Below are 106,840 nucleotides of genomic sequence, written 5' to 3' on the forward strand. Positions count from 1 at the left end.
GAGCTACTGGGACGAAACTGGGCTTTGTGTGTTTGTTCTATCTGACTGGTCTTTATATTCCCTACCTAGGCTTAAATACAGGCTAGACAGTCATCCTGTGAACACAAGTACAGAAAGGCACTTGCCTCCTGGCAACTCTATCTGGTGTAGTGACCCTGGACAGTGAGGCTGGCCCCTTGAGTGGAGACTGAGTTGGCTTCTCCCCCGCACTCCCCGTGACAGGTGTGCAGGTCATCAGCCATCCCACCATGCTCCTGATGTCTACCATGTCCGGTAAGTAAGGTTCCAGCAACTGTGCTCCTGACACCCTTCACTTGGGTGAGCCAGGTGGGCTAGGTGGATTTGATGAAGCTGAGAAGGCCCTTTTTATAAAGACCTATTTCCCTTTCTTGTGAACTGGTGGGCTGTCAGGAGGGGTTAGTTGAAGGGCAAGTACTACTTGCCTTCCAAACCATACACTTCCTTAGGAGACCCCTCTGTTGGGAACCAGGAAATAGGCAGTAAGATTGACAAGGGGTTCAAGGTGCCAGCTGCAGAGGCCACACCATCCCTGGTATTGGAACTTCCTCATTCTGGGGAGCCTACAAAGTACCCCCACTAACTTGTCCCTTGTCCCCTCACCCTTGCCCAGCTGTGCCTGGCCCCCTTTCACCCCCTAGCTCTCCCAGCAACAGAAGCCAGGAGGAGCTACTGGATGACCGAGACCCGCTGCTAGTCCGGGCTGAACTGGCCCTGCTATCTACAATTTTTGTGGCTGTGGCCTTGAGCAATGGCCTAGTGCTGGGGGCCCTAATTCGACGGGGCCGGCGTGGACGCTGGGCACCCATGCATGTCTTCATCAGTCATTTGTGCCTAGCTGACCTGGCTGTGGCTCTGTTTCAAGTACTGCCCCAGCTGGCTTGGGATGCCACTGACCGCTTCCATGGCCCTGATGCCCTGTGTCGGGCTGTCAAGTACCTGCAGATGGTGGGCATGTATGCCTCCTCCTACATGATCCTGGCCATGACGCTAGACCGCCACCGCGCCATCTGCCGCCCTATGCTGGCATACCGCCACGGAGGTGGGGCTCGCTGGAACAGGCCAGTGCTGGTGGCCTGGGCCTTCTCACTCCTTCTCAGCCTGCCTCAACTCTTCATCTTTGCTCAACGTGATGTCGGAAATGGCAGTGGGGTGTTTGATTGCTGGGCCCGATTTGCAGAGCCATGGGGCCTTCGTGCCTATGTCACCTGGATTGCCTTGATGGTATTTGTGGCACCTGCCCTAGGCATTGCTGCCTGCCAGGTTCTTATCTTCCGGGAGATACATGCCAGTCTGGTACCAGGGTCATCTGAGAGGGTAGGGAGGCGCCGCAGAGGGCACCGGATAGGAAGTCCCAGCGAGGGAGCCCACGTATCAGCAGCCATGGCCAAGACCGTGAGGATGACCCTGGTGATTGTGATTGTCTACGTGCTATGCTGGGCACCCTTCTTCCTTGTGCAGCTGTGGGCAGCGTGGGATCCAGAAGCTCCCCTGGAAAGTGGGTGTGACTAAGGCTGGGGGTGGGGGAGGTAAGGGGCTTGCCCAACACTTGCTACCTTTATGCATGTAGTGTCCCTGTGGCTTGCTAGTGTAAGCAAGGGACACTCTGACTCCAGCCTGGATTCTCTTCTTCATAGGACCCCCCTTTGTGTTGCTCATGCTGCTGGCTAGCCTTAACAGCTGTACCAACCCCTGGATCTATGCTTCCTTCAGTAGCAGTGTCTCCTCGGAGTTGCGTAGCCTGCTTTGCTGTGCTCAGAGGCACACCACTCACAGCCTGGGTCCTCAAGATGAGTCCTGTGCCACAGCCAGCTCCTCTCTGACAAAGGATACACCCTCCTGAGTAGCTACTGGGCTCTTTCTACTAAAAGAAATCCCTTTAGCTCAGCTGACTGTCTAGGGTTGGCCCTAAGAGTACCAAGAACGGTACCTTGGTTATCCTTGGTCCTCCCTAGGTGTCACTGTTCCCAGAAGGAATGTTCCAGGGCTACAAAGAAACCCTAAGGTTAGCTCCTTTATTGCCAGACATGGGAAGCAACTGGGACAGATGCCTCAAGGTCTGGGAGGAGAACAGGCAACAGAGGTGCTTGTGCTTCCTACCCTGGCAAGTATTCTGCAGGTAAGGAAGACTCCCAGGGAGCTGGAAGAAGGACCAGGATAGGACTAGTAGACCTTCCTGTCATTCCTCCCTTCTGTCTCCCTAATAAAAGTTGCAGTTCATTTTCCACATGCAAAAAGTTTCCTTGGACTAGGTATATGGTGGGCATAGAAGCTGAAAACAAAGATCCTCATACCCACAGATATACCTATAGTCAGGAACCCATGATATAAGCAACCAAAACTGCATTTTTCAGAGTAGGTCCCCAGGTAAACATAAACAGTTCCATGTCAACCTTCTGTCTTGGTATCTGGCCTATAGCAGCGCAGGCTCTGGAAGTTGCCCTGCACCCTACCTGTTCAGCCCTTCTAAACAGCATAGACTATTACAACAGCAACTAGCACACGGTTCTTTATGAATTACTGCCATTTCCATTTTCCACAGCCACAGCCCAAGGCTTCCAAGCAAAGGCATAAGAGGGGCTTGTCTCCAGCCTTCTTCCTTTGCTACCTTCCAAAAGACCTAGAACAGGGCTAAGGTGAGACGATAGGCCTAGGTGGAATCGTGGGCTTGCTGGTGGCTGCTGGAGGTAAGCTGCCTCAGACTGGCTTTTGAGTTGAATCTGGACCCTGGGGATGGGAGGCTGAAGGGGAAACTGGAGCCCCAGGTCCCCAGGAGAAGACTTTGTTTTTGCTGAAGTTGCTGCAGGCCAGGGGCTTCAGGTTTCGAGTTCTTAGACTGGGGGAGGCTGTAGATGCTAGCACATGGCCCTGGCGGACAGCAGCCTTTCCCAAGAGCTCCTTAAACACAGAATCCATGTTCTGTGCCACAGCCTAGCAGAAAGGAAAAACAGAATGCCCAGTGAGTTTCTGCTAATCCCAAAACTAAGGCCTTGGCTGCCACACTGTCCAGGCCAGTCCCTGCCCCCAGGTCATGGGAGGGTCTAGTTGAGACTCCAGACCACCTTCCCCACTCCATTCCAGCTTCCTTCTTCTTGTCACTTTCAGTTGCGTATGGGATAGTAACTTCTTGATCTTGTTCCGGGAGGTTCGGGACAGCTTTGAGCCCTGGGTCCTCCCTTTTCCCACTCCTACTTTTTCTCTGGCTGATATCACAGCTTCCATCCATGGCCTCTGAGGCTGTAAACATACAGGGGACTCCTGGGTCAGTGTCTTCCTTTGCGTCTTCCAGATGCCAGGCTTTATTTAGCTCCTGTGTGTTTATCAGCCTGCCCTAAGGTCCTTCAGCCTAGGAGTGAGACCACTTTTTCCTAAGACTTAGTAACTGAAGTTTTCCCTGAAGCTCCTGGTCCATATCAGCCTAAATAGTCTGGCTTCTCTCTAGCTCAAGAATGTGAGTCCCATACCACTGATGGGCTTTTTATGTTCTGCCCTCTCATCTCTGCCTCTTTGCCCCTACCCCTGTCCCTGCTACCCTGTCTCTTTCCCCTTGTCCCCATGTTCCTTCCTAAATTGTAACTTGACTTGCATGTCTGTTAACAGTTACTCTTGGACTGGGACCAAGGAGAGTAGTAGCATTTAGCCTCACATTGGGGAGGGTAGAGAACATGTAGAAGAGGCGCCCCCTGCTGGCCCCATAGCCAGTCCTGGAGTTTACCTTATCCACTTCCACATGTTGCTCAGGGGAGGTAGGAACCAAACAGTGTCGTCTGTGCCCAGAGGGGCCCAAAGTCTCAGGTGGGGTACCTAGTTCCAGCCTACAAGGCAGAGATAAGAAGATTGGCATTGACCCTGACATATCTTTTCCCTAAGCTGGCAGTGCCCATCTTAGGTATAGTCAAGGAAAGAGATGAGCCTCCATTATCCCCAAACTCACAAAAAGGCTAACTCTGTTCTATTTACACTTAGTGACCTTTATACAACAACTCCACAAATTCCATGTGGCCAAAGCCTGAGCCTATACCCTCAAGATTAACAGTGTAGGTAGCCTCTGGCCCACCATGCCTGCTGCTTTTAACAGCACACAAGACAAGTAGAACCATCTGAGGGGTCTTCCCAAAGACCTGCTTACCGGTTGGTAAACTCCAAGGTCAGGAAGCTTTCTGGATGACTCACAGATTCCCCTATGGCCTGTAGTCCTGAACCAGCCATCTGCTTCTCATCCCTGGGCAAGGAAAAGACTGGCTTACTTTGGACTCCTTCCTGGCTGGAGCTTGGAGGTCAATGGCCCCAGCCTCAATCAAAGGAGTTGAAAATGATTGTTCTTGGGCCCAACTAAGGCTCATAGACTCTGGCTTGGGGTTGGGGAGGGCAATAACCTGGGTTATAACAAGTCCTGTTTGAGATGTCTGAATGACAGCAGCTACTTCCAAAAAGAAGAAGAAAGCCTGAGATCTATGCTCAGTAAGAGCTAAAAAGTAACCATGAATACCACAGCCCAGGAGACCCAAGGCAGATACAATGGAATCCTCCTTAGGGCTATAGCTCACTCACCCCTCAGAAAGTGTGATGTACTTATGAGGAATGAGGCCCCGCACACCAGCATGCTCCCCTCGCCACCAGTCACTTGATGCTCGAGCATACAATCTCAGCACATCCCCTCGCTGGAATGTTAGCTCCTGGGCTGTGCGGCCAGTGTAGGCAAAGCAGGCCACAGCCTCTACAACTCCCTCTGGGTCTATGGGGAAGAGAGGGTCTGGCTGAGGGTAGAGTGGGTACACAGGAAGAAGATGGGATAGTTTCCCTGCTCCTTTCTCACCATCCTCCTGAGCTGTGGTCCCAGCTTTCAATTCCAGCTCTGGCTCCCCAACAAGGCTCTCCAACTGGCCATCCCTGATGTTTCAAGCAGAGTAAGGCAGACTTGTCTCCATTAGACTCCCTCTCCCCCAAGAAGCCCCCAAGCATACCCCAGGCAGCTGGCAGAAGGTGGTGCCATGCACTTCTCATAGATGGGGCCTGGCAGCATGGTTTGGGGTGGGAAAACCCATGCTGGTTGCAGGATAAGGGTCTGGACCAGCTGGTTCACTCGGCCCTGCAAGGCTACTAGGTCCTGCCCAGCAGGCACAGGCAACAGTGTGGGCCCAAAACATACAGCCAGGTTGTAGGAATCCATCATGTTCTCATCGCTGTACTGGGCCAGGCTGGGGAAACATGCAGATCACAGGCAGGGAGCTCCAGTACTAATGACCCCTCCAACCCCAACAACCAACTGGCTCCCCAGAAGTACTCACTGGTTGAGGAAGGTGAAGAGATATCGCAAGACCACTAGCACAGGTCTGGGAAGTCTGGATAGCAGATGGCTCACAAGCTCTACCCGCTCACCCATGACTTCCAGTTCTGTGGCCAAGGCAGCCCAAGAGAGCAGACAGAGTAAAGCTGTAGCCAATAGCACAAGGGGTGGGTGGCTCTCCTGCCTATCTTGCCTCAGAGCTTACCTGCTGAAGCCAGCAACTCATTAAACATGTCCAAGGGGAAGAGTGGGGGCTCCAGGCTCCGGAAGTACAGCTTTAGTACCCCAGCCACTGAATCTAGGTCATGGGCAGTACAGCCTTCCACCAAAGGGTCCTCCCCTGTGGAAGATAACATGCTAAAATAAGAAGGTAACTTATATCTACTAAAGTCATTGCCACATTTGTCCATCAGTCCTCACCTCTTTCAAAGGCATCTCGGATCTCCAAGATCCGGGCCTGGGCACCTGATACCCGAAAGATGCCTTCATGTTGCAGGCCTGTGGAGGACAAGGAGCTGACTGGCAGAATCCCTTCTTCCACAAATACCCACTGCCAGCATGGCAGAAGATAAGTCACACTTACCATTCAGGTTAATGAAACGAATACAGCTCTCCACCACAAGGGGCACAGGTTGGCCTGAGCTCTGGGGACAAACAACCTATTTATTTCACTAGGATATAGCAAGACCCCTGATCACTCTATCACCTTTGTCCTAATAGTGTTACAGTGAAGTTTATTGGAATCTCAGTAAAGAAACTGATTTGCTGGTGCCATTGACACAGCATTTTACCATTTATGTGCAAATCATTACAAGTGTGATAAGGTAATCAAAATCCAGATGTTGACCTTCAAAGGGCACTGCAAATCTTATATTTGTTCATTTAAATGTCTGATTCTTATGAATGTTCTAGGCACATGACACATTTGCAAATGACACTGTATTTTTTTTCTTCCTTCCCTTTGAGATAGCCTCTCCCCTCATTAATCCAAGGTTAGCCTAAAACTTGCTATGTAGTGGAGGCTAGCCTTGATCCCCTAAGTGCTAGGATTACAGGCTACACCACAAAAACATAGTTCTTTTGGATCTCTGCTACATTCATTTTATTTTTCTTTTTGATGTTTAGAATTGACAAAATTAGGGCCAGAAGTATGACCTATAAGCATCTTGTGCTGATTCTAATGACAGGGGAGAACTGTCAACATCTCATCCTTAAAAATGCCCCAGGTTTTCTGAGTTCCTTAAGTGTTTCCTTTAAAGCTGGATATGAAGGGCCTACCCTTTAATCCCAGCACTTGGGAGACAGAGGCAGGCTGATTTCTGAGTTTGAGAGCAGATTGGTCTACAGAGTGAGACTTTGTCTCAGAAAACAAGAAGCAAAGACAAACAACAATAAGAAGCAAACAGAGTTCCTTTTAATTGGTAGAGGCCACTAAGAAGCACAGGGAGACCTCAGGAAGGTCTGCACAGAAAGGAACACTTGAGCTCCACTCAGGAAGGTTGGGACTAGAGAACATTGAGATTAGGCAATTGCTTGAGCCACCAAAGCTGGAGAAAGACTAGAAGGGACAGGAATGGTCTCTAATGAGCTGGAGTGTAGGGCAAAGCAAGTACCTGGATAAACTTCTCCAGATCACCTCCAAAAAGTCTCTGGTTATACTGGGATCTAGGACGGGGATGGTGGCTCTTGTGGAATTTTCTCTCTCTGCATTGGGTCCTGAGAAAAATGGGAACTGCCTTTTAAGGGAACAAGCCATGGAACAGTCTCTCCATCCCTATCCCATGCCACAAGCCCTGAACTTCCTGGACAAATAGGGATGTTAGGGCCAGCACCCTGGCAGTAGAATTAGAGTTGTGCAACAAGAATAGGGGAGTTGGAGACTGGTGAATAGGCCAGCATCCCATGTAGGACTCACCGAGATGTCTCTTGCTCTTCCTTGTTACCTGGAAAGGAGAAAATATTGGCTTGTCTCTTAGGCTAGAAAGCTTCAATAAACCCCAGAGAAAAGAGGCTTAGACTGGAAACTCAGGATAATCCAATGACCTGTGCTGTATTAGTTCCTGCATGCCAAACAACCTCGCTGGTTAGGAAAGGATATGGGCTAGATCAGAGAGACAAGGAAGGGGCAGCTTTGGGCCCCAGAGAGGGTATGCCTAGAATAGGACCCACCTCGTTGTATGGCCTCCTGGAGCTTTTCATGCTTGGCCTGCAGCTTGGCAAGGATGCTCCGGCCACTCAGATATTCCTGAAGCTTCTGGAAAACCCAAAGAGCCCCTAATTTCAACCTCAATTCAGCCCCCCTTCTCTGTGCTGCCCTTTATGGCCCTGTCCTGCCTATCCAGTCCCACCGTAATATAGAAGGTTTCTGTTTCCTGCTGCTGGTTCCGTCTGCGGCCTGCCTGTCTGGTGCCTGGGTCCGAGCTTGTAGACTTGAGGGACTCAGTGGAGGGGCTAGCCTGCAATGAGTCCAGTATATCTCCATCCTCTGATGCCACCACCTCTAGCAGAGCCTGAAGTGTTGCCTTCAGTGTCTTATTCACCTGAGGGGACAGTGCCAAGGCAGTAAGTCAGACAGTATTCGGAGGAAAGAAGCTTAAATCTGCAGAAAGAGGAAAGCTATTGCCAGTTAGGAAGGAACTTTCAGGGCAGCTGAAGCTGAGAGAAAACCTCAGAGCCAGTCCTCATCCCAGGCTAAGCCATCCATGCCTCTTCTGTCTCGATAGCCTTTTGGTCCAGGCGACTTTGGATGTTTTGGGCTCTGGGCAAAATCTCATCCCGAAGTTCCATCTCAACCTGGATTTCAGAAACCTGTAACAGATAATACCAGGGACTGAGGACTATGTCAGAGCACAGAGCTCAGGTAAGGCACTAAGGATTGGTCTAAGGAAACAGGGCACATCTCTGTTGCTTGCCTCTAACTCCTGAATGCTAGGATGACAAACATTCACCACCATGCTAGATTTATGAAGTGCTAGGGATAGAACTAAACGATTCCAGCATGCTAGGTAAGTACCCTACCAATTGAACTATAGTTTCAGCTAAGGATATAACTTATATCTTCAGTAAGCCTCAATATCAATACAAAGGAATGCGTAAAATATATGTCATATGAAAAAATAAGCCAGGTAGTGGTGGCACATGCCTTTAATCCCAGTGCTTTGGAGGCAGAAGCAGAGGCAGGAGTATTTCTAAGTTCAAAGCCAGCCTTGTCTACAGAGCTAGGTCCTAGGAAAGCCAAATCTACAAAGAAAGGCCCTGCTGCCTTCCACCCACCCACCCCTCCCAAAAGAGAAAGGAAGAAAAAAATGAGCCAAAGACAAATGCTGTATAAGGCCACTACTGGGGAGGACAGACATAGTGGAGGCTGAAGAGATAGCCCAGTGGTTAAAAGTGATTACTCCTTTTGCAGAAGAACACAGAGAGTTTTGTTCCTAGTTTACAATCATTTGTAATCTACCTCCAAGAGAACCAACGCCCTCTTCTGACTTTTGTAGGCACTTGTACACAAATGCACACACAGACACACACATACAGACGCGCACACACACACTTATTTTTCAGGACAGGATTTCTATGTTTCTCCGTGGCTGTCCTGGAACTTATTCAGTAGTCTAGGCTGGCCTTACACTCAAAGATCTGCCTGCCTGTACCTCCCAGTGCTGGGACTAAAAGTATGAACCTCCACTGCCCAACAGGAAATTTATTTTTAATTCAGCAAAGAGAAGAGATTCCAAAAAGAAATATTTAATAGAATATTGGGAAACAGGAAAGGCAAAACAGAAGGAAATTAGAGAATCAATCAATCTGTGAGATCTAAGTACAAGGCAGGTGTGGGGGCGGGTGGAGAGGAAAAAGAAGAGAAGGATTTCAAAGGAACCCAAGAGCCTCAAGCAGACAGGTACACTCATTGATTAGCACCAAGAGGGGAAATGGATCCCCAAGACAAAGTATCATGGACTTTTACATCAGAGGAGAAAGACTAGCCTAAAAGCTCCTGGGATGAGTACAGATGTGTAATTAGAAATGATGCTGTATTTCTTCCCAACTTTTTGTTACAAAATTTTTTGCTGTTGTCAGTTTGTCTGTTTGTAGACAGGGTTTTACACAGAAGTCTAAGGGGACTTCACTATGTAGCCCAGGCTAGAATTAAACTTAGGATAATTTAGGATAAACTCCAGCCTTAGTTTTTCCAGTGCTAAGGTAACATACATGGCTAAGAACAGTTTTCAATGTATAGTATATAGACAGTCATGGTGATCATTTGGACTGTTGTGGTGGTCGAACTGTGTTTGAGGACAGCCCCCTGAGTGAGCTGCCACAGGAAACTGTTGTAATGGGCCAGAGGCTATGAAATGGAGGACTGAGAAATAAGAACTTTCAGCATCCTGAAATTTCTTGTTTGTTTTGTTTTAGAGAAATGTAAATTACGTGACTGACCCATAGTAGCATGAAGTCCAGATACCATGACACCCTTTGAAATCATGCTTGGTCCTTAAGGATAGCAGCAGTGGCGGGTGGAATAAAGTGACCCTCACCTCATCACCTTCATGGAGCTGGTAGTCAAAATTTAGAGGGGGACAGAAGGCCATGGCATGAACCTCAAGCACCTTGGCCTTGTCCCCTGGAGGATCCAAGGCCTCCAGAGCCTCTTCCAGGCTGCCTAAGCCTTGTATCTGGGAGGTTTGGGTGCGGCTCTCAGCAGCTGTGTAGCTCCGGAGGGCCTGCTCCAGGGCCAAGTGGAAACCTGTGTCACAGCACTGGGAAGAAGCAAGCAAACACTGTTGTGGCCGCAGAGCCAGAGTCAAAGACTCCAAGCATTTAAGCTTCAATACCATGGCCCCACCTGACTGCCCACACAAAACTTACATCCATGAGGTCCAAGATATCGTGTAAGTAGTAGTTGCTGACGGCAGCATTAACGCTGGCTAGGCTGAGCAGGTACTCATTTCGGGCCTTGGTGCACTTAAGTTTATGCTCCAAGAATTTGGCCTGACGCTGTTCAAGATATCAACGCACACCAGGGTCACCTACTTAGAGACCACTCTTATCTCCACTTTTCCTCATTCCCTTTGCAGACAAGCACACCCAATGTGCCACAGGTATTAAGCTCATGCCACACAGACTGTGCAGTCTCCTACCCAATCCCCATAATCTATCTTGATTCCTTAGCACTTCACTGTCTACTTTTGATCTCTTGACTGATCCCCCTCCCTGCCACCCACTGCCCTAGCCATGGTTTGAGTCATTCTCCAAAGTGGAATCAGGTCACATGGAAACAGATGGTTAAGTAAAGGGCATTCATATGCAGACCCCATGATGGAGATAAGAGCTAGGAGGATGTTTGAGAAAGCCACTTATGCTCCACAAAGGGATGGCATTGAACAAAAGTCATTGTCCTCAATCCCACTTAGCATGGAGCCTCCCTATTCTTTCCAAGGGGTCCCCTTGAATGCTTCTTCTTGAGGAATGGCACCCAGTCACTCATCCTGAGTTCTTGTGGCCCTAAAAACTTAGAAGCTAGCAGGAAAAATTTCTCTGGGCTTAGAGTACTATAGTTCTCTGCTTCAGCGAGTCTGTGAGACAACAAGCTTGAAGCATGATGTAATAGAATCATCTGTTATGACCCTGTGGTTGTCTTTCCCCATTTTTCAGGTCTACTGAAACATCTATAACCTAATGCTGCCATTGTTTTTCTACATCCCAGAGCCTTCAGGTCTGACCAGGAAGGAAGAATCCTGCGGGAGGTCTATGGATCTTCCCCTACTCTTTTTTGCCCCAGAGATAGCCAAACAATTGTAAAGACAAAGGCCAGGAGCCAGTGCTATCAGAGATGGACAGAGACAGAGGCCCATGGCCTTCCAAGCCTACCTTCTCCACTAGCCGCCCTCCTTTCTTGAGAGAGCTCTTTCGGTGGGTCCCTGTCTCGATGGTGTTAGTGGTAGTGGCAGAGGCAGCAGTGGTGGTAGGCAAGGCACTTCTGCCTGACCGCTTCTCCTCTTGCCTCTCAGCTTCCCGAAGTTTAGTCTCAGCATTCATGCTCTCCAAGTGGTATACATGGTACGTCTTCTTGGTCTGCAGGGAGACCCAGGCAAGGTAGCCCTGATGAAGGTCATGACCAAGAAGAGTCCCCCTCAGCCCCACTTATGGCTCCCAAGATTCAGATCTGAGACTTGGGACATTTGACCTAAGTATGTTGTTATTTAACTACTCTGTTTCCAGAGCACAGAGGGGCCCATGACTGTTGCCCCCCAGACTCAAGACTCAGGTCCCCCATGAACATCAATTTTCTTGAGCCTGGGAGATGCAGTGGCTTGGGGATGTTCCTGCTTTCCGTTGCCAGCAGACAGTAGGTCCTGCTTACTGTCTGGAGTTCTGAGACCACCTCCAGGAGCTCATCCTGCAGCTGCTGCACCAGGTCCTTACTCTAGAGATGAAGGGAAATGTGTAACCATAGCATACCCCTACTTAATGCCTCCCACCATTCTGTGATAACTCATCCCACCTCAAGACTGGTATGAGCCAATCTGAGGCTACAATTTCCATTTGGCCTCCCATGCCTCTCAACCCCAGTGCCTCCAGATAGATCCCCATGTGCTTTGTTGTTGTTGTTGTTTTTGTTTAGATTCTGAGGCCTTCCACAGACCCTACCTTTTTAACAATTCGTCCCACGTCCTCAGCAATGTGACTCAGGCGCTGTGCCAGGGGCCCAGCCAGCACTTCACTGAGGGAAGCACTTTCCCGACTCTGCTGCCGAGTGTGTTCCAGCAGCACAGCCCAGCAGTGCAAGGGTGACAGGAGGGTTGGCTCCTTCCTGTAGCAGAGGAGTACTCAGACCAAGGAGCCTAGGTCTCAGGCCCTGCAAAGGCACTACTGCCAGTGTGGTACCTACCGAAAGCTTTGCTGCTCCCGGCTGCTGCCCCCAAGGCGACTACTGCGGCTAGTAAAGCGTTCAGCCAACTTGTCCAGGCCCCGAGAATATTCCAGCTCTACTTCTGCCCGGCGCCGCATGAATTCAGCTAGCTCCTGCAGCAAATCCCGCCGCAGCTCTCCCTGAAGGTCCAGGCAATGAAGCTGCTCACTCAACTGCCAGCGCATCTCTGCAAGGGGACCTCCATTCAGGGTGGGCCGACATGGGCGATGTGAACCAACAAGACCAGAAAGAAGTAGGAGAAGCAGAGACAGACAGACATCCTGTTCATACGAAAGGCTCCCTAGCACCTAATTGAGCTAAAAACTAGAACTAAGAACAGAAGAAAGTGTGCCCTGAAGCAAAGTACCCAAGTTCAGAAGCTCCTGTGCACTTGGGAAGGGCCCTAATGCAGAAAACTTTGTACTGTGGCTTCTGTACAGACACAAGAAACTGTTCAGGGGAAGGACTACTGTGGCATTCTACCAAGTCTGGAGAGACTTTGGGCCAGGTCAAACCTGTCCATGGTCAAGGTTGATAAGTGAAGGGACAGAAGGGGCTGGACTAAGTTTTCTGCCTATTGTTTCCACTGACAGTTACCCACCCCAGAACTTTTCCCTCTGTCCTACAGGGGAGTCATAGCTGGTGGCCTCACACTACCACAGGGCTTTTGACATCTTATCTCTGGCCTGATTTGGCAATACTTCTTACTTCACCCATATCTAAAGCAAAAGCTGCCTAACCTGCAAGCTCTAGCACCACTGTGTCCCCATTCCCCCAGACCAAGGGTCCAGATGAGCACCACAACCCACTCCCCAATACATAGAATACATGACACACACCGTCTTGGCTTCTGGTAAACAGGACATCAACAAATAGGTCTTCAGCTATATCCTCAGAACAGGACACTACTTGATTTCTTCATTTACTGGAATGGTGATTTTGTATCTATTTCATTCTAGGCATATTCTAGACACAGTCCATATTCCTCTGGAGTTGGGACCATAGTTAGGGACAGATAGCATAGGAAAAGAACCATGGTAGAATACCCAGGAGCAATGGGTACTTATAAGATAGGCACACAGGCCAAGTGTAGTGGTGCACTACAATCCCAATACTCAAGAAGTACAAGTAAGAGTATCAAAATTCAAGGTCATCTTTGACTACACTGTGAGTTAGAGGTTATCCTGTACTACACAAAACACTGCCTTTTAAAAAAGAATACAAGGGGCTAGAGAGCACCCCTTCCAGTAGTCCTGAGTTCAATTCCCAGAAACCATATGGTACTTCACAACCATCTGTAATAAGTTGCAATGCCCTCTTCCAGCATGCAGGTGTACATGTAGATTGAGCACTCATACAGAAAATAAATAAATATTTTTAAAAGTATACAAAAAGCAAAGGGGAGAAATCTGGGAGGGGAGCAGATGACCATAAGTTTGTGGTCTAGGATTCTCATTTGGATGCCCAAGGAGATATAAGCCAAAGAGTGAACTCATTTCATTTTCAGGGTCCCTTTACCTACTGTATAGAGCACAAGGAGCAGCTACTACATTTCACTTGTCTAAGGAAAAGATGGTGGGCATTCGGACTAGAGAGCCAGTCTGAAAGGCAAGTCCCAGGGGTAGCTGTTCAAAAAAAAAATCTACTATAAAGAAATTAGAATGGGTGGACTTCTGTCCTGACAGTGACTTTCCCGGGGCTATGAGATGAAAAGCCTTGTTAGGTATCTCCTATCCAGACCTCCCATCTCCCATTCTGATTTCCTTCCTCAGTATGTCCCCTTCCTGCTCTTAGACTCCACTCTATGGTGGTACTGACATCTTTTCTTGAGTTCAAATGCTCCAGATCCAGCTACATGCACTCATCAGCCTTCTATACCACTCACTGGTATACCACCTTGGGGGTGGGTTTTAGGGCTCACCTTTAACCAGGTCACTGAAATTGCTAAATTTCCCCCAAGAGACAAGTTAGGCAGATGGAAGCTGGTGTGTATGTATGGAAACTCCCAATACCAAAACCAATGCAAAACAGAGTCCACGATACCAAGTGTTACGGCCACCAGTCTCCTGTCTCTGAAGTTGGGCTGTGCCAATCACTCAGTAGGATGAGTGCTAATGGTGCTGACTTCTATCAGGGGAATCTCCACTAAATGAAAATAACAGGTTTTGAAGAATGGTAATTTAAGTTCAAGTAGGGTCCCAAGAGGATCTAGCAAACCCTCCCTTGTAGCAGTACCTGTTCTGTCCCCCTGCTACTCAGGGAGGAACCTATTACAGCTGCACAATCCTAAGTACATCAGCAGACCACAGTATTGTGTGTATTTTCCAGTAATAGCAATAGCACTTCTGGTTCTGAACATGCACACCAGCTGGTGTCAGAGCTATAGATTACAAGCCAATTGTATCTGAGGACCACAGAAGGCAAGAAACAGCTGTTCCAAGACTCCAGGTTGAAGTAGGGCAGAGCTTCCAGATCTCAGCTCAAAGAATGCTGGTCTCCAACCAAGCTAGCTCTGGCTCCTGTCTAGCCCCACTGTGCTCTTGGCACCTTGGTTGTCCTTTGTAGTGGCTATCATCATACATGAAATCAGCTGTGCACTGGGTTGTTTACTATTTTTCTCTCCTCAGACCTGTGAACCATAGAAGGGCAAGGACTACTTATCTCCTATACAATAAGGTATCTCCAGAGTCCACAGCAAAACAGATGTATTTTTAAAAGATGTGACAGCTGGGTGTGGTGGCACATGCTTATGATCCTAGCCCTGGAAGTTTGAAGCAGAGGATTTTGCAAGTTCCAGGCCAGCCAGAGTAAGATCATGAGTTTAAGACTTTCCTGCTCTACTGAGCTCCAATTGTACCCACCCATCCACCCACCCACCCAAACAAACAGTTGACAAAAAGAAGTGAGAAATTCTGCATATTTGCATTGCAAAGCTGGGACCCAGGCCCCTCTAGCACTTCCTGTGAGCTAGGCATTCACTCTCACTTCTGCTGACCAGTAGAGCAGAATACTTGTTCTTCAAACCACCATTATGCTGACCTTTTAGAAATTAAAGTGTGAAGATACTGCCCGTTCCAGCATAATTGGAAGAAGTTTTTTTTTTTGTTTTTTGTTTGTTTGTTTGTCTTAAGGTTGGTGAGAAATAATAGCCACCACAAAAGCTGAACACCCTGAGTGAGCAAGGGCCATTTTAAAGATATTCCAGGGCTAATTTCCAGTTTCTCTTGGTGGCAACTGGCCTGTGTTTGCTGACTGAAGACATTTCAAAGTCCTTGGGCTTCAGGACATTTTGAGGAAGTAGGATGGAATCATTGTCACCATCTGCTAGCTCACCCTTTGCAATCACCTCAAGCTGGTTCTGGACACCAAGATGAGGAGGACTGACTGGGTCAAACTTTCACTATAACAGCAACATATCACCAAGGTGCACTTTGTTATAAATTGCTTGCACCAAATAAGTACAGTGGAATTTCATCTACAGGTTGGAAAACACCCAGGGTGATTTCATTCCACCCCATGTGAGCCATTGTCACTGTGCTTCTCTGCACTTGTATTCATAATAGGTAAAATACAGTCTTTGAAAGTAGTAAGGGAGTCAAGATATCTGGAGGCAATAAGAAATGGGGGTGGGGGTGGGGGGAAGAGTAGATGCTGCCTGCTGCCTCCTTTCCTGTAGAGTTACTTACCTACCACACCCTGAAGAAAAGAAGCAGCCAGCTAAGAACTCAGGTTCATTTGCATGTGATTTGCTTAGAAGTGTTTGCCCAAATCCAGAGGCCTAATAGCCTAAGGTGGTAAAGCCATCCTAGTTAGTTGAATTTCTCTAACCTATATTTAGTTTCCTAGTCTAACCCGAGGCCAACCACCCTAAACATGCAAGCTAACACAGTGACAAAGGGAGGTGAAGGTGCAAAGATTTCATGGATTCTAGTGGCGTTAAAAGCAAGATGTCACCATAAACCTGCAAGCTAACCCAATGCCAAAGGGAGGTGAAGGTGCTAAGAATTCTTGGATTTTAGTGGTGTTAAGAGTGAGGTGTCAGGCTACCAACAAAGTCAAGGTGGCTCATTATACTCCAGATAGAAAGCCACCCTCTCAGTCTGCCCTTCCCTCAGGCTACCAGTCATTGCTGCCTGAGTGAGCAGCAGGCAACCCAAGGGAGGGAGAGCATGGGCGGGCAGTTGAAGCCAAAGAGGATCCAAGAGCAGGTCTTGGGCTCCCTCCTCCACCCCGCTCCAGGGGTATCTGAGATCAGCTGCGGACACTCAGGGTCTCCGCAGTAAACCAGGACTACAGCACCCTCTCACCTTTAACCTGTGCCTCATACTCAGGTTGCAGCCCCCTCTCCCGCCGCAACTTCCCGTGTGCCGCCATGGCCGAGGGCAGATCGCGCCTTCGAGTCCTGACGTTTCCACGCGGAAGCCAGGCGAGACCGCTGAGCACAGGGACCAGGGGCGCCAAGGCCAGCACCCTCCACAGGTTCCGCCCCGCCAGCCCCGCCCCTAGCACAGTCCTGGGAGGGGCGGGGTGACTTGGACCTGGCACTGCCCCGGTGGGCCTCTGAAAGACTAGGCACCCCTTCTCAGGCTCATCTCTCTTGAGGCAGGTTGCCCCTCTACTTAGATCACCTTGAGCCCAAAGCGGCAATATAAAGCAGCAACGTAAGAGAACCTCAACATGTCTGGAGACCATCCGGTTACTGTTCCTGATTATCTGCAGAAACCTATCTGGTCCCCAATGTCAGACCACACCACTATGGTCCCTGGCCCTCAATACTAATGGACAATGGCACCATAGCTGCTCCAGGCTCAAGACTGCTCATAGGTGAACTTCCTTCCCAGCCTTCCTGAATATCAGATGCCACCCTCCTTCCGGAGTCATAGCCCAGAGTGAGGTTGAAGGGAGTTCAGACCGCTGGATGAGAAGTTCCTCAGAGGACTGCAGGCCTGAGTTCCCTCTGGGCCCCCATCCCCAGGGGGAGGGAGCAGGGTTCAGCTACAGTTCCCCTTCTACTCAGCCCCAAAGGAAAAAACTAGCTTCATTTCCTCATAGGTAGCTACCACTTCCTGCTGCCGGAAGAGACTCTTTTTGTCTCTTTTCCCTTCCATTTTGCACCTGTAGAAACCTATACCAGTGCGGGTGGGGGGGGGGTGGTTTGAACCAGCCTGGGAACAACTCCTATTGCCTCCTTTATCCAAGGATGATTTCATTCAACCTCACCAACTCTAAGCCATAGGGCAAGATCTATCAATCAATTTGTCATGTTTCATTTTGTCTCATCCACAAGGCTTCATTTTGTAGCCCTGGCTGGTTTTATACTATCCAGGCTGGCCTCAAGGCAATCTTTCTGCCTCTGCCCCAAGTACTAGGACTACATGTGTACATAACCACACCAGGCTCTTCTAGTCAATTAGGAAGGCAGGATGCAGGTGACAAACCATCTTGTCTTCAGATCATTGGAGAGAAAGCCCTGGGGTATATGGAGCTTGTGTGATAGGCAAGACACTTAGGAAACATGCTTGAAGGTACTAATACAAGGGAGTTCAGACCTGTACTTGCATGTATGAATATCAAAGTGCATGTGAGCCTGACAAGGAGATTTGGTAGGGAGACTGTTCTGGACTTTCAACTGTGTTTAGTCTTTTTCTTGTTCTCCATTTGCTTCTAATACCAAAGCCCTTCTCTAAGATGCTGTCAGAGCCTTGAAGAAATGGTCTGGAAGCTAGCTACATGTTGACAAGCCCAGGTCCTAGACTTCCAGAAGCTGGTCTCAGAAGCAGCAATGTTGGAATCTTCCACCAAGGTAAGCAAGCCTGTATCCTTCGCACAGAACATGATGGACATCCATTCTTATGAACTTGCTTTATCAAGACATATATTTTAACAGTTCCTTATACTGAGAGAAACCAGGCACCGATGCCTTTATTAAAGTAACCCATTCTACCTCTCTTCCTTTCTATGTGATCCTTAACTAATCCTTAAAAGTCCCTCATCTACCAGCCAGACCAGGATTCAGGCACACAAGAAATGGCTACTGAACTGTCCTTCAAATGTACTCAGTGCTTACTCTAGAAACCCGAATCGTGCCCAATTCAGCCTTTTGCAAAGAAACTGGATGAAAAGCAAAACAGAAAACTTGAGCAACTGGCTGTTTTTAGGACACTTGCTTGGTATCTGAAGCCACAAGTGAAACTGCTTTCTGTACCTTTAGATCCTGTTGCTTTTGTTTGTAGACAAGGTCTCACTATATATGACAGGGCCTGGCTGCCCTGGAACCTACTGTGGAGATCAGGCTGGCCTTAAACTTACAGAGATCAGTCTACCTCTGCCTCTCAAGTGCTGGGATTAATGGCATGTGCCAGCACATCTGGCCTGTTCCTTTTTGGCTTTCTTTTAAATTAGATCTATTCATTTAATTTTATGTGTATATGTATGTGTAACATTTATGTGTGCTCAGTGCCCATGGATACCAAAAGAGGCATCAGAATCTCTAGATCCTGGAATTACAGATGATTATGAACCTCCATGTGGTTGCTGGGAATCAAACTCAAGAATCTCTGCAAGAGCAACAAGTGTTTTTAACCACTGAACCATCCCCTCAGTACCCTTCTTGAGATAGGGCATCTTTCAATAGCTCTATTTAAACTAGAACCTACTATGTAGACCAGGCTAGCCTCGAACTTCTACCTCTCAGTGCTGAGACTAAGTGCATGCAACACTACTCCACCTAGCTAGCTCCAGTTTTGAGACTCTAAAAGCCCGAAGGACAGGGTGGGAACTCGTGGATGGTGGCTTAGAGGCAAACCAGAGCTGAAGGGTGATTTCCAGGCTAAGCTAAGCTATAGAGGCCCTGCCTCAAAAATAAAATAAGCTGGGTGAAGTGATGCTCACCTAGAGGCAGAGATCAGGGCTATAAATGGAGACTGTTAAACAAAAACAAAATCCAACAAGATAGGCATTGGAGGTGGTTACAGTGGTTAAAGAGCTCTTCCAGAGGACAGAATTCAGTTCTTAAAATTCAAAGGCTGCTCACAACCACTTAATACTTCACTTCTAGGGGATCTAATGCCCCCTCTAGAGGCACACCCCCCCACATACTAAATCTTTAAAAAGAGTGAGGGTTAGATATTAATGACAGGGCATCACTATGCTGGTCAGTCAGGCATTAAACTGTTTATATTCAGTATATTCAGCATGAAATTATAATGGCCAATATATTTGATTTCCACACACTTATCAGAACACACTCAGAACTGCATGCCTATCTCTGGAGCTCTGCAAAAGAAAATTTAGTATGTGAAAGAATGTACACTTCGTCCTGAGGGATGACACAGGGCTGATTCAGTCAGACTGGCTGGCTACCCTGAACACAGGGAGAGGAGACGAACCATAAAGATAGTGGAGCTTGGAAAAGAAAAAGAGGATTGGGGTGGAGGACTGGAGAGATGAGTCAGTGGTTAAGAGCACTGACTGCTCTTCCAGAGGTCCTGAGTTCAATTCCCAGTAACAACGTGGTGGCTCCCAACCATCTGTAATGGGATCCTTCTTCTGGTTTGTCTGAAGACAGCTATAGTGTACTCATATACATAAAATAAATAATGCTTTACAAAGAAAAATTAGGCAGTGAAGGCCTGCAGGTATCCCTGGAGTCACTCCCAGTCCCTGCTCACAATGTAAGCAGACGCCACCAAAGCAGGGGAAGTGTTGGGCCTCCAAGGCTGCGGTTTTCGCCTTCATAGCTCCCACCTCCGCCCAGGAAACCTAACCGACTACGGGGCGGGGCGGACAGCAGAGCTTCAGCTGGCCGCCAATGACACCTAAGCTACCAATGCAGAGGGCGGGCCTCTAGAGGATTCTATAGCGTCTTAAGAAGCTCCACCCACCAACTCTAGGACAAGGCCGAACCAGTGCGCATGTCCACTGTTTGGCTGCCGGGTGGCGGGTCTAGCACTGCAGAACCAACCAGAGCCTGAGAACTAAGCTCGTCACCAGCTTGCGAACCAAGAGGAACTGACGACAGCAGGCTGGGTGGAACGAGCTGCAGACTCCACTCTTACAAAGGGAAGTACATCAACTTTAGCCAACCAGAATGCAGTTTCGCTTGATCTAGAGATGGGGGTGCGGCTGTAAATTTTCTTCTCCGGCTCTGTCCTTTGATTGCTTTTTTCTCTGTTTCTAATATATTTGTACAACCAAATAAAGTACTAAGCTCCAGGACAAATTATTCTACATAGTGGCGGATCACTGTGTCACTTGCAGGAGGAAGGATATTATTAGTATGGTGATAGCTCTGATATAAGGCACACTGCAGTTAGGTGAGTGACCCAAGGAGACCCACCTAGGACCTAGGAGCCACTAATGATGGTCTTGAAGCTGCAAGAGCATGTATTTAGAGGAGCAAATGTTAATGCAAGGGTGAGGGTGTGATAAAGCGTTTGGAAGTGGGGTTGATACACTTTTTCAAAGTTCAATTATCTTTGACTTTATGCACCTACAGAAGTTGCAGAAATATTAAAAGACATTGAAGGTATTCTGATGGCAGTCAAGAACTAGATAACAATGCATAGTATTGTCTTGTCTTGTTTCTTTGCATAGCCCTGTCCTGGAACTCAATTTGTAGACCAGGCTGGTATGGAACTTAAGACAGATCCACCTGCCTCAGCCTCCCTAGTGTTCAGATTAAAGGTTGCCCCACAGCAAATATAAAATATTAATGGGGGAGTGGTTCATACCTGTAATCTCAACACTTTAGAGCCTGAGGCAGCATTGGCACAAGTTTGAGAACAGCCTGGGCTACATGAATTCCAGGCCAGCTTGGGCTAAGGATGAGATCCTATTTTACACACACAAAAATGTTACAAATAGGAAAATCCTGAGCAACTGAGTAACTGAATAGGCTAGGATCCTGCTAGGATCTCTCCAGATAAGTGCAATGAGAAGTTGGACTTAGGCATTTGGTGTCCAGGAGGTATAAACTGGAGTTCCTACAGATGAGAGCAAATATGACTAGGGTAAAGGGCTAAGAGGGACATAAGGGGGTAAAGCAGTGCAGTCCCAGAAATTACTAAGGATGTTAATGAGGCCTATAGAAGGCCAGGAAAGTGATATCAGAATATGGGACCCAAGACAGTTTATCTGCCAACTCCAACTCAGTTGTTGAAGGTAGCCAGATTTGGGGTCCCATCCCCAAATCTGTTTAACTTGTTAGCTCAATATGCTCTGGGCTGTGAAGATCCCTGCCACATAGAAGCTAGAAAAAAAAAGCATACCCCACTATGCACATTCACAAATTTCCCAAGGCCGCTGGGTGACATTTATTGTAAAAGCACATGGGTAAGGTTGGGTCCAGGTGGGGCAGGTTCTAGGAGGCAGAGTCAGAGGCCTCTGAGCTATCTTTGACATCTGTACTTTCTGTGGTCTCACTGACCTCACTGAGGTCCTTGCTGTCCCCACCACTATCCTCAGCAGCCAGGCCCTTCTCACGACAGGCCTCTCCTGAGCTCAGAAGCACGTTGCCTTTGTTCTCCGCCTTGTTCTCCATGGCCGCCAGCACCATGTGCCTGCCCTTTTCCTTCAGCTCCAGGTGCCGCCTCAGCTGCCGCCGGGAGCCCAGAGGGAAGCGGGTGGAAAGAGACAGGGCCTAAGTCTCCAGACAGGAGACAAGAGGAGCCAGACCCTGGGGCTGGCTGGGGGAAGGGACACAGTGAGAAGTGGTAGGGCCAAGACAGGAAATAGGACTGGGTAGAAATGTAGTTCAATTCTAGCTCTGCCCTAAGCCTGCTTCCTTCTCTGTAAAATGACAAAGTCCTATTGCCCTCAAATGTACTGCTGGGGAGCCCCCAAGACAGAGAGCAGTGCCTCTCTAGGAGGCTTGGTCAGGGAGACTCTTTCTCCCTAGCCTAGTTTAGTCCTAGATCTGAGCAGGCTACCTCTAACCCTAGTACTCCACCCACGTCTAGGCTTCTTCCCCAGAAAGCCCCTCTAGAGTCAATGAAGGCCATGTCCAGACTTGACAGCTTAGGAAGTGAGGGAAAGAGGGGCTCTCATTTCTAGTTCTACAACCACAAGGGTTGACAATCTTGGTCTTCCCTCTAGCCACAACTGCTTTACTGTCTCACAGCTTTTTGACATCTATGCTTTCTGTGGTCTTTCCCAAGTACAGAATTTCCTCTACTGCTGGAATTGCTGTCCTAGCCTAGCTAAACTCTTACCTCATCAGCCATCTGCGTGAGGTCCCGCTTCATTGCATATGCATCTTCCCCATCTGCATAGTATTTGGGCTCCACTTCGCTGATCCTGGGGGTAGGATCAAGACACATGCCTAGGGGCAAATTCTCCTGGTTCTTAGGCTACTGGGGTAAATGTCATCTCCCTTGGTAGGACCTTTGTAGAGGCAAAAAGCCAGTGTGAATGGGCTTTTCCTTTGTTTTTCATTTGAATGGACTCTTGTCCAACAGCTGTGATAGTTTTCTCTGCTCTTTCAGTGAAGTAAAGCAGCATATAGCATCCAGGGTACTTCACATTCCCAGATTGGCCACCACTTTTTCCCTAGCCTGACCAGCAAGGACTTGTGTCTGCTTCTTCCTCTCCCTGTCATTTACTGAACACACAGAAGTCCCTCTGCTAGGAAAGAGGAACACTATACCTACATGTAGGTGATCATCATAGACAACCTGGTTACTGACCAGATGGCTGAGGTGAGGGAGGTGTGTATGTGCACACTTGAGTAACCCTGACACTGGAAGGGAAGCCCTTTGATGACCTAGGAAGGTTCCTTGCCAGTCTTCAGGGTCATGTGTTGGGTATCTTCCTCAGTTGCTTTCCACTTTATGATAGGGTCTCTCACTGAATCAGAAACTTGTCCATTCAACTAGGCTGGTTGATTAGTAAACCCTAGGGATTCTCTTATCTTAACTTTTTCAGCACTAGGATAACAGGTACAGGGCACTGTATGTGGCTTTTATACAAGGGTGCTAGGGATCAAACACATGTCCTCACAATTAAGCTATCTCCTTAGCACCCCTATTTTGAGATAGGATCTTGCTATGTGGTTGAGATTAACCTGAAACTCCATATGCTAGGACTCTACTTTGAGTGCAGAGATTAAGAGGCATGCACTACCATACCCAGCTAGGAACTGCTGACTTAGTAAGTAAAAAGCAGTTCCTGCCACAGAGGCATCTTAACTAGGTCAAAGATCCCTCTATGATTTTGTATGTTGAACCCAGAAAAGCTGAAGATCACTGTACTCCCTCAAAGTCTAGTGTGGCTCAGTGGTTCCTCGAGTTAGTTTACTCCAGTCCCACTTTCAAGTGGCACTAAGTACTACGAAATCCTCTCTTCATGGAAATGCTCATGTCCGGAGTAGACCTGCCCTCAGCCACCAGAATACTCAGAGCAATAGGTTCCTTGTTGCTTTTGCTCATGGTCCCTTTTCCCTGCAGTTCCCTTTCATCTGCTCTTACTTGACGCTTCCTGGAGCCAACCACTTCTCAGTCTTTGCTCATGGCTCTAGCCTACCTTTCTTTACTCCTAAACCAGCAAAGAAGCTCTCTGTGTCCTTTACCACACTGCCCTTCACCAGTCTCACTAGCACTAAGCCACACCTCCTGTACCCAGCATATCTTGGACCCTCTCTACCACACACAGAGAAAACAGGTGCTTTCTTCAGGTTAACTCATCAGTGAATAGCCAATGAGTATACAGAAAGCCTCCCAACAATGTCTAGAATCCTTCCACCCCTTTCTCAGCCCAGCCAACTGGATGGATCATGCCACTTAAAGAAAGTCTTGATCTACTTACTGAAAGTTGAGGGTGTTGGAATAGAGATGCAGGGCGGCCCGGTTACTGTAGGGAAACAAGGCATTGCTGAGCTTCACAAACTTGGCCAGGCAAGTTGGCAAGCCATATCCTGCCCTTCTTCCTGGTCCCCCTCCCCCTTTCCACTATTTCCCATATTCTTATGAAGGCAGTAAACCCCAGAACCACTATCCTTCCTCCCCACTTCCCAGCATTGCCCTTTTCCCCCAACTTGGCTTCCACCTCTTCCTGACATGCAGAGAGACATATTTGGCATTGAAGTTCTCTATCATGGCTCGAGAGGCCTGGTCCATCAGCTTCTGAGCCAGGCCAAGGCGCCGGTGGGAACGCTTCACAGCCTGAGAGAAGAAGATGGGCAGAAGTGCAACCACTGTGGCTCTTCAATTATCTCCAATCCACCACTACCAAACCCTCAGTAGCTGTACTCACCAGTGAGGTGATATGTCCGTGGGGCACATCGTCTGGATCCTCTTCCCTAGAAGAGAAAGCTAGAAAGGAGCCTGGTATGGGTGTCATCTATCTGGACACCTGTGCACAACAGGTTCACAGGCTCTTTGTGACTGATCCTACAGCACCCCAGATCCAGAAAGAGGAGAACTAGAAACTTCTGAATCAAAATAACCGATCACAATCCCCTCAAAGCTACAAGCTACACCTACCAGATATGTACAGTGTCAACAGATCACCCTGCAAGTGACACCCCCAAAAGCCAGCTGTTAAACCACAAAAAGAACAATGCTGATTGCAGAGCACTAAGTGAGAGGAGCCAGTTTGCTACCATTCCAACTCTGCATCATTATGAAAAGATGACCTTGTTATAGGAGGTTGAGGGAGGGATAGATATTCTTCAAAGACTCTTTGACTGTCCAATTCAGGGAGTGTGCAACACAGAAACACAACAATGAGAACAGGAATCTGCTTAACAAAATCTGTATTGGTTTCTCACTTCTAACAACTGTACCATACATGGTAGTGAGAAAACAAATGTGGAGTAGGGGTGTATGGAAAAACTCTGTACCTTCTGCTCAATTTTTCTGTCAGTTTAGAGCTATCCTACAACCCTGTTAATTAAAAAAAAAATCCATAACAAGCTGGGCATAGTTAAATCCCAGCATTGAGAAAGCTCAGCATAAAGACTGCCTGAGTCTGGATAACAGAATGCCTCTCAAACTAATTCACAGCTTCCCATTCCCTTCTCCAAAGCTTTTGTCTCAGTTCCTCAACACCCTGTCTTAGCATTGGGGTCTTTTCTTCCTCCTTGGTGACTCACATTTTAGCCAAGACGTACCCCACAATCTTCCCATTCTCATCTTCAGCAATGTAAGAAAGCTGGTGACAGAAAGGAAAAGGAAGTCAGGTAAAGCAAGCAGCAGGATAGAGCTCACTGCCAGCCTCCTACTGTGTGGGACAGTGGGAAGCTGCCAAAAAAAAAAAGTGAGTTGTGACATTTGGTAACCACTGAAATGCAAGGTTTCCCTATTTTACACTTGTGCCTTCTCTTTATCTGAAAAAGGGTAGGCACAGGTGAGATTCCTATCTCCACTCTGTGGAGCCTACATTTCCTATATACACCCTTTTCATTTGCCAGGCTTCCCCCAACAACAAGGCCCTCCCTCACTCCTCACTGTACTTCGGTTCTTATGCCCTTGCCCACTGCATTGACTCACTCAGATCCATTTTTCCCTTCTGTTGCACCCTCCACTCTTACAAAAACGCAAAAGCTGCCCACCTGGGGCCAAGACAGACCATGATAGAAATAGTACTTCATCTGGTAGTTCTCGGGCAGGCAGAGAAGGTTGCAGTGCTGCATGTTCATCAGGTCCTCAGGCTGCATGACAGTAAGACACGGTTAGTCCAGGCAGCAGTGACTAAGAGGGCCACGTGTGTGTGGCCCCTGGGCCTCCCCTTCCCCCGTTGGTCAGAGTCACTACTATATGACTTTGCACAAGCCCGGTTTCTATGCGGCGTGCAAAACGCGCCAGTTCCAGGATTGAGCAATAGCGCCCAGAGGTTATGGAGCCCACTCAACGAGACCTGAATTAGGGAAACGCGAGATAATTGCGAGATGTCTAAAGCAGGCTACAGCAGCCTTAAAGTCCGGCGGCCGCGGACCAACAGGGCCACAGCACCAGATCCCTCGACAGCATGCTCACGCGGTCACCCGGTAAAGCCAGTCGGTGCGGACAGGCTGGCTCCCCGTCACCTCACCCTAGCATTGCGGATGTTCATCACGGCGGCGGTGGAGCTTGCGGGTCCTTGTGATCGTGAACGCGCGCGCTCGGCAGGCACTCAGAAGCAAGGTAGGGACGACCTGAGCCGGGGCTGAGAGTATGGCCAGGATTCTGGGGCTGCAGCGGAAAAGGCGTGTTGCTCTGACCGACCCGCAGCGGAAGTACCCAGCTACGGGATCGACCTCCGATCTGCACAACCAATGAGCGTGGCACTTAACGCCTATTGGGCACAGTGGAGCAGCGCTCTGGTGGTGCATTAGAAGCTGCCACGATGATTGGGCAAGGCGACCAGAGTAGAAAGTAGTTGTACCCTCCTGCGGAGCCCACAGAGGTGCGCACACAATCATGTGGTACAGGGTCAATTTTATTTCGAGCCTTTGCGGGTGGGCACAGCGGGGAAAGAGCCTGGGGGGGCGGGGCCAAGGCGTTGAAGTAGGGTTCCCAGAATCTGCTCGCACATGGCCAGGCACCGCGGCACGTGGAAGCAGCCTGTGGGGGAGAATGAACCCCGGTGTTGGGATGACCCGGAGAGCCGGGTGCCACAAACCCCTACAATCTCGCCCTGTTCCTCGCTCACCTTTAAAAGGACCTCCTTTGATGGTAAGGGCTACCTTTCCCTCTTGGTTCAGGTAGCCAAACCATTCCCCATACTCAGGATCACGAAACTAAAATAAAGAGACAATGACAGCTAGTGTCTGGTAGGACTCACGCAAATGTCACTGGTTGAGGAAGGGGACCTCGCTGTCCCCGTTGGGCCAGCACCAAAGGTTAGAGTAAAAAGAGCACCGTTTCACAAATCAGTACTTTCAGTGGACCATGTTCTGGGAAAAGATGAAAGCTGAAAGCCCTCTTAGCACATGACCTGATGGGGAGGGGCTACAGGCTGTGTGCTGCTACATTGAGAGAACAGGTGCTCTAAATTTAATTATGGCGTGTTATCTAACACTTAAAATTGAATACTTAAAAAACACACATTTTTACCTTACCTAAGTTTTTTTTAAAAAAAGAAAAAGGAACAAAAACAAAGAATCTTAGATTGAACTGCCAACAAACTTTGCAACTAGTGACTTCCCTGGAGTTCTTTTGTCCCCTACTTCACAGGCCTTTGGTCTAAAAAAAAAAATCTTTGGATTACAAGCAGAGACTCATAACTCCTGCCCTTGCATACCAAGGACTCGAAGGCTTTCCTTTAGCTTTATGTAATGGGGCACGTCTTTAGTCCCTACCTCAGGAGGCAAAGGCTTGACACATTTCTGTAAGGTTCAGGCCAACCTGGTCTTCTCTCTTGACCATAAGTTCTGAACATACCTCTCACTTCTTTTGACCCTGTCCAGTGGGTCTGATGCTTCAGATCAGATGGCTGGACACCCATTCACTGCACACCCCATTCTTCTTTCACTGAGGCTTTTCACTTCCCTAAAATGTAGCCAGATCCTTATCCATTTCTTCCAATTTTGCTCTCATTGATAAAATAGTTAAGTAGAGCCCCTTCTTAGAAGGCTTATAGAACAAACCAATTGCATTAAAGTTTGCTACCAAAATGTTCCCTTTAAACTGTGACATGAGGGCTGGAGAGATGGCTCAGTGATTAAGAGCACTGACTGCTCTTCCAGAGGTCCTAAGTTCAATTCCCAGCAACCACATGGTGGCTCACAACCATCTGACACCCTCTTCTGGTGTGTCTGACAGCTACAGTGTACTCACATATAATAAACAAATCTTTTTTTTTAATTGTGACATGAGTTGTACATTTTAAATAGTGTGATGGTTCATGTCTGTAATCTCAGCAATCAGGAGGCTGAGGCAGAAAAATAAGTTCAAGGCCAGTCCAGATTTTGTCTCAAAGAGTGGTGGTGATGCATTCCTCAAGTGAAGTATGACTAGCTCTGTATCTATTCTTTGTAACTTTTGAGTAGCCTTGTCCTTATTATGTATTTATTTTTGAGAAAAATCTCACTATGTATCCCCGACTGTCTTGGAATTTATGTGGCTCAAGCTGGCCTGGAACTCGGTAGAGATCTTATTACCTCTGTCTCCCCATTGCTGGCACTAAAGATAGGCTCCATAACTGGCTCATGTCTTTAACTACTTGATCTGACACAAAATAATAAGGAGAGGGCAGGAAGAAGGAAAACTAACAAGTTCTCAATTGTTTTCCATAGATTGTTCCTTGATCATCTGAATTTTGGCTTAGTTACTATCTACCTGTTGATTATAACTTTTGCAATTCATTTTTCTTGTTCTCATTTGAGACTTCAGCACAGGCAGGCTTTGAACTCACAGTCCTCCTTCCTTGGCCTTCCAAGTGCTGAGATTACAGAGATGCACAGTGGGCTCTTGGAATTGTTTAATGTCATCTCCATCTTGTTCAGGTGCATTTTTATTTAATTTTATAGTTAAGATTGGTGGATTCTAATCAATACCCTTAATGAATGTATTCATTATTCAGACAGTGATGCAACCTAATAGCTGATGTCTTTTGGAAGTAGGGGTATTTGAGACAGCTCCAGTTGCTTGTTTAGATACAATGCAATAAAAAAATGACTTGTATGTTTTTTTGCCTCTAATAACAATAAAACCAGGCTAGATTTCAGTTACAGTTAGTACAAAACACCCAAATGTAGTAGCACACACCTGTCATCCCAGTACTCAGGAGTCAAGGTGGAGGAGGTAGGAGGAAGAAGTATAAAGTTATCTTCAGCTACATATTGAGTTTTTATGGTCATTTTAGGTTACATGAGACATCTAAAAAATAATCACACAAATTGTCATTTTCTTTTAGAACCAAAGCCATAACCATAGAATGAAAGAGTCTCTGCTACAGGTGTAGGATAACCACTGGAATAGTGACTTTAGAAACACCAGCAGTCTTGAGGAACACTATCTTCATTAGGTATACTACCCTCTGGAGGCCCTTGTTTGGTTTCTTTCTTAGTTCATGACTGATTCTAGTCTCCTTCACTAGCCCTGATGCTTTATCCTCTTTACCTTCTATACTGAAAAAAATTACCTTACTCTTTGCTCTCCATAATATCTAATGTTGTTGATATTTGTTTGTTTGTTTGAGACAAGATCTCCCTATGTAGCTGGTTAGTCTCAAACTTATTATTGTAGACCAAGCTGGTCTCTATGCTGTGATCTGGTTCCAGCCACCCAAGGGCTAGGATTACAGGTATGTACTATCATGCCCAAGTCACCTACATCAAATATGACAACTAGGTTTTGTAGCAAGCCAAATTTCTCTCTTCTGAACACAGCCTCTTAAACTCATCTGCTGGACTATGAGCTATACTTAAGTCAGTAAAGTGCCTTGCAAACAGGAAGACCTAAGTTTGGTCCCAGAACCCATATGAAAACAAGTGGATAGCATACTTTAAAATCCCACCACTGAGAGGTAAAGATAGGATTATTCTAAGGATTCACCTTCATAGCTAGTTTACCAGTGTTGCTACTTCGAAACCTTATCTTCTCAACAAAAAGGTATGTAGTGACTGAGGAACACCACCTGAGATTGTCTGACCTACCTCCATTCTCCCGTGTGTGTGTGTGTGTGTGTGTGTGTGTGTGTGTGTGTGTTTCTGTCTCTTACATGCACGCATACACACATATACTTGCAGGGGACGGGCGAGAAACCAACTGGTGATTTACCAGCCAGACATCCTAGCTATTGGATTCCCTGTCAAGGCTCAGGCTTACTGGCACTGGTAGATCAAGGGTGTTCCTGCTATGTGGAACCCATTCCTTTCCCTTCTGTTGAATATACACAGGCATACTCTGCCCTCCTTTGTTTTGGATCCTTGCTCACAAGGTCTTCCCTGACCCCTCCATAAGAAAGTTATGTATCATTTGATATCTGCTTTGTTTTCCACAGCTCATTGGTCTCTATGTTTGCTTGTTTACTCAATTAGAGTCTGATTACCTAGTAAGGTATATTCATTAAGGCAGAGCTTCTTGGTTCAACAAACAAAAGGCAGTCTTGGAACTTTCAGTGCAGCTGAGGGTAACATCTGGTGAATGGGCTAGGGGAGGCTGAGGGAAAGCCTCTTGGACCCCTGTTTCTCTCTCTCTTGCTGCCTAGGCTTCCATGGGACAAAGAGACAACACTTACATGCTGGAAGGTATACTCAGCCACTTGGTAGAAGAGGTGCAGCAAGGCTGGGTCCCCACTGTCACTGTATCCCATGAGGAAGGCAATCATAGCTTCACTGTGTGGCCACCACAGCTTCATGTTCCATTCCAGCTGAGAGTAGAGCAGATATGGGCAGATGAGGTCCCTGTAGGCTTTAGGAAGACAATTAAAATCCTCTGTTCTGGTTCAGTCTGTCTGGCTTAGGACTTGGTGTTTAAACATGGGGGAGATATGAGGGATATAGTTTGAATAGTCTTTAAGAGTAGGGCTAGCCTTCTGTCATATATGTACCCTAAGCAGCACCTTAAAAGGAGACAAGTACTGGGGAAGGCTCCCTTTAGTTTTTTAATTAGAATACTGTCTGCCGTGTCACACTGTCTTTAGGCCTTTTGGACACTGCTGCTACCCATGGATACAGTACCCTCTGCAGATCTCCAGAAGGATCAGATAACAGTCGATCAGAGGAACAATTATAATTTCACAGAATAATGGGATGGAGAGGTTTGGGCTCTAGGTTGAAATTTTTGTTACTGCTGCTGCTGTTTTTGAGACAGGATCTCACTATGTAGTTCTGACTGTCCTGAAACTCATTTTGTAAACCAAACTGGCCTCAAATTAATAAAGATCCACCTGTCTCTGCCTCCCAAGTGCTAGGATTGAAGGAATGCACAATCACACCCAGATCCTACTACATGATAGGCTTTTTGCAGACTGTTCTGGGCTCTCCAACCTGGGTAGGGCAGAGATCATCAGCATCCTGGAAGTAGAAAAGGCCTCCATGCTCAGGGTCCCATCCAGAGTGGAAAGGCAACAAGAGAAACTTGTCAATAATGTGCATTCGAAGTTTGGAATCACCTTTCCTGAGAGCATACTGGAGCAGAAACCAGCCAGCTTCCAGTGTATGGCCTAGTGAGAGTTGAAGGAAAATCAGGCAAGAATCAGATTCCCCACTTCTAGGCATCTGAGGGCTTGAGCTCCTGGTACCCCCCTTCCTTCTCAAGGGTGAGAGATTCTTGAACTCTGTCACAAGATACCCCCTGCCTTTCTGCCTGGACTCCATGCCCACTCCTAGGCAGTCTGTCCCCTCCCACTCTCTGCTCCTTGGTGGAAGGAGGAGGGCTACCCCTCCCATCTGATATTCCAAACTCAAAGATGAGTGCTTTCCTAACAAACAGGCCTAGCACATGCCTTCACCTGGATTCTGATGTCTTCCAAGGCAACCAGGGAGCTCTTTGCCATCCTCTGATATATTCTCCAGTACAACTTGTCCATCCCTCTGCCAGGAAAGGGACAAGAGACAGCAGTTTCCAGTTCAGGTAACTCAATCAGAAAAGTCTAAGTTCAAAAGTCCCTTCCTCTGCCCTTGGTACCAGCCATACACCTACTCAATAGGTCTCAAGGGGCATTTTTGGTTGTGTGTTTTGAAACAGTCTTTGTTAGCCCATGCTGGTCTCAAACTATACAAGCAAGGCTGACCTTGAACTCCATTTTCTTCTGCTTCCATCTCCAGAGTTCTGAAATTACAAATATGTGTACCATGCCCTGCTCCAGAACATTTTTGGAATGGCTGATTGCCTCCAATGAACCTAGTAGGTTCTGACCCTTGCTTTAGGTCTGGGTCTCTTAAGTAAGGAGGGTAAAACACTGAATGAGGAGACAGGCAAGACCAACTTTGATGCCCACAGAGGCTAGGGAAGAACATAGATCAAGTCCTCTTTTCCTGATCTCAGAATGTGCCTGCTGCTCTGGCCTCTTATTTCTGTCTTAGAACACACCTATTTCTGTCCCCAGCAAGTTGGGCTCCAACTTCTTGAAGGCCCTGGGCTGTATTTCAAATGAATGAGCTTCCTTGGATCCTCCTGTCTACAAAGCTGAAGAACAGATGACTTCAGGTAGAGGAGCCTATGCAGAGTGAGAGAATGGAGTTCACTTTGCCCCTGTCTCTATGCCTACCTGGACATGCTGAAGAATCCTTTGGGCACACCAGTCCCCTAGTTCTGCATACTTCTTGGTCAGCTCCTCATCTTCTTCTCCAAGCTGCTCCACAAGGTTGAGTAGCATCATGGGCACTGCCATGGGCTCTGAGGCCAGTGTTCCTGAGAGCTGAGGCTGGCCCAGCTCAGCTGGGTCCTCCCTTACCCAGTGGATGATCTGATCCATCATCTCCACAGCTTCACTCTGGGGAGACCAAAGAGGCTGCCCTGTCCCAGCACATACTTTTCCCCTCAAGGACTCAGGACTCAGCTTCTTCTCCAAAGATACCTGTTCTTCTTGGAGCTCTCCAGGGCTAGCCCTACAGCCAGGCATCAGAGGCCAAGCAGATCCTCCTTACACTACTTTTAGGGGCTCTGGGATTCAGGTCACTCTCAGGTGGAAGGGCCCAGTTAAGAAAGAGAGAACCTTTTCTACCTGGACACGGGGCACTGATGGATCCCTGTTTGCCCAGGGTCCCTTTGGTAGTATAGGAGGTGGGGGAGAGCTGAGGAGACAAGGTGGTCACAAAATGTTAGGAAAAGAATACATGGAACTTGTGACAGGTTCCCAGGCCTGTCATCAGAGTGCACTCCTGCCCAACAGCCTGTATCCCTCACAGGTTCCCACATACCTGATAATGCATTTCCCCTGTTACTTTCCACAGTTCATTCATGGCCATGGTGTAGAAGCACTCGCTGAAAATGGTTCGTTGCACCTTCACTGGACGGCCGTCCCGGGTCAGCACAAAAGCACATTTCTTGGCAGGTGGTGCCACCCGGGCATAACGAAACAAAAATTCACCACCTGGTGGTTGGGGAGTATGCATGCTAGATGAGGACTCCAAATATACTGCCTCTTGGAATCTGCCCAGTCCCTTTGCTTTTCTGGACCCCTTTAGATACATTGAATAAATAACCCTCTGAAGTTCCTTGGGAGATGGGTTAGGAGAGGGTACCTGCTTTTGCTGCATCCAGAAGCTCAACACGGCGGAAGCGCTCAAAACTTCGGTATAAGCGACAATACATCCATACCTGTGTGAGAACACAGTTTAAAGAGGAGTAGCTGGGGTGGGGGAATCCTAGGTATCCGTGGGTATACCTATTGTGTGAACGCCTTAAGTGCAAACTGACCTGCCTCCCCTGCAGCCAGACATATTTGAGGTGATCATATACCTGCCCATCGCGGCCAAGGCATGTGAAGAAGCCCCTGTGAGACACATATTGTTAGAAAAAGAGGGAAAGGGCCATGAATACTTCTCCATAGCTTCACTACTCTCCTGAAATCAGATCTGTGAGTCACCTGCAAGTGAGATGAGGGGGGGAGGGAGCCCTAGAAAATCATGGCATGGTAGCTAACCCGTGTTCCTGGTCATGGGAATGCTTCATCCAGAAAGCGATCACACTGTCGAGCTCTTGTCCCACACGTTTCTTCCAGACCTGCAGTGTCTCCCGTTCCTTCTCCATGTCCTGTGAAGTAATTCAGGTCAGGGCAGGGAGGCACAACTCTTCCTTCACAAGGACTTCCTGAGCCGACTCGAGTAGGTCCCAGAGCTACTTGATTCCACCCCACCACCAAAGGGCCTCAAGCCAAGGATACAGTACTCCCACCTCTTCAATGGGCTTCTGACCTACCATTAGCTGGAATCATCCACTACCACTGACCTGTAATACTAGGAGTCCTAGGTCCATCATCTGCTTTCCTCCAGGAAATCGGTTGGTCGCGATCTCGTGACTGTCACTCAGCTGACCGAGCAGTGTCCCACCCACTTGATCCTCCAGGGAGTTCCAAAGGGCCCGGGTTGGGGGCGGGACAAAGGGCGGGTTTTAAAGCCCCGCCTCCTGCTCTTCTAGGTTTGGACTGAGCAGTCTTGCTCTAGATCCCCCTGGTGAAAACTGGGTGAGGAAGTCTCGGCTTTTGGGGAGGGAGTAGGGAGGAGACTGAATCTGGGCCTGGCAACTGAAGCTGGTGATCCCAACAGATTGTGGAGTTAGGGTGCCCCTGGAAATGCCTGAATCCTGAGACCCTGTGACCCCATATTGTCGGCAAGCCCTTTCTGCCAATTTGGTCCTTTAGCTTTAACCGTCTGAACCCAGTAATTTACAACAATTAGCCCTGGTTGCTAGTTGCTTCACCACCAAGGATGCTTCTGGAAAAACAGGTGGTAACCATGCAGAGTGGAGTGGGCATCCTCCAGCTTTCTGAGCCTGCCTCCTAGCTACACAGTATAGGTTGGCTTGTGACAGGCTGATAAATCTGTTCCCCATTCTTGCTACCCACTGGGTAGTACTGTGGAGAGAGAGTTCCAACCAGAGGTACTTTGGGGAGCTTGGACATGTTCTGACTTTGTTTTATCATTTTATTTTATGTGTTTGAGTATTTATGCCTCTACGTATGTCTGTGTACCACATGGATACAGTGTCCTTAGAGGCCAGAAGAGATTACTGGATCCTCTGGGGCTGGAGTTACAGCTGACTGTGAGTCTCCACATGGGTTCTGGGAATGTAATCTCGCTCCTCTGGAAGACCAGGCATAGCATTTAACTGCTGAATCTTCACTCTGGTTCCTTGAACATGCTTTTTGTTTTTTGTTTTAAATAATTTATTTAGTTTCTGTAAGTACACTGTAGCTATCTTTAGACAGACCAGAAGAAGGCATCAGATCCCATTACAGATGGTTTTGAGCCACCATGTGGTTGCTGGGATTTGAACTCAGGACCTCTGGAAGAGCAGTCAGTGTTCTTAACCACTGAGCCATCTCTCCAGCCCCCTTGAACATGTTTTTAATGATGGACTGCAACCCAGGAGTGTAAAATAACTAGACCTTCTGCCTCATCAGTGCTGCTCTGGGAGTTGGTCAGTAAAAATAATTCAGTTCCTAGGCATGGTTATGTTCTTGTGCTACCTGCCCCTCCCTAGCTGTGTGTTGACTCATTTCACAGTGACTGTTATCTTCCAGGTTATGGCTACTAGCTGGCTCTGCAGGTTGTAGAATGGCTCTTTCATCCTGAAACATTTCATCTTTATGGTGCTTGGGAGTAAGCCTGATCTCAGTGTTTCTTAAGCATCTACTACAGCTGCTCTGTGTTCATATCTACCCTTAGCCAGGGGACCTTGGCTTTGTATCCAGGAAAGCTTTCATGCTGTTACTTTATCCATCGCCATTTACTCCCTGCCTCTCTTGCACACATATCATCCCTTTAAAGCTCAGCTAAGTTTGAACCTTGATAGTATGGGTGATTCCCTGGCCCTGGGTCTCATGGAAGCAGAGATGGCTGTGAGGTTGGAATGCTTGAGAGGTGGGTAGCACTGGAAAAGATTTTTAAAAAGGTTCAGATCTGGTGACTGAAAACAGGAACTTCCCTCAGCTTGAAAGAGGGAAATAGGGGCTTGAAAGCAGGTTGTCACTCCACCTGTGCCCTGAGCACCTTCAGTTTCAAGTCCTTGCAGCCCCTGGGTAGGGTATAGAGCTGGGAGGAGGAAGCTGTGCAGAGTGACACATTAAAGAGAAAGGGTTAATCTGGAGCCAAGTGCACCACCAGAGGAGTGGTCTGGGATTCCAAAGTCACCATCAATTTTCCCAGGAATTGTCTGCTAATAACGGTGGCAACTTGAGTCTGCTAACAGTGCTGATCATGATTATGATGCTGTGGTTATGGCACTGGACTAATAAGTGCAATTCCAAGAGGGACACATAAAAGGCAACCTTGCCATCCAGAAACTAAATGAGGGGCCTGCCCGCTCAAGGCCCTGCAGCAAAAACTACAAGCCATTTTCCTTTGGTCAGTCAGGAGGTAACAAGCTGGTAGAGAAACCACAACTAAAAAAATCAGGATAATGGAGGAGGTTAACAGATTAAGAGTGGTGAATAAAGTAATTCAACCAATGGGTCCTTTACCTTCTTTGTTACCTAAGTAATGGTCTATAATAGTAATTGATTTAAAAGATTGTTTTTTTTTTTTTCACAGTCCCCTTGCATAAGCACACTAGGGAAAGGTTTACTTGTAACAACAGTGATTCATTAAAGAGATATCATTAGAAAATGCTTCCACGGGTATTTATATGCCGTAACTGTCTTCAGACACACCAGAAGAGGGCATCAGATCTCATTACAGATGGTTGTGAGCCACCATGTGGTTGCTGGGAATTGAACTCAGGACCTCTGGAAAAGCAGTCAGTGCTCTTAACCACTGAGCCATCTCTCCAGCCCTCCACAGGAAATGTTAAATAGTCCAACTTTATGTCAGTATATCATGCAACAACCACTAGAAATAATTTGTAAGCAATTTTCTCAATCTGCTATTTATCATCACATGGATGATATTTTGTTGGCTAATTCTGATGCAGATACTGTAGAGAAGATGTTTGAGGAAACACAAAGTATTCCGCCATGCTGAGGATTACAGATTGCTCCTAAAAATATATTTGGATTATAAAATAAGTCAATGTTGGGTGTTGTGGATTGGTTCTAGTGCTATTTATGTTCATTCATTTCCCAAAATCATAGGGGAACCTTGGGTTCAAGTTATATGAAGAGAAAGGGGATATATATATATATCCATATATCCACAGGGATATTAGTCTCTATAAAAGGGAGAATTTAAGTTTAGATAATGAATAAATAAATTGAGGCTTTTGATTTTAAATTGTAGGTCAAGAATAGATTAACCTTATCTCAGACAGTAGAAATTTAGGCCTTGATCTAGTGTAAGAACAAGGCAGGAGACAGTTAAGAAAGGGGAGAATTTAAATATACAAAGATGAACAAATAAGTTGAGGCTTCATTGAACTGGAGTTGGAAGAGATGAGTCCGGTCTCAGAATGGAGGGCCATGATCCAAAGGAACCAGAGCAGCCGAGGAAACTGTTCATTGGTGGGCTGAGCTTCGAAACCACGGATGACAGTTTAAGAGAACATTTTGAGAAATGGGGCATACTTACAGACTGTGTGGTTATGAGAGATCCTCAAACAAAACGTTCCAGAGGCTTTGGTTTTGTGACCTACTCTTGTGTAGAAGAGGTGGGTGCTGCAATGTGTGCTCGGCCACACAAGGTTGATGGGTGTGTGGTGGAACCAAAGAGAGCTGTTTCTAGAGAGGATTCTCTGAAGCCTGGTGCCCATTTAACGGTGAAGAAAATTTTTGTTGGTGGTATTAAAGAGGATACAGAAGAATATAATCTGAGAGACTACTTTGAAAAGTATGGCAAGATTGAAGGCATAGAAGTTTTGGAAGACAGGCAGAGTGGGAAAAAGAGAGGATTTGCTTTTGTAACTTTTGATGATCATGACACAGTTGATAAAACTGTTGTTCAGAAATACCACACTATTCATGAACATAATTGTGAAGTGAAAAAAGCCCTTTCTAAACAAGAGATGCAGTCTGCTGGATCTCAGAGAGGTCATGGAGATTTATCTGGCAACTTTACAGGTCGTAGATAAAACTTTGGAGGTGGTGGAGGAAACTTTGGTGGAAGAGGAGGCTATGGTGGTGGAGATGGAGGCAGCAGAGGTAGTTATGGAGGTGGTGATGGTGGATATAATGGATTTGGAGGTGATGGTGCAGCTTTGGTGGTCCTGTTACAGTAGCAGAGGAGGTTATGGAGGTGGTGACCAGGATATGGAAACCAAGATGGTGGATCTGGTGGTGGAGGAGGATATGGTAGTTACAGTGAAGGAGGAAATTTTGGTGTGGGTAACTATGGTGGTGGTGGAAACTATAATGACTTTGGAAATGACAGTGGACAGCAACAATCAAATTATGGACCCATGAAAGGGGGCAGTTTTGGTGGAAGACGCTCAGGCAGTCCCTATGGCATGGCTATGGATCTGGAGGTGGAAGTGGTGGATATGGAAGCAGAAGGTTTTAAAATAAAACAGAAACGGCTACAGTTCTTAGCAGGAGAGAGAGCGAGGAGCTGTCAGGAAGGCTGCAGGTTACTCTGAGATAGTTGTCCTAAATGCATTAGAGGAACTGTAAAAATCTGCCACAGGAGGAACGATGATCCACAGTCAGAAAGTTACTGCAGCTTCGACAGGAAACACTTCACATTCAGGACAGTCATAGCCACAGTTTGCAAAAAGTGCACCAATTGATTAATGCAATGCAGTGTCAATTAGATGTACATTCCTGAGGTCCTTTATCGGTTGTAGCTTTGTCTTTTTCTTTTCCTTTTCATTACATCAGGTATATTGCCCTGTGAGTTGTGGTAGTGGTACCAGGAATAAAAAATTAAGGAATTTTTAACTTTTCTTTTCTTTTTCTTTGGATTCTGTCTTTTAATATTGCAGAGGAAAACCAGAAGTGGCTTCTAGTACAACAGAGACGCTGATGAGACCTTGGGTAATGTTCTCCAGCATCATCTGTTTGATATTCTGTGAGCTGTGTACTTGAGTCTCACTCCACTCACTGTTTTTGTGCCAGTTTTCCACAGCCGCCTCTTCCAGCATCATAGTCCTCCTGATACTCATCCCGATGCTAAAGTTAACTGTAAAGAAACACCTACTGACTTGCAGTTTAAGGGGAATCTATTCTCCCCATTTCCAAAACCGTGGTGAATGGGCACTGACATGTGGAGAGAACAGATATTTGTATGTTTGCAATGTGTGTTTTAGATAATTAGGATTGGGTAATAAAAATGGCATTTGTGATTTTAATAGCATTAAGATTACCTTCAAATGAAAAAGATCTCAAAAGTTGCTGTTTGGTTTCTGTGCATTTTCTTTCAAAATGTAATCATGATTTTAGTGTGTGAGACTTACTAAGTCCTAGCCATGTTAAGAACATCTTCATTCCACACTCACCTTGATCACATTGAAACTCCTGCCAATGGTTTGGGTGTAAAGTGTTTATACTGTCCTCTGCTTACCAAGGCTGGCAGATGTGTGTCATCTCCCTGCTTAACAGTCTTTTCATATACAACCACCAAGTCTGCTGTGTCTGAGCAAACTGGTGGGTACCTGGTTTGTTTCTGATTTTAAAATTCAAGGTCTTGCCCAGAGAAGCAGGCCGGGCGAGGGTCTGTACCCAGGGCCTGAGAGGCGGAAGTGGAGAGACATGGAGTACTGTCTGGCGGCCGCGGCGCTGAACCGGGTGGACCGGTGGACCGGCGCTCGCTACAGCGCTCTGCTCGGCTGGGGAGGGAAGTATTGGAGCGCGCCAAGAGGAGGGCAGTGGACTGGCATTCTCCAGAGCGCCCCAGAGGCAGCGTGGGGGTCCTTTACTGCCAGGGCCCCTACCAGGAACGATGGTCGGTCCCAGGTCCCCAGAGCCTCCTAGGAGAGAGAGAAAAAAGGCGCCCAACCCTTAGTGCTTCCTTCAGGACAATGGCTGAATTCATGGACTATACTGCAAGCCAGTGTGGGAAATACTATTCGTCTATGCCAGAGGAAGGAGGGGCAACCCACATCTCCCGTTATCACAGAAGGAAGCCTCCAGAAATGCACGTGTACTCAGACACAGGGCATAGTCAAGAACATAGAAACTGTGGAGGAGAGACATCTGTTGGTCTAGGAAGTATCTATCGAACATCAGAGCATTCTCAAGAGTCATCTTAGCCTACTGAGAACATCTCTAAGGACCTCTACATAGAAGTATATCCAGGAACCTATTCTATCACCGTGCTTTAACCAAGAAGACGCATGTGGTTGCAGTTGACTCGGGGCACAGTGTGGACTTGGTGTTCCCTATATGATGTTGACCATCACTGCCATCATTTTACTCTGAAGTAGGAAGGAGAATAAAATCACCCTATAGTTGTCTTAATAATGATGCATCAATCCTGGGTTTAATGCTGGCTGTAGTGGGGCGGCCTTTCTGGAGTCTGTCTCATTCAAGCTCATGTTAACCTGAAATTATAGAAGTCCCCATCCTTGTGTGTCTGAAAGCAATAATGTTTTGGTGCTGTCTGAACAGCTTTAACTGCTGGCTTTCCAAGTGTTAATTATGGTAATAAAGGGAAAGTTTGGAAATAAAAAAAAATTCAAGGTCTCAAAGCCCCATTTGGTCTTTCCTTGGTTAAGTTCCCCATACACACAACTTTTCAGAGCAAAGGAATAAAAGTCACTCGTTTGAACCCCTGACTCGCTGGCATGCTTTCCTGTTGATACCCTGTCCATTTTGCTGGATGATGAAACAAAGGGTAGTAAGGTGTCCAAACAAAGCAGCAGCAGATGTAGCACAGTTGCTCAGTGCAAGCACCTCACTTCTGAAATAGCTAAATTCAAATTCAGAACATCTTGAGTCCTTAAGTTCCCAAAGAACACATGGCTATTCTTTGTACATATTTCATTCTTAAACATGTTGGGTGTGACAATTTGTTTGGAGACCTTGTTTGAGAGGAGCTTTAGGTACTAAGGTCATATATATGAAAAAAAATCTACTGTTGCACCAGCTAGTGTTTTTAACAGTTTCAAGTCCTAAGTATGCCGTGCAGTTGACCGTTAAATTTAGATTTTTACTTGGTTTTTAAAGTATAAGCTAAACAAGCAATAAAAAGGGGAATGGGGCCTGCTAGTATTTCAATATGCTCTATTGTTGCTTTTTCTGTGCCTCTGTGCATTATTAATATTTGGATGCATGGCTCTTCCTCAGCTCCAGCCCTCTTGACTTCTCTCTTGCCAAAATGTCACTCTCTAACAAGCTGACTTTGGACAAGCTGGACGTGAAGGGGAAGCGGGTCAGGATGAGGGTGGACTTCAATGTTCCTATGAAGAACAACCAGATCACAAATAACCAATGGATCAAGGCTGCTGTTCCAAGCATCAAATTCTGCTTGGACAATGGAGCCAAGTCGGTTGTCCTATGAGCCACCTGGGCCGGCCTGATGGTGTTCCCATGCCTGACAAGTACTCCTTAGAGCCAGTTGCTGCAGAACTCAAATCTCTGCTGGGCAAGGATGTTCTGTTCTTGAAGGATTGTGTGGGCCCAGAAGTAGAGAATACCTGTGCCAACCCAGCGGCTGGGACTGTCATCCTCCTAGAGAACCTCCGCTTTCATGTGGAGGAAGAAGGGAAGGGAAAAGATGCTTCTGGGAACAAGATTAAGGCTGAACCAGCTAAAATCGATGCTTTCCGAGCCTCACTGTCCAAACTAGGAGATGTCTATGTCAATGATGATTCTGGGACTGCACACCGAGCTCACAGCTCCATGGTGGGTGTGAGTCTGCCACAGAAGGCTGGTGGATTTTTGATGAAGAAGGAGCTGAACTACTATGCCTAGGCTTTGGAGAGCCCAGAGCGACCCTTCCTGGCTATCTTGGGAGGAGCTAAAGTTGCAGACAAGATCCAGCTGATCAGTAATATGCTGGACAAAGTCAATGAGATGATCATTGGTGGTGGAATGGCTTTTACCTTCCTTAAGGTGCTCAACAACATGGAGATTGGCACATCTCGGTATGATGAAGAAGGAGCCAAGATTGTCAAAGATCTCATGTCCAAAGCTGAGAAAAATAATGTGACAATTACCTTGCCTGTTGACTTTGTCACTGCTGACAAATTTGATGAGAATGCCAAGACTGGCCAAGCAACTGTCACCTCTGGTATACCTGCTGGCGGGATGGGCCTGGACTGTGGTACTGAGAGCAGCAAGAAATATGCTGAGGCTGTGGCTTGAGCTAAGCAGATTGTTTGGAATGGTCCTGTTGGGGTGTTTGAATGGGAAGCCTTTGCCAGGGGAACCAAGTCACTCATGGATGACGTGGTGAAAGCCACTTCTAGGGGTTGCATCACTATCATAGGTGGTGGAGACACTGCCACTTTCTGTGCCACATGGAATACAGAGGATAAAGTCAGCCATGTGAGCACTGGGGGCGGTGCCAGTCTAGAGCTCCTGGAAGGTAAAGTCCTCCCTGGAGTGGATGCTCTCAGCAGTGTTTAGTATTTTCCTGCCTTTGGTTTCTGTGCACAGCCCCTAAGCCAACCTAGTGTTCTCCACATCTCCATTTGGTGTTAGTGCAAGACGCAGTACCAGGAACCCTTAAAGAACAGCACAGCATCTCAGCTCGTCTTTGCATTGGGATTTGTCTACGTTCTTCAAGATCCCATTTAATTCCTTAGTGACTAAAAACCATTGTGCATTGTAGAGGGCATCTGTTTAGATTCTGCCTGTGAAAGGAAGTGAGCTGTAAAAGCTTAGCTCTGTGTGTGTGTAGCCTCTGGCTAGCCTTGTCACCGTTCATGACTCAGTATGGAAATATGATGAAATTCCAGCTAGAGTTTGGAGAAGTTGATCTATTAAACAATAAAGATGTCCACTGAAACTCAAAAAATATTTGGATGCTATTCCAATGCTAGCATGGAACTTTGGTCTTCACAAATACTACAGTTTTTCCAGAAAACACTCACAAATAATAAATGTAACAGACAACATTGCCTTTGTTAATGGGCATATGTGCATACACAGTGTAGAAAAGAGGCTCATTTTAGAAACTGGTTACATTCTTCATAACTAAAAGTGTGGCTATATGACTGGACACTGTCAATGTTCATAGCTTAAACCTGGGTACCTGGTCAAAATGCTTAGGAAACATTAAAATTGAGCTAAATTGTCTCAAGTCCTTTTATTTATATAATAAAAATTAAAGGAATGGGGGAGGCTGACATTTCCTGGTTTTGTTTGTGAAATTGTTGGGCACAACCTTGACAGTATCCTTTAATGTAATGAGAGGTCAATTGTATTAACCAACTTTTTATGTTCTGGAACTAGTATAATAGTGAAACCTTTTTCAGTAAGTTGATGTTTACAACCTATAATCAGGTGATATCTGTATGTGGCCTGTTTATAAGTTGTACCGAGTTAGTTTTTGTGAACAGTGTGGAAGAGTAAGCCATGAGCGGTTTAACCAGCTTTAAAGGACCTAAGTTGTGCTTTTTAAGCACTGGATCAAAGGAAAACCCACTAAGACAGGATTTCAGCAGCCAACTGAGTATGGACAAGTCAGCGTAAATAAAGAATGAGAAGGCAGCAGCAAGAGCTTCAACAACAGAAGTGGAGGCATAAGATACCATGGTGATAGTGAGCAACTTCCCAAAGCTAGTTAAAGCTGCTTATTGCAACTGAAATGTCGAAGAAAGTGGTAGGAAGGAGCTCCGCCTTTTGGAACATCAATGAGCTAGTTGCCACAGGCACTAGGTCTAGCATTTAGACCTTCTGGAAGGGCATCAAGCATTAGGTAAGGCTTGAATTTGAATTTTTTTTCACTAATTAAAGAGAACCTTTTGTAAAGCAAGGAAAGAGTAATCTTCTTGATTTGCAGGATAATGAGAACCCTAACTGCCTGAGGAATGTCTTTCCCGCCACCTTAAATATGAAGGTTTCTGGCTGGGTAAGGTTTGTAGCTCACAGTAAAAACCCCATGACACCATTGGTTTCCCTACAAGTCATTGTCAGTCTGAGACATTATCCCTCAAGCTCAGTTTTAGTACCCCATTGGACATGTTCTAAGACTTAGGCAGTTATATTCCACAGTGCCATGGGTGTTTGTCATGAGCCAGATGTGGCCTCTTTGTCTGTACAACCTGATGTTGTAAGGTAAAGTCAGCTTTCAATAAGGGGAAGTTATGTTTGGCTTTTCAAAAAGTAATTTTTGATGTCTGACTTAAGTTGCTATTACCCACCCGAGGGAAAGCAAGGAACTTTCACAGTTGTCAGAGTAGTTGTCTTCCTCAAAGTTCTCTAGCAAATTTACCATTGCATCGACCAGCAGGGACGGTCACTTTACTTACGTGTTTTTAGTCTCCCTATTATACAAACAGGGTCTCAGTGTTGTCCTAGCGTGGATGTCAGTCCACCAGCCTTTTGTTGCCCAAATGCTGGGATTAAAAGGTGGTGCCTTATATGACAACTCGTGTTCCTTTAAAATCCAAAGAATAGTTGGGTTACTACTCAAGTACGTTGCTCATTGTCCATAAGGGCTATTTCTGCTGCCCTGAAAGAAAGGGCTTTGAAAATTGCTTAATTCAGGTTACTTTTTAATAGAATATTTTCAGGAGACAAATCTGCAATGTTTCCCACACAGGGATACCCTGCACCCACAAGTTTGCATAGCAGTACTGAACTCACAGAAACCAATAAGGTAGCAATCTTTCAGTGGTGGTTACGTAATTTAGAAAAACACATTTAAAGGGCATCTACAGTCTGTTTCCTTTCTGAAATAAAATTATTTTACTTAATGTGGTTCCACTGTCATTTCTGCAAAGACACATAAATAGCAAACAGTGAATAAAACAAATGAGGCTGACTTTGGTTTTGTTGGACCTGTGGGATACAGCTCCCAGTTTACATGTCTGAAAGGTGTTCACATGTCTAAATTAGGGAACACGTGGTGAAGTTAATCTAGCAGGGACTACAGAGAAATGAGCTTGGTTTTTAAAAATCGGTAATTGGCATGGTAGTCAGCATGCAGACATGTAAGGTGCTGCAGGGACTGGTGACCTGTCCAAAAACAGTTTTAAACCTAACATGTTTCTCATCTTTGACAGCAGAGGTGGTCTGTAATTCAGTTGTTTCATTTGTAGCATAATGAACTGTTAAAGAAAGATGACCTTTTCATTAAAGTATTTTTAGAAAAAAAAAGTTGAGGCTTTGATCTTAAATTATATGTCAAGAGATCTGATCTGGGCACCTTACATAATCCATACAAATATCTTTATAATACTAAACTTCTGGTTGTTAGATTCATATCTTACAAAATGTACAGCTCTGACAAGATTCATCCATGGGGACACTGAAATGACCTGCTGTTCCAGCTACCTGACTCCCCAAACAGCTTCAGGACTAACTGCTGATTCCCGATGGACTTGGTTCATTCAGCCTTTCAGACATATCCAGTCTAAACTTCAGTCAAATCCTGAGCCTTCTAAACATACAGAGACTGGATAACAGATGCTAAAGCTAGCTTTCTTAAGTCTAACCAATTTTTCTAATTTTCCTATCCCTCCCCACCCCCTTAAAATTTTTCATTGCCCCTATTCAGCAAGAAGAAGCCATCCTGATCCTTTGGGTTCGGATGTCTAGTTATGGTTATTTTATAAATTATAGGTTGTCATTTTAAGAGATAATTTGGAAATGGTCATAATTTTGAACAGGGATAGATTATTAAATTTATTCTTAAACAAACATTGTATAGCCATAATCTTACATTGGTAGAAATCTTTATAATTGATGCAAAATTGAAGTTATAATTTCTTACATTGGTACAAAATATATATTGATACAGATTTAAGATTTTTATTCATATGAATTATATTGATACAAAATTTAAAATTAATAGTGTTGCTGTTAGATAGGCATTGTGCCTATGCAACTCACTTAAGAATACAAGGCTTAGTGTTAACTCAGGAATATTGGAGGGGAGTGTGTTAGCCATGTGGAGGCTCAGAAGTGAGAGGCCCAACCACCGAGCTAGTTAAGGCATATTAAAATATAAAAGTTCGGTGTATACGGTCTTTCCATCTGGAATCCAGAACATAAAGGCAGGTGGCAAGAAGTGCATGCATACCCATCAGGAAGTTTAGAGCAGAATAACAATTTACCCTTCAGTTGGAGGATGTTTTTGTACACTGTGTATTCATATGCTGATTTCTGTACTTAAATATCTGGTTGCAGTCAGGACGTTAGCATTGTCAAGCATCTCCTGTTTCAAATTTGTGTAAAACTTGTTTTCCATCACATCTGATTGGTTGACAAAGTGATGATCACTCAATAACTGGGCAAGGGAGGAGAAGGCAGGACTTTTGATTCCAGAGAAAGTGTCTTTGGTAGGGACCAAGGAAGGAGATTTGCCAGGATTCATGGGCGACAGAGTCATCATGGAAGGAAAGATGGAGTAGGGGCAGCCAGGGCAAGACCAAGATGACAGGTAATAGGGCACGTGGCTGGGCAGTAGCATAGTTGAGTAAGAATAGATGTGAACCCTGACCAGCAATAGTGCAAGAAGCTTCTAAATAAACATACCAGGTCTCCATGTCATTATTTCAGAGCAGACAGGAATAGAAAATCCTCATACTTTTTATAAGTCAACAAAAAATTTGACCACAAAAGGTACAGATCCATAGAGATCAGTTGCAAACGCTTAATAATTTTCAAAAACTAATGGGAAATATTAATTGCTTGGAGCCTATAGTTGGATTAACTACTCATGAATTAAGTAATTTGCTTCAAATGTTACAAGGAGATTTGGAATTAAACAGTCCAAGGTGACTAACAGCTAAAGCAAAAAGTTAACTCTGGTAGAAAAGAGATTGCAAGATGCATATGTGGATTGAATTGATCCTAAACTTGAATGTATTTCGGTAATTTTGCCTTCAACTCATTCTCCTACTGGGCTCATTATGCAAAGGAAAGATAGTATTATAGAATGAATTTTTTAGCACATAAAATATTAAAGATAGAACTAGAAAAGTATAGAATTAATCATAAAAGGTAAAGACTATATCAATTATCAGGAACAGACTCATGTAACTGAGATTTTCTACTCTACTTCTTTGTTTCTAGAAATAACAACTCTGGTGCTGGAGAGATGGCTCAGCGGTTAAGAGCACTGACTGTTCTTCCAGAGGTCCTGAGTTGCATTCCCACATGGTGGTTCACAACCATTTATAATGAGATCTGATGCCCTCTTCTGGTGTGTCTGAAGATAACTACAATGTACTATAGTGTATATATATATAAAATCTTTAAAAAATAATGACTCTGAGATTTAATATTTCATGAGTAAATGCCTAGGCCAAAAGCTTTGCTTGTTTTTTGACTAGCCCAAAACTTAAGTACTTATGGGTACTTAGACTTTTAGTCTAAGTCTTCCACTTAGTTGGTTACCTTTCCTCAAGTTTATGCAACTGTCTCCTCCAGTGTTCCAGTGAATCACTCTATTCTAAGTGTAACATGGTTTCTCAGTTTTATGCGTCTATTTCCTCCAGAGTTTAGGAAGACCCCTGCATGTCACCCTTTCCCAGAATTCCCCTCTTTGCCAGAATTCCCACTTCTGATTTCCTGCCTCAGCTCATTGGCCATAGGTTTTTGATTTGACAGGTGATGCCTTTATACAGTGCACAAGAGATTCTCTCTAAAGAACCAGCTGAGCTCATAATGCCTCTTACTAATGCTGAGATTATATCATTATGGGTAATCAGTGAAGATTGGTAAAGAACTTGTAACTATTTGGGAGAAATTAATAACAAATATCTTAAAAGCAAGCATATATGGATGGGGCTGGAGAGATGGCTCAGTGGTTAAGAGCACTGACTGCTCTTCCAGAGGTCCTGAGTTCAAATTCCAGCAACCACATGGTGGCTCACAACCATCTGTAATGAGATCTGATGCCCTCTTCTTGTGTGTATCTGAAGACAGATACAGTGTATGCATATAGAGCAAGCATATGAAATTTATAAAAATAAATTGTATTCTCCCATGTATTCTAAAGATGTCAATTCCTGAAGTATATGTTCTATACTTATGATGCAAATAAGTTGGGAAAAGCAGGCTATAAGTCAGACAAAATAAGCAAAGTGATCCAAAACTCATATACTTCAGTTCAAAAATAAAGAGTTTTATGTGATCCTTATGGATGAATCTTTTAATATAATTAGTGATCCTCAATATGCAGAAAGTTGTTTTGCATATAGATACTGCTGAATTCCTGATAATTCAGAATTAACTTTGTTAGTTATGCAACTGTAATAGGCAATCAGAAATATTAACTATCTGTAGAAGTTTGTCCTAATTTTTCCTCCTAACCCTATGCTTCCAGAAATGAGACTCAGACTCAAAATATATTTACAAATACCTTGGCCATATAGCTAAACTTTTCTCTGACTAAAATCATAACTTAAGCTCACCCATTTATTTTAACCTACATTATGCTACGCGGTAGGTTACCTGTGCTCAGGTACCATGTGTCCATCTTGTCATATCTTCCTGGATGAATTTCCCATACCTGGCTCTATTCCAGGTGTGGAATTTTTCTTTTCTTCTCGGATGTCCTTCTATTTCCTGCCTAAGCCATAGGCCATCAGACTTATTATTGACAGGTGCCACATCCATAGAGGCATAAGATATTCTCTCTATAAGTATTCATTTTATATTACTCATATGTGGCCTCATACAGGTTTGCCAGGTCCATTGGCACAAGAAAAAGAGGAAATTGACTATTAATAGGAACTGTATTAGAAGCCTCAAATTTTCATGGAAAATACTATATTAACAGTAAAGGCTTAAAATATTTTCTACTACTTGGCAAAAAGCTAAGAAAATTAAAAAAATTGTCCTACTTATTTTCCGTATAACCAATCTCAACCCATATTACCTTTTAAAGTTTGTGTGTTTTCAGAACAAACAGACCATAAACCAATGAAGACAGAGCAATTAAGCCTAGGTGATCCAGCCTCACACAGAAACTGCCTCACTGTTCCTCAAAAATTTGCATCCAGTTCAACCTCAAAAAAGCTAGCTCAGATGGTTCAGTCTTACGGACTTGTTTCAGCTAGGACTCTAGTTAAGCTTTGCACTTTCCTATCACACTGAGACTGGACAGCAAGTGAAACAGCCAGCTCTCTCAGGATTTGGTCAATATCCCTATTTTCTTAGCATCCCCAAAAGTTTTTCCTTTACCCCAGACAGCAGGAAGTAATTTTAAGAATACAATGGCCCCATTCCCAAGAAGTGGGGTAGGTAGTTTTTGGTTATTTGGTGGGTTATGGATATTTGTTGTCACTCGGGGGGTTGGTTTCAAGTTGTTATTAGTCATGGTCAGGGAGGATACAAAAAGTAAAGGAGGCTAGATTCAGAGATCTCTTTCTCCCCTCTATCCTTTCTTTCCTATTTAGTGTTAGAAAGGAGGGAAGGAGATGCTAAAACTTAAAAAACAGGAGTGGAATATAGGGTAGGATAAAAGGTAGTTTATTGATTCCCAGTCAGACAATAGAGTGAGGAATTGCACTCAGACCACCCGCCACCAGGAACAGCAGCGAGCCAGCGGTGAGCCAGGGACACAGGTCTGGAACAGCAGTGAGCCAGCGGTGATCCATCTGTGATCCAGGGACACAAGACTGACAAAAGATGGCAAGAAGAAAGGGAAAGAACGTACCCCAGGGAAACCAAGACAACCTGGCAACACCAGTACCCAGCTCTCCCATCACAGCATACAGCAGAATGCCAAACACACCAGAAAAAGAAGACACAGACCTAAAATCATACCTCAAGACGATGATAGAGATCCTTAAACAAGAACAGGAGGAAAAGCATAAAGAATTAGAAGCTTTTAAAGAGGAAACACGAAAAACACTCAAAGAACTCAAAGAACTAGAAGAAAACAGAACCAAAGAGATGAAGGAATGGAAGAAGGAATTTAAAATGGAAATTGAGACAATAAAGAAAACACTAAAAGAGATAACCCTAGAGGTAGAACACCTAAAAAAGAAATCAGGAGTCACAGATGCAAGCATTTCGAATAGACTACAAGAGATGGAAGAGAGAATCTCGGGGGCCGAAGACAACGTTGAAAACATAGACAAAACAATCAGAGAAGATGCAAAAACCAAAAAGTTCCTAACCCAATATGTCCAGGAGATCCAGGACACAATGATAAGATCAAACCTAAGGATAATAGGAATAGAAGAGGGTGAAGAATATCAACTAAGAGACACAGTAAATATCTTCAACAAAATCATGGAAGAAAACTTCCCTACCCTTAAGAATGAGATGACCATGAGCATAAAACAAGCCTACCTAACTCCAAATAGATTGGATCAGAAAAGAAACTTCTCCCAACACATAATAGTCAAAACGCCAAGTGCCCAAAGTAAAAAAAATAAAAAAATATTAAAGGCAGTAAGGGAAAAAGGCCACGTAACACATAAAGGCAGACCAATCAGAATCACACCCGATTTCTCAACAGAGACTATGAAAGCTAGAAGAGCCTGGACAGACATCATGCAGACCCTAAGAGAGCACAAGTGCCAGCCCAAGCTGCTGTACCCAGCAAAATACTCAATCACCATAGATGGAGAGACTAAGATATTCCAAGACAAAACTAAATTTACACAATATCTGGCAACAAACCCAACATTACAACGAATTATAGGTGGAAAACCGATTACAACGCGGGGAACTACATCCTAATAAAAACAAGAAAACTCCTAAGCTAGAAAACCAAAAGAAGAAAGACATACAGGCAAAATTCAACCTCCAAAAGCAAAAATAGCAGGGAACAGCAACCACTATTCCTTGATATCTGTTAACATAAATGGACTCAATTCCCCAATAAAAAGACATAGGCTGTCAGACTGGATACATAAACAAACCCCAGCAATTTGTTGCATACAAGAAACTCATCTCAGAGACAATGACAGACACTATCTCAGAGTAAAAGGTGGGAAAAAAACTTCCAAGCAAATGACCCCAAGAAGCAAGCTGGAGTGGCCATTCTAATATTGAATAAAGTAGATTTTCAACCAAAAGTTATCAAAACAGGTAAGGAAGGACACTTTTTATTCATTACAGGGGAAATTTGAGAGGAGGAACTCTCAATCCTCAAATATATGCTCCAAATACAAAAGCACCGATATTCATAAAAGAAACCCTACTAAAGCTCAAAAAATATATTGCGCCCCACACAGTAATAGTGAGAGACCTCAATACCCCACTCTCACCAATGGACAGATCAGGGAAACAAAAACTGAACAAGGATACTGTAAAACTAGCAGAGGTTATAAACCAATTGGAATTAATAGATTTCTACAGAACATATCATCCTAAAAAAAAAAAAAAAAAGAATACACCTTCTTCTCAGCACCTCATGGCACCTTCTCAAAAATTGACCACATAATTGGACACAGAGCGAGCCTCAATCGATATAAGAAGATTGAAATACTCCCATGCATCCTCTCAGATCACCATGGTCTAAGGCTGGTCTTTAACAACAACAAAGAACAACAAAAAGCCCACATACACATGGAAACTAAACAACGCTCTGTTAAAGGATAGCAGGGTCAAAGAAGAAATAAAGAAAGAAATCAAGAATTTTCTAGAATTCAATGAAAACAAAAACACAACATACCCAAGCCTATGGGATGCAATGAAAGTAGTACTGAGAGGAAAACTCATAGCTCTGAGTGCTTCCAAAAAGAAACTGGAGAGAGCATACATCAGCAACTTGACAGCACAGCTGAAAGATGTAGAACAAAAGGAAGCAGATACACCCAAGAGGAGTAGACAGCAAGAAATAATCAAACTTAGGGCAGAAATCGACCAAATAGAAACAAAAAGAACCATTGAAAGAATCAACAAAACCAAGAACTGGTTCTTTGAGAAAATCAACAAGATTGATAAACCCTTAGCCAGACTAACTAGAGGGCAAAGAGAGAGTATCCAAATTAACAAAATCAGAAAGGAAAGTGGGGACATAACAACTGAAACTGAGGAAATTCAAAAAATCATCAGATCCTACTACAAAAGCCTATATTCAACAAAGCTGGAAAATCTGGAGGAAATGGATAAATTCCTAGACATATACAAGGTACTAAAGTTAAATCAGGACCAGGTAAACTATCTAAATAATCCCATAACACCTAAAGAAATAGAGGCAGTCATCAAAAGCGCCCCAACCAAAAAAAGCCCAGGTCCAGATGGGTTTCGTGCAGAATTTTATCAGACATTTATTGACGGCATAATACCAATACTCTCCAAAGTATTCCACAAAATAGAATCAGATGGAAAACTACCTAACTCATTTTTTGAGGCTACAATAACCCTCATTCGTAAACCACAGAGACCCTACAAGGAAGAGAACGTCAGACCAATCTCACTTATGAACATTGATGCAAAAATACTCAACGAAATCCTTGCAAACCGAATCCAAGAACACATCAAAACAATCATTCACCATGATCAAGTAGGCTTCATCCCTGGGATGCAGGGATGGTTTAACATACGGAAATCAGTGTAATCCACCATATAAACAAACTCAAAGAAAAAAAACCACATGGTCATCTCACTAGATGCTGAGAAAGCATTTGACAAAATTCAACACCCCATTCATGTTAAAAGTCTTGGAAAGAACAGGAATCCAAGGTCCATACTTAAACATAATAAAAGCAATATACAGCAAACCAACAGCCAACATCAAACTTAACGGTGGGAAACTTGAAACAATCCCACTAAAATCAGGGACTAGACAAGGCTGCCTACTCTCCTACTACCTATTCAACATAGTACTGGAAGTCCTGGCCGGAGCAATTAGACAGCAAAAGGAAATCAAAGGGATACAAATTGGAAAGGAAGAAGTAAAAACATCACTATTTGCAGGTGACATGATAGTGTACTCAAGTGACCCCAAAAATTTCATCAGAGAACTCCTACAGCTGATAAACAAGTTCAGCGAAGTGGCTGGATATAAAATTAACTCTAACAAATCAGTAGCCTTCCAATATTCAAAGGACAACGTAGAGAAAGAAATTAGGGAAGATACCCTTCACAATAGTCACAAAAACTATGAAAGACCTTGGTGTGATTCTAACTAAGCAAGTGAAGGACCTGTATGACAAGAACTTCAAACCTCTAAAGAAGGAAATCGAGGAAGATCTCAGAAGATGGTAAGATCTCCCATGCTCATGGATTGGAAGGATCAACATTTTAAAAATGGCCATCCTACCAAAAGCAATCTACAGATTCAATGCAATCCCCATCAAAATTCCAACCCAGTTCTTCATTGAGTTGGAAAGAACAATGTGCAATTTCATATGGAATAACAAAAGACCTAGAATAGCGAAATCCATCCTCAACAACAAAAAAAATCTGCGGGAATCACTATCCCTGACCTCAAGCTATATTACAAGGCAATTGTGCTGAAAACTACATGGTACTGGTACAGAAATAGGCACGTGGATCAATGGAATAGAATAGAAGATCCAGAAATAAGCCCTCACATATATGGTCACCTGATTTTTGACAAAGGAGCTGTAAACATTCAATGGAAAAAGGACAGCCTATTCAACAAATTGTGTTAGTCCAACTGGCACTCAGCATGCAGAAGAATGAAAATAGACCCTTTCTTATCTCCTTGTACAAAGTTCAAGTGTAAGTGAATCAAAGATCTCCACATTAAACCAGGTACACTGAAACTATTAGATGAGAAAGTAGGGAAAACCTTAGGACACATAGGCACAGGAGAAAATTTCCTGAACAGAACACCAATGGCTCGAGCTCTAAGGTCAAAGATTGACAAATGGTACTTAATGAGATTGCAAAGTTTCTGTAAGGCTAAAGACACTGTCAAGAAAATAAAACGTTAGCCAACAGAGTGGGAAAAGATCTTTACCAACCCCACATCAGATAGAGGCCTAATATCGAAGGATACAAAAAACTCAAAAAGCTAGACACCAGAGAATCAAACAACCCTATTAAAAATGGTGTACAGACTTAAACAAAATGTTCTCAATTGAGGAATATCGAATGGCTGAGAAACATCTAAGGAAGCTCGACATCCTTAGCCATCAGGGAAATGCAAATCAAAACAACCCTGAGATTCCACCTCACACCAGTCAGATTGGCCAAGATCAAAAATTCAGATGATAGCCGATGCTGGCAAGGATGCAGAGAAGGAAGAACACTTCTCCACTATTGGTGGGGTTGTAAACTGGTACAACCACTCTGGAAATAAATCTGGCAGTTCCTCTGAACATTGGACATAGTACTACCTGAAGATCCAGCTATTCCACTTCTGGGCATATACCCCAGAGAAGCTCCAACATACAACAAAGACACATGCACCACAATGTTTATAGCAGCCCTATTTATAATAGCCAGAAGCTGGAAAGAACCCAGATGTCCTTCAGTAGATAAATGGATACAAAAATTGTGGTACATATACACAATGGAATACTACTCAGCCACCAGAAACAATGACTTAACCAAATTCTTAAGAAAATGGTTGCATCTAGAGAATATCATCCTGAGCGAGATAACCCAGTCACAAAAAAAAAAAAAAAAAAAAAAAAAAAAAAACAGACATAATATGCAGTCACTGATAATGGGATACTAACCCCAGAAACAACCCACAGACTGTGTGAAGATCAAGAAAAAAAGGAAAAAAAAATATTTTAATTAAAATAGAACTGTATCACATCCCCCTTTCCTACCTACAGCCCCTCCCAGTTTCTCTCCTATCCCCTCAAATTAATAACCTCTTTTCCTATATTATTGTTACATATATACATATGTGTATGTATATGTACCCACAAATACTTAATTACAACCTTATAAAAATGTATTTGTATACTTTTATGCAAAAATGCTTAAGAATCTGTACATTTATCTTTGTTTTTTAAAATAAATTTTAAAAAAAGGTAGTTTATTGAATCCACGATTCTGAGATACTTTACATTGGAATGGATTACCGCATATTGGTAGAAATTTAAGGTTATTTGTTCAGCTCTCGCTTGATGTACTGTACATATGCAACTTGTTTAAAAATGAGAAGTTCTAGACTTATGAAATCTAGTATTGCCAACTGCTTAGGATAATTAAAAATGCAAGTTATTAGTCACCTATAATCTTACTTGTAGTCTTGTTTGGTAGTAGTCTAACTACAGTAATAAGCTTTATTTAGCCTCTTGTATGTTTTCAAAGTTAAGCAGATAGTAAATAGCTAGAAACAAGCAATGTTTGTCTATTTGAATAGGATATTCTTCAAACACTTTGGAGATCCACAGATTATGGCATTTAAAGATGTTTTAATAATAAAAGGCTTTTCTGACAGACACATCTGCTTCTGGCAGCACCCCCCCCCCAATCTACTTCAATAAAGATGATGGGCAAAGAACTGCCCTTGCCTCTACTGTTCACAGCAGGCTGTCCAAACTGGATAAAACAGGACACTGGGAAGTTGACTGCCCAATTTGCAGAGACAAAGTAGGCCAGTCCTTCAAAATTTCTGCTTCACAGGTAAGTCTGTCAAATATTCTGGGCTTATAAGCTGAAGAATGGATACCCCAGTGACAAAGAATAACTTTGGGTGACTATCCAGGGAGTCAGCAGTCTCTGTCATTTCTAGTTTTGGAAACTGCTTGCTCTGCACTTCTTATTTAGTAAGGTAATATAGCTTTCCCAGATCTCCGATGGGAATGGCGACTATATAATTATAGTCTTAAAGTTTTCCTTATTAAAGACATAAAAGCTTAAGTTGTTTAGGATCTAAGATGTTTTTAGGTTGATAAATATAATAGAAACTGATTTAGGTACAGAACTTTGGACTCACCAGGATAGGATAGTGGAACTTTTTCCAAGGTTCTAAAATACATATCGACTGAACATTTTGATAGTACTCATAATTGCTTATTGTATTTAGCTTATTAGAGAAAAAGGATTTATTTTGGACTAAAAGGGGAATAATATAGTGAGAGTTTCGGCTTAAAAACCCAGTTATAAAATTTTTAATCCCATGTGTGGAATATAGGCTGCTTCAGTTTGTCCATAACCTTTAACTATGATTGCCTCATGCTCTAGAGGGTGTGATTTTTGCTAGCTGCAGACAGCTTAATTCTGGGGACTCTGGAGAGACCCAAGAAGGCCTGCTGCTCCCACTGCTGTTGTGTTTGCTATTTCTGGATTGCTGGACTGTTGGCTATTCTGACAAAGATTTTACTTGCCCCAAGAAACACTACAACCCCACTTAACAGGAACTACTTAATTTTGTTGGCCAAAAGAGGTCTACACTCATTTCCTCTGTAACCCTTCTCTCTTTACCTAGTGTTGGGGAGTTAGAAGGTAGGTAAGAACCCAATAAAATGATATTCTTAGAGGTTGTAAACATAGTGAAACTATGCTCCCAGTCCCAAGTTGTTCCTTAGCTGTCCTAGGCTGGGTCCCATCTCAGACAGGGAAGAGTCTGGGTGGGAGGACTTAAGAAGTGCTGCTGTGGAGCCTAGTGGTGATGTGAACAAGAAAAGGGCTTCTCACTGGTCCTGCATCAGGTGCACAGCAATACTGGGCCTATAAGAGGCAACTTTTGGTACCAAAATGGGTGAGAAAATTACCGACACATGGAACTGGAGAGATAACAGTTAAGATTGTGCACTGCTCTTGCAGAAGACCCAAGTTCAATTCTCAGTACTTAAGTTGGTAATCATAGCTGCTTGTAACTTCAGCTCCAGAGGACTGTCTTTGTTGTCGGAGAGTGCATACCTACCCATCCACACATGTACACATAATTAAAAGTTGGGTGTGGTAACCTTTAAATCCAGCACTTGGGAAGCAGAGGCAGTTTGAGGCTTGCTTGGTCTACAGAGTGCCAGAGACATAGTGAATCCCTGACTCAAAAAACAATAAAGGTAGCAGCAGAGGTGTCAGTATTGAGATGCTTAGGAAACATGTCTCCACACCTCTTCTCTCTCAACCAAGGACCTAAAGAGGAATGGGGGTGGTAGGTTTGCTCCTCTCAACCTTCTGGCATCTAGACCTTCCATCACTGAGCCCTGGCTAACAGGCCAGGACTGCCTTATCTCCAGAGCTTTTTGCCCAGTTAGCACTATTCAACCAAATCATAGTTGTACTACCCAACTGGCTACTGGATTGCCAGGATCAGTAATTCTGTGTCCCTCTCTTTGTATGCTTGGCTTGTGCACAATACCAGAGGATTTGGTTCTGCAACATTGAGTATCCATCATGTGTCATGCACACCCTGGAGCTTCCTGATCTTACAGTGGTAAGTTTATAGAGGCTGTGACTTATGTGTCTAAGAAAACCAACTGCCAATGGCTGGCTAACTAGGTGCTTGCCTTAGCAGGAAAATAGGTGAACTGATTTCTAAATGCAAAATCAGCAACTGTTCAAGAGGCCTCTCAGCAGTGGGTCTATAAGGTACCATGTCTACTGAGGCCCAGGGGTGTACCTTGATCTGGAGTCTTCTTTGAAACCCATGGTTTCTGGTTTCAAAGGGCCCCCAGTAGCTCAAGTGAACCTTGGGCAGGCCCCAGTTTCTAATCTCCAAAGGTCACAAGACACTCTTGACACACTGGTAGATACCAGATGGTTATTTCAAAAAAAGTCTTTTTAATTGTTCAAAATAGCACAAAACAACATCGCACTATGGTAATATTGAGTCACAAGGGTTACTCTACAATAGATGAATGGGTAGTACTGTCCTCAGAAATTAAAGGGTGCTCAGGAGGAGGGATAGGGAAAACAAAGGGAACAGGGAAGTGGGTTCCAATTTGACTAAACATGACTTTCCACAGAGAAATATAATACAATACACTAGAGGCCCCAAGGGGTATGGGCCAGAGTGGCTGAACACATTGGCTGTCCATTTTTAAATCCTTCAGTAACTTGCTTGCAAGCATTACTCACTGCCTAAAACTTGGGTCCTGGAGAAAAAAAAAACCCCAAGCTTGGGGACAATGCTACAAAATTAATTACTGAGTTGGTATTTGGTACCTACCCATAGCATCTGTGGGATATGGCATACCCCACCCCATCCTGGGCTGCCTCTAAGGGGGTCAGGTCCCACTTGTTCCCTGCTGTGTTGTTTAGGGTCAGTCCCTGCAAGTGATGTTGATTAAGGTGGACACCACCTTCAAGCCCAAGCTTTTCTACATGTTAACTGCTAACCCACAGGGAATGAAGTTTAATTGTCTCACACTGTTCCAGAAGCAGGATATTGGGGCAGAGTCTACCAAGTCCCACCCAGGACACTCTTGTTTCTTTCCTGCCCTAGCTGTTCTTTTAGCTTTTCCCCAGGAAGACCCCTGCCAATGATTAGCCAAGGGGGGGAAAGGATAGGATACACATTCTGTACACAGCTAACAAAAAGGGATAAACCCCCACACACTAAGGCTAAAATTACAATAAAAATGTTAACTTCATTAATTTCAACTTAAAAAAATACAACAAATGCAGCAGTTGGTGATGTGGCCCCCAGGCTCAAAAAGGTAGGCCAAAGCCAGGGTTACTGGGAGCCATTCTGTGCCCATTGGGAGGATTTCACAGCCACTGCTCAGACCACCCAAGGCTCCCTCACCCCTCTCTTATGTAAAGAGGAGAGGTGTTGAGTAGGAACTCAAAGGCCTCTGAGATACGTTAAGCTTCCTGTAACTTCGCTGGGTGAGATAGGTCTGGCTAAGTTTGAAGAAGGGAGGTGGCTGAAAATACAAGGATAATAACAAAACAAAATAGAGCCAGACAGACACCCAGGATGGAGTACCTGCTAGGAAAAGCTTCTGAGGGAACTTGGGGGATGCTCTTCCCACTCCAGCCCTTGGCTGCCTTTCAGACCAAGGGTAATGAACTACAAACAAGTACAGGCTTAAGTATGTCCTTTGTTTTCAGTCTTAATTTCTCTTTCCAAAGTCTCTGAACTGTCCAGTCATACACAACCCAGGGAGCGCAATAGGTAGGGAAAGGAAGGAGCACAACTTGCACTTACTCGCCGTTCTTTCCAATCTGCCTTCTGCTTCCTCTCAACAGCAATGGTAAAATGTGCTTTCTTTATTGTAAAAACAAAGGGAAAGGGGGAGACTGAATGGTGGCCAGTAGCTGGTGAGGGTGAAGTGCAAAGGCCAGGTGGGCAGGGCGGGAAGGTGGGCCCTATAGGGCATTCCTGAAGCAGAGGGGTCTGGAGGATCCAGATGCCGGCCAGCTTCCTCACTGACCATCAGCCTTAGACTTCTTTGGAGCAGATTTCCTTATATAAGAGGAAGAGAAAGAATAGTTATAGAGGGTACCAAGAGCATCACAAAAACACCAACTCAGGACCTTGTGTTGATAATCCCAAGCAGCTGATGAGAAATAGAGCTTACTTCCACTCTAAGTACTTCCCACAGAAGATTCCTGAAAGAGACTTGCTACTTACATTTCTGGAGACGACATGGGCCGCTTGCTAGCCGGCTTGGTGCCAGAGCTGTCTTTACTGGTTTCTGAAAGGAGTGGGATGGATGGTGAGCATTCCAGCTAAAAGCAGAACACTTGGGTGTACCCCACTTGTCACAGTAACTGCCCATGTCATCCTTACTGCCTTTCAATGTCCCTCCTGAAAGAGATATCTCTTGGGATCTCAGCCTGAACTACCCATTTTAAGGGCCTTGGAACATGCTGTTCTTTTTTTTTTTTTAAAGATGTATTTATTTATTTATTGTTTATAAGTACACTCTGTCTTCAGACACATTATCTTATTACAGATGGTTGTGAGCCACCATATGGTTGTTGGGATTTGAACTCAGGACCTCTGGAAGATCAGTCAATGCTCTTAACTACTGAGCCATCTCTCCAACCCGGAACATGCTGTTCTTGAGCCTAGCAGCTTTTGCTTTTTTCTAGCACATTCTAACCTTTCTCACTTTTAGACACCCCAGGGTATCTTCTGTGCACCCCTAGAACAGAAGGGCCTCCTCTATAATATCCCAGACCCTTTCATCCAACATCTGAAGCCTTCCTAGTCTAGCCAGGTATCTTTGTTTCACTGAGTGCTCTTCCCTGTACCTTCCCTAAAAATTGCCCCAAAAGGCTTGTGAACACTTACCTTGCAACCACCTCACTTGTGTAGCTGGGCCATAGCCCTTTTCATTGCGGGCAGCAATGCGGAAGATGATGGCAGGCTTTGTAGTATAGTCAATGTGAGCGTTGGAGAGGCTGGAGGACTGCACAAGGCAGGAAGGGCTAGGTCCACAGTATACTCGCATGAAGGCCAGTTGGGCTGGGGTAGAGCTCTTGGGCTCACCACTGGCCTGTGAGCTCTGGATGGCCAGGTACACAGAATACTCGATGATCTTGCCGGAGGTCACAGATGGTGGCTCCCAGGTGAGGTGAGCACCATCTGGGCTCTAGAACCCAGGACATAAAGTCAAGCCTTGTTATCTTTAGCCACTGTGGCTTTAGCCCACCCTACCTGTACTCAGAGCAAGAAGGCTAGAAGCTTCTAGAACTGCTAATAATCCCCACTTAAAAAAAAAAAAAAAAACAAAAAACAAAACAAAACAAAACAAAAAAAACACCTTTCCCTAATACAATAGATATTCCAGGGGCTGGTGAGATGGCTCAGCAGTATGGTAAAAGTGTCTGCTGGTGAGCCTGATCACAAAGTTTGATTTTTGTGATCCATATGACCCCCCTCTGACCTTCACATGAACACCATGGCACACCCATGCCCCCCCCACTCAAATAAATACAAATGTAATAAAAAATTAAAAAAAACCAAAACAACCCAGATGTTCCACATCAAATTTTAAAGGACTTTAGAAAGCCTTTATAATACCCCTCCCTGAAAACCCATCATCTAATCCATAACTTGTCACTTAGCTTCTTGATGCCTGTTTCTGCCATTGAAAAAAGACTAACAAGATCCAGGCTTCCTTGGCACTTCCAGGATTAGAAAAAGACTTAACAATGGAGAGTCTGGCATATATCTTGTCCACTGGTATACCTGGTATACTCTGTTCATATGTACCTCCCTAGAGTAGACAGCTGACCAACAGGGAACAGAAAGGTAGCCCATAGAAAAGACTCACCTTGCTGATTTTAATAGCACAAGGAGCCCCTGGGAAACCAGGCAGACAAGTCTTAAAGGCTGAGATCTCACTGAAGGGACCCCGGCCACAAGCATTGATTCCAGCAACTCGAAATTTGTAAGCCGTGCCTGGCTGCAGTTCCTGTTTCTTTAGCTGGTTATAGTCTGGGACCGTGCCTGAGTCATCCTAAAGCAAGAGGTGAAAAACTAGTAAAGAAGAAAATGGTTTGAGGCCTGCAGTCAAAAAGAGAATACTTTGGACTAGGGGAGGATGGCCAATGTTCTAGAGTAACATGGGACCAAGAAGTTCAGTGATGGCTGTCTCTTTTATAACCTAGGGAAATGGTGAGGTTAACTGGGGCTTGGCACCATTAGGAAAGGATCAAGTTTGACTTTCTTACTCTCTGGTGGGGAAGTTCTCCCTCTGGCTGTCTTTCTACTTCCTAATTGTTCAAGTGGTGCAAAGGAGTTCTCCTGTGAACTCCTTTCACAAGGCAGAGAAACTAAGTTTGTTTCTATGACAGTTGTCTCATAGGCATGGCAGGATCCATCCCACCATCCAAGATCCCAATTACTGGGTATACTTACATCTGACTGAACAGCATCATCTGGTGGCAGAAAATAGTGTGTCACCATTACACTAGTACCCTTAATGACCCCAACATCAAACCACTGGTTCTCCTTTTTCACAGGGGCTTTGCTGGGTGGGGGTGGCAAGTCCGGTTTCTGGGGAACAGAAATGAGATGACATCAAGTCCTTGGGGCCCAGAGTCAGTGCAGGCCTATACCCAGGGACAACTGAACCAGACTCACCACACCCAGGGACTCGATGCCATTTGCCACTTCAGTAAGGGTAGCTGCAGCCTGCATCTTTGCTGGACTGGCTACAACAACAGGCTGGGGAGCCACAAATGTGTTAGATGGAGCCAGGCCTGGAAAGAAACAAAGTATCAGCAAGGAAAAGGTTCTGTGTTGTAGCAGAATCTCCATGCCTCCTTGCCACACTGTGTCCACCTCCCATCAGTTTAGCTCTATCAATGATTTACCACTGCCTTTAAAAGCAGCCCAACTTACTCTCAGAAGCTGTTGAAGGTAGCAAGGCTACAGTGCTGGGAACAGCACTAGCTAACTCATTGAGGCAGTTGCTCTCGATGGATGGGTCATTGAGACTGTCAGCTGGGGCCAGAGCCTCGGTGGGAAGGTGGTGCTGTTGCTGGGCTTGAGCTTGAGCCTCCTGGAGCTGCTGCTGCTGCTGCACAAGGGCTGCAAGCTCCTGCTGTGTCAGCACAATGGGTATGGTGGTAGCCTGACCCTCTTGGCCTTCAGCTGAAAGGTGACCCAGTTCTGCTTGTGTCACTGCTGCGGCTGCTTCAGATGTATCCATGGGCTCTCCAGTGCCTGCTCCAGAACCAAAAGAAAAAAAAACCATTCAAAAGGAACACTTCTCACTACTAGGCCCCCATGTCTCCTTCCTAGACTACTTGTACTACACAGGCCTCTCTTGAGTTACATTATGTATTCTCACAGGAAGCAGATCTCATCTTAAATTGTCCCCAAATGGTGCCTTACGGTTGTCACTCATCCCAAAGGGCCTATCCCTCAAATCTCTTAGTTGATACCTACCCATGACGGCCTGCTGTGCAGCCTGGAGCACAGCCTGGATGGCCAAGGCTTGGGCTTCTTCCGTGGCTGCAGCTTGAGCAGCTGCTTCAGCAGCAGCAGTCACTGCCAGCTCCTCTGGAGTAAGCCCTGTTACCATAAGGGTTGTGGTGCCCGCCTGGGCTTCAGCCATCAGCTCTTGGGGAAGTGATAACTGGTCTACTTCAGACTGTGTGGGTGGGGGTGGTTGGACCACCACAGTGGCCACGACAGCAGAGGTGGTAGGCTCCTGGCCTGTAGACGGGTCCCCAGTGCTGCTCAGATCCACGGCGGCCTGGAGCTCAGGGGTCTGGGAGGCTGACAGGACCTCGGCGGACTCCCCAATCAGGGGTGTGGAGGCAGACTGCAGGAGTTGCCGTGGAGGCAGCTGCTGGCGAGGCCCTGGTGAGACCTGGAGTTCCTCTGGGGGCTGCAGGATGTCAACAGCAGAGAAGGGCATGTCAGAAGTTTCTGTGTTGGCTATGGTCACTGTTATCGTGGCTGGGATGGGGACTTCGGAAGTCAGAGCCCCTGGGGTAGTCTCAGTCAATGATGAGATGTTCTAGAAAGGGAGAGAAGCCCCCGTCAGAGGGAGAGGGGAGGAGACAAAGGCTAGAACTAGGCAATGGGGCTGAAAAAACAAGATAGCCTTTGTTTTTGTTTTTTTTTTTCCCCTGTATAGACCTATGGTATTATCTAGGACAGGCTGGTCACTTTTTACCCCATGATAAATGTAAATGGGGAAGGTGAGTCAAGAAGCACTAGCAAGGGTATGGCAAGAGAAAACCCCCTGGGTCAAGATTCAACTCATGCCCAGAAGACTTCACTGTAGAGACAAATGATGGGGTACAGCCAAGAAGGAAACCAACAATAGAGATAAAAGTGCCAAGGCACCTCTAAGAGACTATCTGCCTCCTGCCTTCCAGGCACCAAGATTGCCCTTTTATGGTCTGGAAGAAGAAGGAGCAATACCAAGCTGGCACAAGTGCGACATCTAGTGTCCATTTATGGACAGCACAGATTAAAGGCATAGTGAGCAAAAGGCTATAGAAGGGATCCTCTGTGTTGAGGCTTACCGGCACAGAGGGACCTGGGACTGGTGTAGACTGTGTCACAGTGGTCACTGCTCTTGGCAGTGTAGAAGACACAGTTGTAGTGATAGCACTGGCACTGGTGATATTTGTGCTGTCACCTTGGGTGCTCGCCACATCTCCTTGGTCACTGGCAGCTGGTGGAGGGTCTGTGGGTGTGTTAAAGGGGAGACCAGTTGACTTCCATTCGGCTTTACCACCACAGGTTTAGGACCACCCCCTCCCCCATGGTTAACACAGAATATCTGTACCCTACTCTATTGGACACTTCTACTCACCTTGGTTTGAACTCATGTTAGAGGTGACAGTGGTGGCTGTGTGCGTGGTACCTGTCTCATGGGTCTCGCAAGGAGGGTTGGAGCATACCCTCTGTGTTGGGAAAGAGGTCAGCAATGTGGCACCAGCCTGGGAGGTGACAGTGGGCACTGCTACCACCTCTAAGCCAGACTCCAGGGTTCCATGAGAGGGAGTGACATCAGGAATCAGGGCACCCACACTGACTGACATAGTCGTGCCAGTGGAAGTGGTCTGGTGTGTCTCGCAGGGATGGCCACTGGCAGGCTGTTGTCCACCCTCAGGCTGGCCTGCACCTCCATTTGATGTGGCAGTGGTTGCTGTGTGTGTGGTGCCCGTCTCATGAGTCTCACAAGGCGGGTTGGAGCATACTCGCTGAGCGCTGCCTGCATTGGAGGTAGTGGCGGTGTTGGTGGTACCCGTCTCATGGGTCTCACATGGCGGGTTGGAGCAGACTTGGGTCACAGTAGCCGAAGGGCACAGCAGTGCCTCTAGGGCTGTCATAGTCATGGTGCTACTGGGAGAGCTTGCCTGGAGACAATCATAGGTAGATGTGGAGACTATTGGAGCTGCACCAAGCTCCCCAGCAACCATGATAGAGCGGACTGTGGTTGGGGTATTGGTTGTGTAAGTATGATATGTCTCTGGTTGGCGCCCTGTGGGCATGTCCTTGCTGCTGGGGCCACTTAGCCCAACTCTGACACTTGGAAGGGCTAGTTGCACGAAGGCAGGGCTGTGGCTCCCAGCCTCCAGTGCCACACTTGGCCTGAGCAGTGGGCCAGCGGAGCATGGAGCTGCAGTGGCCTGCACAGTCATGGTGGTGTTGGTCATGTTGGTCTGCTGGGTTTGGCACTGAGGCTTCACAGTGCCCTGGGCTCTCTCCAATGCCCCAGGTGCCACAGTGATCCGCACTATAGTAGGGGTGTTAGTGGCACGACGAGTGTCTCGCTGCTGCCCAGTGCCCATGCTGGACATTGCTGTAGTGGCAGTGCTGGTGGTGCCTGTCTCATGAGTCTCGCAGGGGGGGTTCGAACAGCCATGCTGCCCAGCCATGTTGGAGGTGGCTGTTGTGGCAGTGTTGGTGGTGCCTGTCTCATGGGTCTCACAGGGGGGGTTTGAACAGACACGGACCACATTACCATTCTGTTGTCCCACAGCTGAGGTCACAAGTGAAGCAGCTGCCTCCTGTCTGTCACAAACAAACTGCACCTGGGTAGGCTGAGGATGTCCCCCAAGGTTAGCCACAACAGTGGTGGTAGCTGTGTTGGTGGTGCCTGTTTCATGGGTTTCACAGGGTGGGTTGGAACACACCAGTGTCACAGTGCCAGGCTGTACATCACCCTGGCCTGAGTCAGCGATGGTGACTGTTGCTGTGGGCTGCTCTGTAGTTGGTGAGGCCAAAATGGACACAGGAAGGTCATGTACGGGTTGGGCCTCAACCCCGCTGGGGGCTGTGATCAGAGTCACCTGGGTAGGCTGGGAGACAGGCTGGAGAAAGAAAATAGAGGAGTTGGTGCCTCAACTATGTGATTTCACATTTTCCTCCCCTACTATGCTATGTTTGCCCATGCTAATTAGAACCACCAACTCTGCTAAATATCCAAGGCAAATCTAAGATAAGCTTGACTCATGGTCTCAAAACAATGACTTAGAGACGAGGATGAAGGGACAATGAGGCAGAGCTGGGGCAGGAATTGGGACTTTTTCCAGTGTACAGGCCAGTAAAAATAGATTCCTTACCACTTCTTATCCAGTTTGAGAGAAAAAATATGACTAGAGAACAAATACTATATACATATTATGAGATCTTGGTGTCTGCAAACTGGACATAACTTACATGTGGCACCAGGAAAGACTGAGACAGAGATTACACCATGTGTGGAAAAGCTGTCATAACTACCTAGGTCTACAGAATGAATCTGAAAAGGGGAAAAAGGCTAGAATTCCTCCTATTGTCATGTGGGAGTGTTGCTATATAGTGGTACATCCTTAGGACCCACTTACCTGCATTGTGATTGTGGGTGTAGTGAGCCCACCAGCTGCTGTTAACGTAGTCTGTGCAGCTGACACTGTGATAGCAGTAGGGTTGATCACCTGGCTTGAGAGCGTAGCAATGGTGCCTAAGGTCGTGATAGGTGTAGCCAGGGAAGCACTGGTGCTATGTGCCCCAGCTCCAGCAAGGCTGGTGGAGACAGTACCTGTCACTGTGCCTAGTGTTGTAACACCTAAATGGAGGGAAAGACAGAGATGGAATGAGGCCTATTGCTATCACTTTCTATCTAGCAGCATGTTTCTCTGGAGAGGGCTAGGGAATGGGAGCCCTGCCATGTAGCCACCAAGGACAGAAGGCTCTGGAAGAGAGCACCTGTTATCCTCCCCCAGCCACTGCCGAGGAACTGGCCTGTGGGCTACACACCTGTGGTACCCTTTACAACCAATGTGGTGACAGCTGGCTTGACAGCGGAGACGGTGACAGGGGTGACCAGGCGAACGCCTCCCATGGGCACAGTGCGGAGAATGGTGCCTGGCTGTCCAGGGGCCCCCTTTAGCACCACCTGGAACACCAGAGCAAAGTGCCACCAATGTCATATTCAGGCTGACTGGACTGTGCTGCCTCTCTCAGGCCTGTTAGGAAGACACGTGTGGTCTATGCTAGACTGAAGTATAGAGGGGTCATGTGTGCCTCACCTGGGTCACTCCTTGTTGCCCATGGCCAGTAGCAATCTTGGGGACAGCAGTAATGATTTTGGCAGGTGCTCCTGTTCCTGAAGTCATCACCTTGGTGGTGATAATTGTGATGGGGGACTTAATGCCAGGACTGCTGGTAACGCCTGCATTGGGGAAGGGTCCAGAGAAAATAAGCTGTGAGGGCTTCTCATCTTTTTGATTTATACTCACCAGCAAGGGCCTTCTGAAAGCTGTATGTTTACCTGTGGCGCCTGCCTGGGTAATAATGGCCGACATAGGAATGGTCTTAATGATGGTAGTTGTACCAGGTTTGGTGGTGCTGGGAGAAACACTACTGATGCCCAGGATAGTGGGCTTGGTCCCTGCCCCACTAGCCTGTGTGGTGGTGATGATGGTTGTGGGCTTGCCATCTGCTGATGTCACCAGCTTCAGGATAGTCCCCGCTGGCAGGGGTCCTTTGGTCTGAAAGGGAGAAGTTATGGATTAACAGGAACTACTGCCAGAGAGGAACATTACGTTTAGCTACTCTAACTCAGAGAATATTCTGAATACTGTGAGTGCTGTGGTATCAATAAGGCCTTTGAACCACTTGTGCTCATGGGATTTTCTGTCCTTGTTTCCCAGTGTCAATTCATCCCCATGGGCCTGGAGTATAGGAACAACTTCTGAGTGCTCACCTGGATGATCTGAGTCACAGGACCTGTAGATGCTTGGCCTGTTACTGCTGAAGTCTGAACTGGTTTGGTCTGGACCACAGACATCACTTTTCCAAGATTGGAAATCTAAAAAGGAAAGGATGGAGCAGGCAGTAATCTGGAACCAAACAAGGGCATGGCCTCAGCAAGAACTATCCTGGAATTGGCCCAAGACAGCGAGTCACCAGTGGCAATCACGATAGGCTGGCAACTGTCACACACAGCCAGGTGGTGCCTGTCACTCACCAAAGCACTGCCTCCTGGGACAGAGATGGGGCTCTTCACTAGCGTGATGGTCTTGGTGACTCCGCCTACCACCGTGGTCACCACCTGGGCTTGCTGGGCCACTGTTACAGTCCCTGATTTATGTACTGTGATGATAGGGCGGGTAGATGTGTTGGCAGCAGAGGACACAGATGTTCCCACTTGGGCAGCTGCAGTCTTTAGCATTCGTGTGGCTGGGTTGCTCACCTGGAGAAGCAGACATGAGTAACAAAAATAGCAACAACGTAATGACTATAGCTCTGCTGATCACCTGTGCATCCAGCTTGGTAGCAGAAGAACAGCCTGAACTCTCCACAGATCTAATCTAAGGCTGTATACCCTTAAAGGTAATTGCATGTTCCACAGTCCATGCCAGTACTGACTATAAACCAATGGCCCGAAAGAATAGCCCAAACATAAAACAAATGGTCACTGCTTATTTGATCACCAGGCCCAGAAGATAAACACTCACCATGACAGGGGAGGAGGCCACCTTCACAGTGGCTGGAAGAGTGGTTGTGCCAGGTGTCACAGCCACTGTCTTGACAATGGTGGTGCCTGCTGGGACACTTAGCACCGTGGGTGCTGAAGAAGGAGGAATTTTTTGTGTGGCAGCAGCAGCAGCAGCTAATGCAGCCATCCCACTCATTTGTGGGTTGCTGCCAATCACCTGTGGTGGACACAAAGCATGTTAGCTGCAAGGGTTCTACCTGCCACCAGCTTCCCAATTCAATAACCCTTTCAGAACCTTCCAGCAGGGCTCAGAGGCATCCCATTTTTATCCTAATGCAGGTTCCTCTCTCCTAGTGCAAATGACAAGGTGCTTGCCAAGTGCTTCTTTTCTTTTTTCTTTTGAGAAAGGGTCTCACATAAGTCAGGCTAGCCTCAAACTCACACTGAAAATGACCTTCAATTTCTGATCTTCCTGCTTCCACCTCTGCAATGCTGGGATTACTGACATGTAACTACACACTTGGGCTAATGCAATATTACAAACTGAGTCTAGAGCTTCATGCACATGAAGCAAGCACTCAACCAACTGAGCTACACCCCTAACCCCCGAGTAGATTTTTAGTCAAAGAACAATAGTCAAGCTATGCCTGGGGCATATGCTTATAACTGTAGCTACTCAGGAGGATGAGGCAGAAAGATCTCAGCTTAGTGATACTCTGTGTCAAAAGTAAAAGCTAGTGGTGTAGGTGAAGTTCTTCCCTAACAGGGTTCTGTCCCCAGCACTGCAGAGATAAATAAAAAGACCACAGCCAGAACTGGAGATGTATCTTTGTTGGTGAAATGTTTTTGCATACTGTGTAAAAGTTACCCTTATATTATTTCAAATGCTGATTTCTCTATCTCACTATGAGGAGGCATTAGGAGAAGAGAGTTAAAACAAGAAAGGAGAAAAACATGCACGTATGTGGATATTGTCTGGGAGGAAGCCTGATTAGCTTGAAGGTTTAGAATGGAATAATAATTGTTCAGTATTTGGCTCAAGGCAATTTTAGTAAATCTTAGCCTCTGTGTGGTTACTGGGGACTAGCTAAGGTAAAGAAATACAGTCATTAGATTAACTTAGTATATATACTTATAATAAAAAATCATTTTACATATCTCAGTATAAGAACACATGCTTAGCACAAGGCAGTAACTGGTTTCACAAACACTATAAACATCACTGCTAGGTATGGTTCATGCTTATAGTGCCAGACTTAGGAGGCTGGGGCAGGAAAATCTCTAAATAGTAGATAGCCGGGGCTACAGAGTAAGAACTTTGTCAAAACCCAAACAAAACACAACCTTTGAGTTAAATACAGCTCATTCTCACAGACTTGGGTCAAACCCAACTAACTAGATTTTTCCCTATACCTTTCAAATCAGGAAAACCACAAAACCAGAGGGGATTTTTTTGAGACAGGGTTTCTCTGTACAGCCTTGGCTATCCTTGAACTCCTGCCTCCTGGGTGTTGAAATTAAAGGCATGTGGCATTTTTAATGCAGTAGCATCTTACAAACAACAAGAGCATATGATGGGAGCTAGTGGGCTTCATGCATACTAGACAAACATTCTATCAAGTAATCTATACCCAAATCCCAGGGATGGAGACAGATATAAACGCACACACATGCATACATACGTGTATTTATGTATTTTTAAAGATCACATGAGAACTTGTTTATACTATTGGGTCACCATAAAGCCCCACTCAGTAAAAGATCCTCACCGTCCCCTGGGCACTCTGTGTGGGTACAACCATTCTCACACTGGCAGGCAGGGAAGTCACAGTGACAGGAGCTTTTCCAGCCTGGCTTGCAGGTCTCATGGTAACCAGTGGTGTTCCTGTTGTAGCTTGAGGACCAGTCACTTTGAGAACTGCAGGGACACCTATTGAGAAAAAGGGTTGATCATCAGGAAGTATCTTCTACACACATCCCACTACTCTGCCAAAGTTAAGGCAGACTTAAGCTATTCCTTGACCTACATGTTCTTTATGTGTGACTTTTCTATGCCCCCAATACTGTCCCATCAGCAAGAGAAACACTTTTATCCCCTATTTCAAAAACAAAACCAAAGCTAAAACCAACCAGGAACAAAGCAGCAGCCACTATTCAGGCAATGAATGTCTCCAGTGACAAGGCCTTACAAAAATGTGTATGGGTCTCATGGCTTACCTTGAGTCCTGGCTGCAGTGGGCACAGAAATGGAGCTGCCTGGCACTGTTGGCAAGACCTGGATGGTGGTTGTGCTTGGGGGTGCAGTGGCAGCCTGGGGCACAAGTGTGATGCCTACTTGGGTCAGTGGCTGTACAGCAGGTGCAGCTGCTGCTGGTGCAGGGCTCTTGGGAGGGTTGGCAGGCACAGATGGGACTGGATTGGGAGTGGGGGAGGTAGCCGTAGCAGCTGTGGCAGGAATGTCATATTTCTGGAGTTGTAGAAGGTAACTATCGGCTGTTGCCACTGCACCCCAGCTAACCTCCAGTGAGTTGGTGTTAGCTCGTACTAGTTGTACTCGGGCTGGGGGTGGTGGCTTTTCTGTAATACAACAAAGCAACTGTTAAGATAGGGAATAGAGGCTTCAGCAGTAGGGAATGGCAGTGGCCTAGTACCTTACCTGTCTCCAGATACCACAGGTCCTTGCAGCAGACCTGGTTGTTCCAGGCCTTGCGGTAGCCATCACGGCCACTCCAAATGTACAGGCGAGTGTTGATGGCAACAGCACAGTGGCCTGCTCGAGCTCGAGGAATGTTGTCCTCTAATGTATCCATCAGGATGGTTTCCCAGGCCATGGTATCTAGAGGTGCACAGGTGCTGGAAGTCACACAGAGGACAAAAAGAACCCGTTCCCCCAACTCCCAAGTAGTCCTCTATTCTTTCATTTTCAGGGAAGGTCAAGTTATTGAAGTATCAAATTAAAAGTAAACACAAGTGAGGCAAAAAGAGCATAAAACGAAAATTGAGCCATATATTGGGATAGTATTTAGAAGATAACTCTTTGCACATAAAAATAATTCAATCCTAAGAGATGGGCAAAAGGGAAACACAATATATGAAAAAAAAATCAAGTAAAGATCTTAAGAAAATGTGTGCATCCAGTCAAAATAAAAGCAACTCAATTTTTTTGTTTGGTATTTTGTTTTCGAGATTTTTTACTGGTCTTGAACTCAAGAAATCCATCTGCTTCTGCCCCCTAGGTGTACACCATATTAAAGCTGTATACCATATTAAATAAAGGATATGATACTCACTAAGCATGGGTATAAAATGATCTCCAAGATAGTAAGGGAAAAGGGATACTTGGCCCTGTATATGGCAGGCTAAGTTCCTGGAGCTAGCACCTATATAGAAGAGTCCTTACAGATGGAGTATAAAAAAAGAACACCTCCTCTTCTGTGCTTAAGTGCATGGCACATATGAAGAGCCCATTCAAACGAAAAGGAGTACTGTCTGAGAGCTTTCTATCCATTGGATATTTTCTGGTAATATCCACGAGCCAGAGCTTGCTTCCTGCACACCCTAAAAATTTACCGGGGCTACCTCATCCTTGGCCACTCTAAGCCTCAGAAGGTCATACCCAAGTTGAGACAAGCCAGTGTGTTGGTACACTTCCACTCCTTCTCATGTGTGGCCACTTTGACATCGTCCATGACAAGGGGCACCCAGCCACCAAATACATACATTCTAGGAGGATGAAGAAAAAGCAAGAGAGAATTAAAGAGAAGTACCAAGCTAGAGGCTACCTTTTACCCAGAAAGTTCTGAACATGGTCAGTTCTCTAGAAGGCCCCAGGAGTCCCCAAGGATGCATGAAGCTATAGAATATAAAACTTCCTACCCGATTCCTACTCTTAACAAAGAACTGTCATTTTTTTTTTTTTTTTTTTTTTTTTTTTTTTTTGGTAAGGAGAGCATCATTTTGTTCATCTAAGGTGCATCCATGGACCCTAAACCTTGGCATTCACAAAGAATCCTGATTCAATGAGGAGCTACATACACCATCTATACTCTTGATGGGGTAGCCTTACAGGTCAAGAAAGTCTAAAGTTGCATTGCATGCAGTCTCTCCACCCTTAATTTTTTTTTAAATGTTTAATAAGAAGGGTATGGTGCTGTTTAATGCCACACCTGCCAGAAAAGGGCCTCCTTGGGATTGAGGGACAGTCAACAAAACGGACTTGAGAAACGTTCAGGACTCAGGGGCAGCTCAGGTCAGGGAAGAAAAGAACAGACACTCACTTGTTTCCTATGGTGGTTGCAGAGTGGAGACTTCGAGGAAGGGGTGCCACTCCACTAAGGCTGGGCTTATTCCATGTAAGTGTCTCTGCAGAAATGGAGAGATTATCTGTGTTGGATCAGACATCATATCCCAGTACTTGAGCCAAGTGGGCCCTAAACCAACATAACAACTGCATCTGTCTTCCTAAATCCCTCAGCAAGCCCTCCAATTTACTGCCCTAACAACTATGTTTCACCATTTCTAAAGCTGTTCAGATGACCTGAGCAAGTAGGTTTCTTCCCAAAAGTACTGAATACCTGCTATGAGGCAGCACCACTCTCAGGGATGTAGCAAGCTCACCCCAACCTCTCCATTGCACTTCTATTCTCTGTAGAGCATATTTACCACTTTAGCACTAGACAAAAACTCGTTTTGCTGATGTTCAAATGCTTGGGGCACTGTAACCAATATCTACCCCCACTTTATCGTCCAAGTAAAAAACCGATAACAAATTTTATCACACTACTCATATCAGAATATACCATTCCAGATACAAACTGTTCACTAAAAAGTGAGTCAAGGACTCTACCTAGATTGAGGGAATTTCATCATAAAAAGATTGTACTCTCTCCCTATTCTCTCAAAAAGCCTATATCGTAGTGTACCACGCCTCACTCCGTTTCCTATTCACTGGTAAGGCTAAGGGGACACTAGCTTCCCATGAGCCCCACCTCACCAGGCAACAATAGCCAATCAAGGCCAGCTATCCAGAAGATTGGCTTTGCTCTGAAGCTACTGGAACAGCAGCAATTTCTTACCAATGTCTAGGGTCCAAAGGTCCCCTAGCCTGCAGCCACTCATCCCTCCATAGATCACCAGCTTGGATTTCTTGTTATCTTTTTCAGTGTAGACCACAGCAGTATGTGACTCTCGGGGTGGAGGCAGGACACCATAAGTGATGGGGATGTCCCAAGCTACCACTCCAGAGCCTGGCCGTAGTTCGAGAATATATAAGTCATTCAGGTACCTGAGGGAGATCAACCATAGCAAACCTTGAACACATGCACCACAGTTGTTACCAGGTTATCTCAGTGAGCAGTAGATTTATTAGAACACAAAAGAGCAAAAGCCATGGAAACCACAAACTCTACTATCCTTGCCCCAAAAAGAGACTGCTGGAAGCTTACAGGGTGAGTCCAATAGGAACAATGGGAAGGGTATATGTATGTGCAAACTATGATGGCAGCCTTAAGTTCAGACTCAGTGGCAGGTCCTTTTAGGCAATCATGGACACAATACCAGGCATTTTATCTGAGCCTCCCTAGAGTAAGGGGGTGTCATCTTGGAACCACATAGTAAGAGCTTTGACCACAGGCATTAGAAAATACTCATCAAGAAATGTTTAAGCAGCAGAAGCTGCAAAGGAAGCAACCAGGTCTAATTTCAGTCTGAGGGATAGGAACCAGGCCAATTCTACCTTTTGCCTACAAGACTTATCCAAGAGTCCAGATTTCAAAGCTGAGAACTTCTTGAAAGGGGACTAAACCTATCCTTTCATTGACAACCTAGCACAGGAGAAAAACACGGTTCTGGTGAAGCCAGTTGAACAACCTGCTTTAGAACTTCAGATGAGTCTTATACCTAGGGCAAGTAGACCCACCCTTGGTGGGAGTCTTCAGAGAAAAAAAATAGGACAAAGCCTCACCTTGGAATGTTGTTCTTTGGGTCCTCACTATCATTGGCCAGACCCCCAAACAGGTAACATTTGTTGCCCACAAGGGAGAAACTATGTCCAAGTCGAGGACACGGCGGAGGCCCATTTTTGGGTGTCTTTGCCTTCAGTCTCTTCCATTCCCAGCGACTTGCCTATAAAAATCAATAATATTTAGCAGATAGATGGTCACTGGTTGGGGGCCAGGGACTATTTGTGTCACAAGGAGAAGACTGTCTGGAGTGAGAGCACACTGCTGAAACATGTAAGTTCTAAAGAACTTGGTCCTATTCTTTTCTCTGACACTGTTCAAGGAGAGAATAGCCTTGGTAAATGCTTAAATAATCCCTACCACTGCCTCGCCTGCCTTAGCTCACAAATCATACAAGAAACACTACAGAGTTCTACAGGGCCTGAGGCAGTGTAAGAACTGAGGCCCACAGAGGCTCTATGTTATTACCTGTAGTTCATAGAGGTCGTTGCTGTATTTTCCATACTCTACCATTCCACCAAACACCAGTAGGCGAGTACCATCACATACAAAGCCATAGGCTGCACACCCTGGAGGGATATCCCCTCTCACAGCTGGGATGAACCACTGGTTGGTTGCTGAAGAAAAGGAAACAAAAGTCAAAACATCCAGGAGCTTCCAGAACCCAAGTGTCTCCCACCATCCCCATTCTTCTTATTCCTTTAAGTCTTATACTCTCCAACTCCTAGTCTTAAAAAGAGAAGGGGCTGAGGCAGAATACTGTCCTTTAAGAGCATTATCCCAAATCTCTAACCATTTTACTCAAACTATCTGCAGAACCCTGGCTTTCAAACTGTTGCACAACTTCTCATTAAGGTGATCTTAGAAAGTAGTGAAGTCACCAAGATAATTCATCAGCCTCTGGGAATCTAGTAGACCATGACTTACTTTCCCTACCGTTTACCTGATCAAACTTCTATACACCAAATGCCCTCTAAGGCTCATGTTCCTCCTCTTCAGAGTCTATGATTCTCTGCACCAGTGTTAAGACAGCCAGAGCCTACAGCTAAGCTGAACCTATAGGTGGTCCTGGAAACTTTAACCGTTATAGGCTGATGCTTTCTCTTCATGCAGGCAGCTGACAGACAGGGAAGAGACTGCTGCCTCAGAAGAGCCTGAGGCAAGAATCAGCCTCTGCTGACCTCCCAAGCCTAGCTGCCTCTGGTTTGACTTCCCCATTCACTTATTTCCTAGGTGATGGTCCACATGCTCTGTGGCAGTGCCTATCCCCCACATCCAGAATGTTCTCAAGTGTGAAGTGGCAACCAAAAGATGGCTTCTGTGACAGAAATTTCTCAGGAGTTCCTCACACTTCTAACTGGGGCTAAGGTGGCAAGGTCACCAAGAAAGAAAAATTATCTCTCAGGTACCTCCTAGTTTCCCTCAGACAGAACAAGACAGTGGTCAAGTATTCAGCTGGAATGGAGCCCTTCCATAGCTTGCCTGGCAGTTTGCTATTTCACCTAGGCACCTATGTCCTTCACTTCAGCACTGGCAAGGGTTCTGGGAATGTTATAGGCAAACACATTCTCCTACCATGCCATATTTAAAGCATAAGTCAGTCAGTTTGTCTGTCTGTCCCTGAAATATGTAAGACTAGGGCCCAGAGGCAGACCTGCTGCATGTGCATGTCACTCAGGTGAGATCTGAGAAGGCTATAGGAAGGATTTCAAGTCCTGGATCTGGGGAGGGGGGCTGCAGCTACCATGGGGTAGGGCTTCAAAGACAAGACCAGTCCCCTGGAAAGTCAGGTTATGCTTTGGAGAACATGGCACAGGAGGCTTCCTTCTGTAGACCAGTCTTAAGCTGTTCATCCGCTTTTCAGCCATACTGTCTACACAGGGAGGTAGGTGTACTATAAGAAATAGATGTTTGATTTGGAGACCAATGTACTAAGAAAAAGAAGGAAACTGCTTGTTTTTTTTTTTCTTTTTTTTTCTTTCTTTTTTTTTTTTAATGCCCCTTTATTTATTTAGATGCATTTGGGGACAAGGTTCTCTCTCCCCAAAAGATTTGTAAAATCCTGTGTCCTCAACTCCAAGGATATACATACAGGCCAACAACTGTGCCCTGCCTTGCTTTAGGGAGGAGGGTCTCCCCATGTGTACCTGAAACTGCTAGCTAGCTATTAATACTCCTCGGTGGTTTAGCTGAGTCACTAAAGACAATATTATAGCACCCATTCTCTCTGCCACTTCTGCAGGAGTGATGCAGCTTGTAATGCTTGTGCACATGCATGGATGTGTCCCCACACCCAAATGTTGGCTCTTGACCTATTTTCTTATTCCTAGTGCAAACATGAATTAAGAAACATAGGAGATTCCAATACTGAGGTATGAACCTTGCACAAGAAAATCCATGGAAGGAGTTTCATCCAAATTACAAAAGAAAAGCTAACAGGAACCTCTGAGGCAGCCTCAATCTAGCCCTCAGTTACCTATAATCCTAGCACATGAAAGGTGGAAATGGGAAGATCGGGAGTTCAGGGTTAGCCTGGGCTATATAAGATCTTGTTTCAAAACAAAAACATGGGCTGGAGAGATGGCTCAGCAGTTAACACTGACTGCTCTTCCAGATGGTCCTGAGTTCAATTCCAGCAACCACATGGTGGCTCACAACCATCTGTAATGGGATCTGATGCCCTCTTCTGGTGTGTCTGAAAACAGCTACAGTGTAGTCACATACATAAAATAAATGAATCTTAAAAACAAAAGAAAAACAAAACCATGCACAAACAAAAGACTCAAAAGACTCTGGGATGGGCACAGGAAGGGAAACTCACCTGAATTTTGAGTAAAATCCAACAGGGACATGAACCTGATTCACTGTCTCATACATGTGCAGTCCCTCACTCAGCTGAGAACCCTTGTATTAAAGTATATAGGGAATCATGAGGCAAGTCTTAGGTAAAAGTTAAAATGGCAAATGGGATTGGCCCACAGCTTTCCCATCATGTGGATCCACTGACTAAAATGACCAGGCCAGAAGTTCCCAAGCCTCCCAGATCACCAGCTTCTCCTATGAGACCTAAGAGGTACTAATCTGGCTCTAGAATGTTTTTTTCTGGCAAAGCAGAAGCAGCCCTTCCCAACTCCCAACAGGAATCTGTTAGGGAGTAAAGTTCTTGGTATAGAGATAACATAACCATCTTATTTAACCTACAAATCCCCGTTTTACTCCTGCAAGTATGTAAATTCCTCCCTTCACCTTATAAATCTAACAGCTGCTTTCCCTTGCTCTCAAAAACTCAGTGAGTATCATGTAACCCAATCCCTGGGTCGCTCATTGTTGATATGCCCTGGCATATACCTGGCCCTCTAGCTTGACCCTCACCAGAAGAGGGGAATTTGAGGAAAGGAGGCCACCTGTTTGCAGGCTCCAGCAAGAGATACTTTTTATCTTCCCTCCTTTCAGTCCAACTTTATAGCTTGTCTCCCCATCACCATCATATAGATTGATGATACCCATGCAGCAGAGATCATGGTGAAGTTCAAGGAATTATCTTCCTTTTAATGTGACTGGTTATACCAAAAATATTTCTGATGTGGCAGGCCCATGCTGGAAGGCACAGAGAAGCCACAGGCCTCCTATTTCCCATCTGGTAGGTAGGCTGTGAACCTCTCCACTGATAGGAAGAAAAACTGAAAAAAAGCCTGGAACTATGCCCAACCCTTGGGAGCAAGAGCAAGGATGATGAAGGACATAACTGAAGGAGGTTTCTCTGAGTAAAAACATTTAAGCCAGAGCTTTGAAGAGTAAATAAGCTATTTCCTAATCAGCAAAACTAACGAGCTGATAAGGAAGTGAGCCTGTTAAGGAGGGACTGAAATAGATGGGGGGAACAGATGTGATACCCATTTGACTTAATGAAACTTAGGTATAGGGACAGAGGTAAATGGATTTGTTTCTAAGGTGGTGGTTTTTAGTCTATTAAGGTTCACACTCTGGACCACTTCTACCAGTGCCCTAGCTTGGACCTGTCACTTCCCCTTGACTCCAATTTCCTTACATGTATGGAGTCCCGTAAGATATTTAATACCTCCTCACCCCACAAGTCTATGGAGGGACTGGAGATGTGGCTCAGTAGTACAGAACTTGCTCAGAGCTCTGTTCCACACCCAACCCTGGGGATTGGTGACTTCCAGTATCCACCAAGGCAAAAAAGCAGCCAGGGAGAGGGAACAATCACACACACCCAGCTTCACCACAGCACATTTCACCTCAGACTTGTGTGGATCCTTGAGATTGAGGCCTCCCGAGTAATCTGAATTGCCTCATAGAAATAAAATTCCTTCACGGGCAGTTATAACCCAAAAGCCTACCAAAAGCCATCAAAGGGTCTGAGTCCCCATAGTGACTGCCTTTAAAGGAGCAAAGTCATATATACATGCGTTCTTTAGCACACACAAACCCAGTAATTCCACTGGGGTAACCCCTGGGTGAATTATACTTCAGCCCCTGCAAACTGAAGAGCTGACCAAGACAGCCAAATGCACACACACCCTGGATCTCTTTCCTTTTTCAAAAAGGAAAAGAGAAGTGTCTAGAGGAGCATACTGATCCCACAAAAGCAAAGGGCTACTACAGGCAGAGAGGCATGAAAAGATTATGAACTCAGGCCTCTTTGAAAACAAAACCAAGGTATGCAGAAGAGGCAGCTGTAGGGAAGGATGGGTAGTCAGAATAGCATGAGTACTGCTAGAACTCTTGAGCCTACCAAATACATGACATACCTTGAGACCATCAAAACAAGAGGTACACCCATTAAGGTGAAGAAGAGGATATACCAGTGTCTGATAGTTGCTTTCTCAAGTCACTTAAAAATTGATCAGGACAACCTGAAAATTTACTCTTGGAGGATTCCAGGCCTTTGCTGAAGGGGGACTTTTAGAAGCCTGATTACCTTCTAACACCCAACCTCTGCAAAATGGTAACAAATTAACACCAAAGTAGTCAATTGTTTTCAATAAACTAATGAATATGTAGAGGTCCCAGGAAGCCAAGACATAGGCCTGCAATGGACTTTGGAGCTGACTGTAATTAGGCCCCTGCCCTACTTTCTAAAATTGTATTTCCCTGCCAGAAAATCTGCTCCAGGCCTTAGTAGAAGAAAGGCGGTCCAGGAAATGGAGAAGGTACTGCTGCTCCTGTGGAAGGCGTCTCTAAAAACAGCTCTACTACTCCACAAGTTGTACTCCTGCCCTTGGCCTTACCTTACTGGGCTAATTTCTGCCACCACAGCTGCCTAGGCAGTTGTAAGCATCACCCATCCATCACCCGCCCCCCCAACCCCCCTTTTTGGAGAGGCTGTGAGAAAAGCCTTGCTCCCTGGAGGCAACAGGTGCGGAGAGACAAGGAACTAGGAGGGTTGAACAACCCACCAGTCTTTCAAAGTCAACTTGGGAGGGGGAATAGTTCAGAGGTGCAGAGGCAGGCCTGTACACTCAGCCTGGCAGGGGAGGTGCTGGGAAGCTGCCAGGAGAGTCTGGCTCCAACCCTTGTTCCATGAACTACCCCAGACCACGATCTCCTGCCTGCTTTCTGCCTCCTTCCTTAGTGTGGAGTCTGAGATGGAGGGTGGGGGTGGGGTCAATTGCTTCACACTTGGTCCTGCCTACAAATGAAGAGGAGGTGCCTGGGACCGCAGGGGCCCAGAAAGGATGAGGGTGCACGAAAGAGGCTAAGGAGCTGGCAAGGGAGGAAGCACTGCAGGCTGCATCTACTGCAGCAAAGGGAAGCTTCTAGTCTACCAGAGGCAAATGGGGCTGATCTGTCTGGCCACACTAGTATTCCAGGCTCTCACCTAGACACAACTGGCACATACTTCCAGCCTTGGCAAACCCAAGCACTTCTCCCTTAGGGCAAGGAAAAGGTCCTGAAGGCCCTTGGGCAGTCAACCGGCAACTCAGGCCAATCCCCTGTACTAGATGTGCAGAAAGTGCCAAGAGGCTACCACAGGGGAAGGATGCGACAAAGCTTTCTGCCCTAGAGACAGAGTAAGGGAACCAAGCAAGGAACAACATGTGGCTCCCATAAGGGAGGGGGCAGAGGCCAGGCTGCAGATCAGCCATACCTGCAGATAGGCTCCTCCCAATTTGCAAGGGTTTGGGGAAGGGAGGCACCTTCTGGGACTGGTTAACCCCTTTAATCTCACAATAAAGGAGGCATTGAGCCTTCCAGTCTGCTATGGGGGGCGGGGTGGGGGAACTCAATTGTTAAGGCACCAGACTAGGGAAAAAAACCCACAAAAATACACAATTCATATAAGTAAATACCCCCATGTGTATGTATGTGTTGGGGAGGGGGGCAGTATAGCCATTATGCCATCCGTACTTGCCACGAGGGTCGCATTAAGCTGTTAAAAGTCTGCACCTTAAAGAGTGCTTCCCTCTTTTTTTTTTTTTTTTTTCTGGGCGTAGAGAACTAATCTGTGATCTAAATACTGTCTTCGGAACGAGCGCTGGGGGATGAGGACTATCGCAGGAGGGGGGAGGATTCCGCCTGCGCCAAGAGAACACATCCGCTGCCGCGCCAGCCCCAGCCCACTGGGTAACGGTGTACGTCTGAAGTCACTGTCGCCCGCGACATCCCCCTCCCCCTCACCAGTCGGAGTAGAGGGTTTCTCTAAGTACCGAAATTCAACCTTTAAACACAGAAGAGTACGGGGGTGTAAGAACGGGGGTTGAAAATTCAGGGAAAAGGCAGAGATGGCAATAAGAGCAAAGGGAGAAGGAAAACACATCAGGGGAGTGAGAGAGAGAAGATGAGGAAGAGATGGACTAGGAGATGGAGGGAAGGCTTTGAGAAACCCAGGGCGGTAGCACTCACCAGTGTTGTACACGTGTAGTTCGTCCACTATCCCCTCGTTGCCGCCGCCAAACACCACTATAAGCTCCTTGATAGCCACTGCACGGTGGCCGTGGCGGGGTCGGGGCACGGGACCCGACCAGCCCACCACCCGTTTCCAGCGGGGCTGCAGAAGCACCGCTGGCAAGTTAGCGGGGGACATAGACGAAGCCATAGTTCCGGTTAAGGATGCAGTGAGAAGAAGTCACTGAACTGGAGGGATACCTTTAATTCTTCACACACCCCCTTTCGTCTAAGGCAGCTCTCACGAAGAAGCGGCTCCTTACACCGCGGTGGACGACTCCATGGAGGCCGCCATCTTAACTACCCTCCTTCCTTTGGCTCTTCCCCCCACTTCTCACTCAGCTCGTATCCTTAAAAGCTTCTCAAAACTGCAGGGCACCTATTCCCGAGAAGCTGGAGGCCACTGAGCGCCGTCGCTCTAACTATTTGCCCGGGTGTTCCCGCTTAGAAGCTCGAGCAGGAGGCTCTGGGAGCCGCCATCTTGAGCCGCCTCTCTCTCCTCCCTTCCTCAGTCGTAGCCCTCCCCCGCCGGAAATGGCGGAGCCCCGGCCCGGTTCCCACACGCCCCCCCGCCCCCGTCTCCAGGACTGGCTGGCTTCCGGGGCGGGTGGAAAAGAGCCACAAATGCCGCGGTTGTCTAAGCTTCGCCGGCAGTCAGACCACAATTGTGGAAGCCGCCATCTTGAGACCGTCCTGCTTCCCCACCCAGCACTTAGTACAGCCACAGACCGCAGAAGCCCAACGTTCCTAAACAATAAAAGCGTGTCAGAGGCTGGCGGAACAGGCTCGAACTTCCGGGTGCTGCCCTGGGTCCCGAGCCGTACTGCTCGTGAGGTTTAGGACCTCTCCTTTGAGTCCACCTCTGCTATTCAGGCTGCGTCGGCCGCCCTGGGAGCCGCCATCTTGAGACTAGCTCCTCTCCCCCCCTATTCTCTTCTTCCTGGACAGTTCTTCCACAGCAAACCAAACGCAAGGTAGCGTCCAATCCTCGCTTCCCTCCTTAAGACTCCTTCCCACAGGAGCCGCTTAAAAGAGCAGAAGTTAAAACCCGAAGTGACAATTGTACGGCAGAAGAAGCGGTAACGGCAGGGCGATCATGCCTCCTCCCTGGGAGCCGCCATCTTGTGTGAAGAAGTAACAACTAAACATGGCGGCTATCGGGCGAGGGGGCGGAGTCAGTAGACGTCACCGCTCCCTCGCCTTCGCATGTCTTCGCCTCTGGTCCCAAACCTCTTAAAGGACCCAAGGCTCATAAGGAATTAAAAGCTTCTTTAAACACCAGTGCGTAGTCTACTTGCGGGCGAGTTGGTGCTGTTGTACTATAGGCTAGAGACAGTAGAGTTGGGGTCAGGTGCAGTAGCGCCCCGCCCTTCCCCCCCCAGGGTTGCTCCACGCCTCCAGTGAGTCGCCATCTTGCCACTTCCCCACGCCCGGTCGTCTGCGGGCGTCAATAGCTACTTTCAGCACAAAACAAAGATGGCCGCGGCATCTGGGGATGCCCCCCCCATTTGCTTGACCCCGCCCCCTGGGAACTGTCTCCCAGGTCGCTGATGGGACACAAATCCGAGAAATGGCCTTTAAATAGCAGTGGAAACTTGGCACATGGTAGTTATGTGTGGCAAATAACGGACACTGCAATTGCACCCTTTGCTGGGAAGCAGCAGTTTTCCCGCCCCGAACACTCAGGAACGGTCAGAACCCAGGAGCTGCAGGCGGGGCCAGAGCGGAAGGTGACGCCATGAGCTCACAGGGGCGGAGCTGCCGCCCGCTCCCAGGCCCGCCAGCAACACCCCGAGAGGTCGCCGCCTCCGCCCGCGCCTCCCGAACGACCGGGCGCAGCTCCGAATCGCAGCACGCTAGGTTACCCACACCCAGCAGCCCAGCGAGGCTAACGGCGCCGGAGCGAGGCCAGCGCGGGAGCAGTCTACACTACTCGCGTCATCCGCCCCGCCTTCTTCCCAGGGCTTCTCGCCCCGCCTTTGCGCAGGCGTACAACATCCTTATGGGTCCGCCCTTTTTTGAGATTTGAATTTTCCCCAGCAAAACCAGAGAAGTAAAAAACCCGGATGGTGGACGCTAGTCTTTTCGCGCCAATATTGTAAGCTCACACAACAACCTTGAAAAAGGAGCGTTACGATCTTAATTTCTACGTTCCAAGTCTCCCAGGAGGCTGCTTAGGCATAGCATTGTTATCATTGTCTTAGGCAGGTTGTAGCACAGAAGTCCCAGAGCGTAAACTAAAAGCAGATGATTTCTCCGCATTAGCCTTTCTTTATTCCATCCTTATTTTAACTAACTTTTAGTTGAATTTTGTATTTCCTGTAATTGCAAATGTAGGAAGCAGAATATGGAGTATCAGAAACACCTGTGACTTTGTTATTAAAGGACATGTATAGATCACTATAAGTCCTGTAGCTGCTTTGTACAGATATAGAAATTAAATTACAAGCTCTACTGGCAGAGCTTGTCTAACTTTAACTTTGATGTTACTATATTGAACCTTTGTGTTGCAATTTGTTATCAATAAGACATGCAAATTTCTATATCATACCGTAAACAATATGTAATCTTTTTATGTATTAAATTTATTTAGTATTCTCAGCTTTAGTTTATCCAATTGCAAGTACTCATTTGGCAAAAGCCAGACATGAGCCCCTGTTTATTTGATTGTACCATCAAGAGTGGTGACTGAGGACTGAAGAGATGGCTCAGTGGTTAAGAGCACTGGCTGCTCTTCCAGAGGTCCTGAGTTCAAATCCCAGCAACCACATGGTGGCTCACAACCATCTGTAATGAGATCTGATGCCTTCTTCTGGTGTGTCTGTAGACAGCTACAGTATATATATATATATATATATATATATATATATATATATAAAATCAATCAGTATATGTATATATATATAATCCATCAATATATACAGTATATATATATATAATCAATCAATCAATAAATCTTTAAAATAAAGAGCTGGTGACTTTAGCCAGTCTCTTTTATAGTCCAAACTCTCCCCTGTAAAATAAAGGAGCTGAGCTGCTGGTCTCCTGGAGGCTTAACTGAATTCAGCATGTTTTGCTCTCAAAATCAGAAGCTACTAACTAGTTCCTCTGGGGTCTGTGGGCACAACAGAATGTTCTCATAAATACAAGCCCAAAAGCCACCTCTATTTCACTACCTGAAGGTGACAGTGGCTGCTGCTTAAATCTATTCAACCACAAGAAAAATGCACGTGTAAGGAACATGTATTTTATGAAGAAGCTCCTTAGCTAGGAACTTGTTACACTTAGCTGGACATAGTACTTGAAATTCGGAGACAATACCTGTTAAATAACTAGTTCCTGTAGAAATAGGGGTGGTGTGAAGGCAAGATACATTATCACACTTGGCAGGATATTCCCAAAAGTCCCAAGACCTAAAAGCTAATGCTACTAGGTCTTCCCTGTCAGTTGCTAGGTGTAAGCTCTGAAGAGCTGTTTGGCCTGGAACAAGGGTCATGGCAATTCAAGGGTACAAGGAATTAAACTACAAAGTAGCCAGCTTGATTTTCCTAGAAGACTTGGGCAATTAGTTTTATTGTATGTGACTTTCATCTGGAATTCTGGTAGACTCTGATCCCATTTGCAGGAATTTGTGCTTTATCTATATACCCTTCCTGTATGTCCTCTTCAGTTGACAGGCTCTGACTCCTATCATCATTTCACCATTCTACATACTGGAAGATAGTCAGGCTTCTGTGAATGCCCATATGGGTGCAGGGAAGTTTAATATAGAGATCCATATGGGTGCAGGGAAGGATACAGAGACACCAGATGGGACCTCATCTTGAGTTCCAGCTGAAGCCTCTTAAACGATACATGTGGATGGCACTTTGACTTTAGCCAAAATTTTGGCTAGAAGGAATATAATGAAATCCAAGAGCACTTAAGAAAGATTCAGGGCCTCAGAATATAGACCATGTTAACCCTGGCTTAGAGGTGAGGATCCAAGAGCAGATGTGGGCCACAGACATGGAGACACACTCAGGATGAAAGTTTCAGTTCCCTGATATTGGTAATGAGTTTCAACAGTGGGAACCACATATATTAGACCTAATGGGCCTTCTCAGCAACATTTATTCAAGGCAAGCAAGCTTCACAGTAAGCCCAGGGGACTCCAAAACATATCTGAGAAGCCAAAGAGCAGATGGGTTTGGTGAGAAGATAAGGGAAGAGAGTAGAAGCCACTGTGCTCTACCCTAAACTTCAGAAAGGAAGTTGGATATTTGGCCTTGAAACTAAACAGTACTTGCTTCTGCCTGTAACTCCAGACTTGTTTTTCCTTTGAGGGTTTTTGTTTTGTTTTGATACATATTTTCTCTGTGTAGCCCCCAGATTGGCCTGGAACTCAACATTGCCTCTCTAGTGCTGAGATTAAAGGTGTTCACTACTATTCTTGGCTCCAAAAAACTTTTTTAAAAATAAATATCTTTAAAAATTAAACTGGCCATGGTGGCTTACTCCTTTAATCCCAGCATTAAGGAGGCAGAGGCAGGTGGCTCTCTTGTGAGTTCAAGGCCAGCCTTGTCTACAAAGTGAGTCCCAGGACAGCCAGAGTTGTTACACAGAGAAATCCTGTCTTGAAATACCAAAAATAAAATTAAAATAAAACAAAATTTAAAAACTTGGGTGTGGTAGTTCATGTCTGTAATCTCTGAAAGCCAGAAAACAAGACAGGCAGATTATCACCCCTATGAGGCCAGCCTGGGTCATAAATTGAATTCTAGGGCAAACTGGACTACAGAAAGAAACCCTGTTTCAAGAAAAAAATGGGGTAGGAGGGAGAATAATATGCATTGGAGACATGGGTGTAGGCATCAAGAAAGAGCTGCCAATTTCCACATGTCAGAGGTGAGCAAATTGGTTCTGGTCACATGGTTGACATGAACGCATATAGCTTGACATGACAGTACAGAGAGCTTAAGACCTTTCCTTGTGTCTCTGCCACTCTCAGCTGCAATTGTGTGTGCATCATTTTCAGAACACTGAGTTGAGCCTATTCTCCCTTCAGTGCTAATACATTTCTCATTAGGAGTGGTGGCATATGCCTATAATTCCAAAACTTGGCAGGTAGAGGCAGGAGTAAGTTTATTAAGTCAGCCTGGGCTACAATGTGAGAAAACTCCCCCATCCAAAACAAACAGACAAACATACAAAAACAAAAAATAAATCAAGGACCTATGGAATTGATTGAGATACACAGTATACATGTATGAAAGTGCCAAAGAATAATAACATATTAAAAATAAAACACTAGGACCTAGCAGGGTGTGATGGTGCACCTCTCTAATCTCAGACCTCTGAAGCAAAAGTAGGTGGACTTCCACAACTTTGAGGAGAGTCTGCTCTGCATATCTAGTCTCAGTCCAATCAGGGATACATAGTGAGATCCTGTCTCAAAAAATAAAAACCTATGAAAAACATGAAAACAACCCATGAAAAAATTTATGATTTATCAAGGAAAACTACCTCCCACTAAGCCTGATGACCGGAATTAAATACATTCCTGAGACCCACTTGATGGAAGGAGAGAACTGACTTCTGCAAGTTGTTCCTCTGGTCTCTACATGTGTGTGTACACATGAGAACACACTCTCACACACAGATACATTTAATTTATTTTTAAGTTAACAAAATGTATGCCTTTATCCAGGCAGGGGTCACGCATGCCTTTAATCCCAGTGCTCTCAGGAGGCAGAAGCAGGTGGATCTCTCAGTCAAAGCCAGTCTGTTCTACAAAGCAGTTCCAGGACAACCAGAGGTACACAGTGAGACACTGTCTCAAAGAGCAAAACTAAACACACACACACACACACACACACACACACACACACACACACTTAATAAAAAACAGAGCAACTTGAACAGTTGCCTCTGGTTCTGTGATTGTGTGACTGTAGGAAGTAGGCTATTTGTGCTCAGCCCTTTGGTAGGGTAGGAGGGGAAATCCTCATTGTCCTCCCTTAATATAGCCCAGATCCCCAAACTCAGACCTTACTCAATGGAATTGGTTTTAAAAGGCCCTGGGACCAGCCTGAAAACTCCTACATGTGGAATGCTACCACAGGGAAAGACTTTTTTTTTTATGATAAGTCAGTTTTACTTAAATCAGGACTGTCCCAAAAGAACATTGTTAGCCATTCATGGTCTGAATTTGGTGTATGAATTCAATTATGCTACACATTAAAAGCCATGGGACATTTGTTCTGTTATAAATAAGACAGTGGAATTACTCATTAGTAGCCTTTTTAAGATAAGCTATTAGGTCTGCCCTTTCTTCCTTCTTAATTCCCTCGAAGATAATTTTTATTCCAGGGATGTACTTTTTGGGATTCTCTAAATACTCCATCAGGGAGGGTATCCTCTCCCCAGGTGACGCCTTTGTTCTTGTTGGCATCTGTTTAAGAGAGTCCAACAGCTTGACCTGTCTTTGCCCAAACAGACCATGGAGATTTGGTCCAGTCTTATGTTTTCCTCCCTTTTCCACAGTGTGGTACTGGGTACACTTCTGAACAAAAATCTTCTTGCCTTTTTCAACATCACCCATTTTAAATTTGCTCCGGGCTAGTCAACACCACAATCGTTCAGACTCTTAGACAGACATCCCGTTCTCTAGGGAAGACTTCTAATTTGTAATGCAGACATGGGAAATGTCATTCCACACACTTTAAAACAACTAGTACAATAAGCAGGATTTTCTGGTATATAGACAAAAAAGACAGCTTAGGCACCAGGAAAGACAGATCCAAAGCCCTCAGGAAATAGAAACTTCTAGAGTGTTCTAGAGATTGTGAACTAAAAAGTGAACATACTGTGGATACTGTCTCACTTTTATTTACTTTTTCTGGTGCAAACTGTTAGTGAAACTTGAGGCTGAGAATTGGCAAGATGGAGGTTCATCTTTGGATTTTTTAAAACTATATTTTTTCTGTAACCACAGAGAAAAAAAGCACAACAAACCTTATGGCAAGAGAACTCTGTGTAGCTGACTTTGGCTACTTTGTGGGTTCTTCTTTCTTTAACCCTTCTCTACCAAGTTTTTTTCTCACCATTTCAACCCCCTAACATTAGATAAGAGAGATAAAAAGGATAGAAAGGAAAGAGAACCTTGAATAAAGTCAGGGGTCAGAAAAGGGATGACATTATTGTTGTTAGACCATTTCCTACTGACTAGGGACATTGAATTCCTTGAGGCAAGTTTGATTTTCAACGTCAGGCTATCTAATTTTTTTTGTCGTTTCTTCTTTGTGCACAACTACTTAACAAACCATGACCAACAACCCAACAACCCTCTCAGGGCTCTAGCATTTATATACTCTCTGAAAAGTTCCCAGATTTTCAAATATCATACAATTGTAGAAACTATCTGCAGCTGGCAAAATCACACCCCTACTAGCACATGAGGCAAATCAGTTAGCTGCTGTGGACAATCTGAAGCAGCCCCATATCCCACATCTGGGATTAAAACAAAAACAGATTCTTATCTTTCTGGGTTTTTTGTTTTGTTTTGTTTTGTTTTTTAGAGAAACCAAATGCCAAAATTGTCACTATACTCCTGTCAATCCTCATAATCCTCATTTCTGTAACTGGTTACATGTGTTTAGCTGATATTAATAACTACTTTACTCTACTATCCGTTCTGTATTTCTTCCACCCTCTGCAAGCACCTCAACAGGTCTTGGCTCTTTTCCTGGAGGAGTGACCATACCTTTATTCCTGATGGCTCTGTGTTCTTTGTCATCCTGCTTGGATCAGGCTGCTGTAGTTTCCCATTGACTTCAATCTCAGGATATAGTACTAAGAGACGCCCTAAAGGATCTTCTGCACTCCAGACACAACCCTTCTCACCTTCATTTTGGAGAGGCCATTCATTTTCCCCCATGGTAATCTGGGTCTATCACCCCTCCTAAAACGTTATTCCTTTCTTAGCCTGTTGGTTTCTTAGCCTGGTGGAACTATTCCCTTTTCACCCATTGATTCCTGGACCCATGGATCCTGGCTATGGGAGAAACTGTACCATTTATCAGACGCTGATTCAAAGCATATACTGCCTTCTGAAGAACTCTGCCTCAGCCCTCCATGCTGATGCCACTTAATTGATGCTGTAAATGCATCTTCAAAAGGCCATTCTTTCTATCAGATCAGCTGTATCAGGATGGTGGAGAACATGGTACGACCAGTGGATTCCATGATCTTGGGTGCATGGGAGAGATCTATCTACATCTTTCTCAGATGGCTTTCTCACCAATTTTCTAATCATGTTCTTTCCAAGTTCCTGACCATTGAATCAGTCCATCAGTTCAATCCATGAATCTATGAACAACCACACATCTGGACATTTCTCTTTCCAAGCAAAATATAAGGTCATGTGTACTGCCCGGAGTTTTGCCCCCACAGTGAAGATTTCTCTTCACTGGTGTCTTTCAGGGTTGTCCCAGAAATGGACTGCAATGCTGCAGCTGTCCACTTCTGGTGGTGCCTGCATAATGTGCAGAACCATCAGTAAACCAGGTCCTAATGTAGCTGATCTTTGCTACTTTGTGCATTTTTCTTTTTCCCACCCTTTATTCCCATTTCACTTCCTATCATTAAATAGGAGAGAAAGAAAAAATAGAAATAAGAGTGAGAGAAAGAATCACTGAATCTAATATTTTCCCTTTTGTTTCTTCTTTGAGCACAAAAAGCACTAACAATCTACATCCACCACCCACCACCCATGACCAACAACCTCCTATGAGCCTCTAGCATTTATATACCCTCTGAAAAGTTCCCAGAAGTCCAAATGTCACACAAATGAATAAAGTATGTGCAGCTGGCAAAAACATGCCTCTGCTAAAGCACGAGGCAAATCATAGTCAACTGCTGCAGTCAGTCTGAAGCAGACCCATGTCCCCACACCTAGCATTAAAATGAAAGCACATTCTTATATCCTAGTCTTCTCTCATGTTTGACAGCAAAGGACATTGTCACAGAAATAGAAACCATAGATAAGCATTTGGGCAACTTTTTCATGTAACTTACTTGTGCCTTCAGGACCTGCTCAGGCCTTGATAATGCTCTTCATGTCCTACTTTATGACTTGGTGATTCCATGATGGGCAATTTTGGTCAAATAGAAACTTGGTGGCCCACTGTCAAAAGTTCGGTTTCCACTAAGGTCCAACAGCATGTCAAGAGCTGTCTTTCAAAGGGAGACTATTTGCCTGCAAATGATGATAGAGCCTTGCTCTGGATTCCCAAAGGTCCTTTCTATGATTAACCTATAGGGGCCTCCCAAAGACTCCAAACTCCATCCCTGTCTGTCACTGATACACAGTACTATCAGGTCTGCTCGATCATATAGTCCAAGTGGTAGAGCAGCCAGCTCAGCAACCTGGACCTGTTTAAGAGCCTTCTCCAGTTCAGGCCCCCACACAAAGCTAGCAGCTTTCTGGGACAGGGTAACACATCCAACTGAGGAATGTTCTGTCTCTAGAATCCAAATGGACCCACTAAATGTTGTGTTTCCTTCTTGGATATGGGAGGAGTCAACTGTAATAACTTATCCTTCACTTTAAAAGGAACAACTTCTGCATGTCCCATACCACTGGCCTCCTAAGAATTTCACTGAGGTAGATAGTCCTTGAATTTTGGTTGAATTTATTTTCATTCTCTTATATGCATACATGTTGTCAATGTGGTTGCTACCATCTGCTCACTTGGTCCAATCAGCATAATGTTATCAATATAGCACACCAATATGATATTTTGAGGAAGAGACAGATGATCAAGACCCTTCTAACTAATTTGTGATACAGGGCAGGAGAGTTAATATACCCTTGAGGCAAAACTGTAAAGGCATACTGCAGGCCTTGCCAACTGAAAGAAAATTGCCCCTGATGGTAGTATATCAATTGATTTTGCCCATTTCAATTTATTGCACCTAAAACGCATCTAGTCTATAATGGAGACTTTCTTTAAAATTACATATTTTTATGTGTTTGCCATGGCATGCATGGAGTCAGAGCACGGGGCTCTAGACACAGGCTATCTCACTCCATCTACAGTAGTGCTCGGCACCACTGGAAACTTCTGATCAGTGATGCCTAACTTCAGAATATACACGTGTATATGCATGTATGCATGTTTGTGTGAATTACAAGAATTCTCATGTGTTACACAACAGCTCCACTACTGAGACACAAGCTCAGACCAAAATCCTTTGAGTGTGTGTGGTGTGTGTGTATGTGGGGGGCAAGGACGGAGGTGGGTAGGGAGGAAAGAACCTATGCAGGAATCCAACACATGGAGTCACTTGTGGGAGTCAGTTCTCTCTTGCTATGTGATCATGTGATTCCTAGGGAGCAAACTCAGGATCTCTCCAATTCTAGACCCCAGGGGTCTACATACTGAATCCCTGGATAGCCAGTGTTATATAATAGAAAGACCTTGTAATAAAAATAATTAAAAATAAAAATACCTAATATTCTTCTATGTGTGATGGTACATGTCTTTAATTCTAACAATCTAACCACAGCATGCTGGAGGCAGAGCCAGGGAGATCTGTATGCATTTAATGCCAACTAGGCCTATATTTGAGTTTCTAACCAGATAAGACATGTGACAATATTTCTTTTTTTCTTTTAAAGATTTGCTTATTTATTTTATGTATGTGAGTACACTGTTGTTGTCTGTAGAAATCTCTGAATGTACTCTCCCTTATACAATAAAAACCCTCTCAACTATACCTTGAAGCAGTCATGTTCTTATTTAATTCATCCATAAGCCCTTACCTTGTTTTTTGAGAAAGGGCTTCAGACTGGCCTGGGACATACTCATTAGTCTAGGCTGGTTATTCAGCAAACCTCAGAATCCTGGAATTACAAGAGAGCCTGGGATTGAAAGGACAGAGCACAAGTACTATTATTTTGTTCTAGTTCTCATTTTTACTAATATGTATTCAATAATTCTTAGAAACTTCTGGTTTTTATTTAGCTCCTGTGTCAGGCAGAGAGAGTCCTTACCAGACATAGGTGGCATGCTGAGATATGAATGATTCAAGGCAGTTTCACAGAGAACTACTGGGTGGACACACATATACATATACATCATATACATCATATACATATACACCATATACATATATGCATATGCATACCCATACACATATACATATATATCATATACATATACATCATATGCATACACATACACATATACACATGAGAACCACATAGGACCCTAAGTACTCTGAGACTCTGGTGTGTGGTCACAAAAGGAGGGAAGGCCAGAGGTCTTAGGATAGTCATCCCACTCTTCTCTCTCTGTTTTCAAAATTATATATAAGCTTGATAAGTAACATTTTCTTATGTATCCCAAGGATTGCATGAGACATTATATTGAAAAATTCCTCAGTGTTCATCTGAACTTTCCTGTATTTTTCTGTGTTAAAGCCAAGCCAACAAGCCTACAGTGACCAAATTAAAAAATAGTCCTAGAGTCTCTGCAGACTGAGCAGAAGAGTTGAGAGCACTCTTGGTAGAATCTCCCCCTACCATTTTGATTGGAGTTTCTCCAAGTGTGACCTGCTTTAGCCATAAAGCTTACTTCATACCTCCTAATCTAGTAGGCCTGTCCCAGCTGTTGGAACTTGGACCTCACAGTGCCTCAATCAGCCCTGGCCTGGGACTAGTAGGTCCCAAAAGAGCTGGAGTAAGAGAGTTTTTGGCTAGGCTTCCATTGGCCTATCTTCAGCCTTCCATCCACAGTGCCTCTACAGGGCTCAGCTTTATTGGAGGGAGGGGCTGCTGCTGAGTGTCACGCACCCACGCTTCCCGCCGATAGGAACAGGCGTGCAACAACCGGATTCTTCTGCGGACAACCTTTATTGTACAGCACTCTGAGCAGGGGACTTCTTGAGCAGGAAACTTCTCTCTGAGCCGGGGACTCCCTACCGGGGTCTACTGTATAGGCGACCTCTCATGTGCAGTCTCCCACGTGCGATCTCTCTGCCCAGTCTCTCTCCACGTGGGATCTCTCCGCAATCTCTCTTATCGGGTCCCTCTCCACGTGGGGTCTCTCTGCCATCTCTCCACGTGGGGTCTCCCGCAATCTCTCCACTATCTCCCTCTCCACGTGGGGGAGAAATGCACTGCTATATATGCCTAAGAGACTCGTGTCGCTACCTGATTGGTATGCCCTCCAGTAACTCAATAGTATGCCCCATGACGTATGTGGCACATGCGCATTAAGTCTCTTGGCTGGGCAACAGCTCTGTTTGCTGAGTTCTCGGCGGGAAGCCGGCGCCATGTTTGGGTGTGGCACAAACGGCTCCCTACATCTGAGTCCTTGTGACTACTGCTCTCAGTCTTCCTGCTCCCTCTATACAGCTGGGGAGACAATAGTTAGTTGCCAGATAGGGTCTCTACAACCTTTGACTTAATGGTGTAGAGGTTCCTAAGTTAGTCAGAGGAGATCTCAGAAGACATCTGCACCAATTCCTTACTCCACAGAATAAGAAACTGAAACTAGAGTGCTTCCACTTGGCTGAAAAGTCACATCCCAAAACATCAGAAGGCCAGGTGTCTTCCACGGTGGCTAAAAATCTTTGTCTGGAACAATGTTTTTACGTTTTACAGCTGAATATTTTCTCCCCAAGAGAAAGAAATGGTTTATTTTGGGTGTGCATGGTGGCACACATACTTAGAATCCCAGCTCTTAGGAGTCTGAGGCTAGAAGATTGAGAATTTGAGACCAGCCAGGACCACATAGCAAGACCGTGTCTTAAAAAAGAAAAGCAAACCAAGTTTTATTGTTTCTGCTCTGATTATGTGGGTGATGCAGACTCATAGGGCAAGGAGGTGGAACACCATAGGAAAGTACAGAGAAGAATATAAACATTACTCACAACAACTTGAAATGACTTCCAGGATCTTGGCCACCTCTTCACACATATCATTCAAACATTACTGACATGCATGCACTATTAAGGAGCATACAACATCTTTGTGGCTGATTCAAAGGCTCCACATTGTCTTGCAGCTGTGCCTTCATTCTCAATTTGCCTTAAAGACACCTGGTGCTAGAAGCTAAGTGTATTGCTTCTGTATCCTGTATGTAGTGCCACTTCCTTGGGTAAAAGTAGGCAGACTGCAGTGGACAAGTAATTATGTTTGTGATCCATGTATCACTTTTTCTGGTTTTTCCAGGAATATCAAAATTCACTTTTCTTTTTTTAATTTTAATTTTAAAATGTATTTATTTATTTATTTATTTATTCATTTATTTATTTATTTATTTAATGTATGTGGGTACACGGTAGCTGTCTTCAAACACACCAGAAGAGGGCATTAGATTCAAGTACAGATGGTTGTGAGCCACCATGTGGTTGCTAGGAATTGAAATCAGAATTTCTGGAATAGTCAGTGCTCCTAACCACTGAGCCATTTCTTCAGGACCACAATTCACATTTCTACCAGCGACTTCATGTACTGCTCACCTCTTAGCAAAGGGTCAGGGCTCTTTTCATGTCATGCCAATCTTAGGGGGAAGTTTGATTTGATTTTGACTCAGCCCCCATACTACCCACCCCATACACAAAGGTAGGTACACTTGTAGGTATACATTTCTTTGTTTCCAGTTTGTTTTTCTGCAAATGTCTTCATGGAAAGTTTTTTCCCCTGTTATTGACTTACAGGCATTCTTTTTATTTGTTTGTTTTGAGACAGGGTATCATGTAGCCTAGGCAGGCACAGAACTCACTGTGTATCTGAGGATGACCTGGAACTTCTGGTCTTTTTGCCTCCGAGTCTTGTATGCCAGATCATGCATATATACCATCTTTACTGGCTGGTTTTGTGTCAACTTGACACAAGCTGGAGTTATCACAGAGAGAGGAGCCTCAGTTGAGGAAATGCCTCCATGAGATCCAGCTGTAAGGCATTTTCTTAACTAGTGATCAAGGGGGGAGGGCCCAGCCCATTGTGGGTGGAGCCATCCCTGGGCTGGTAGACCTGGGTTCTATAAGAAAGCAAGCTGAGTAAGGCTGAGGAAGCAAGCCAGTAAGTAACATCTCTTCATGGCCTCTGCATCAGCTCCTGCTTCCTGACCTGCTTGAGTTCCAGTCCTGACTTCCTTTGGTGATGAACAGCAATGTGGAAGTGTAAGCTGAATAAACCCTTTCCTCCCCAACTTGCTTCTTGGTCATGAGGTTTTATGCAGGAATAGAAACCCTGACTAAGACACCACCATACCTCTTTAATTTGGTGCTAGGAATGGAACCCAGGATTCCAGGAATGCTGGGCAAACCATTCATGCTGGGTCCCTTTTCTACCAACTGAGCTTTGTTTTGAGCCTCAGAAGCTCTTTTTTTGTTATTGGAAACGTTTTATTGATGAGACCCCACCAGCTGCACAAAGTACTCCTGGCATCAAGCACCTTCCTCCTTGGCAATGAGATCTTTCTTGAGTGGTCTCATGAAGGCTTTCTTCTCCTCCATGGTCTGGAAACGACCATGGCCAAACTTGGTGGTGGTGTCAATGAACTTCAGGTCAGTCTTATCCAGAGCCCGTCGTTTGGTCTGGACCAGCAAGGACTTTCGAAGTGTAAGCACTCGCTTCTTGGTTCCCACCACACATCCTTTGAGCATGATGAAGTCATTGGTCACCTCACCATAATGCACAAAGCCACCCAGTGGGTTGATGCTCTTGTCAGACAGGTCATAGTCAGTAGATGCATTTTTCTTGATCAGTTTACTATCCTTGATGAGGTAGCCCTGACCAATCTTGTAAATCTTGTTAATCTCTGTTCGGTGATGGTAGCCTTTCTGCCCAGCACGAGCCACAGAGAAGGCTACACGGGCAGGATGCCAGGCTCTAATACAGGCAACTTTGCGCAGACCTCAATGGGTCTTTCGAGGCAGTTTCTTTGTATGCCAACGACTGGTCACCCCTTTGTACCCTTTACCTTTTGTCACTCCAATGATGTCAGTCATCTTGTCCTGCCTGAACACCTGGTTCACAGGAACCTGCTGCTCCAGCCTCCCTCGGGCCCAGTCCAGCTTCTCAGCCACAGTGCCCCCATTCAGCTGGATCTCCATCAAATGTGCCTTCTTCTGGCGCAGAGGAAGCAGACGCATCAAGGTGTGGGCAATTATGCGGATGACCTGGCAGTACTTCTTCATGCTGTTGAAGTCCTTTTCCAGCTGCTTCTTGCCTGTGTCATCCTGCCATTTCTTACAGTATTTGGTGAAAGCCTTCTTCTTAGATTTGTGCCAGTTCTTATAGAAATGCCTTTTGTACTTATCGCTGATATACTCAGCAAATACAGTCTTGAAGATCCGGAGGCCTCGTGGGGTTTTTATATATCCCTCAATGCCCACAACCACCACAGGTGGGGTTTCTACAATGGTCACAGCCTCCACAACTTCTTTCTTGTTCACCTTAGATCCTGGCCTGTCAACTTCCCTGATGTGGGTCATGCCAGCCTTGTACCCTAGAAAGGCTGTGAGGTGCACAGGCTTGGAAGGGTCATCCTTGGGGAAGCTCTTCACTTTCCCACGATGCGGGCTGCTGCCTTTCCGAGGCAAGAAGCCCAAGGATCCATGCCTAGGAGCTGAGAATTTCCTGTGAGACATCTCGCCGCCACACGCCGCCGATAAAGACCAGGAGCTCTTTTTATATTATAGAAATGAAGCCTTTGTCTCTTACATGATAACATGTGCTTTCTTTTTTAATATCTAATTTATCTTAATTATGTGTATGAATCTGAGTGGGAATGTGCACATGAGTGTTGGCCAATGGAGGCCAGAGTATAAAAGATTCCCTGGAGTGGTAGTTATGAGCCACTGACATGAGTGCTGGGAATTTGAACTTAGGTCCTCTGGGAACACATTTGTTATCATATAAGAGATTTTCCTGCTGGACTCCTTTCCTACCAACTGAGCTATGTTCTGAGCCCTAGTATGTGGTATTAACTGCTGAGCTATCTTTTCATCACAATTTTTTTGTTTTAATCTATTGGTTGTAATTTGGCTTTGTAAGAATCATTTCTCTATTTTTGAGGTAAGGTCTCATTTAAGTTACCCAGGCTGGCTTGTGAAGCACTGGCAGGCCTTGAACTATTGATCTTTCTGGATCAGCATCCTGATGTGTGTAGCACCATACCCAGATGTGGTTATCTTAAAGCAAAGTGGTTGAAGCTTTACAGACTTGTGTTCACCTTTTTCACTATAATTTGTAAATTTCTAGCCTTGTTTTGTTTCCTGGGTGGCTAGGTGGTACTTATCTACACCTCAGTTACCTTTCAGCATAAGTGTTAAGTATAAAGTTATTCTTGGGGCAGGAGAGATGACATAGAAATTGTAGTGTTTGCTGCTCTTCCAAAGCACTAGAGTTTGGGTCCTAGCACCTCCACCAGTCATTTCACAACCATCTGCAACTCTAGCTCTGATTATGACCTCAAAGGGCACCTGCACTCATGTGCACATGCCTATATAGACACACATCCCTACCCATAATTTAAAATAATAAAAATACAGGTCTAGAGAAATAGCTTGGTGGTTAAGAGCACTTGCTGCTATTTCAGAGGACTTAGATTTGGTTTTCAGCACCCACATGGTAGGTCACAACCATCTATAACTCCAATATCAGAGAGCCTAATACCACCTTCTAATGTCTTCGGGAATGAGAAACACACAAGTTACAAATACATAGTTGTAGGCAAAACACACACATTAAATAAAAATAAACAAATCCAAAGAAAGTAATAGAAATAAATCTTTTAAAAAATATGTTACTCTTAGGGTTGAGCTCTTTGTACTGAATTTGCTCATCAGGAGGCACTGGGTTTCATCTCAGTACCCAAACAATTATTTTCAAACTGTAATTGCTCCAAAGAAGTCAATATACTGTCTTGAGATCATGTTTCACAGGAGAAAGGAAATGGGTACACATTGCACCACAGTCTGGAAAAACAAGGAGGTATTTCTGCCCTTAAAGTCAGGTACATCAACTAGATAATCAGGCCTTGCCCTCCCTTTAAATGTCTCTAATGGTAGAAACCTTGGATAATATAAATAAGGCAGTTTCTGCCCTCAAGCAAATCCCTAAATAGTCATGTGTTTGGGGAACAGTTCTTCTCTGTCATCACACTTCAATCCAGATGTCCTCAATCTATTTTTACACTCCTAGATAAATTGACCACCACCACTTTGCTTACATGGGAATTTTTGTTTGTTTTGGTTTTTTTTTTTGTTTGTTTTTCTTTGAGACAGGGTTTCTCTGTGCAGCTTTGGCTGTCCTGAAATTTATTCTGTAGACTAGACTGGCCTTGAACTCAAAGAGATTTATCTGCCTCTGCTTCCCAAGTGCCAGAATAAAAGGCATTCACAACCACCACCCAGCTATATGGGAATTTTTAAAACTGACAACAATTAAACATTTCTATGAAGCCAGGTATGGTGATGTACACTTTTAATCCCAGCACTTTAGAGGCAGAGTGTCATGGTTTGAATATGTTTGGCTCAGAGAGTGGCACTATTTGGAGGTGTGGACTTGTTGAAGTATGTATGTCACTATGGGTGTGGGGTTTAAGACCCCCATTCTACCTGCCTGGAAGCCAATATTCTGCTAGCAGCCTTCAGAGGAAGATGTAGAATTCTCAGTACCTCTTGCACCATGACTGCCTGAATGCTGCCATGCTCCCACCTTGGTGATAATGGACTGAACCTCTGAACCCAATTAAATGTTAATTTATAAGACTTGCATTGGTCATGGTGTCTGTTCACAATAGGAAAACCCTAAGACAAAGTAGATCACTGGACATGTACAGATGAAAAAGATATCGTATCCTTGGTCCCTTCCTTTCTCCTTCTCCATGCTTCTTGGCACCATGAAGTAATTAGTTTCCCCCACCAAGCCTACTGCCATAATGCTGTTACCCTGGCTCAGGCCCTACAGCAATATGAGCTTAACATGGACTGAAAACTATGAAACAGTGAGTCAAGACAAATCTTTCTTCCTGTTAAAAATAATAACACATTTTGGGGCTGGAGGCATAGCTCAGTACTTAAGAGCATTGACTACTCTTCCAAAGGACCCAGACTTGATTTCCTGTACCTATATGGCATCTATCAACCCTCTGTAACTTGAGTTGTAGAGGATCCTAAACCTTCTCTGACCTCGGGATCCTGCATACAGTGGTATAAAGAAAGATGCATACTCTGGCAAAACACACATACATAAAATAATAAATATAATACATATTAGAAATATCTTATTTAAGGTCTGAAGTGCCCAGCATGTACATATATCAACACACAGAGATATATAATTAAAGCTAAAATAAATCCTTAAAAATCACATTTATTTTTGCAGGGCCACATATGAACATGTTTGTGGAGGTCAGAGAAGAACTTATTTCTGTGTGTTCGTTTGGTTGGTTGGTTTTGAGATCGGGTCTTACTGTGTAGTCGGACTGGTCTGGAATTTTCTATATAGATCAGGCTGGCCTTGAATTCACAGATACGCCTGCTTCTCCCTCCTGAGTGCAAGGCATAGGATTAAAGGTAGGTACCATCATTCCTGGCCAGAAGAAAACTTTTAAGAATTGTTTTCTTTTTTCTGTCTACATTGTAGGTCCAAGAAATAGAAATCAAGTTATCATCAGGCTTGGCACCAAGTGCCTTTACTCATTAAGCCATTTTGCTACCTCTATTTTCCATGTTTTGTTTTAAAGATTTTTTTTTTGTCACAGTAATGGAAAGCAAAACTCATTAGTTCTGAAAAAATTTCATAGCCACCTCTTGACACTATTGGCACAGTCACATACTATGGATGTCTGCTTACATTCCCTGGGATACAGCTCAGTGCTGCATGTGAAATTTCTCTTTTTGGTCAACCCTGCAGCACAGTAAACCACTCTCTCACAGTTACTGTTTATCTTCCACAATATACCATCATAGTCAAATATGTATTAATTGCTAGTTTCTGATCAATAGCAGGTGGTTAATAGTTAATAATATTTGGGCTAGAGATGTAGCTCAGTGTTTGCCTAACATGTACAGAATGATAGGTTTCATTCCTAGGCATGTACCATCATACCTGCAATCCTGGCACTCAGAAAGAAGGTGAAAGTTTATAATCTCAGCCCTTGGGAAGCTGGCAGGAGGATCTTGAGTTTTTATCTATAAACAAACAAACAAATAAAATTTCTAGAGCTGAGGCTTGCTGTGGTAGAGGGCTATTGTATGACTGAGTCTAGTAACTGAACCCAGGTCCTTTGCAAGAACAACGACTAATACATTGCCAATAGAATGATTACAGGATTACACCATGTAACAGTGGCTTTCTATGTAAAAATAAAATAAAGAGGGAGCTGGAAAGATGGATCAGTGGTTAAAAGTACTTGCTGCTCTTATAGTGGATCCAAGATCAGTTCTTAGAACCCACTTGACAGCTCACAACCATTCAGGGATCCTGTGCTGTGGGCATAAACTTTTTGCAGCCTGTTTTAATAAACATTCAACCACCCACCAGAGGTAGTAGAAAAGAAAAGTTATTAAGATACCGGCAGTCCAGTTCAGTAGTTTTGGGATAGCAAACTAGCTAGCAGAGACAGCCAGGCCTCAGCCTAATTGGCAGGAGTGACTAGGATCACCAGGGATGCCAGGAGTTCTTAGCTATGCCTCTCTTAGTGAAGCAGAGATCAAGAAAGGTTGCAAAGCTAGCTATGCAAGCAAGCCAGATGGTAGAGTCTGGACTGTTGGGTCATGATGTGGGCTGCTGCCCACCTGCCTTGCTTTTTGCCAGCACAGCAGGCTGGAACCAGTGGGTGGTGAGGTCATTGGCTAAGGCTGTAGGAGTCCTGGGGATTCACCTATTCAGGAGGCAATGAATGTCCTCTGGTCCCAGTCCCTGAACAGGCTTTGAGTCAGGATATTGCAGTTCCTATCACTGGGACTTATTTAGGACTCAACATCATGTTCTTGTGTTCTGTCTGTCTGTCTGTCTCTTAGTCTCTGTTTCTGTCTCTGTTTCTCTCTGTCTCTCCCTCTCCTGGTATTATAGGTATGTATCACCATGTTTCCTGGCTCTCTTTGGCCTTGAGCTCAGTCTTAGGGATCATCACTCCTGTAACTAGATTTTGTGCTAGCCTCAACTCTGGCTTGTTATTATTATTTCTTTCTCTTCCTCCTCTTCTTTAACAAGATCTCACTATGTAGACCTCTATCTCCTGAGCACTGTATTATAGACAGAATCTGTTAAACCTAGCAGTCACAACTTTTTAGAAGTCTGGGCACAAACTGTTTTTGTTTTCCAGTAACTGCCCTTTGCACTGACTTGTACCCAGTTCCCCTCATGTCTCCAAGCCTAAAACTATTATTTTGAAGGCCACTCATATTTACTGTCTTAGTTTGGTTTCCAAACCCAATGAGGCTCATTTTTAACCATTTACTTTGAAATCAGGGCTAAGTACTCCTATTAGCATTATTTTCCACTGTTACCTGATAACAGCCAGGTACACTTGACTCACTATAAAAGGGGCTGCTTGTCTCCTCTCTCTCTCTCTCTCCCTCTCCCCCTCCCTCTTCCCTCTCTATCCCTTCTCTCCCTATCCCCCTCTCTCTGCCTTTTTCTGTCTCTACTACCCCCCTCAACTCTCCTCCCCATGCCCCTAAATAAACTATTCTATACATGTGGCTGATACCTCAGGGGAAAGAGATACCTCAGCATGGGCTCACAGAGGCACCCCCTTCCCCCACACCATACAACGCTGCCACCAAACATATCTCTGGCTTCTTTTTCTTTTTGTATATAACACAACAACTCTCTGTCTAGCCATTCATTTGTATTGGACTGTAACTGTCCTTGTTCCCTCATTCTTGGGCATGCAGCTTCCTGCAGCTCTTTCCATGTCTTCTTAGTGAGAGATCATTCAGCCCAAGCTAATGAGACTCTAGCTTTGAGCTACATCTCAGTAGGCAAGCAGCAACTGAAGCTCCAACCATGGCCATCCTCTGTTTGTTTGTTTGTTTGTTTCAAGACAGAGTTTCTCTGTGTAGCCCTGGCTATCCTGGAACTTGCTCTGTAGACCAGGTTGGACTCAAACTCACAGATCTGTTGAGGCAGAGGACTGGGTATGCCAGCCATACCCTGTAATGGGTAGGGACTGAGGGATGCTGGGAGAACCTGGCAGCCACATCCATTTTGATATGATATATAGGCACCTCAGCCATTTGTTACAGGGTTTGAGACTCAACATTTTACATATACAAATTTTTGCCTGCATTTATGCATATGCACCACATTTGTGCTTGGTGCTCACAGAGATTGGAAGAGGGCATCAGATCCCCTGGAACTAGAGTTAAAGGTAGTTGCAAGCCACTATGTAATACATATACCAAATCAAAAAACCATTGATATACATAATATAAATAATTTAAAAAATAGAAAATACATCTTTTTAAAAGTAAAAAGAGGGCTGGGATGTAAGTTATAGGCAGAGTACTTTCCTAGCATGCTTGAAGTCCTCAGTTAAAGTCTTAATATTACAAAAGAAAACAAGGGGTGGAAGAATGGCTCAGTGGTTAAGAGCACTGACTACTTTTCCAGAGTTCAATTCCCAGAAAGAATCTGATGCCCTCTTCTGGTATGCATGAAGGCAGCTACAGTGTACCCATAAATAAACAAATCTTTAAAAAATTAAAACAAAACTATAAACCTGAAGTGACATTTTGAGAATTCTGAAATTTTGGTTTCTTTAAAAACACAGAAATATTATAAGAATATATCTTGGTTTTAATCCCAGGTGTAGGGATCTGGGGCTGCTTTGGACTGTCCTCAGTGGCTATGATTTGCTTCATGCTCTAGCAAGGGCATGGTTTTGCCAGCTGCAGAGTTTCTGCAATTGTACATCATTTGGAATTCTGGGAACTTTTCAGAAGGCATATAAATGTTAGAGGCCCATAGGCAGGATTGGTGGTTGTTGGTCATTTGGTGGGGGTTGGTTGCCGTTTGTTAGTAGTCATGCTCAAAGAAGAAACAAAAGGAAAGAAATTAGATTCAGAGTCCCCCCCCCCATCATTTTTTCTCTCCTATCTGGTGATAGGAGGTGAAATAGAGAGAGATAAAGGGTGGAAAAGGAAGAACTCACAAAGTAGCAAAGGCCAGCTACAGTGGAGGAAGATCTTGAACTCCTGATCTTCCTGCCTCGGACTCTGAAGTGCCAAGATTACAAGTGTGCATCTATGGCTTACTTTCATTTTTAAAGGATATTTTACTGGGTCGAGAAATCTAGGTTGGCAGCTTTTCAGCACATTTAAAGACATCTATAGATTCTTTCCTTCCAGCAACTTTAAATAGTTCTTCCTCTTTGATTTTTAGTAGTTAAACTGTGATGTGACTAAGTGTGGTTCTCATACTTATTTTGCTTAGTGGTTGTAATTTGTGGTTTTGATATGTTTGAGGAATTCTCAACTATTGCCTCTGTAAAAACTGTTTCTATCCTTTTCTTTTACCTTTGGAGGAATAAACACCTTACATCTTATTCATATTGTTATCCAGTGCCCACAGTTCAAGAGATAAAATCCTGGCCATGCTTGGTGACACTCACTTGTAATCCAAGCTCTTAAGAGGTAGAGGATCAGGATGGAGTTCAAGGTCATCCTTGTCTACAAAACAAGTTTGAGGGTATTTGAATTTTATGAGACCTTGTTTGGAAACAAAACAACAGAAAACCCAGTGTCATGCCAGAAAGTGCACTTCCTAGCTCATGCCCAGGAAGTTGAGGCAGAATTGTTGGAGTTTAACGTCAGCCTGGGGTATACAGCAGAATCCTATGTCAACACCCTCCCTATACACACAAAGGAAAGAAAAACAATATCCTAAAGCCTTTTCAGTGTTAGACTGGTGTAAAGTGCTCTACTTTGTTCAGAATCAGAAGTCTGTGAGTGTAGCAATGGTGAAACTTATATAAGAACCTGGTTTGATCTCTTGAAGGAAAAAAAAGTCTGTAGAAGTTGCAGAGATTCCTCTTATTTCAATACCAAATAACCAGCACATTTCTTGTGATGGTTGATATTTATTGTCAGTTTGGAAGGATTCAAAATCACATAGGATACAGACTTCTAGAACTATCTGTGAGGATGTTACCAGAGAGGTTCAACTAAGGAGAGAAGACATGTAGATGGAGGTGATACCATTCCAAGAACTGATTTTTAGACTCAATGTGACCAGCTGCTTCATGCTTCTCCCACTATATCTTTTCTTCTATAATGGATTGCACCCTTAAACCATAAGCCAAATAAAATGCTGCTTCATTAAGTTGCTTTTTTTGTCTGTTATTTTGTGATAACAATAGAAGTAACTAATATACATTTTTATTTTCCTCCAAATTCTACATTTCTCCCTTTAAACTCTCAAAGCTCTTAGGCCTACACTATGACCTAGGCCATGGTGATCACCCTGATAGAAGGTGGCAGTGGTTGGTGTCACACTTGAGTTGATATTAATATAAAGGAAGTACTATAGCCAATCTTTACTACTTTGTTGGTTCTTTCCCCCCATTTTGTATCTCTCTGACCCCCCTTTCACCCCCTATCACTAGATAGGAGACAAAGGATAGAGGGAGGAAAGAGAAAGACAGAAATCTCTGAATCTAAGTTCTTTCATTTTGTCTTTGCCTTCTGAAAAGTTCCTAGAATTCCAAATGTCACACAATTGCAGAAACTCTGCAGCTGGCAAAACCATGCCCTTGCTAGAGCATGAAGCAAATCATAGTTAGCCATTGAGGACAGTCCAAAGCAGCCCCAGATCCTTACATCTGGGATTAAAACCAAAGCATATTCTTATATTTCTGTGAGTGTGTGCATGTGCATGTGTGTGTGCGCGCGCACGTGTATATGTGTGTGTGTGTGTGTGTGTGTGTGTGTGTGTTTAAAGAAACCAAAATTCCAGAATTCTCACTACAAAGGGTCACTTCACAAAATTAATCTTTGTCCTTCTCATCTCAGATGCTAAACTCCCTTTGGTTTACCCTCCTTTGAGACAGATCTGGCCCCAGTCAAAGCAGAACATCAAGCCTGTGTCCCTTAATTTTTCAGATGAATTGTTTAGGTTTGGTTGTTTGTTTGAGTTAGGGTTGGCCAAAGCTGCCCTCAAACACTTCTGATCCTCTTGCCTTTGTTTCCTAAATGCAAGCACCACTTTACCTGGCTTTCAGGGTTTAAATATGACTGATAACTCAGCAACATGGCCAGTAATGTTTTAGTAATGTTTTGTTTCATTTCTTTCTTCTTTTTCTTCTTCTTCCCCCTCCTCCTGCTGGTTTCTAAAAATTTACAAGAGCCATGCTGTGGTCTATAGGATACCAGCTGCTTGAACTGCCTTGAGTAAACCTGTGTAAAAGAAAGCTTGTCTTACATTGTCAGCAGGAGGGTCTAGAATCAGTAGAGGTTGCATATTAAGTAGAGATAAGGACAGTCTGGCCCTGGAAGGAGCTGTTAATCTATGGGGCGACAGGGGAAAGAAGCTACTCTGTTCACTTAGAAACCAGAAGGGAAGGAGTGCATCTTTCTACCACAATTATTCACAGTTATTCAATTTTAAAAATCAATCCCATAGGAAGAAAAACAGTATCAACCAACCAGATTCCCCAGAGCTCCCAGAGACTAAACCAGGAACCAAAAAGTACACATGGAGAGACCCATAGCTCCAGCCGCTTATGCAGCAGAGGATGGCATTGTCTGGCATCAAAGGGAAAAGAGGCCCTTGGTTCTGTGAAGGCTCAATGCCCCAGCATAGGAAAATGTTAGGGTGGTGGGGTGGGAGTAGGTGGGTGTACTGAGAGCACCCTCTTGGAGGAGGGGAGGAAGGGGGGTGCAATGGAGGGTTTTCAGAAGGGAAGGATGACAACATTTGAAATGTAAATAAACAAAATAACCAATAAAATTTTTAAAAATCATATCGTCAAGACTGCAGTTGTCACACTGGAAATATGCCCTTGCTGTTGTTTTTCTCAGAATGAATTAAAGTCAGGCAAAAGCAGTGACTGGAAGTCTCCCTCTTGGGTTGGGTTTTCTGCTGAGTCACTGCTTTAATGGCTGCTGGAGATAACTGACTCCCCCTCTCCCCAGCTTGTTTCTAAGGTAACCATTGAACAAGACAGCAAGATAGCAGCAGCGATGCCTGCTTGGGTCAGACACTGCTCCCATGTTGCCACCATGTTGCCTGCTTTCTTTTACTGTTCATAACAAGTATATGTTTAGGAAAGAGAATGCTGGCACTTGGTAGATGTAGCCATAGTAGCCTCTAAAGCTTAGACATTAGCAAAAGGATCACCTTTGCAAATCTAGAAAGTTTAAAAGCACATTGTTGTTACCTATTTGCATGTTGTCAGGGGTTTGTGCATTCCCTCTCACTTCTCACTCTCCCTCCGGTTTTCCTTCTCCTCCCCCTTCCCCTTGCTCCCTTCCTCCCTCTCCTCTCTTCCTTCTTCCCTTCCTCCCTCCCTCCCTTTCCTTTTTCTACTCCTTCTCTTTTAATTAGCTTACAAAATAGAAGATGTAAGTGGGCATAGTAACTTTCTTTTAATCCCAACACTGGAGGCAGAGGCAGGTAGATCCAGTAAGTTCAAGGCCAGCTTGGTGGTCTACAGAGTGAATTTCAGGACAGCCAGGGCTACACAGAGAAACCCTGTCTCATTTTCATATAGCCTTGCCTTTTTGGTTGTTGTTTTGAGAAACAGTTTCCTTGCTACCCAGGCTGGCTTCTAGCTTCCTATGAAGCTGAGGGTGACTTTGAAATTCTATTTCTCCTGCATCTTTGAGAGTGCTTTGTGCTTCTGTACCTGGTTTGTGCAGGTAGAGGTTCGAACCCAGGGCCTTGTGCAGCTACTAGGAAGCACTTTCTGAATTGAGCTACATTCCCAGGTGAAGTGGAAACGTAAGGATTGTTTGGAAAGTCATTTGTGTTAGATGGTGT

The 106,840-nt window shown here is 45.0% G+C and overlaps 6 protein-coding genes and 4 pseudogenes across 21 annotated transcripts; 4 read left to right on the forward strand and 6 right to left on the reverse strand.

Moving 5' to 3' along the window:
* Positions 1-248: 248 nt before the first annotated feature.
* AVPR2 (arginine vasopressin receptor 2) lies at positions 249-1,861 on the forward strand (the record flags this gene model as incomplete). Its single annotated transcript, XM_080909576.1, has 3 exons — positions 249-273; positions 632-1,516; positions 1,656-1,861. The coding sequence occupies 3 exons, from the start codon at positions 249-251 to the stop codon at positions 1,859-1,861; spliced, it is 1,116 nt and encodes a 371-aa protein (XP_080765702.1).
* A 668-nt stretch (positions 1,862-2,529) lies between these two features.
* On the reverse strand, positions 2,530-16,589 carry ARHGAP4 (Rho GTPase activating protein 4; the record flags this gene model as incomplete). 3 transcript variants are annotated; one of them, XM_080910473.1, is made up of 22 exons in its annotated part: positions 2,530-2,949; positions 3,734-3,833; positions 4,148-4,240; positions 4,570-4,753; positions 4,835-4,908; positions 4,983-5,216; positions 5,307-5,412; positions 5,511-5,645; positions 5,726-5,770; positions 5,889-5,949; positions 6,919-7,021; positions 7,221-7,248; positions 7,475-7,559; positions 7,654-7,845; positions 8,012-8,113; positions 9,841-10,062; positions 10,172-10,300; positions 11,174-11,377; positions 11,667-11,729; positions 11,954-12,116; positions 12,195-12,402; positions 16,523-16,589. In XM_080910473.1, the coding sequence occupies 22 exons, from the start codon at positions 16,587-16,589 to the stop codon at positions 2,716-2,718; spliced, it is 2,832 nt and encodes a 943-aa protein (XP_080766599.1). In that variant the 3' UTR covers positions 2,530-2,715. The 3 variants fall into 3 exon arrangements, with proteins under 3 accessions (XP_080766599.1, XP_080766598.1, XP_080766600.1); XM_080910472.1 differs by having other exon boundaries at positions 5,726-5,803; XM_080910474.1 differs by lacking the exon at positions 11,667-11,729 and having other exon boundaries at positions 5,726-5,803.
* A 4,930-nt stretch (positions 16,590-21,519) lies between these two features.
* NAA10 (N-alpha-acetyltransferase 10, NatA catalytic subunit) lies at positions 21,520-26,379 on the reverse strand. Of its 5 annotated transcripts, none has more exons than XM_080909694.1 (8): positions 26,244-26,379; positions 25,765-25,863; positions 25,324-25,364; positions 24,465-24,510; positions 24,258-24,373; positions 24,018-24,062; positions 22,427-22,511; positions 21,520-21,810 (listed from the first exon to the last, which is right to left on the reverse strand). In XM_080909694.1, exons 1-8 carry the CDS (start codon positions 26,262-26,264, stop codon positions 21,577-21,579), a joined length of 687 nt encoding a protein of 228 aa, XP_080765820.1. In that variant the 5' UTR covers positions 26,265-26,379; the 3' UTR covers positions 21,520-21,576. The 5 variants fall into 5 exon arrangements, with proteins under 5 accessions (XP_080765820.1, XP_080765819.1, XP_080765822.1 ...); XM_080909693.1 differs by having other exon boundaries at positions 25,306-25,364; XM_080909696.1 differs by having other exon boundaries at positions 24,465-24,523; positions 25,306-25,364.
* Positions 26,380-26,617: 238 nt separating this feature from the next.
* On the reverse strand, positions 26,618-34,082 carry RENBP (renin binding protein). Its single transcript, XM_080910775.1, has 11 exons — positions 34,031-34,082; positions 33,726-33,835; positions 33,500-33,575; positions 33,325-33,400; positions 33,001-33,173; positions 32,349-32,573; positions 31,590-31,671; positions 31,126-31,301; positions 30,375-30,506; positions 26,844-26,931; positions 26,618-26,755 (listed from the first exon to the last, which is right to left on the reverse strand). The coding sequence occupies exons 1-11, from the start codon at positions 34,058-34,060 to the stop codon at positions 26,631-26,633; spliced, it is 1,293 nt and encodes a 430-aa protein (XP_080766901.1). The 5' UTR covers positions 34,061-34,082; the 3' UTR covers positions 26,618-26,630.
* Positions 34,083-37,186: 3,104 nt separating this feature from the next.
* Positions 37,187-38,232, forward strand: LOC308414378 (heterogeneous nuclear ribonucleoprotein A3-like; annotated as a pseudogene). Its single transcript has one exon. The product of its transcript is annotated as a heterogeneous nuclear ribonucleoprotein A3-like (transcript).
* Positions 38,233-39,419: 1,187 nt separating this feature from the next.
* LOC308415384 (A-kinase-interacting protein 1-like) lies at positions 39,420-40,056 on the forward strand (annotated as a pseudogene). The gene has a single exon. The product of its transcript is annotated as an A-kinase-interacting protein 1-like (transcript).
* Positions 40,057-40,986: 930 nt separating this feature from the next.
* On the forward strand, positions 40,987-42,239 carry LOC308414545 (phosphoglycerate kinase 1-like; annotated as a pseudogene). The gene has a single exon. The product of its transcript is annotated as a phosphoglycerate kinase 1-like (transcript).
* A 15,154-nt stretch (positions 42,240-57,393) lies between these two features.
* On the reverse strand, positions 57,394-81,951 carry HCFC1 (host cell factor C1). Of its 6 annotated transcripts, none has more exons than XM_080910795.1 (26): positions 80,806-81,951; positions 74,407-74,555; positions 73,941-74,101; positions 73,054-73,262; positions 72,256-72,340; positions 71,595-71,701; positions 70,635-70,814; positions 70,196-70,555; positions 69,748-69,908; positions 67,998-68,195; positions 67,508-67,732; positions 67,244-67,348; positions 66,809-67,028; positions 66,567-66,709; positions 66,295-66,433; positions 65,883-66,103; positions 63,863-65,366; positions 63,570-63,733; positions 62,479-62,923; positions 61,930-62,253; positions 61,669-61,787; positions 61,444-61,581; positions 60,857-61,042; positions 59,872-60,172; positions 59,206-59,269; positions 57,394-59,037 (listed from the first exon to the last, which is right to left on the reverse strand). In XM_080910795.1, the coding sequence occupies exons 1-26, from the start codon at positions 80,996-80,998 to the stop codon at positions 58,998-59,000; spliced, it is 6,141 nt and encodes a 2,046-aa protein (XP_080766921.1). In that variant the 5' UTR covers positions 80,999-81,951; the 3' UTR covers positions 57,394-58,997. The 6 variants fall into 6 exon arrangements, with proteins under 6 accessions (XP_080766921.1, XP_080766919.1, XP_080766918.1 ...); XM_080910793.1 differs by having other exon boundaries at positions 62,479-63,055; XM_080910792.1 differs by having other exon boundaries at positions 61,930-62,256; positions 62,479-63,055.
* Positions 81,952-87,112: 5,161 nt separating this feature from the next.
* LOC308415894 (cytochrome c-like) lies at positions 87,113-87,430 on the reverse strand (annotated as a pseudogene). The gene has a single exon. The product of its transcript is annotated as a cytochrome c-like (transcript).
* Positions 87,431-95,289: 7,859 nt separating this feature from the next.
* Positions 95,290-96,495, reverse strand: LOC308415907 (large ribosomal subunit protein uL3-like; the record flags this gene model as incomplete). The annotated part of the gene is given in 2 exon segments (XM_080910929.1): positions 95,290-95,760; positions 95,764-96,495. Coding segments are annotated over 2 exon segments (1,203 nt in total).
* Between the last annotated feature and the right edge of the window lie 10,345 nt (positions 96,496-106,840).

The sequence above is a fragment of the Micromys minutus genome, assembly GCF_963924665.1.
Source record: "Micromys minutus genome assembly, chromosome: X".
NCBI lineage: Eukaryota > Metazoa > Chordata > Mammalia > Rodentia > Muridae > Micromys > Micromys minutus.

Excerpts from the sequence above, each read along its gene's own strand:
- NAA10 (XM_080909693.1), bottom strand. The coding sequence starts at position 26,264 with ATGAACATCCGCAATGCTAGG. Across the intron at positions 24,374-24,464 it reads ACGGACATATCACCTCACTG|GCTGTGAAGCGTTCCCACCG; the intron begins GTGAGTACAGCT and ends TTCTTCTCTCAG. Across the intron at positions 21,811-22,426 it reads TCACGCAGATGGCTGATGAG|CTGAGGCGGCACCTGGAGCT; the intron begins GTAAGAGTTTAG and ends TCCCGGCGGCAG.
- RENBP (XM_080910775.1), bottom strand. The coding sequence starts at position 34,060 with ATGATGGACCTAGGACTCCTAGTATTACAG. Across the intron at positions 33,576-33,725 it reads TCCCATGACCAGGAACACGG|GGGCTTCTTCACATGCCTTG; the intron begins GTTAGCTACCAT and ends TGTGTCTCACAG. Across the intron at positions 30,507-31,125 it reads ATGATCTCTGCCCTACCCAG|CTGGAATGGAACATGAAGCT; the intron begins GTTGGAGAGCCC and ends CTCTACTCTCAG.
- HCFC1 (XM_080910790.1), bottom strand. The coding sequence starts at position 80,998 with ATGGCTTCGTCTATGTCCCCCGCTAACTTGCCAGCGGTGCTTCTGCAG. Across the intron at positions 67,733-67,997 it reads TGGCCTCCTCCCCTGTCATG|GTGAGCAACCCAGCCACACG; the intron begins GTGAGTGTTTAT and ends CTGCTTCTCCAG. Across the intron at positions 62,257-62,478 it reads TGCACAGCAGGCCGTCATGG|CAGGCACTGGAGAGCCCATG; the intron begins GTAGGTATCAAC and ends TTGGTTCTGGAG.